At 55.2% G+C, this 107313-nt stretch overlaps 3 protein-coding genes across 6 annotated transcripts; 1 reads left to right on the forward strand and 2 right to left on the reverse strand.

The window, feature by feature from the left end:
• Positions 1–2361: 2361 nt before the first annotated feature.
• SLC16A2 (solute carrier family 16 member 2) lies at positions 2362–45470 on the reverse strand. 2 transcript variants are annotated; one of them, XM_056360176.1, is made up of 8 exons: positions 45023–45470; positions 18394–18538; positions 13989–14451; positions 13390–13533; positions 12637–12865; positions 3430–11482; positions 3067–3195; positions 2362–2503 (listed from the first exon to the last, which is right to left on the reverse strand). In XM_056360176.1, exons 1-6 carry the CDS (start codon positions 45453–45455, stop codon positions 11262–11264), a joined length of 1635 nt encoding a protein of 544 aa, XP_056216151.1. In that variant the 5' UTR covers positions 45456–45470; the 3' UTR covers positions 2362–2503; positions 3067–3195; positions 3430–11261. The 2 variants fall into 2 exon arrangements, with proteins under 2 accessions (XP_056216151.1, XP_056216152.1); XM_056360177.1 differs by lacking the exon at positions 3067–3195.
• A 7962-nt stretch (positions 45471–53432) lies between these two features.
• On the forward strand, positions 53433–80008 carry LOC130158984 (actin-binding protein WASF3-like). Of its 3 annotated transcripts, none has more exons than XM_056360129.1 (9): positions 53433–53590; positions 65370–65528; positions 66967–67101; positions 67239–67392; positions 67729–67846; positions 68052–68227; positions 68629–68889; positions 69321–69703; positions 70313–80008. In XM_056360129.1, the coding sequence occupies exons 2-9, from the start codon at positions 65396–65398 to the stop codon at positions 70468–70470; spliced, it is 1518 nt and encodes a 505-aa protein (XP_056216104.1). In that variant the 5' UTR covers positions 53433–53590; positions 65370–65395; the 3' UTR covers positions 70471–80008. The 3 variants fall into 3 exon arrangements, with proteins under 3 accessions (XP_056216104.1, XP_056216103.1, XP_056216105.1); XM_056360128.1 differs by lacking the exon at positions 53433–53590 and adding an exon at positions 53719–53831; XM_056360130.1 differs by lacking the exon at positions 53433–53590 and adding an exon at positions 53719–53831 and having other exon boundaries at positions 68052–68167.
• A 5912-nt stretch (positions 80009–85920) lies between these two features.
• LOC130158815 (G-protein coupled receptor 12-like) lies at positions 85921–88868 on the reverse strand. Its single transcript, XM_056359872.1, has 2 exons — positions 88563–88868; positions 85921–87486 (listed from the first exon to the last, which is right to left on the reverse strand). The coding sequence occupies exon 2, from the start codon at positions 87482–87484 to the stop codon at positions 86438–86440; it is 1047 nt and encodes a 348-aa protein (XP_056215847.1). The 5' UTR covers positions 87485–87486; positions 88563–88868; the 3' UTR covers positions 85921–86437.
• Positions 88869–107313: the final 18445 nt, after the last annotated feature.

Genomic DNA, 107313 nt, shown 5'->3' on the forward strand with positions numbered 1-107313 from the left:
CCCTGTTAAGCCAAGCATGTGAAAATCCAGGCGTCAAGTCCCCTCAGCAATGATTACTTCAGAAAATAGGAGTCATCCCGTATTTGCGGAGGGTTTCTTGAGTTTTGGCACCCTACGCCAGCAGGGTCTCGGATTTTCATGGAAAAAGCTTATAAGGCAGCATCCCTGTGCCAGTGCGGTGGGAGCGGGATGGGGGCTGCGGTGGGTTCCCGGTGGCTCCGGCAGAGCGATGCCTCGTGCAGTGCCAGGAGCAGAGCCAGCCAGGCTCCTGGGTACTAGCAGCAATGATTTTTTATTTTTTTTTTTTGTACTGCTTTGATTTCTTGGAATGGCCTTGCAGAATGTGATTTCTCCAGGCTGAAAGTTTGAGGCCGGTGCTGCTTTGCTCTGGAGCGGTGGCTCTGCTTGCTGGGCTGGGTCCCGTATGAAATGCCACGAAGCACAAAGTGCCTGGCTTGGTTTCTTGGCTTTAATACCCGCTCTAGTCTTTCCTTCCACAGCACTGAAACGGCCCTGACGACACCGCCCCAGACCGAAACCCCACGTTTTGCCCTGCATCTGCAAAGCCAGACCTTGCCCGCGGGCTGGCTGGTGGTTTTGCTGCTGCCGGAGGGCATGATGGGTGTGAAAGCTCTTGAAACGAAGCTATTTCAGGAGCCCACAGGGTTCATCTCCTGACCCCAGAGCAGGGATCTCTGCCAAGGTATGAAGGCAGGTGGGACTGCTGCGTGCCTGCCCTGAGCATCACTCGCTGCCAGCCAAGGCGGGGGGGGGGGGGGGGGGGGGGGGGGGGGGGGGGCAGCGCCAGGCAGGTGAAAGGCAGGAAAATGTGCAGTGGAAGTAGTTTAATCTCTGTAGGTGCTGCTGACTTCTAAATAAACTAAATAAATCCTAAATAAATTGGAGAATGACTCGGGCTTTGCTACTGGCACCTTTGGGGTGGTCTTGTTTTAATTTGTAAAGATAAATCTAAATAAACTGAAATCCTTGTGTGGAGGGGGGGACGCTGCGAACTGTTGGCTGGCATCTGGGCAGTGCTGCTGGTGCTGCTGGTGCTGCTGGGCCAATCTGCCCCGTGTGTGCGGCGTGGCCAGGAGGGAAAGACAAGTGCTGGGAAATGATGGAAAGGGATGAAGGACAGAGGAAGGAAAGGAAAAGAGGTGAATTAAACTGAAGGAAAACTAAGGAAGGGTAAAAAAAGAGAAGGCTTTTGAACTGTGCTTGTCTCAGTGGGACTGGTAAAAACATCAGCACAGGTGGAAGAAGAATACTGGTGGGAGCAAAAGCACAGGACCCTGGGGGTCTGGTTGTGAGGATGCAGAGCGGGTCCAGGAGAGCCCTGGGGACCACGGTCCAGGGCCCTGGGGGGCGAGCGGGTGGCTCACAGGTGCTGATGGAGGCGATGCTGTGTTGGCCACGTATGCCGGGGCTGAACAATTCTCCAGATGAGATGACAACAGATTTATAACCATAAAATCCCAATCCTGGGCGGAAGAGGTGCAAGGCAGAACAATAGCTGGAGCCTGCGAGGGCGGCGGGGGACACAGGCACAGGGCCCCGCTCGTACCCCACCCCGCAGCCCTGGGAGGAGCTGTTTACACAACCCTGCCGAAAAAGCCCACGAACACTGCTTGTGTTTCCAGTGTGGGATCGACTGGGGCTGCAGGTGATTGGGAGAGACTTGTTTAGTGCAGCTCTTGTGCCAAAAAAAAAAAAAAAAAAAAAAAAAGAGCATTAAAAAAGCATACCCCCAAGCCTCGGCCAGGATAAAGCATGCACGAGCAAGCGGGTCCAAAAGCAATTAGCGCTTCTTGCAGCCCAACGGGTTTCTCCGTTCCCGCACCGTCGGGTGGGCTCGGGCTGCCTCCCACCGCAGGGATGCTGCATGGTCAGTGTCGGTGGCACCACAGGGAACCTGGGCTCTCCCCTCCCTCCCAGCCACACAGCTCTACTGCTCTCTTTTCCCCCTCTCCCCTGTGCTGTATTTGCCTTAGATCTAAGCATATGTATCATTTCCTCCCTTGCTTTGCCCTGCTGCCAGTATTAAAGCGGTTTCCCATATTGCAATAAAAAAAGCCCCCACAATCCAGCCCGAAGGAAAGGAGCACATCCTGAGCTCACCTCAGCGCTCAGCCCCCCACTGCACCCTGCGTGGGCTCCTTCCCCCTTGGGTGACACATCCCAGCCCCCACACCCCACGCTCAGGGCACAGGGTCCCATGACGCCCCAGCCCGGTGCCCCCCGCAGCTGCCTGAGCCACAGCCCCCCCAGCAGCCCTGCCAAGCCTGGGTGCAGCTGAACAGCCCTGGGAAGGGATCTTTTCCCAATTATTGCTTTAATTAATGGCAGCAAAGCAATGGCTCTAGGAAAACTTTGCATTTGGAGATGGTGAAGAAAAAAAGCTGCCACTCATCCGTGCGTCCTTCAAGTCCTTCAAAGGAAATTGCAGATGGGGTTTGTTGACTGGTTGGTGTTTTTTTTTAAGGATTATAGTGCTTAAGTCCTGCAAAAAGAAAACAGATGGAGAAGAAGACAATTTAAAAAACAAGCCCAGCCCAGAGCCGTGGGGAGAGGAGCGGCAGAGCGGCTGGGCACAGCATGCACCCGTGGCCTCCAAGCGCCCGGTAACCCTTGCAGGCGGTCAGCCTCACCCAACGCACACATATGTATGTGTGTGTAGATATATAAATTAAAAAAATGACTAAATTCAACTATAGATATCATATATGTCATTCATATATACATATCTAAAACCATATTCAATTTATAACTTCCAAACTAATATAAAACGTTGACATGTGGTTCATATTTAATATATAAAGCATGAATTTTGCATTTTGTAAGTGCAAATGTAAACATATATAATCAGCTTGTTTTAATCCATAGTATTTCAATTTTAATGTATGACTATATATAGAAATACTTAACTATTGCGTTACAGTAATGAAAACCTCATTATTTTTTGTTGTTGTTGTTGGGTTTGGTCTTTTCTAGTTTACAGCCTTTCTATTCAAAAAACTCAGGGTTTTTCTCTGATCCAAAATCCTTTTTTTTTTTTCCCCTCACTTTTTCAGCTTTCCGTGTATTCGGGCTGGATCCAGCAGCCTGGCAGAGGGCGGCTGCTGCTCCGTGCCCCAGGCTCAGCCAGCAGCAGGGCTGAGCGGGGATTCCCAGCGGGCATATGCACAAACACACCTATGGAGAGAGATATAGATGTACGGATTTATTTATGTGGAGATGGGCCACGGTGAGCTGATGCTCCTGGGGGTGCTGGGAGCAGCCAGGCAGGGGCTTCCCCCCCACTGCCTCTCGGGTGCCCTCGTGGGCGTGCAGCCCCCTTTTATCACACCCTCCCAAGTCCCCTCCCAAGTTTGCAGCCATCCCAAGAAGATTGTTGTAATACCAGGCGAGCATTGCTTTTTCTGTTACCTGTAAATGAAGGGCTGTGCAGCCCCAGGTGTCTGCACGGTGCTTTCTGCTCTCGGCATGGGGCTGCAGCGTTGCCGCTCCTGCTCTGTCCCTGCACGCACCGCACGAAGTCCTCCAGAGGAAACCCTTGCTGTAGCCTCATTCCCTTTGAATCTCTATTTACCATCTCTTATCTCCTGGTGGGTTTTTGTTGTTTTTTGTTTTTTTTTTAAATACTATTTGTAGTAAATATCCTCAACTTGAAAAAGGGTTGAGATGCACATTAGAGAAAAAAAAAGCCCGAGCTATATAAAACTAATGCATATGTCAGCTTTCATCTAATGTCAATTAAAGCGTGGAGCATAAACAAATCATTAATATAAAGCCCTTGGTAAAAGCCTTGTTTTCAGTGTCTCACAGCCACCATAACCTCACTTACAAATAATCATCCCTGTTCTCTCCCGCCCTCAACCCCCCCATAACTGCTCTTATTGACAAAAAGAGATTAGCTCTCCCGTGACCAGCACTAATACCCGGAAGGCCTCACCGTGCCCCCAAACTGCTGCCAAAAGGAAGAAATAATACTAACAATAATAAGTTTACAAAACCCACCCAGCCCTGGTGCTGTCCCTGTGTGAGAGCCCCTGTGGGGCAGAGACGCCGGTGAGCCACAGCCCCCCCGAAGATGCCGGCTGATAAAAGCCAGCCCCAAAGCTGTGCCCAGGGGAGCGGAAAGGAAACCTGTCCAGGTCGCTGGGGGCTCACCCCGACCGCTGACACCACTTTGGTCACCAGCATGCTCTCAGGGGTTTCTTTCTTTATGATTTTCAGTTTTCAATGTCTTGAGTGGGACAAGGACCACCCTCTACCTCCTCTCACCCTTCTGCATGGCATCAGAAAGCTCTTCCCCCCAGTCAGGCACCAGGACCTCGGCAAAGTCTTTCCTCAAGGTATATGAAAGACTTGATACAAATAATTCCCACGTTAAACTGCCACTTCTCTGGCCCCTTTTCCTTCGACACCCTGGGCAGGCACCCAGCAGAGGGTTGGCAGCAGCCGGGAAGCTGCCGGGGGGCCAGTGCCCACAACGCACCACGGGGAGAGGAAACCTGGTGAGACACAGCACCAACCTCTTTTCTTTTTAAACTGGTTTTATTCTACACAATTTTTTTAAACAACATTCATAAAACATTAATTACAAAAATGTGCTAATATGGGGTAGGTTTTTGTTTTTGTATACCAACAATCAGAAATTCACATTTTGAAAGGATAGTCATACTTTTAAGACACACATTCAAATACTTTACTTCCAGATACAAAATTTTAAGGGAATATAAATCGCTTACAAGGAGCAGATGTCAAAAAAAAAAAAAATAAAAGGAATAATTTTAGACTTCAGGGTCTGACTTTTGCATCGAATTGAGTGGCTGCTGGCTCTGCTGGTCTGCCCAGGGCGCCCAGCAGCCCCGGGCACTTCACAGGACCCAGTGCGGAGCCATGCACAGCTCCTGCTGAGTCAGAGCTGGGAGCACAGGGAAAAAACCAAAAATGGGGTTGCAAAGCTACTGATGGTGCTTGCAGCCTTCTGCTGAGTCTTTCTAGTAGGTACAGACACCACGAGGGTGAGCATCACCAGCACATCGGCAGGGCAAAGCAATGCGTCCTGCCCTGGAAACCCGTGGGCAGGATTTTTTCCATCGGTGCTGGAGCTGATGCCGCCCAGGACAGCCCCGGACAGCAGCAGGGCTGGGGAAAGGCACGGCATCGGGATCCACTGACCGGCATCGGGATCCACTGACTGGGGGGTGATGGCAGCAGGCTTGGAGGTCTTGCTTTAAAAAAAGCCGTCTCCTGGGTTACCCGAAACGGCCAGCATTCAAGCCTCCACCTCGGTGCTCTTATGTGGAATCAGCTCTAAAATCCACCCATCCGAAAGCAAATATTTGGCTTCGTCCTGCTGGATTTCAGGGCAGGGGAGGGAGCACGGGGTAATTTCCTAATTGCCCTCAGCCTCCCCAGAAAAGTCCTGTCTCTGGCTTGAACAGGTTCAAATGGCTGAAATGGGATATGCTGGGAAAGTTCAGGCCTCGAGAAGTCGTGTTCTTTCCCAAAATGATTTGAATGGAACCCAAGTGCATTCAGGCAATCTGGCCATCACCAGCTAGAAGCAGAGCATCAAGGCTACACAAAAACCTGCTCCAGTAAACAACTTGTATTACACGCCACAATTAAAAATGTACAAAAAAGAAGAAAAAAAAAAAGCTTCATTCCTTAGTAAAATAGACACTAAGTCTTGCCTCTAATGCTACAGTTAAGAGCTACACTTGCCTTGCCAGTTGGAGGTGGACGCAGGGTGAGTGTTGGGAAGTATGTTACAAAAAAAGGAGAAACTTTAGAGGTACAAAACCTCCTTCCAAAGCCATGTTTTGCAGAAAATGGGAGGGACTGTGTCTTTCCTCTCCTGCCTTGCCCCTGCCGGGAGCGGGGACCCCAGCCCCGCTCCTGCGGTCGGCGGTGCTGGTGTTCTGCCACCACGGTGGCAGGGCTGTGGTGGGAGAGGAGATGCAGAGCCGCTCGCAGCGTCCGTCCTTGGTGGGAGCACTAAGGGCATTGCAACATCTGCAAAAATAAAACAGCAAAACACCCACAAAAGGGGTTGTGCAGGATAAGCCCGCCAAAGCCCAGCAATAACCTCGCTGTCACCAGGACTAAAGTCTGCAGAGCTGCTGTGCCAAGCTGATACAGCGCCCGGAGCGATGCTCGCCCCTTGGCCATGGGGAAGGTCACCCCTGCAGCCACCCCCAGGGCTCAGCTGCAAAGCCCACTCAGAGCTGCGCAGGGATGGCAGCTCCATCCATCCCCACGGCTGCTTTCCTTCCAAGGGCTCTCGAAAAGAAAGGGAACAGCTTTATTCCGTTGCTTGCTGGTGGAGCCCCTCTACAGCGCCAGCTCCATTCCCACCCGGCATTACACAGAGAACATTGGAGGAGTATTTCAGGAGCACTGGTCAGTCACATCCTTCTCCCCACAAGTTACAAGGGCAGCTGAGATTTAAGCAAAAGCACCCAAAAGAGCTGCCCGAGTGCAGGTTTTTGTGGCAGAAAGGCAGCAGCTCTGGCAGCGGGAGGGGGCTGCCCCACTTGCCTTGGCAAAGGAGCTGGGGCGTTCAAAGTCATTCCAGTTGTCTGCTTCCAGCTGGATAAGGAGAAGCAAACTGCCAGCACGAAAATTATTGAAGCTAAAATAACCAAGGTAACCCCCAAAACAAAACTGTTGGGGACAGAGGCATGTGAAAGCTGGTAACAGTTTGCAGTGAAGGACGGAGGGACGGCAAGGGTCTTGGTTCGGTCTGTCCCCCTCTGCATCCAGAGGGTTTGGGCCAAGTTCACTTTTATTCAGGTTGTTACTCTGAGGATGGCGTGGCCACCTATAGATGCAGATGTCAGCCAGGGTTAAGATCCACCCTAAGCCTCCTGAGATGCTGAACCAGAATGATCTAAGCAAGCGTAGATGTGATCCTCAGCACCAAATCAGACTGCCCAGAGCAAATCGCTCTTAGCACCAACGTACCAACGCCAAAAGAGACCCTCTATTGCCGTGTAAAATGTCCCTGTGGCACTGTCATGCATGGGAGAGCAGGAATGTCCTTGCCCAGCTGCAGGCCACCTCCCTGTCCTGGCTCCTCTGGCCCAGGCAGCTCAGCCTGGAGGGTTACAGAGCTCCTTGACTGCCAGCGCAGCCAAACTGGCAGCCCCAGACTACCACCGTGGTGGGAGGCAGAGCCAAAATGTCTTGAAACTGGGGGTCCCCAAATCCCACGGTACCGCACCACACCTGCAGAAGCCCTCAAGCTTTGATGGCAATTAGGTTGTGGCCTTCCCACGGCTTCCACAGCGGGGAAATGTTGGGAAACGTTCCATGAGTGCCCGGAATTTGTTGAATTTAAGCTATGCGACTTCGAAGCGTGCACTGCCCTGGCTGCAGGACCTCAGGGCAGGGCACGCTGCAATGAAGCAGCTCCCGCAGATTGTTCCAGCTTGGTTTCACAACTCACAAAAGCTCTAAGCCATGAATCATGGCACTTCCCGGGCAGCTCCCGCAGCTGCTGCTCTGCTAGCCTTCCTGTCACTGGGACAACCGCCCCCCCAGCTCGGCTGGGCTGTCCCACTCCATCCCACAGCCAGAGCGAGAGGAGTTAAACCCAGCGCCTCACTCTGCAGCAGGGAAAAAAAAAAAAAAAAAAAAAAAGAAAAAGAAAAAAGAAGAAAAGACAACAACTTGGTTTTGGACACCCTCAAGCTAAAGATCTAGAGAGGCAGCCCCAGCCAAGCCCCAAGCAGGGCGCTGCTGGGACACGTCCCCTGCTTGCTGTACACTTACATAAGGCTACGCGCACGCCTGCAGCTCTCCAAACACCCCGGGCATGGGGCAAAGCTGGGCCCTCCCCAACCCCTTCCACCCCCTTCCCACCCGAGGGACTCAACCCACTCCAGTGCCCTCGCTGGCTCCCAAAACTGGCCAAGCCTGGAGTGTCAGGCTCCACCTTCCCCTGCCGGAGCAAGGGAGCAGGGCAGGAATCACAGCCCAGCACTTGCAGCAGAGGGAGAATTTTTGGGTTTTTAATTAGAAATCTGAGTAAAAGGTAGTTTTTGCCATTAACGCTGCCCCCTGCTCAGCCCTTGCCTGCCCAGAGGAGGACATGGATGTGCTGGGCCAGGAGGAGCGAACCCTGATGGGAAGAAGCAGGAGGGGCTTGGGGATGAAGCTTTTTTTCACAACAGGTAGGGACCTATGTGGTGTCATAGCACCAGACTACAACAGGCTAAAAGCATGTTTTGGAGACCAGTGCAAGTTCTCCCTGTTTATAGATCACCACAATCCCACCTCCCACATGCCATGCCACAAGTCTGCAAAAATTCTTGCAAGCTGCCTGATACTCAAGGGACAAACCACACACAGATCAGCAGCATTTAGCTGACAAACAACCCCCAAAATACTCCTCTTCATGTTGACAGACTGCTCCAACCTTTGCCCTTCCTGTTCCCATCTGTGTTTGCAGATGAGGTGAACCTTTCATTGCTGTTGCTCAAACACGCCTTCCCCCCAGCAGGATCTGCCCTCGTCTTGACCAAGGGCAGGATCTCAACCAGACAAAAGATGCTGAGAGTGGGTTGGGGAGGCTGGTACCAGACATTGGATCAGGATAGGATGAAGGATGGATTCCTTCAACCAAACTCGGGTGGCCCTGAATGCACCTCGTCACTCGAAATCTCCTAGACAGTTGATAATAAAAGCTGAGGGCAAAGACCAAAACTCAGGGGGGACAGATGTGGGCACCACCATCCCCCCTGGGAAGAGCACTGGCTCCTGGCTGGCACAGAGCTGGGCTGATGCCACTGCAGCATTAAATATCCATTGCACTGGATGCAGGCTCCTCCCAGGGCAAAGACCTCTGCAGGCAGGTGCAGCATTTAAGGCAAGTGGAAATCTGTAGAAATTTGGGATTAGAACCAAAAATTGCCTAATGAGCCAGAGAGGTTTTACCGCAACGAAGTCTTGTGCAAAGCTGGGTGCAGTCATCAGAGGGCTCTGCCATGCAGCCACTCGCTCAGGCCAGACATGGATTTGAGGCAGCTCTGCTGGTCCTCTTGCTGCTCTGAAGAAGCTACTTCTTGAATTTAAATCCCTCATAATCTCTCCTTCGGGGGACATTAAGGTCAAAAACATGATTTAAAGAACCCCCGATGTAATAAAAGCCCCAAAACTCACAAAAGAAGTTACGAAGCAATACATTTCTTCCCTTCAGCTGTCAGGTGACTTTGAAGATGCCTCACTGCCAACACTCCCACCTGAAAAGCGTCACTTTAATGCCCTGCCCTAGGCTAAGCCTGGCAGATCCCACCGCAGCTGGAGCCAGGGCTCTGTGGTTCGGCTCCCCACAATGTATGGGTGTATGCATGCCCTAAACCGAGCCCCGGGGCAGCAGAGCCGCAGCAGATGATGCAATACGGCCAACGAAGGGTAATAACAGTCACAGGAAAGTGTATCGAAGAAAGAGATGACGGGACATCTCATTTTATAGTCATAAACAGACACGTCACAACACACCAGTTAAACTTCTGGCTCATACGGGGACAGAAGGGCCACAAGACCACAAGACCTTACAATGCATTAGCCAACACAGATTACAAACAGGGCCAGAGGGGCATGCAGGATCCTGAGCCTATTTACAACGGTCCCGCTGCTGCCCGCGGGAGGGGGCCGCCACTGAAACCAAGTTTCCACAGCAAAGATTTGTCTCGGTGTTACAAACCCCCACACTTGCCTGGGGACCAAGGGATGATTCCCATGGCACACGTCCCTCTTTAGGCTACTCATTTTTTAATGGTAGGTGAATTAAAAATGAAAACCCAATGAAAGATGGTTTTGCAGCCAGGATGAATGTGAGCTTTGTTTCTTGCTCTCTCCTGGGTTGTTACTCCCAGGAAAAGGTACCCCGGTCCCAGCCGGCACCTCGTTCGGGGACCCACCGGGGCAGGAGGACTTCCCTTGCTCTGTGCCATGCTCATTAGCGATGCCACGCTCATTAGCCTGGAGATGATTAATTTCTACACAAGGCTGAGCTCTGCCTTCACTCTGTGTGGTGGGTACCCACGGGCTGGGTGATTTTCTTGAGCTCTTTCCCCCCAGGCATGGCACTGACCCTGCACAGCAACGCACAAGCTACAAGTTAAACACTGCCGGGGCTTTTAAACCTTCTGGAAACGCTGGGCTTCCCCCGCCAATACTGACTCGTGGTTATTGCTGCATAATACACAACTGGCCCCGCAAAAGAGCGGTGACACCCTGTGCCCTGAGCCAGCTGCATCCCTGCACCTGCGGGTGCCCCTACGCCCAGCAGCGAAGCCACTGCCCAGCACGGAGAGAACGATGCCACGTGGGGCTCTGTCCCAGCGCTGCGTGCCCTGATGCCTCCCAAACGCCCGACTCATCGGCTTGGCCACGGTTTTCACCTTGCAGAGCCAGCCGCTGTGGGCTGCGCTGGGAGCTGCCCCTCTCCTTTGTACCTCAGGAGCCCAATCGCTAGTTGCTGGATGAAAAAACGGAGGCAGCAAGTGGCCAAGGGACCTGCTGGTCTTGTCCAGGCATTTTTAAGGCATGTTTTGCAGAAGGATGCTCCCACGTGGCTCCGTCTGATGAGGGTGGCAGCCCCCGAGCTGGATGAGCTCCCCATCGTCCCAGCTGCAGCTCCCTGGGTGTGTGGGAGAGCAGCAGAAAAAGAGGAGAGAAGATTAAAGTGGGACTCGCCGACCATTTATTTGGTTTGTGCATCGGACTAAAGCAGTGTTTCCTCCTTCAGAGCTGCTGGCTCCCAAACAGCCTCTGGTGCTGGACGGGAAGGTGGCTGCCTGGCTTGGACATGACACCGGAGGAGAAGGACCGACAGCTGCAAGGTGCAACAAGCTCCACCTGCTTCAGAAAGGCATTAATTAGCTGTAAACCTCTGTCGTGATGTATAGAAAACTGGGGAGAGGAGCAGGAGATCGATCAAGTTTGAATCCTGGTGAGAGTTCTCCTTAGAAAAATGGGTTAGAGGAAAAAAAAAAGGTGGCTTTGAAATCAAAACTGTCCTGAAAAAGAGCGTTTCTGCTAGTTAAAAGCCTTTAACTAGAAGAACTTTTTGTTGTTTGTTTTTTTCCTTTACAAACATAGTGCATCTGCGATCATTGAGAATCATGGTCCATCTAGAAAAGGGCCTGTGCTTGGGCTATGGAGAGGCTGCTGGTGGCGACAGTGTGGCGAGCGGCGTCACATGTGTGCTTCGGAGGCGTCACACGTGTGCTTGGGAGGCGTCACATGTGTGCCTCGGAGGCAGGGCAGCCGGGCAGCAGCTCCCCATTCACCACTGCCTCCGAGACCAGCATCTTGTCTTTGCCAGAATCCAGGCGCTGCTTCTTCAGCATCCTCTGATGGACCAGCGGGACAACGGAGAGCACCAAGCCACCGATGATGGGGGGGACTCCGGCAAAATAAAAGGCCGCGTCGTAATTCCCAAAATAATCATTGAGGTATCCTGAAAGAGAACAACAGTGGTTATAGACATGTCAGTCTGACTTGTCTGCTCCCTTAAGTGAGAGCTGCAACTTGCTTCAACCACCAGAATTGCGGAGATTTGGGTTTTTAAAACAATCTTTTTTTTCCATGGCATTCCTTGGAGTTTTAATGCCCTGGATTGAAGGATGTGAACAGCCAACATGGTGTAGCGAAGAAGCTGAGAAGGAAAGCCTCAGCCATGCTCCGTGTTTAACCAGAGCAGGACACAACCAGACCCAGCTCAAACAACCCCACATGCAGGCTGAGACAGTGTTAAACAACCAGACATTTTGGGTGGCTTTTCCTAGCGCCTTCCCGGCCAGGAGGCAATAGGAAAAGCAGGCAGGGGCTGTTCCTCTGCGGATTGCCTCCACCTGGAAGCCCCACTTTGTTTACAGGTACGTTATCGGCATGGGGATGTCGGCTGAGAAATACATGCTGCCAGTTCCAAACTAACCGATCCCTTAAAAACCAATGAGGTTCTGCACTTGTTAGCTCGGCAAGTTCTGACACAGACAGGCATCCCTGGAGAATAACACATCGCCATTTATTGGCACTGGAAAATCCCTCTGAGTTCTCTGCTGCGCAGACGTTTGCCTGAGGATTACGGCCAGGGAACGAGCCCCTTCAGCCAGCCCCGTGCCCAGCAAACCCTCGCAGTGAGACGTTTGCAAGCCCCACGTTCCTTCCCAAGGGCGTCAAACTGAATTTTGCTGCCAGAAGCAGAAAGATCAGAGGTGCTTATACAGCTTTAGCTTATTCAACAGTCCAGGGGCTGAACTCGCCGATTGGCAATTAGTCCCCAGATATCTAAAAGGACTTCTAGAAAACTGGTATCTGCCAATTTTTAGCTCGGCTTCAAACAGAATTCAGTTAATGTGATCTTGGGTTGCTCTCACTGTTCCCCTGCTGGTCATCTTTCATCAGCCTGAAGAAAGGCCCTGAAATGCTACAGGACGTAGTATGGACTGATGCTACCTCTGTACTTGAAACCCCCACGTGACATGATAAGCCATAAAATTCAAAACTGTATGTCTGGTCTCATGCCAAATTACCACCATGGGTGAAAGCCTCTACAAGCATCTGCTCCCTCCCAACAGCTGGCTCCAGGTCCGGCACGGCGGTGCTACCAACCTGCTATCGGCGTACCCGCGGTCATGGGCACAGCCATCAGCCCCATGAGGTACCCTATGGCCTGGGATGCCTGCATGGGCCCCACCAGCTCGAAGGCAATGGGGGCCATGATGGTGGTGAAGAAGCCATCACAAAGGCCGAGGAAGAGGCAGATGACAATGACGCCCTCAAACCCTTGGCACTGGGGGATCATCATGCACAGGATGCCCAACAGCATGAAGGATGCAACCTGGGGAGACAAAAGTGGGCATGTCAGCGGGGTGCAGGATGAGTGGGGATGTGCAGCAGGAATTGTCTCATGAAGATGACGCTGAACAAGTCACTGACATTGCCCCCTCCTCTGGACCCAGCAATGCCATCCATCCTCTGCTCTTGTCTCGGAGAGGCCCTTCAAAATAACCTTTTAAGAAGCTTTAGGAAGGATTAGCTGCTGGATTAGCTGCTAGATTTCAGCAGTTTGTTTTTCAAAAACCACAAGAAGGTGAGAGGGTGTCCAGCAGTTTGGGAGGAGTTGGGACCACAGAGCTGGATTGCTGAACGAACACTGAGACCTCAGGTCAAGTGAGTAACGAGATCTCTGTAACCCTTCTACAATAAATTGTCTTCGCTAACAGCAGACAAGGGTGTGAGGTAATGGTCAGTAAAGGATTTGTGATCTGTGGTTGCCAGTTATTAAGCAGAGTGTGGACACTGATTTAGGGGTGCTGTCCCCTCACCCGCCAGCAGCTACGCGGTGGGTTGGACACAACATACCTGCAGGTAAATCTTCTTCAGCCCGGGAATGCAGTCACCAATGCGGCCTGAAACCAAGCGCCCCAGCCCTGACATGGCCCCGAGGCAAACCAGGAGGATCCAGTCCTTCTTGGTTTCTTGAAATCGCTTCTCCACGTATTTCACCTAGGATGGAGGGAAGGACACAAGGACGTGAATCGAGTAAGTTAATCCCTCTCATATCCCGAGAAGGCACAAGGCTTCCCGCAGAGGGCTCATGGCTCTGGGGTGGTTGTGTGACCCCCACACCCGCACCACGCTGACCTGCACACACCGCCTCCACCCGCCCCAGACCGTACAGCCCCCGCCTCTCCTGCTAGCAATGCTGGTCCTCAGGAGCTGCGACCGCCCTGCCCACCCTGGCACAGAGGGCAACAGAGGCATCAAAAAGCTGTCTCCTCCCACCACTAGTCCTGTTTACAGGACGTGCTTGCAGCAGTTTCTTAGCTTCGCAGCTTTTGGTGGCTCTGTCCCTACTGCCTGCCTCCACCTCCCCACCTCCCCCGCGCTCGCACGGAGGAACCCTTCCACCCCGAGCCAAGGGACCTCCCTCCCCTTCCAGTCCCAGCCAAGGCTCTTACCAGGTTCATGTAAGGTACGAGATATCCCAGCACAGCAGTAGCAATCCCAAAGGCCCAAATCCGATAGGTCTTTCTCCGGAAAACCCTCAAGTTAAAGTACTTGCGTGTCTGGGACCAGCACTGCTGCCGCACGCTCCGGCTGCCCAGCTTGTCCTGCCCATCGTGCTGAGAGTCACAAGAAGGCGGCAGGATGGGCCGATAGGTCAGGGACAAGAATATCTGGATGAGCATTAAGGCACTGAGTACTTGGAAAGTGTGCGCCAGCCCAATGGCCTTCCCAACCATCTTCAGGAAGAAGGGGAGCGGCACGGAGATGAGGCAGCTGCCACCGGCCACGATGCCGTTGGCCAAGCCAAGGCGGCGCTTGAAGTAGTGACCAAGGATGACCAGCGAGGGCTGGAAGGCAAAGGAGCTGCCGCAGCCAAAGAGGATCCCGTACGTGAAATAACGAACTTCCAGAGACCTAGTGGGGAAAAAACCACATTGAGGTGGTTACGTTACGCAGAGGTAAGGGAGCCTTCACCCCCATGGTCCTGCAAAACCTGGAGTCAAGAGCCAGGCCCCGCATACCACAGGTGCTACACAGACAGTCTGACCTTGAGGAGCTTATTCCCTAGCCAAAGCAAGGATTATCCTCATTTCACAGCTGGCACATTAAATCTTTGGGAAAATGAAGTCTAGCTGGGCAGTGCTTTCTGCATAGAGGAGATGCCCTCCTTGGGAAGTTGACCGAACTTGAATGGTTTTTAAATTACAGCAAGCAAGATTTTTCTAAGGTAGGCAGGGTGGGTTATTTTTAGCTAGAAATCCATTTTTTTCCCACTGAAAGGACTAACTGAAAACATTCTGCACCCAGTGTTTGAAAGCAGAAGGCACCAACCCTGCTGGTTATTAGGCACTTAGGAAGGAAACATTGCACTTCTGCCCAGGCTTCAGGCTGGTTAATTAAGTTGCTCTTCTTTAAGCTCCTCTGGGAGCTTCAATTAGACAGTTAATAGAACTCATTTGTACCTTACATTGGTGGCTGCACTCGAGGAGGGAGCAAAATGGCTGCTCTACAGAACAGGTGGAAAGTCCTGAGAGCCCTTGGAAGGAGCTGCTTCCCAACTGCCAGCCCAGTTTTCCCAATAGAAGCAGCTGAGAAAGGAGCCTAAAGTTAGGCGGTGCAAATAGCCCATTGTGTTTCTCTCCAGATGAAGGATTTTTTTCTTCACCCCTGTGCAATACATTCAGCTGCAAAAGTCTGCCACAAAATGCTGCATGGGAGGAGAGGGCGATGGGAACGTTTGGGCAGCTCACCCGGCAAGTGATGCTGCACGAACGGGGTCCTTACTCCAACACACAGAAGGACTTGTGAAATAGTGAGTGCTGTTCACGAAGTGAACAAGGAGACGGCAGCCCAGATCTAATGGAGCAGTTTGAAGTGGAGAAAACATTTACAAGCACATCATTTCTTCCATTACGCGCTCGTCTCTCTAGCTAGCCAAGCAGAAAGCAGAACGTGCTTGCTGTACCCAGTGGCTCAAAGACAAATGACTGTCATGAAAGGCGATTTCCAGCTACTCCAGAACGAAGCCACATCAGAGCCCCTCTGCAGGAGCCAGGCAAGCAGCTGGGCTGTGCAGCCTGTCTCCAGCCGCCCACGCACCAGCCCCAGCCATCTCAGCTGGGTCACACCAGCTTTGGTAGTGCCGCTAAGCTGATGTGGTGGATAAGTGGAGACAAATGCTGCGGTTCCCATCTGCTCCCTGTTGACGCTAAGACACCCCTGCATGAGATGGGGCTCCTTTTGGCCATGCTTTTTATCCAGGATTTCCCACCCTGCTCGCTGGGAATCAGCCAAGCTGCTCTCCGGTGGGAAGGGTGGTATTGTCTCCCTCGGCTAGTGAGGTCTCACATGGATAACGGTGTCTCCTGGGACGAGGAGGTTTCGCTCAGTGGCTGCCTCTCAGTTACAGCTCACCATGCAAATGGCCCTGGCTCAGCCCGGCTGGCAGAGGTTGGGGGATTTCTCTCTGTGGGAGAAACCAGGCAGAAATTGCAGCGGGGAAGGAGAGGCAGGTGAAAAGGGACTCAAATCCCACTACAGAACACTTAATGGTGCAGAAGAGGAGGGTTGGGGAGGCATTGGGAGGCATATGAAGACAGGCCTGCTGAACTGGCCATCACCTCCCACTCCTCACGCTAACATATCCCCCCTAAAACCGAGGGGAAGGTGAAGCGGGATTTCTCCCTTCTTAAGGGCGCATAAGAGCTGATTACGAGCACAGGGGACACCCGGTGCAAGACTGTGAAGAGAGGAAAAGCCGTCCCTCCACCCCATCCAGAAAACTTCGGCCTTCCCCAGAGCTCTGCTCTTCAGTGGATTTTGTTTGTTCAGTGTTTTCCATACAAAACTCCCAATGTTTTGCGAGTAGGAGGCACTGAGCGTGAGCTGGGCGCTGGGGTCCTGCTGGGCAGGCTGAGCAGCTGGGGGGGTTGGATCATCTCGGCACAGTGCTGGGACCACTGCGGCTCCGCCTGGACAAAGCAAACCACTTTTGGAGAATCGGGTGCGTGTAGCCCAGCCGGCACTGGGGGGGGTCACCTCCAGCTGCAGCTGGGGGAGTTGGCAAAGGGGACAAAAAAACAAGGCTTCTGCATTGTTCTGGGCGAGCAGGAGCCGCTAGCTCCAAATTTCGGGATTGGCCTTCTCCATCCAGATGGAGCAGTGCCAAAATCCCGCAGCCCCGCTGCTGCTCTTCCTCCGGCTCCAGCTCGGCTGTGCCGCAGGCAGCGTCCCTCGCTGCGGTCCAGCTGCGGAGGGGCTCTGTGCTCCCTTAAAGGCAGCCAAAGGAATGTGAACTGAGAGCGAGAAGGCAGCGAATGGGGATTTCAGCTCTGAAGCTCTCCTGGATAAAATATTCTTCTCTGCCTGTGCTGTTTGATATTTTTTTTTTTAATTTTTTTTTGAGCCCAACATAACAAGCCACTGGCAGCGATGTGGTCCCCAGAGTTCTTTTCTTTTGCACAAACACTTTAGAAAAGGGGGGGTGGGGGGAAGTCCAAGCCTTGCTGATTAGAAGGAAAGCAAGATTACATGGGAAGCGCCTGCGAGCTCACTGCCAGGAGCCTGGGCATACTTTTCCTCAGGACCAACTGTACTTTCTCCGATAACTATTATCTTTTGAAATACAAAGGGGTGGCATCTGTGGAGGAAGGAGCAGAGGGTGGTTCCTTCCACGCCACTGCCTGTGCCGCAGACCAAGACGGCTTTAGCATCCCAAGTGCCCTGACCGCAATCTGCCCTAGTCCCTGGGGCTTTGCCAGGTGGTTCAGAAGCTGTGACCCCCTCCCAGCGTAACAGGGGGGGTCCTGCAGCTGGGGACTCGGGGACCCATCACACAGCACACATCCACAGGGAATCAGGGCTGGGGCAAGCATGAGGCTCTCGCTGATGGAGGTCAAAGGCAGCTGGCATCCCATTGCCCTGCGCAGGCAGGGTGGGCCGGGAGAAGCACAGCGCAAGCAAGTCGCCCTCCGGGAAACTGTGTACTTGGCTTTAAAAATCCCACTTCTTGAAGCATTTTAATTAAAACAATATTGATTTGAACTGAAATCCAACCCAAAGCTATTCAGAAAAACTGGGGTAAATGATGCTTTGGAGTGTGTCTCCATATTGCCTTCGACACTCCACCTAACAAGAGCCGCATAAAGGACCACAGAGGTGACCTCTTTCTGTTCCCACAAAGATTTTTTGGGTTGGAAAGACTCTCATATCAAATCAGGTACACCTGTCATCCAAATGCACATCGCAAGCTTCTCCCAGCAGAAATTCATTGGCACAGGATCAGCTGTGGAAAACGAGGAGTAGCAATTGCCCCACATGCTGCAAACACCCGAGCCGGCACGGGAAGAGCACAAACTGCTCCAAACCCCATCCGCATCCCTCTCCCCAGCTGCCCTGCATGGAAACTCCCTCTTGCTAGGTGTAACCCACCAAATATTATTTTAACATTAATTTACTTTCAGTACCAAATATGAAATTAGTTGCAAAGAACTGTTTTGTCCACAAGCATCTCTTTGGAGCTGCCTGCAAGGAGCGTGCCAACTTCTTGCTGCCTGTTTTAAAGATCAAATGAAGGACCTGAGGGCTGAAATCTCATAAAATAAAGTCCCTCACTCAGGTAAAATTCGCTCTCTTGTTATGTAAGGACAAAAGAACAACTTGGTTCAACTTGGAGTGAAACAGGCTGAGCACACACGGGCTGCACGTGGGCTGTAGGGATGCCAGGAGATCTCTCCTCGGGATGGAAACCACCTGCTGTGCCCCAAAAGGCAGCAGCAATGTGTAGGGAGGGGGGTTGCAGGGAAAGTGAGGAAGAGGAGCTCGCTGAAGGGCTGGATGGCCTCTCTGCAGACTTACTTGGTGAAGGAGCTGGAGAGAAGTCCAATGAAGGCGATGGCAGCTCCCGAGGCTGCCGTGGTCCTGCAGCCGATCCGGTCGGTGAAGATGCTGACGATGGGAGAGCAGAAAAAAATCATGCCCATGGCCAAGGAGCCGACCCATGCTAGGGAGAGAGAGAAGAAAGGCGACGGTCAGGGTGGGACATCAAACGGGGGCCAGGAAGGGAACAGTCAGGGACCAGCCCCAGCTTTGAAGGCAGTCTCGGCAGAGAGGCAGCCCCATCACACCCTTAATTAACAGCACAGCTCATAAGTAACACAGTTACCACCCATGCTGCCTGCCGGCGTCACGGATGGAGTGCGATCTGCAGCGTCTCGCTGTTGGCCCGTGTGACAGCGGCACAGCCAGGTTTTCCCTTCATTCCCCTCCGCTGGGTTCACACGTGTGCTAGGGAAGCCGCCCAGCTTTCAACACTTTTTTCCAACGGCCCTTGCTCTGCATGTAATGATGCCTCCACTGATGCCTCATCCACAGGGGACATCTCCACAGCCAAAAGCCTCCTGAGCTCCCCAGAGCCCTCTGCTCCCTGGCTTTGGCTATGAAGAGTTTCCTAATGTCACATAGAGCTCTGCGTTTCCAGGTACCCCACTCACCCGTCACTGCTGCCCCCCGCCCAGAGCCAGGGCTGCCTCACCTCCCACTTGTCCCACATTCAGCGGGATTTCCCCTTGCAGCTGAGCCGATGGGAGACACGCGGGTTGGGCCAGGTTAGATTATCCCCCAGGCCCTGCCAGGAGATGCACAAGAAGGACCGTGATCTCATGTTTCCTCCCAACCCACCTCTGGAGAAAACCACAGTCTGTCTGTCCGTCAGTCTTTTTTCAGAAAATTTTATTATTCACAGATTATTTCACCCTGTCATCTTCTCCCTGCCCTCCACCTTCTCTCTTTAATGGTTTCTGTGCCTGGTTTTGGGAGGAAAGGCAGGCTTTCAAGAAAAGCAATGTGGTAAGGAAAAAAATCTCAGTCTAACAGCTCTGAGGAGAAGCAAGAGGTCCCTCGGAGGGGCACGAGGCAGGGCAGGATGGATGGACAGACAAGGGGCCCCCAGCCCTACCCAGCACCCAAGCCGAGGGATCTCGTGGAGCATCTCCCAGCTCCAGGCACTGGCTCTAGGCTAGCAAGCATGATCTGACCCACACAGACCCCAGGACATGTGCTTGGTTTTTTTATTCCTTTCTTAGGGTTGTTGGGATTTTTTTTGCACCCAAACCAAGCGCTCTGCAAACCCTTTTAGCACAGCCCCGCACAAAAACAACCCAAACTTCAAGAGCCATGAGATCTTCAGAAAATAGCCAGGTCCCTATTAAAAGCAAATCCTGGCTATATAACAGCCTCTCCAACCTCTGGCTTTCAAAATGGACCACACAAAGAAGCCCTCACTAGCTTGGGAAGAACTGACCCTTCCAAATTAATTATAAGTTTGCAAGGACCCAATTTACTCCAAAGTCTTTCTTAATAAATGCAGAGTGGAGCAAGAAAAAGAAAAGCAAGGGCTGCGCGGGAACGTCGTGGGACTCGCCAGGCTCTTGTCTCAACACCAGGCGAAATGCACAAGGGAGAGGGAGAGGGAGAGGACCCCCCTCTCCGGCTGATTTTCTTGGTTATAAACACAAGGCACAGTGTAATGAAAGTCCTTCTAATGGGATTAGGTGGCACAACTCCAAAGAGCCGTCCAAAACAACTCCAAGAGGGGGTGAAGGGTGGGAGCAAAGCCAAGATGGGAAAGGCTCGTTAAATTGGATAATATACTTCCAGAAATGTTCCTTCTACTCCAGCCAAGGCAGTAAAACGTTAGATGGTCCCGTCATGTTTGAAGTTTGTTATTTTTGGAAATTACTTTAAGAAACGCGGAAATAAAAGCATAAAGCAAAGTATTAAATTTAAAGGGCCAGATTCGGATCTTAATAACCCGGAGATTTACATGCAAATAAGCAGTATCAATCTCTGGCCCCACAAATGCACACTCACCTGCAGAGATCAAAGCAAACCCAGGGCGAAAGGCTCAGCAATGGGCGCTTAAAAGCTCCTCCAGCTTTGGGTTTGTAAAAAGGAGATATCACTCAATTAAAATCGGTAAACACACACACACACACACAAAAAAAAAAAAAAAAAAAAAAGAGTCCCGTGGCAAATTGCTCTACCTTAGAGAAAGGGCTTACCACAAGCAATGAATAAAAATAGGCTTGGGGAAGAACATCAAGTTAAAATTAGTAAGAACAATAGCCTCACTTCCAGAGCGGGGTTTTGTCTTCCCAGCGCTTCCCAGCGAAGCCCTGGGAAGCCGGGAGGGCTGGGCGAGCTCCAGCGCTGGAAGGAAACCTCGGCAAAATCTGGGGGCAGGAGCAAGCCGCCCCAGCCCCGGCTCCGGCCCCGCTGTGATCCACAGGGACACAGCCCCCCGCCAGCTGGTGACTCGCTTTGTCCCCGCCGTGTTGTCCCAGCGTGACAGCAGCTATCGCCGTCCACCTGAGTCAGGGCAAGGCTGGGGAGCAGCCGTGGCAGAAAACCACGAGTTGGGGAAAAAATGGGGCTCAGGTGAAGTGTAGCCCCAAACCCACCACTCTGGACACGGAGCCAGAGTGCCTGGAACCGCCCCAGGGGATGAAGGGTTTGGTTTTGGCAATCTGTGTAATGCAGTATTGAAGCTTCTCCTGGACTTTCCTTGACATGAAGGGCAGAGGCAGCCATTCCCCCCGTGGAAACCAGTCAGGGCTGAACCAGCTTGAGTCAGGGCTTCCCTTCGGCAGCTCCTCCGATGCTGGAGAAGTTGTGACTTGATTTAAAGCCCACAGGAAAAAAAAAAAAAAGAAAGAAAGAAAGAAAAAAACGGGGAATCTTTGCTTCTGATTTCCACGGGGTTTGGATGAGATGGTTAATTCCTAGCCCAGCCACACCTCGCAACCCCATGTGGCTGATAACCTGGGTGAGATACTGAAGCACACAAAGACAAGCCCCCACAAGAGGCACGAAGCCTTATCAGCGGTGAGTGCGATCAAGCAGATCCTAAAAGAAACGATGGAGCGAATCCAGCTGAGGATGGGGTTGGAAGGAGCTCAAGAGCTGCGCAGAACTTGGACAGGAGTCGGGTTAAGACTTGATCGAGTCTCAAGGTGCCGTGAGTCCAACCACCCCCTGGGAGCGCCCACTGAAGGGGGCGGGTTTGGAGCTGCCTGACTGGGTGCCATGGGGCGGCCAGGCTGGCGACAGCCAAAAGACATCCCCCCGCAAGGGATGCCTATGCAGAAACACCACACGCTTCAGAAAACACTTTTACAGTAAAAAAAAAAAAAAAAAAAAAGGGCATTTAAAGTACTCTCCTTTTGCAAGGGGGAGTGAAGATGACTTCTGAGCTGGGGGCTGGCTATATTAGAGGCGGCTCAACACGTGCTGTCCCTCCCCGATAGCCACCTCTCCGCTGACCCTGCTCGGCACTACGAGTTACACCAAAGCCAGCCACATCCATGCAACCCTGCTCCCACCCACAGCCCCTCCTGAGGGCAATAAAGCAGCAGCTGGAGAGCCATGACCCCCCAGGTGCACACCCCCTACTCCTCTCCACTTTCTCCGGCAGCACCATAGGGGGCTGGGGGACAGCAGCAGCCCCAGCTGCCCCCTGAGCCCAGGCCACCTGCAGCCCTGGCTTCCTCCAGAGCTGATGGGACCTTCCTGGTGGTCCTGGAGATGCTCTGGGGTATGGGAAGAGCTCCATGGCTGGAGCACAGAGGTTGACCGAGGAGAGCATCCCACCAGCAGCCCTCCCACAGCATGATCACCCAGGGTAAAGCTCTGCAGATAGCTCCTTCCCACCTTGACTTAACCAAGATCGCCGAACTGTTGGCCTGTGGCAGAGCCAAAGCAATCTGGCCTCAACACGGACAGGGGAATGCCATGGCTGAAGACCTCCAAGGGTAACAGTGGTGCAGGAGATGTGGGTAACATGGCCAAGCCAAGCCTTCCTCCCCAGCACCACTCATTCTGGGCTCAAGACAGAGTAAAAACTGAGGAGGTGACCCATTTGCTCACCAGCCAAGCATCATCAAGCTGTGCCCACAGTGGAGCAGCTCTGGGACTGCGTGTGCCTTGGCCACCAGGTCGTCCTCCTACCAGTGAGTGACAATGCTGCTGGGGACCCCGTGGCAGAGGAGGACTGGCACATGTGGGTCAGGACCTCAACGGGGCTGGCGATGCCGAGGGGCCACGGAGGGCTGTGAGCACCATGGCCACATGTTCATGGCAGCAAGAGGTGGGCAGGGACCCCGGGGTTGGTCCAGGTGGGTCCCATGCACCAGACACCAGGTCAGCTTTCTTTTGAGCAAGGCCATCCCAAAAGGATGAAAAGCTCCTTCCTTGACGATATCTTCCTGAGCAGAAAAAGATTTCTGAGAGCAGAGCAAGGTGGGCGCAGGAAGGTGAGAAACAACAACACGGGAAAACATCACTGCTCCGAGACGCAGATCCAAACCCCCATGGTATTTAGCTCATTGTTCCAAAAAACATCATTAAAAAACCCGTACTGCGTCGCACTTGTGGCCAAGCCTATTTGTTCCTTTAAAAATTAATCTCCAGGGAGAAAGAAGGAAGGGACGTCGCTCTCAGCTGTGCTTCCCCGCTGACCCAAATACCCTGGACTGGAGGGATCAAGGGCCAGGAGGTGACCTCAGATCCGCCGCTGGAGGAAGTGTCTTCCCTCGCTTCCCGCGGCTTCTCCTGCTCGCACCGCGCGGCTGGGACTGGGTGGCCGCTGGAGGGGACGGGGACATGCTGCAGAGGGTCACCTGCCCCAGGCACTCAGCACCGCTCAGAAAGATGGGGCAGCCAAAGGTGATCCACCTCCCGCTCCCCAGCTGCACCACTCCTCCAAGAAATAAGTGATTTCTGGACTCGTGTTTTTGGGCATCAGGGAAGCCCCACTAGCATGGCAAACCTTGTCACACGTCTTCCAAGCCCTTCCCAGCACCCCCCGACTCCCTTTTCGGGTGGCCTGGGAGCCCAAGGAACCTGGTGGCCCTGCCCACGCAGACACTGTGGGGAAGCGGATGGCTGCAGCCCCCGCCCCGCGGAGCTAATGTGTGCCGCCCACGGCACATCTGCAGCGAAAATGAAGCAGCTGTTTTATCTTCAGCTCTTACAAAGCTATTTGCGTCATCCTCTTGCTCGCTCAAAGTAAAGCCTGAAACACCCCCAACGGCTTGGCCCCATGTGCTCAACACCCCCTGCAGACCGAGCCCATGCCGGGGAGGGTTGGTCAAGGCTTCAATAAAGGCAGACACAAAGTCACATCTGAGGAGGCCACCACGATGCACGGCAGGAAAGGAAATAAAGCTAAAGAGCAGCAAAGCGAAGCTGAGGAGCAGCAAAGTGAAGCTGGGGAGAAGCCAGGCTCCTCTGGATGAGAGGTGGTGGTGGAGCGGTGCGGTGGCAGCCACCGTGCATCACGTGCAGCTAAAAGCCAGATAAACTCATTAATTGTATAGCAAGTCCTGCTTGGTACCATACCCTAAAGCTTCAGAACAAAGTCCTCCTTTATCAGGTTTGACTGACGTCTCCCCCCTCCCTTTTTTTGAAAACAATTCCACAACAGCCTGAAAATTGGAATAAATGGAATTATTCAAGGCCAGGTCTGACTTAAGACCCTTTCAGTGCCCCGTTCTTGGCAGTATTAGGATGGACTAAGGAAAAATGTGAATGTCGTAGGAGAAGTGGCAGCTACTGTCGTCACGGCATGGTCCCATGACCATGGATAACGCAACAGCTTCTCAGTGACCAGACCCAGCAAGCATCCATCCAGTCTGTGCCTTAGAGGACTTTTAAAAAATCAGTTTTTAACTGGTTCAGGAGCACAGCAGGCTGGGAATGTATTTCGCTTTTTAAAAAAACACCACATCTCTCCTGATCGGACTTCTCTGCCTTCCCTCACTCTCAAGGACGCAGGGGACTTTTAAGACATGATGCCCAGGCCACCTCCTGTAACCACTAAGTGACAGATACCAGCTTATGTGAGAGAAAAGTCCCAATATTAGCTGCCCTGCGGCCACATTAAGTAGAGATGGAGACAAATCTGTGGTTTTACTTGGCAAGCAGCAGGCACAAGAGTGTTTGCCTGAGGTTCATGCGCGGAACATCTCGGAGAAACTCAGCCTCAGACACATTTTGCATCGTTTCATTCCAAAACCATAAAATCCGACCCTGGTTAGAGCAAAATGGCGTTCAAGCTCGTGTCTGAGCCGCAGCACGTCCTCCCCATCCACAGCCCAGTTCCCGCTCGGCCTCTGAGGCTCCAGAGCAGGTCCAGAAATGCAAATTCTTGTGAAACCCATCCAAAAGCAACAAGGCAGCATGTGCTCTGCAGCTGAAACCCACCATGTGCCCAGCCTGGAGTTTTCTTCCCAGAGCTCCCCTCAGCAGGCTGGGAAGGTTTTTCTTCTCTGCGTCGCCTTCTGGCATACAATTTTTGCGAGATGATTCACCTACCACACACTAAAGTTACTCAACAAATAGGAGCTACAGTTGCAACAACTTCATCCCAACATGGGCGCCCATCCACCATGTCCCATCCAAGTGTCTTTCCATGATCTACATCCTTGAGGAGGCTGGGGACCTTGTCACCCCAATCCCTCCTGAGGCTGGCTGACTCCAAGTGATGCTGGATCAGACCAAGCCTGCCCATGTCCCAGCTCCCTGGGTGAGAAGCCCAGTGCTGCACGCCCTGAGGGAAGCTCTTGGGTTTCAACTGTTATTGGCTAAAACCAGTGCCCTCAAGCAGCTCCTGCCCAAATGAACTGGCAGAGTCTCTTTAGTACTGGGGGGAAAAAAAGCACATCCCGGGGCCAAGCATCCCCCCCTTCCATCACACTGTCAACCTCACCAGCCCCTGGCTGTGTTTTAATCCACCAATTTTATGAAAAACAGAAAAGTTCCATTTTAATTGGTGAAAATTCCCTCCTCCCACCTGCGGAGCGCCAATCTGTAATTAGCCTTTCATGTAAAATGATGTTTATTCCTGACGGAGTTTATCTTGGCACAAACATGCGCTCAGAAATGTGCACACATTTGAAGACTCAAACCCTGCATTTAATTCTCTATCTGCTTGTTAATCCTCATTGTTCCCAAGCCCCTTTTCAAAACACACCCACAGGGAGAAGAAAGTATTTTTATACATATATATATATATATATATAAAAAGCCACCTTCCAGCATCAGGAAGACCAGCAGCGAGCGCAGCACTGCAGGCACCAGCCTGGGGTCCAGCTGCCCCACAGCTCCCAGCACTCACTCGAACGTGCGATGCCAAACCCAGGCCTTCCTCCTGATTTTTTCCATGTTTCCTTTTTTTTAATGTATTTTTTCTCCCTACCTGTGATGGCCCTCGGATGTCACCCCTGCAATGCAGCGTGACACCCGAAGGACAGGAGTGCCCATGTTTATCTGGCAGCTCAGCAGCGGGAGGGTGGGGGAAACACACTGGGGAAACCACCAGCAGTCCCCAGTCCCATTTTGGAGACCCTACCCTCGGCGAGGCAAGCAGATGGGGGCCAGACCCCAAGTGTCTGGCCTTATTTTCCTGGGCTTATTTTGGAGCAATTTGGGATTTACACACTCCTGGCGTGCAATGGCCACATCTCCTAGCATAGCAGCTCAGGGCTGGACCAGCATCTCCCAGGGATGTCCCAGCTGGGACTGGGTGACCAAAGCTGACCAGGTCTTTCCCCAGTCCAGCCCCAATAGCAGCACAGTGCCCCTCATCGGAGTGAGTGGTGAGAGCGAGGGCTCCCAAGCGGCTGCTCCAGGTTGCCCCTCTCTGGGTGACCACATTGCTTCCAAGAGGGCAACAAACACAGTATCTACCTTACAAAGTGAAAGGGAGAGCAAAAGGTCAAGGTCTGGGTGAGGGTCAGGGTCAGGATCAGGATTAGGGGTTGGGTCTAGGTCAGTGTTAGGATTTGGGTGAGGCTCAGGGTTATGGTGAGGGTCAGGGGGCCTGGCTCTCCCCAGCCCAGTGCGCCCTGGAAGGTTGGGGGTTCCATGTGCTGGCTCCTCACCCTGTGTTCTTGAGGAAACAGTTCCCATTGCCGAAGCCAGGTGGGTCCTGGAGCCAACAGCAATGATTAACTCCAGTGGGACAGTGTGGGTCAGCCATGATCCCAGCCACTGGCTGCTGCACGTCTGAAATTTTAAGCCTTTGAAAAAAACCATGACCTGACCAAACTTCACTGGGCTTTGGCTATAATTAACCTCCTCCAGTCACTTGTACAAGCTTGGGAACAGCTCAGCACTCACACCTTGCCATGGCCATCCTCCTCTCCTCAACAGGGCAGTGGGGCCACCCTTCCCCTGCCCTCAGCCCAAAAATGTGTCATCTCCTCCAAATCCACACCACAGCCACTTCTGGTAACTGGTAGACTCATACTGGTAACCAGTTCCTGCAGCCCATAGACAACTGGGAGGACAGTGCATCTGGGAGACAGGGGTTGTGGAGGTTCAGGAATTCACCCCACTGCTTTATCTTCCTTTGGAGACCACCAGCCCCAAGAGACCGCTCCACAAGACATGTTCGACCACCCAAGGCAAAAACATGTTTGCAAACAGGGCAGGGAGGATGCAAGTGGGTGGGCACCTGTGAGGGCATGACCAAAGTGAGGGGCAGCCTGCCAGCCCTTCCAAGCCTGCTACTGGCGCCAGGGCTGGGCCAGCTGCACTGGGGCACATGGCCAGCCAGCACCAGCCACCACTTCCCAGCCTGGGACCCAGATAAGTGCTGCCACTTTTGGGGGGACCCCTGAAACCCCAAAAGGGCAGGAGGGCAACTCTGGGGGCACCTGACCCCCTGCCCCACGCTTACCTGGGCTCCAGCACCCTGCCAGCCATCCCATGCACATGGCTGTTATGGCATTTCCCCGGCTCAGGGCAGCTCGGCTGGCTCTGTGGTACCCTGCCGGGATGCAGAGCTCATGGCTCCTGGCCAGCGCGTGGCACAGCAGACAGCAAAGCAGCGCCGCAGCTCGCAGGCTGGGCTGAGGGTACAATGCCAACAGGGCCCTTTATGCCAAGGTCAGTGGTTCATCTCCCGGCCAGGCACGGCATCTGTGTGCATCCCTACGGGTGCCTACACCCAGTGCAAACCCTGCTGGCATCGCATCTCCATCTACCTGGTGACATACCCAAGACATGGCTGCAGGACCCCAGAAACTCCCAATGTGCCCAGGTGAAAGCACCTGAGGCATCCCAACCCCTTGATGCCTCAGAGAGAAGGTGGGACAGCCCTCAGCCCCTGACAGAAGGCAGGTTGGGTACCGCTCCCCAAACGTGGCTGGTGGCCCAAGACTGCTCCATCCCTTGTGAAATCACCGGGCACTGTCTGTCTCCTCTCCCCCCGCCAGCAAACCCTGCCTGGGCTGTGTTTGGGAACCCTCCGCCTTCTGCGGGGAGGCTGGGGTGAGAAAGGATGCTTTTTTCCAAGCTGTAAGAGACAGAAAAGCTTCCCTCTTTGCCAAATTTCTCCTGAGCCATCTTCTGTTTCCCATTAATGGCGAGGAGAAACCCTCCGGCCCGGGTCCATGCTCCTCCCTCCGCAAATCCCACAGGCACTTGTCAACATCCCAGTAAAAAGAGAAGAATTAAACCCACCCAACCTGGCTGGCTGTGACACAGGGACCCACAGAGCGGGGACTGGCGGTGGGTGGAAAACAACCCCCCTGCTCTGCTCTTACATCTCCCCCCCAGAAACTTTTCAACTCCAGTTGCTGGCAGGAGCCAGGCTGATCCCAGCTGAATTCCTTCCACTTACCAGCAAATAAATAGCAGTTAAATGGAAGGAGAGAGAAAAACACCCTTTTTTCAAGAGAAAACAAAGAGGCTGGGAAAAATAAAAGGGGGCAAAATGTTGGGCTGGTCACAGGCTCATGGAGATTTCTCCACCCCACCCCGAGTTGGGTGCTTGACAGCCTTCCCTTCCAGTTAATTAAGGGATACTCCAGCGAAAAACACTTCCAGCCCTTTGCCAGCCCTGACCATTAAGGGGAGAGCCACAGCATGCCTGAGACCAAACCCGGGAACCCTGGCCACAGTGTCTCACCTGGCCCAGGCACTTAAGCCACCATGTGTCAGACAAATAGGTGCCATTGCAGAGCATCTATGGTCTCCTCCCAGCCTTGGCAGACTTCTGCCCAGCCTTTTCTCCAAACTCTCTGGTGATGGGCATCTCCGACCCTCCCCTAGACCACAGCTGATCTTCTTGCACTCCAGGGACTTCTCCCAGCCAACACCTTCCTTGCTGCAAAATTCCAAAGCATCACTTTGCAACCTGTCCCTCGCTGGACAGAGGGAATAGCTTTATGACCTTTTTTTGCAACTTTTCAGGGAGCTGAAGGCAGTGATGCACCTTCCCACCTCTAGCAGGAATGACCCCAGCCCAGGCTTCAGCACTGCACATCATGCCCCCTCCTCCCCGCCACATCTCCCAGGCGGCCCAACCCTTTCCCAGTGTGTGGTGCTCAGTGCAGACACCTTCCCACATCCCCCTTGGGGACCGATTAATAATTAATTGTCCCTTCCCCTCCTCTCCAGTGCAATACAGTGCCTGGCTCTTGTCACTTTGCACCCCAAGCCTGTATAGGCAGCTCCCCAAAACACCCAGCTCAGGGGAGCCCCGCGGGGAGGGACGGCTCCTGCCACCCCCAGTGGCTGCATCACCCCAGCCCCATGTTGGGGTGTCCTCACCACCGCCCACAGCCACCCACTGTCTTGTGAACCCTGAAGGCTGTTTGATGCTTTGGAAAGCACTGGGGAGCAGAGCTGTGCCCTGGCTGGGCGCATGTGCTGTGGGGAGCAGGGCGGGGACCTGCCAGCAGCCTTCCTCTGGGGGGATGGGGATGGTGTGGGAAGAGTCAAATCTCCCAAGCACCCATTGGCCAAGGCTGGGGCACCCCGAGGATGAGTGAGGTTGGAAGAAAGCATCCCCCATGTTTCTCCCAGTGGCAGCCACGTGCACCGCTGGCACCGCTGGCTCTGCCCCGCCATGGTGCTGCACGGCAGCATCCTCCCTCCAGCCACCCCGCAGCCTCTAACCATCCCCCAGCACCCCCCAGGCTCCAGGGGATAAAAATGCTGTGGCAACCTCAGCCTGAGCCCCCCTGGGGCAAGCACCCCAAAAGGCAGAGCGCTGGGGAGGTAGCGATGCCTCCCCTCCAGCACCCGAGCAGAGCCGCCCACCCAAATATTACCAAAATATTTCAGTTATGTTACCTATTTGCTTACACCCAACAAGGCCCCAGTTTCCCTGAAGACACAAGTCCGCCCAATACCAGACTCTGCACGGGGCTAGAAGTATAAAAGGGAAAATCTAGGCGGCAGCAGCGGCTGCTGCGGGTGCTTTCCGAAGGGAGGCCCCTCTCCAGGCTGTGCCAGTCAACAATGAAGTTGTTTTGCCTCGAGCTCTGTTCACAAAGGATAACACCTCCCTGCTATGGCCTCTTCACCTGGGCTCTCCCACTACACCACCCCGAAGCTCAGCCCCAGCCCCAACCCCCCCATCAGTGCAAGGGACAGCACAAGGTGATGACTGACCACAGTGGGGGATCCACTGGGGAGTCTCCTCTGTTGAGCACATATCTTCAAAAATCAAAATAAACAAAGAAAAGCTGTTTGGAAGCAGGTTGAGCAGAGCTCTCGAGCGGGCACGCAGCCACGGCATCTCGGGCTGCCCCAGCCACGTCTAGGTGGCCAGAGGGCTCCGTGATGGAAGAGCTGGGCTCTTCTCCTGGTGGCCATCAGGCAATTACTTCTTCCTCCAGTGCCAGAGAGTTTCCCCTGGGATACTGACACCTTGGGATACTGCTCCTGAAGCCTACCGGTGGGGGAAAAAAAGTCCCAAAAGGACAGAAGACTTGCGTATCGTCATTAAACCAAACATTCAGAGGCCACAAGAGGGGTAAAATATCCATGTGATTTCAATCTCTTGGAGCTTCCTTACCTTAAAGCACACATTTCAGAACAACTGGATATCTCAGGAAAATAGACTATGCTGTAATTAAGCAAATCTGATAGCTAAAGGAAACTAAAGAACAGTGCTATTCTATTTTATTTAATCCCCACCCCCCCAAACAAGAAACAGGTTATACCCCTTTGCCAATGGGCTGTTACTTTTGGCTGACCTGCTCTCATTTGAAAGTTTTTCAGACACTGGGTGGCTTCGGCAGCTGCCCCGCGGTGCGGGAAGGGCCAGCCCTGCCCTTTGATGCTCCAGGCGGGAGGAGAAAAGCCACGGAGGAGGCATCGGGGTTTCCTGCGCAGGATGGTACCCAGCCCCGCATCTCCCATCAGCATCCCAGCCCCCAGCCCTCCAGCTCCTGCCAATACACCTTGAATGGGGATCCATAATACACATACACACACATATATACCTACATGTGCATATATATACACGCCTGTGTGCATCTGTGTATACACACACATATACATATATATTAAAAAAGCAACCCCTGAGGGCTTTAGCCCACACGAGGGCTGCGGGCAGAGCCACGCCGAGCCTTCCTCACAGCCGCGCAATGTTTAACGAGGCCGAGGGGAACTGGGGACAGCCCGTACCATACAAAGTGCCTCGGCAGCAAAGTGTTTTGAAGCCCAGTAAAACATTAATATGCTTCCCCGGACAAATGCCTTCCTTTTTGCTGCATCAAGGGCTTTGCAATCAGAATAAATAACAGGGCAGGTTAATGATGGTTTCTATCGGTTACAGGGTAAGTTTGGGTTCTCCTGCAATTCAGATCTAAAAGCCATACATCCTGCCCCTGTGGCCAGGGAGCCTCCTCTTCCTCTCCATGGAAATACTGCATTTTGGGATAGGGGCAGGAATCAAAATTACTGTTTCCACAGGTGCCAGGTGTGGGATTTCTGTAGGTAACACGCTGCAGTCCCCAGGCTGTTTTCAAGCGTCTGAGCTCCAGTTTCTCCCATGAAACCCATCCTTGCCCAGGGGCAAAGGGAAAAGCAGGGGCCAAGCAGTTCCAGTGGCATAGAGCTGAAGCTGCCCAGGATTTGGGGGTAAGGAGGGATGTGAGGGACCACAGACAGCCCTGGGATGCAAAGCCCCGAGCACAGGGTGGATCTAACCCCACCACTTGCCCCAGCACCAGACCGTGGAAGTCTGCTGGAGGACACCAGCCATCAGCTGCTCTGTGACAGCACTGGGGATGGTCCCTTTGCCGAAGCACCATCAGATTGCTCAATCTCTGCAATGACCCCAACATGGGGCTCTCCCTTCCAAAGCGTGGCTTGGCTGCAACGAGCTGGTACACGCACATGGCAGCGGCACTGTGGCTGCCTCTCCCCCCGCGGGGGAGAGGTGTCGAGTGCCACCACGGGGCCAAGTGTCTGTGCCATGGGCCAGCAATGACGGGAAGAGCAGTGACACCGGGGTAAATCTGCACCATGGGGCCGAGCAGAGGCAGCCTGCAGCTCACTGCTGCCTGCACATCCCTTCCCCAGGTCCCTGCCCTGGGCAGGAAGGGTTCCCAAATCCCAACTGCTACAGCCAAAGTCACAGCAAGATGTCAAGCCCTTTCTGTTGGCCAAGGACCAACTCTGAGCTGTGGCTGCCTTGGAACTGGAACGGTAAATGCAGCCGAGCTGTGCTCCCCAGCTGCAGCTCAGCAGCAATCACAGGCACCCTGAAGCCGATATTTCCCCCCCAGAAAAAGATCTGTGCTGTGGCACTGGCCAAGGAGAGATGCACTAGAACAGCAGAAGGCACGGGATGCAGATCCCTGTTGGCATGCACGACTGGGTTCGACCTGGCCATGAAGCTTCAGTGTGTCGAGGAACCGGGAGGGGCACAGAGGTGTAAGGGAATGGGGTGATGAAGAAGCCAGACCCCCATCAGCTGGGGTTTGGGGTCTCCCACACTGCTGCCAGTCCTGCTGGGCACTGAGACAGTGGCTGCGGGCTGGGGATCACGTGGCATTTGCAGAGCCAGGGAGAGGCTTGCTTCTGTCTCCATTGCTAATGAGACTAATACCAGCTGCTTCTCGCTTAACCAGTCTGACCATCGGGCTGAGCCAAAACTGATTCATTCATAAGAAAATGGAAAAGGAGATTGACTCGTCACCAGCCCTGACTAATGGGGAAACCAGCCAACAACCTGCTGCTTGCACACCAGCCCTGGCATCCTGCTTTGTCTGCTCTTCATCATCCTCCCGAATTCAAATGCTCAGACAAAGCCTGAGCTTTGCCCCGGCACAGCTGTGTGATAAAAGAAAGAGCTATCTGCTGCAAAAAGTGTCGGCGTGTGGCCAGGGGGCCAACATCACCCAGCAATGCCTGATATTTTGCAACAGCTAATTCCTGCTTTGGAAGCAGAAGAAACATTAAAACCCTCAAAGACGTTGCTTTTTGTGCTGCTCTGCCTGGCATCATCCTCCCAACAGCTTTTTGGTTTGGTGTTATTTTCCTCCATGCCTCTTTACCCTGCAATAAAAGTCTAAGCAATCGCCTTCACTGGGCAGAAAAACTCTCCGCCACCCTGCTGTAAAAAATGCTTTCTGCTTTTTTTCTGTGGCCTGTTTTGCTTGATGAGGCTAGTGGGGCACAAATGGGGTCTGGAGGGACTGAAAACGGGGTGACTGGGAAACCTGGGCTCAGAGGGATGCTGCCCCAAGGGAGGGAAACAGGCTCTGAAATCCAGACGGGCTAATCTTATCTGGGCTAATCTTATCTTGGCGTGTAGCTTGGGATGGGCGAGCGAGGGTTAACAGCCAGTAGCAGAGGTCAAATCAGGACCTGAAGTACCTCCACTCCGGGCTGTTTGGTTCAGGCTTTGGTTGATGAACTGAAGCAGGGCAGAGTTTAACAGCTTAAAAAAAAATTATTAAAAAAATTGCCGTGATTTCTTAGCTTTGGGCAACATATTTGATTTTACATGGATCTCCCCTAACAAAGGCCCTCTCCCAAAATGAAGATTGCAAGGGCCAGGCTCTCCCAGCTGAAAGGCTGTGGCTCCATCCCTTGTCCCCAGACATCCTGAGGTTTTATCACCCCACCCTGCAGATGTCAGGGCAAACATGGCAAAACTTCAGTCCTTAGCAAGAAACCCACCCTACACCAATATGGATCTAGAAAATCCCCATTTTCAAGGCAGAAAATCTCCAGCCAGTCCAGTCTGGGCAGGGAAACGCCTCAAATCCCGATGCCAGCAGCATGTAGCCGCTCTGATGGCCACAGGGTTCTGTGGGGACAGTGGAACACCAGGACCCTGCAGGTCAGAGACAAGCAAAGCTCCAGGTATCAGGGCCGATACCTTGCTCACCTCTCCCACACCAGCTGCAGCAAGCTGGGCAAGATGGATATTGCCAATATGAATGTTGCCAAATATGAAATTTTCCTTTGCCCATCTCAGTGCAGGGGCACTGGTAGATCATTTCATACATGACACCGAGAGCACAAAAGCCTTGTTCAAGGGCTTTTTCGGATGCACACCCCGCTCTCCCTCCCCAGGACACCCAGCCACGCAGCATCAGCCCGATGCCCACGTGCAGCGGCAAGCATGCACCCTGCAACTGCCAAGCAGGGCAGGAAAAACCTGCAAGGGATGGAAACCACATGCCCAAGGTGCAAAGGAAAAGCCATCCAGAAAGCGGTCGACAACATCCCTGTGAGTCCTCACCCTTTCCCCTCACAGGCTGGTTTCTCACCAACTGTGGGCAAGCTTCCCTGGCACCGGGGCGGTCAGCATGGCTTTTATTTGATGTTGAATTTCCCCGCAGGCAGGGGCCGCGGTGGGGTAAGGGCAAGAGGAGCCCTGTGAAGACCTCACACCTCCAGCAGCGCCAAGGCCCCACTGAGTTTATTTTGAAAAAAGAAAAGAAAAAAAACCAAGAACCCAACACCACTGATATTCATCCCTTGGCAACGTCCTATCTCAATAACACTCTGGTATTATTATACTCTCCAATTAAGTGATAAACTGTAATTGCCTTATCTGATGGGGTTAGGCAGGGCAGGGAGGCAGGAGCTGGCCTCTGCACCCCCATCCCAGGTTGGGTTTACGGGGCAGACAGCATCATGCCAGGCATTTTAAAGCCACCGTGTACAAAAGCATCTTCCTGCTTGGCAGACAGATGGGCAGAGAGGACCCCTTGGCAGCACCAGCTTCCTCACCCCGAAGCTGGGTCAGCAGCATCACGCTCATGCCTGCGCACCAGTCCCATCCCCGCAGACACAGGTGGCATCCCAGGAAGGCACTGGAGGCATCTGCCAGCTTCCAACCAGGAGACAGCCAGCTCTGGCCAGCATGGAAGCCCACAGGAAAAAGGAGCAGCTTTTAACCCACTCTGCCTGCAGGAAGGTAGAAGCAGACAGTTGAGGGACCAAAGTGCAAAACTACGTCATCAGCTGCTCCCCAGCCCTCCCACATCCCTGCTTCAGCAATCCGGGGGAGCACCCTGTGGCCGTGCAGCTGGGAGAGCCTGCCGGCAGCCTGGGCACTGGAGAGCAGCCCTTCGGTATGGGATGTGGCACGCTGAGCTGTACCAGCCAGCTCAGGGCACTGGTTTTAGAGGACTTGACCCTTGTTCCCCAGCCCGCTGGCTCAGCGTGCCGAACAAAGCCGCACCCAGCAGTCCTCAGGCCATAATAAGTCCAGCTGGGTATTTTCATGGAATCAATTTAGGTTGGAAAAGACCTTTAAGATCAGCAAGTCCAACCATTAACCCAGCACTGCCAAGGCCACCACTAAACCCCAGGTGCCACATCTACACGTCTTTTAAATCCCTCCAGGGATGGTGACTCCACCACATCCCTGGGCTCCTGTCCCAGTGCTGGACAACCCTTTCGGTCAAGAAATTTTCCCTAATACCCAGCATAAACTTCCCCTGGCACAACTTGAGGCCATCTTCTCTTGCTCCATATTCGTCACCTCTGAAAGAGCTCGCTGGGCTATGGCATCCTTTCCAACAAGATCAGCCCTGATTTAATTTCCTTTTTTAAGTTTGGTGTCCCCTCAATCCTGATTCTTGCCATTTTTTCAAGCTTTTTCATATTTTACCTCAGCGCCACTCCTGACCTGCGAGTTTTCAGCACAGCGCTATTCACCAGCCTTAGGAAAGGAACATGAAGCCCTCCAAAATCCCCCCCGCATGACCACCTCCCAGCTATGCCCCAATCTGCCGGACCAGAGAAGCCGCCCGCTCCCTGTGCTCCCACCCCAGCCCAGAGGCCACGGTGAGGGGTGCCCATGTCCCCCTCCCAGGGCGAGCAGGCTCCCGCCGGGGGCAGCCACAAGAAAGGCCAATGCAAATCGCATCGTTAGCATTCTTTCCGTTTTAATAACCCAAGGTGTTACCAGCAACAGTGTTACTGATTTTTATCTCCGCAGCGCCTTTTAAGAGCTCCAATTTGTTTTTCTTGGAGATCTCATTTTGTTTTATTAAAGCTGACACCGAAGAGGGAAAGGAGACATTCTGGGCCCAGAACAAAAATATCCCGTTTAAATACCCCGTATTATTTTCTTGGAAACGCTTCTCCTTTGACTTTAATTAAGCTCTCCCCGGGCTCACGAGCTTGGCGTGCTTGGCTTTCAGGCGAGTTTAATCCCAGACAAGCTCCCCCCGCCCCCAGTGCTCCCCGCTTCCATTGCTTACACAAACCTTAAGAAATAAACTGGGGGTTTTGCTAAAATACATGGATTAATAGCTGGCCTGCCATCAAGAACATCCTGACGTTGCCTCTTCGTCATCGGCTGGTCACAGAGTAAGCACATGGCCCCAGCTGCCCTGCTCGCTTCACCGACAGACCCAAAAAGCAGCTTTCCTCTCTTTATTTTTTTTTTTTTTCCTTTTCTGCTGTTGCAATGCTGGGTATGGAATGGGGAGATCCCTCGCCAGCACCTGACCGTGCTCCAGAGCCACCCCGGCTATCAGAAGGTGCAAGCTTGCCCACAAACCTGGCTCCAGCAGCCACGGTGCTGCTGCTGAGCCTTGTGCAACTGCACCGGGTGCTGCCGTAATATCAATAATTACCCCCCCCATGGTAGAAGCACTTTAGGATGATTGCAAAGTTAAACACTCCAAAAGTTGGGAAATCCCAGGAAGGAGCTTGTCTGGGCATCATCTGGTGCATACCCATTATGTAATTACCGTCAATCTTTAATCACAGATGATTTTTTTTCCACCAGACCCGATTCAGACGGTGCACAGGAGGCACAACCCTCACTTGAGGAGCTGCCATTAGATTTGATTTCCACCTCGGCAGGCTCCAGCTTTATTAAGCGAGCTCCCACTGCTTCACGCGGGGTTTGTACAAACCCTCCGGCCGAAACGCCTGACTCCTTGGCAAGCACCAACACCCGCTCACGCAACATCCCCCCAAGAGGGAAGGATTTCATCTCCCTTTTACGCACAGGATCTGCAGGCGTACAGATTAAGGCCAAGAGCTGCAAACAAAAGCTTCGTTTTGGTGCCTGATGTGAGATGGCCAAGAAAGGGGCTTTTGGGGATGCCGCTGGGCAAGGCTGGGGGGGCTGCGTGCCCCGGGGGTCCCTGTCCCAGCTGGTCCCTGGGGACAGGGTAACGGGTGGGTGCTCAAAGCAGGTTCCTTTGCTGCAGGCACTGCGGGAGGGTTGTTTCTCCTCCCTGAGGAGGGCCCGGCTGTGTGCCTGGGGCGAACCCCAACAAGTCAGCCCACGCAGCGAGTACCCATGCCGCTCCAGCAGCACACGGAGCTTCCCACCCCGGCAAGGCCAGCTGCCAGCCCTGCTCCTGCTCTGCACCAGGGACAGCAAGCAAAAAAACATCACCAGGCAGTTAAATCCAAACCCAGAGCCAAAAAATGCCCCAAAGATGGGGAGAAACAGGGTCCAGTGAGCTTGCCTCCTCCACCATCGGGTTTTGCAGAGCAGATGCTCCCAAAGCCATGCTGCCAGCACCGGCAGCCCCAAAATACCATCTCCATCTCGTACTGAGGTGCCTGCACGGGGACACGGCGCCGGGATCTTGTGCTACAGCGGTGTGGTACCATGCTCCCCTGCCTATGCCCTGTGGGATGCAGGGACGAAGGGACAGGATACCTCCAGGCTGGAGTTCCCCTGGGGTGTGCAGAGCCAAGGGATGATGGGGCTGAGCTTGCCAGCATGCCACCTCTGTCCTCTTGCCAGTGCCAGCGAGTCCAGGAGGTGGCTCGGAGCACCCGGAGCTGCTCCTTACACGGAGGGCAGTGGGTGGCACGGCACAGCTGCCAGGCATGCCCAAGATGAGTCCTGGCGAAGCAACTGCCACCGGCATGGGGCTGCGACCTGGCAGCTACTCCTGAGGGCTTTTCCCCATGCTTCACCCTGCTCTGTCTCTCAAGGGATGTGCTGGGGGTGGGGGCTCTTGCATCAGGTAAATTTTTAGGGTTCTACAAATAAAAGGGCAAGAGGGGAAAAAAAAGCCTGAAAATGTGTTAATGCAACCCAGGGCTGTGCCATCCTCCACACCACAGCTGCATTCCTGCCCCGCCGGCTCTGCTCGACAGAGGATGAGGCAGGGGCAGGAGCTTTGCTGCCTGTAGCCAGTGCCACCAGCAGGCAGCGGTGCAGACAGCAGTACAGGCAGCAGTGCAGGCAGTGGTGCAGGCAGGGTGCCGCAGGCAGCCCCGCATCCTGCCTGCGCCGGCAGCTGGCAGGACCTGTTGTACAAGGTGCCTGGGAGAGACTGGAATGGCTCACGCCTGCGAGCGTGTTGCAGCAATTCCCAGCACACGTCATGTGGGTTTTGCAACCGCCCCAACTGTCTCGGGGTGGATGAACGGAAAGAGCCCGGAGTGAACCGAGCTCCCCAGTGCCCACGGCAGGCACGGGCAACGCCCCGGTGCGGGAGCTGGGCTGGGCCCCCGGGTGATGCCCAGCCTGGCACACACCTCTCCACCGGGCATTCTTCCACAGGGATGAATGCCAACAGGCAGCATCTCCTTCCCTTGCAATAGGGAATAATCAATCCTTCAAGAAGAGGAAGGCAAACCCCAGCAAATCCCTGCCGTAACGGGTGCAGCAGCATTTCTGCATGTGTGTCATATTGGCGTATGGGGGGTACCCAGTTCTCCCACCCCTCATTGCCAGAGCAGGTATGGCAACGCCGTGGACACACGGGCTTGTGGTTGAGGAAAGCTGGGAAAAGCAATTCCCCAGGGAAACCACTGGCTGCAAGGGTGGGTGCATGGCCACTGTTCTAGTTGGGAAGTGCTGGCATCCTCCTCCGTGCTCTGCCCGCCTTGTAGGGAACCCCTGAGGGGTCATCATCCCAAAAAAAGTGAGCAGGGGAGGCTAAGGTATTTGGTGACATGCCAGAAAATTCCCTACAGCACCTGGACGCCGGCCAAAAGTGGGAAAAACCCCAATTACGGAGCCAGGGTGAAGCCTCAGCTGTTTCCAACAAGGGGCGGGGGGGCTGTTTTGGGAACTCACGTGGAGGGGGGGGTGAGAGCAAGTGCCCATGGCACTGAGCCAAGCGCCACTGAGGTCCCCATCAGCCCGCGCATCGCTTCACCCAGTTGCACTGTCACTCCACGGCTGGCACGCGCGCCACGCCACTTTGGCAGAGGTCCCAAGGAGTCACCAGGATAAAAAAGCAAAAGGTTACCCAGGCCCTATATTGAGACAGTGCTGACTGATCCGAATGGCCCCAGTCACAGCAGCTACCAGTGCCACCATCCCACTGGGATTAGCTCCCCGTCAGCAGGGCAGGAGCGGACCTTGTTTACCACCACCCATGCCCCCAGTGGGAATCGCACTGCAGGATACAAAACCAGCCTTGGGATGGTGGAAAACCCGATTACTCCTCCTTCCCCAAACAGTCCTACAAACCCTACAGGGAATCCGTCAGCCCTGGCTCCGCATCCACCAGCCTGGTGGTCTCCATCACACCACCAGACTCTTGGGAAGATGGCTTCTCCCACCACTCGCCTGGTACACGGTGGGATGGGGTGCCCGACGGCTGGGGTGCCCAACGGTGCCGCCCCACAAGCTGGATGTGCCCTGTGAATGGATGTGTCTGTAACATGTGGGATAAGGAGGGAGGGAGCCAGCGGAGCTGCCCCGGGGACAGGAGACAGGTGACAACGCCTGCATGAGCTATGTGCAGCCGGCCCAACGGGCACTGCCAGCAAGGTCAGCGGTGCCTCCCAGCTACGGGGTTTCACCCAACCTGATGGGTCAGGTCTATTTTAAGGTGCTGGACGTCAACCGCCCCAGCTGATGATCAGCTTCCAGCTGCTGATGGTTTTTAAGGGGATTAAAGGGTGACTTGTCAAACTCCTGGATTTCCCCCAAAAAGGGAAAATGAAACTGCTCCTTTGTTGCTAATCCCCCCAGCCCTGCGGCGCTGCACCACACTGTGTCTCACCCCATGCTTCCGCATCCATCCCGGCTCTGCACACTGCAACATCCACCCCCTTTGCCCTCCAATCCCTCCTCCTCCTCCCAGTCTCAACAATGGAGCTGAAACCCAGCACCTTAGTTTAAATTACGAGCAAATCCCCGCAAGGTGGGGTGGTTTTGTTTGTTTTCTTGTAACTGAAAGGACGAAAAAAATAAAATAAAAACCCAAACCAAGGGCACAACCCCATGCACCACTTCTTCATATACTGCAGCAAGATCACGGGAGATACCACCACTTGAGGATGATGGCCACCGAGAAATACAACCGAGACTGGAGCATCTCCTTCGCTGGCTGGTAGAGGACACTTGAAGATAAATTAAAAACCACTAAAATGTCAAGCGTGCTGGTTGAGAGGGCCCCTGCAGTCTTTAAAAACAAGACCCTCCCTTAGAATCAGCACTCCGGCCTCCTAATAACCTTAATCACTCCCGACAGCCCCAAGAACCAGGTTTAACGACACGGCTGTGTTTTGTTTGCTTTTCAGGCTGCTTTATCTCACACGGCACCTTGCACTCAGTTCAAGCGACAAAAACCCAGTTCCTCAGAAATTTGCCCCTGTTTCCGTGCAATCACAAGCTCCAGCTCCAAACAAGGCAGAAGCTGAGCTGGGAAAGCCCAGCACTGGCACACTGGCACACTGGCATCCCACTGCATGACACTCCCAGTAAAGCTGGGAAAGCTCCACAGTGCCCTTTGCACTCCCCAGCCAACAGGGCTGGGTGATAAAAGGCTTTTGGGGGGGCTCTTTTTGCTGGATTTACATCCTTGTCTGGGCTACATAACTATTGCTCATGACAGCGCATGCCTCTGTGGGGTTAGGAAATGTGGAGCAGGGCTGGAAGCCTGGATGGATGTAGGGAAGCACCCAGGAAGGTCCACAGCACCCTCGGCCAATGCATCTGTGAAATGGGGCCAGTGCAGCTCCCTGGCCATAAATAAAATCTCAAATCCTGCAGATTTGGGTGAGAAGGTGACAATCACCGTACCACCTTTAGGAGATGGAAGCATCCCAAGCACCAGCACCGGGTGATGATACCCATCAGATACCCATCTCAGACCTATCACCGGATCATAATTTGTATTTAAGAGTGTCAGTGAGGGTGCCCTCACCTTCCCCAAAGCTGAAACCTAGCACCTAGGGTAGATGTCTTTTATCACAGCAGGCTAAATAAAGTGCAGTTTCGTGGCAGCTGCCCCTGTTTGGTCTCACTAGGGCCATGGAGTACCGCCGAAATTTAGTTGGGACCATTTCCAAGAATCACCTCTTGTGATTTACACTCTCTTTGGGGTTTCCCTTCTCAGCGCCTAGTGCTCCAGCCATGCTCACCCACCCTGGGACTCTTCTTTGGCCCAGCGAGGAGCCCGTGGCTTCTCCTCCCCATCTATCACTATCAGCACTGAAACACTTTATTCTCTCCAAGAAACAAACTCCCTTTTTCCCACCAAGCCTTCATTACGATGCTGGTGTAAAAACACCCTTGTCCATCTAAGCTCACCCATCCTAAGGATGTGAAATCACTGGTCACAAAGAAATTCTCCACCAGAACAGATGGGAATTCAGGCATAAAGGTGACTGACACCAGCTATGCCCTGGCCTTGTGGCCACAAAGAGGTACAATAAGCCAAGGGCTATGGTCCATGCACCAGCCCGGCTTCCCCGGGCACGGGGCGCTCCAGCAGCCTCTGCTCCCCAGCTCCTGTGACTTGGCTAAAACGGGGCACCGGCTCCCCAGGCTCCTGCACACAGACCAGAGGACGCTGCTGGACACATGGACACACTCAGAGGAGCTGCAGCCAAACCAGACCAGCTCCTGAGGCCATCCCTCCAAGTGCTTGCAGCTCCTAATTCCAGCAACCGAACATTAAATATTAAGCAAAGAGAGTTAATCTATAGCTGGGATATTGACACAAAGCAGAGGAGGGGAGAAGAAACAGATAGATAAACATTTTTTTTTAAATCAATATGCCTCTCCAGGCTGCCCTGCCAGTGCTTGCCAGATGTCCAAGCACAGCACCAAGGATGCATTTGAAGGAACAAGATGCACTAGGAAGTGCTGCCCTCCTGGCAGTCCCTGGGCAGGTGGGGCCCCTCGCCAGGACCCTGGGGTGCCCTGGGTGCAAGTGGGACCTGCTCGGCTGAGGGCAGAGCCCTGGCTTGGCCCAGGCTCCCCTTGCACTCACATCTCCCGAGGTTGGGAGCGTGTCCAAGCAGCGGCAGAGCAGTCATCGATTTAAGAGGGTCAAGGCCCAGTTAATGCTTACCAGGACTGTTCTGCCACTCAAATTGGCTTTTGGAGCTGGGGAAGATGAACGTGCCAGGATGGTTCATCTGTCCCTTGGCTCAGTGTCAGCCTGCACCTGGCAGGACTGGCATCGGAGCGGCCGTGTCCCATGGCTCCCTTGTCACCGGAATGAGCCTTGCACAACCAGAGGGAAACACCACCATTCATCTCCCAGCAAACACTTTCAAGCATCACTCAACACCTCTCCAGCAGAGGAGACCAGTATTTCTTTTCCTGGCTGAGTGCTCACATGGGGTTTTTGGGGTTTTTTTTTTATTCCAGTCTCAGCATTCCCCCCAGCCCTCCACTCCCCCCGAAAGAAAACAAATCCCAAAGCACAGAATGTGCCTTGTAAAAGTCCCAGCTCTGGTGTCCCACCGTGCAGGGGCACGCGGTGGTCCCAGCAGCCAGCCCGCCTCAGCCCGGTGCTGCTTGTTGACATACGCAGCGCAGTATATTTCTTTAAACAAAGGAGCCTATGCATTCAATGCATTGTTGAGAGAGGGTTTGTTTTCAAAGCCTGACCCCAAATCTGAACTCCGCGGATCCTGCGTTTCTCAAGATCAAACGCGAGAAAACGTGACCAATGCAAACAAGAAATAAACCTTGATAATTATAGCCATGTGCTGGGGCGGCTATTGTTTAGTGCAGACTAGTACCTGCTTTAGCATAAACATAACCCTATTTTTAAAGGGATGCCTGACCGCCTTACAGCATTACTCCCCATCTTGCCTCCAAACCCCCTCTTTGGTACAAACCCACCTTCCCGAGAACGGAGCGGAGATTTAAGAGCAGAGCCAAAAGGCTAAGCGATGTCCCCATGGCCACATGCTGGTTGGAGCAGGGAGTGGGTCCTTGTTCCCCTGACCTGCTCCTGCTTGATGGGGAACAAGGGGGGGCCCGGGGCCCGGCTGTTGCTTGCAGCTGGCAGGAGCAGACCAGTGTTGGAGGACAAACAGACAGCGCCGGTCTTTTCAGGAAGGCCATATCACTTAGCGCTTGGAAAGGAGCTATAATATTTTCCTGATTATGTTTGCACGCAAACGAGCACCGTGGGGAAATTATGCAACGCTGAGTGGGGAGGGGTGGAAGCAAGGAAGGGCTGGAGGGGGGCCCCACACCGCACCTCGCTGTCCTTGGCCCCAGACGGTGCAGCTGCAACCCCCGAGGTACCGCGCTCCCTGCTGCAGATGGGCTCCATCACCCCCACCTCTCCCCTCCGCTGCCCGAGCCCCTGCACCGCAACCTCTGAGCACAGAGGCAGCACTCCGCTGGCGTGTCACACAGTGCAGGGGTTATGAACGGCCTCTCTTCATTAAGCACCCAGACCAAAATGCATATATTCGTCACCCAGGCAATTTAATTACTGAGCCCGGGTTCACCTCGCACACCCACACACCTTTCTTTTTCAAGGTCTCTGTGCGGTCATAGCCATAAATAAATAGATCGCAGGAGCAAGAGGCAGATGCTGACTCCTGCAACCTCCGTCTTGGGCACAGAGCCTTTAAACCACCAGAACTTGCAGTATTTAATTTCTTTTGTTAACGCTTCTACCTTTAGAGCTCTGCCTTAGGCTTTCTAGATACAATCACAGGGAGCAGGAAACCAAGAGCTACGTGATGAGCTTCCTGGGGATCACACTGCACACTCCTACAGCCCATCAATCACCCTAATTACAACCGGCCACACGTCCGCAGCTCTCTGCGGCACTCCGTTACTGCCCATAATTACATGATCACACCGTTTCTCCGGCAATGCATTTCATCCCGGTGCGCTCATCGTCGTGATCACCAGTCATGAGACAGCTGAACGGAGGGAATGCAGGCAACACTGGTCCCCAAAATAAGACCTGAAGGTCCTCACGCACCCTGCAGCACGGCCTCTCTCTGCAACACTCCCACTCTGGCTTCTGACCGCTGTCCACGTCCCACCCCGGGTGAGGACACCACCACGAGCAGGTTCCCTCAACACCAAGTGCTTGCCTCTCTACCTGCCCGATAAAAGCAAGGTGGGCCATGGGTGTCCATCGCGACGATGGGCATGATCTTCTCTGGGAGGATACAAGAAGTGGGACAAGGCTGAGCCTCACGATGCCAGCATGTCAGGGACCCACTGGGGCCACCACCCCGGCAGGCTGATGCCCCCCTGCCAAGCCTACTTAAACAGGGGGGGTCTTTGCAGCGAAAAACATCCTTTTTCTCCGTGTCAACACTACATGGTCTTGAGCCTGTAGGTCCTACCAAAACACCCAGCCGGGTGCACTTTGTGGGTCTTGCTATTAAGGGAGGTTAGCCACTGGAGACCCTGGCTGGCCTGGGTGCGAGTGTGCTGGCAGTGCTGCCAGACCTGCCCCACGTAGCTTTCCCACTGCCGTACAACTCGGAAGAAGCGTGTCGGTGAGGCAGATGCTCTCTTGCAGCCACCCCCGGGTGCGAGCCGGCAGATACGGCAGGCAAACCCAGAGCTCAAAAGCCCCCCCCCCAACAAGATACCAATAATAATAATAAAAAATACAAGGGGGTGGCTCGCACACACCAGCTGATCACCAACGCTGCTCTCCTCACTCCACAACACACCAGGCAGGAGAAGCTAAGGGCGTGCTTTTCAGATGAATTACTTTTAATTGAGTACATAAGAGCTTAGAAACACATGATGCTGTTGGAGATAAATATAGCCACGGCTACAAGGATGGCGGGGGCTGGGAGCGATCGCGGCCGAACGCATCCCAGAAGGAGCTCGCAGCCCTGCCGCCTCCGGGAGCGCTCGGGCAGCAGAGCCGCCCCGGCCCCGGCCCCGCCGACCCGACCCGGGCTGCCCGCCCCGCCTGTGCGAGCCCCGAGCGGCCGCCCGGGCCCCCTCGCCGGCCCCGCCCGGGCCGGGAAGGGGCCGGGGAGCCCGTACCTGTTTTGAACTCCAGCGCGGGGTCCTTCTCCCCCTCGCCCAGGTCGTTCTGCAGCATCATGTAGAGGATCCCGAAGGAGTTGTGGATGCCGAAGATGGAGCCGTTGCACCAGGCGGCGGCGAAGACCACCACCCAGCCGAAGCCGCCCTCGGGGGGCTGGAAGGGCGCGGCGGCCCCGCTCGGCCCCCGCTCGGCCCCGGCCCCGGCGCCGGCCCCGGCCCGCGGCTCGCCCTCGCCCGCCGCCGCCGGCCCCTTCTCGCCGCGCTGCGCCATCGCGGCCGCGCTCCGGCCGCCGCCCGCCGCCCGACTGCCCCGCAGCCGGTCCCACATGCCCGCCGCCCCCCCCGGCCGGCCCCCCCGCCCGCCCCCTCCTGCCGCAGCCTCACTCCCCGCCTCCCCTCCGCCGCCTCCATCCTCCTCCTCCTCCTCCATCGCGCCGCTCGGCCCCCCGGTCCCTACCTGCGGCGGGGGCCGCCCGCCGCTCCCCACCCCCCCGGGGCCCGGCGCGCTGCGGGCGGCGATTCCCCGACGTCGACCGCGCTCGCCGCCCGCCCGCGGGGCTCAGAGGCGGCCCCGGGCCCGGCCGCGGCCCCGCATCGCCCGTCGGGCCGCCGCGCCGCCCCGCCGCCGCCGCATCCCGCGGCGGGCGCAGCCCCGGGGCGGGCCGCCGCCAGCACCGCCCCCGCCGCGCCGCCGGAGCCACCGGCCGTCCCCCCGGCGCGGGAGAGCCCCGGCCCCCCCTCGGCCCGGCTGCCGGAGCATCCCGCGGGACGAAGCTGCCCGCCGGCCAGGGGGGCCCTCGACGGCCGCGGCGGGGTGATGCTGCGGCTCCCCGCCGCCCCGGTGCGCGAAGCGGCGGCAGCGAGCAGGGCGGGCGGCAGAGCCCAGCGCCGCCAGGGGGGCGATGCCACCGCCTGCCGGTGGGATTCAGGGCTCGCCGGCATCCCCTGGCCCGGCAGGTCCCCGAGAGCGTTTTGGGGGACAGCAGCTCCGAGCCCCGGCAGCCTCGCAATGCGGGGTGGCGGGGCGGGGACGCTGTGGCTCGATGCCAGCCGCGAGGCGTCCCCCGGGCCCCGGTCACCCGTGGCCACCCCGGCGCTGGAGCCCGGCCCGGCTAGCGGTGGCCATGCGAAGCCGGCGGGAAGCCACTCCCGCGCCTCTGTCTCCTTCTGCAGTAAGCGCTGCCTTTTCTCCTCTTTCAGTAAATAATTACAAACCCACCAATATATTAAAGCCTGTCTTTTCACACGCTGAAGGTATTTCCACTTTCATATATGCCAAGTCTAAGTTATTATTCTTTCTTTACCCTAATGGCTGTGTCGGTGTCAGATTCCTATCAGGGTAAAATAATACATCCCAACCTCACGCTGCTCTTTCTTTACCTCCAGGGATATTAATTATCAGCGCCTGGCGCGGCGGCGGGCAGGGTGCGGAGCCGGCGGGGGGGCGCAGGCAGGGTGCGGAGCCGGCGGGGAGGGTGCGGAGCCGGCGGGGGGGCGCGGAGCCGGCGGGGGGGCGCGGGCAGGGTGCGGAGCCGGCGGGGGGGCGCGGGCAGCCCCCGCTCCCGCCTCTCCCACCGCCGCACAGCGGCACCGGGTGGGCTGCGCGGTGGAAGGCGCTTGCCCGCTGCTGCAGTCGCCAGCCTGGCGCAGCCCCCGGGGGACATCGGACCTCCCCTCGGCCCGCCGCCCTGCCCCTGCCCGCAGGTCCCCGCCAGCTCCGGGACTACCCCGCCGCCGCCGCCGCTTCCCGCCCCAGGGATGCGGAGCGGGGCTCTCCGGCTCCCGGCAGCCTGCGTGCGCCATGGCGGGACCCGGGCTGGGGGGCAGCTGGTGGGAGATGCGCCCTCTCCGCCCGCCCTCCCGCTCGGATCGAGCCGCCCAGACCCCCCCGCCCGCTGGGCACCCGGCGGCGGTGCCGGGCTGGGGCCGCCCCCCCGGCGGAGGAACTGCGCCTGCACTGCCCTTCCTCCCCGGCAGGCTCCTCCCCGGATCCCCACCGCCGCAGCGTGGCCGGGAGGCTCCGGCGGGCTGGGAGCATCTTCCACTGCCCTCTGCCGACACGGGGAGCCGCAGCGCTATTCCGCCACAGGGCCGGCTGAGGTTGCTGGCCGGCTGATTTTATTTGGTTAAGCCCCTGCGGTCTGAGAGGGAAAGGGGGGTGGGCTACCCCGGGCTGTGCGCAGGGCAGCTGCCTCCCAAAATGCTGATTCCCCACAGCAGCAGAGCTGGAGCTGGGTTAAAAGTAGCAGAGAGAGAGGTGGGAGAGCCCCTGGCCATAGCATACACCATCTCACGGAGGCTTCACCCCTCCGGAGCTGCAGAAGGTTCTTGTGGAGTGGGAAGCAGCAGGGTTGATATTAAACGCACAAACCCTACCGAGCAGCATCTCTCCTGGCTGCTGGCCGCATGGTGTCTTGACAGAGCATTTGCTGTCACTGGCTGTGTCAGGCATCCCTGCAGCTTTCTGGGCTGGACTGAACACCAGTGAGGCAGGGGATAAAATCATGGGGTGGGGGCTGGATGAAGGCTGGGGTTAAAGGGCTGAGCCGGGCAAGCTGGTGGAGGCTTCAGCCGGGAGGGAGCTGCGGCCTGGAAAGCTCTGGCAGCATCAGGCAGAAGCGGCTCTGCTCACTGGTGTAAGACTGAAGCATCATGCCCAGATGCAGCTCTAACCACAAACTGAACAAAATGCCAGGAGAAAAAACAGATAAAGCTGCTCTTCCCTGGTTGCACTGTGATAAAATACCCTGCTGCATCTGCAGCACAGCCTTCCTCAAAGCCCCCAGCCTGCTGGCTCGGTAAGGGTGGGCGGAGGGCTGCGGCTGAGCCAGGCTCTCCAGGACCCACATCCAATGACCCTGGCGAGCTGGCAGGCAGCGCCTTGTGTCACAGCCAATGGGCCTCCAGTTGCTCGGGCAAAGCATGGCTGTCAGCAGCTTGTTGCTTGTCTCCAAAATGTGGTGCCAGAGCCTCTGCCAAAGGGATTGGCAGCTACAAAATGCATGTGTTTGGTTTTGCAGAAGGGGAGGAGTGACCAAATGGAAATATCTTATGCAAACACCCTGGGAAGCGTCAACGGCGGGACGTGGCCTTGGAGGAGAATACAAAATCCTAGTGGCTTCGCAACCTGGCTTTGTTTCAGTAGGTTTTACACAGCAGGACGGGGACATGTAGGGCCATCGTGAGGACAAAATGTCGCTGACGTCATCTGCTGCTTGACCGAAAGTACCAGGAAAACAGCTCGGGTAGTGAGCAGCTCCCAGCAGAGACACTGGCACGCGGGGCACACACCCTTCCCGTCATTAGCAACACTTTTCCCTTTGGATTCCAGCCGTAGTTAAGACAGCTGTTAGATCTGGCCTCACAAAGACAACAAATAGATTATTCCAGAGGCATAACCAACACAGGGGCACCCTGAAGGGACACAGCAGTAGTCACCCACTGGCAGGGATGCTGCAACAGCAGAGTCCAGAGCCCAAGGCTTGTCACGGTGAGAAGGCAGCGAGAGTACCGGGACCTGCAGTGCAGCTAGTGCTGCCTTCAAAGGAGAGCAACCTCGACACTGGCAGGGCTGCCACCCCTAATACCTGGCCAAGGCAAAACCCATGCCATGGCATCCTCTCTCTGCCTCACCTTCCCAATGTTTGGAATCAAAATACTAGAAATGGCATTTTCCACCTTGTTAGCAAGATTGAAGTTGATGCTACTTTGTTTGGCTGAAAAATGAGGCAACTTAAAAGTGCTGGTGTGAGCAGTGGATTTTCAGGGCACCTTTGAGCCCCACGTTTGGCTTCATTTGAATGGTGGAAATCAGAGCACCATGTTCACTCCAGCAGCTGCAGGCCGGGTGGGGAATGTGGTCTGGTTCAGCCACAGCTGCTGCCCCACCTGCTTTACCATGCAGTTGAGCAAAAATCCTATTTCTGGCCCAAACAGAGCAACGGGGTGGATGCATGTTGTATTAAAGGGCTTCTGGAGTGGTTTAGCTGCCTGCTCACCTTCACTGTCCAGATGAAGAGGTGTGAAGGGCATTTTTGTGAGTGTTTTACTGGTTTTGCATCTTTCCTTTGAAACAGGAGCTACAGGAACGTGTTGCTCTGAGAAGTGGAAGCTGCTGGCCACAGCCACCAACCCCAACCACCACCCAGCCGCCAGCAGCCGCCTGGCTCTTCCGTGTAACCCCACAGGACCTTGGCGAGAGGTGCCAGAGGTGCTCTGCTGATGGGAAGAGCTCAAGCCGGCACACAAAGGAGGCAAGGATCCAGCTGTAAATTAATATTTTATAGAACACCAAGAAAAATCAGAGAGGCTAATTACAGCGATAATCATCGTGGCCTGGAGGCATTTCCAGGGAAGTCAGGAATTACCCAGGATTACCTCACCCCTTGCAGCAGCCTGTGCAGTAGGTGAGCACGTGCGGCAGTAGCAGCATGGCACCCAGCACCTCCTCCTGCGCCAGCTGAGGGTCTGCAACCCAAACCAAAGAGCAGCCAGGTTTTGGCAGCCTCCTGGTATCCGATTCCAGATGCACGGGGCTTGGCTTGCTGAGCTGAGCGGGATGGAGGGTTGGAGTCGCAGGGTTTTTGGCTGGGTGCTTACCTCAGTGCTGCTGTGCTGGTGCGTGCCTACTTGTCCCTGGTGTCTCCAATGCGGGAGCCATCATTGACCTCAAGTATGTTAAAACCTCGAGATGTTCAGGGCATCACTAGCAGAGAAGTTTTTGGTTGTGCCTGCAGGATAAGTTGTTCCCGTGGTTCCTTAATTAGTGGTGGTAACAAATAATTGCATGATTTATCTAGGGACAGAGTGAGTGAATTCCCCATCAGCTCCTCGGTTTGGAAGCAGGGGGGCACATCCCACCTCCAGCACGGCACGGGGCTGGCCCCACGCTGTTCGTGGCAAGCCTGAAGCATCTCTTCGAGCTGCTTGGCCAGGAGGGCTGCCTGCTCCTGCCCCATGGCTCAGAGCAAAGCCAGTGCAAACATCTCCAGGGTGAGCAGCGCTGGGAGCAGAGAAGCATCAGTGTGGCTGGTTCATGCAGCTGAGCTCGAGCAGGAGGGCACAACTGGTCTAAAACCCAGCCTACAAGTGGGACAGGAAAAAAAAAATCTTGGGTAAAACCCCCACACCTGCTGTGCACAGAGCTGGGAAGAGCCTGGGCAAAGGCTGGCCCTGGGCTGAGGGTGCTGCTGCCTGCCTGCACCCTGCCCGAACCACACTGCAGCACCCCTGGCAATGGCAGGGACACCAGGCACAAAGCATCCCCTCCCACAGCGCTGGAAAAGGCACAGGAAAAGGACTTCCTAACCTGTGGAGTTCGGAAAGAGGCAGAGAAGATATGCAAGGACCTCCCATCAACAGACCATCTGCCAAAATGTCCCCTCACCCATGGCCTGGCCACCCTCTGAGGCTGCGGTGAGACAGCAGAGGTCCCCACACACAGCAGCAAAGCCTATGCTCCCTGGCATGCTGCCTTTCCCTGCCCATCCCTGCAGTGTGGCAACCAGATGGCCAAGCTGCATGGGCCACCCCGGGCACCCTGCCTGCTCGTTTGCCCATGCTCTCCAAGCTGTGAGCACGCTCGCCCAGGTGGTACAGGAGATGGACCGGGGGCTCCTGGGGCTGAGGCCCAAAGTGGTTGTGACACCCATCAGATTTTCTCTTTGCAGTCTGCAGCTTCATGACGTGCTGACTTGCTCCTGCCGGCTCTGGCAGCACAAAGAGCCCCGGAGCTGCTCCAAGCAAGGGCTGGGTATGACGGACGGTGGCAGGCAGGGGTGGCAGCTCACCTTGGATGCAGTGGGCTATGGCAGAGGGGCTGCTCACACCCCCCGGCCAAAGGCAAGTAATCCGAATCCCTGTCCCTGTGACAAGGTGGTGTCGGTCCTGGAAAGAGCATCAGCCTGTCTCACCCTGACTGGCTGCGCTTCTGCCTCTGTGAGGGTCAGGGAAAACTTTTATTTCATTTTTTGAGATGAAAACACCTCGGGTAGCACCAGCTCATGCACCAGCATGGGGACAGCACAGCCAGCCAAGGAAGCCCAGGCTGAATCCGAAGCAGCCAGCCTGAGTGGCCAAGCTGCCCTGGCCAGCGGAGGGAGGTCCCCAGGGCACCCACGGGTGGGTTGGTGTGAGGGTGCAGTGGCCGGGGCTGGCGCAGGCTGCAAACCTGCCTGAGCACGTTAAAGCTGCCCTTACGCTGCTGCCTGTGAAAGAGACGGGCACTGGGATGGGACACAGCCTTGGGCCAGACCCCTAGGTCCAGCCTAGCGGGTTAGCAGAAGGTAGCAGCTGTCCCTTTCGGGATACCACCACCATACAGGACGTTTTCTGTTGTGTTCTTTTCTTGATGTTCCTGTTTTCTCTCCTTGCCGAGGACCGGGAGCGGTCGCAGCAGTGCTGGGGGTACAGGAGCCTGATGTGCTGGAGAACAGGGAGCTTTACCCCACTTTCTCCACCTTGCTTACCGCAGTGCCTTCCTTACCAATACGGGTTAATCCAGCCCTGGAGCACTCTGAAAAAAAAAATTAAAAAAAAAATCAAAGCGTGAGTCATCCCACTCCAAACCTCAAACCATGTCACAGATCATCCCTCGCGCTGCTGAAGTTCTCCCCCTTCCCCCACATGCCTTAGTGGAAGGGGAAAGGGGAAGCAAACACGGTTTCCCACATCTCAGCTCCTTGCACAGCTACAAAACCTGGCTCGCCTGGCTTGCTCTGCCCTCTAGTAGCGGCTGGATTTACAGCAATGTGCTGCTTCTGTGCGGTGCCTTGCTCTGCTGCACCGCCAGCCCAGAGATGCCCTTTGGTTGCCCGGTTGGGCAGGGGCAGAGCCAGGGGTTTGAGGAGAGGGTAGGGGGTCACCAGAGCCTGCCCTGACTCTTCTGGCATCCCTGGCATGGATGCGCAGCTGGCACAGGCAGAGCCGTGCAGTTTTCCTGCAGTCCTGGCCCCTGAGCTAGTCATTCATGGCACTCCTTGGCCAGCCTGGAATATCCAGGCCAGTCACCGGGGCTGGAGCATGGACAGAACCTGGACAGGGGGGTTGTGTGGACTGGAGTGGCCTGGAAGGGCACAGCCCTGAGGGGGGGCGGGCATTTCTGGACCACCCAGCTTGGGTTCTGTCAGCTCCAGCTGAAGGCTTTGACCTGGTCTGAGGCCAAGCAGCACCGTGGGCTCTGGAAAGAGAGGGACTCTGGAGATGGCAGCCCCAGACCTCCAGCCCCACTGCCACGGAGCCCCATGCAGTGAGACAAAGCCCTTGCAGGTGGTTGCACTAAATGGCATCTCAGCGTGGCCCAGCACTGGCTCAGGGGCATGACCAAGGAGAGGACTGAAAATCCTTGGGCAATAGCATAGAATAACAGAATCATTTAGGTTCAAAAAGACCTTTAAGATCATTGAGTTCAACCCTTAAACCAGGACAGCCAAGTCCACCCTAAACCATGTCCCCAAGCACCACATCTATGCAGGTTTTTTTAAATATCCCCAGGGATGGTGACTCCACCGCCTCCCTGGGCAGGCTGTCCCAGTGCTGGACAACCCTGTCAGTGAAGACATTTTTCCCAGTATCCCAACTAAACCTCCCCTGGCACAACCTGAGGCTGTTTCCTCTTGTCCTGTCACTTGTTCCTTGGGAGAAGAGACCGGCCCCCACCTCGCTGCACCCCCCTTTCAGGTAGTTGTGGAGAGCGAGAAGGTTCCCCCTTGAGCCTCCTTTTCTCCAGGCTGAACCCCCCGGCTCCCCCTGCCACCCCCATCAGCCTTGTGCCCCCACCCCGGCCCCTGCCCGGCGCTGGACACGCTCCAGCCCCCCAGTGCCCCCCCTGCCCTGTGGGGCCCAAACCTGCCCCCAGGGCTCGAGGGGCGGCCGCACCAGCGCCGAGGGACAGTCACTGCCCTGCTCCTGCTGGCCACGCTGTTTCGGCTACCAGCCAGGGTGCTGTTGGCCTTGGCCACCTGGGCACCTTGCGGGTCACATCCAGCCGCCCCCCCAGACCCTTTCCCGCCGGCAGTTCCCAGCCCCCTGCCCCCAGCTGCCTGGGGCTGGTGTCCCCCCGGGCACGGAGCGGTGCTGAGCCTCACACCACCGGCCTCGGCCATCGCCCCTCAGCCCAGCGCCCCGGCAGCCCCCCGCCCCCAGCAGGTCAGCACGGCCCAGCCGGGTGGCACCTGCAAACGTGCCCAGGGGGACCCTCGGTCCCCTCGCCCTCAGTGAGGATATCACACCGGGCCGCGGGGCCCGGGGCACCCCCGTGTGCCCAGCGGTGGGTGACGGTAGGGGGCTGGGGCGGGGGAGGAGCTGCTCGCTCCGGTTCGCAGCCTCGGCTGCCGCCGGATCACGGCTCCCCCCGCTCCCACCTGCGAGCCCGGGGCCGGGCCAGGCGCGGGGCCAGCACGGAGGAGCCGGGGGCGATGCCAGCCCCGGGAGGAGGATGCTCCAACCGCCCCCCTCCTACCGGAGCATCCTTCCAGCTCCTCACCTCGCCGCCCGAGGGATTTCCATCGGGATGGTCTAACCCCCCAGCTTATTGCAAGTCCAGGTTGAAAAACTATGGGAAATTAGGTATTTATTAAAAAAAAAGTTATAAGGGAGGGCGCTGGGGGCCGCCCGGCCCCGCGCACCGGGGCCGCCCGTGCGGAGCGGGGCGGAGCGGGGCGGAGGCGGTGGCGAGGGGGCACATGCGCCGTGCGCGCACTGCGGAGCGGCGCGGAGAGGCGCGCAGCGGGAGCGCGGCGGCCGCCGCAGCCCTGCACAGCCCCGCGGGGCCGCCGCGGAGCCCCCGCCCCGCGCAGAGCCGGCGGAGGTGAGCGCGGAGGGATGCGGGAATGTGCGCGCCCCGGGGAAGGTGGGGGGTCTCCCTCCGCGTGTGTGAGTTTGCCGGGGGGGACACACGACACCCTCGCGGAGGCGCTTTGCCGCCGTTTTATTTGGGTCCTCTGGGCTTTGCATCGTTGGGGGGGGCAGGCATCCTTGCAGGGAGAGGGTCCCTCACCGCTCGGCATCCTTGCGGGGGGGGGGCGGGCCGCTTGGCATCCTTGCATGGGGAGGGGGTGTCTCCACTGCTTTGCATCCTTGCACGGGGGGTCCGGGCCGCTTTCCATCCCTGTATTGCAGGGGTGTCCCCCACAGCTTTGCATCCGTGCATGGGGGGTGGGGGGTGGGTGCATGTCGCTTTGCATCCTTGCCTTGGGAGTTGTCCAGCTGCTCTGCATCCTTGCGTGAGGGGGTCCCTCATCACTTTGCACCTATTCGGGGGGGGGGGGGGGGGGGCGGTCCTCCACCGTTTTACACCTTTGCATGGAGAGGAGGGAGTCAGGCTGCTTTGAGCCTTGGGGGGGGGGGGGGGTTGGACACACGACCCTCCCAAACCACTTAGCACATTTGCATCATGATGTTCTGGACCTCTTTGCATCCTTGTGTAGGTCGGGGGGAGCAGGGGCCATTGCATCTTGTATGGAGGAATCCTATCAGCTTTAGAGCCTTGCAAGGGGGGGGTCAGATCTCCTTGCACCCTTGTATGGCAGGGGGAGTGCTGTCACTTTGCATTCCCGCATGGAGAGGTGGGTACCAGGCTGCTTTGCACTCTTCCATTGGGGTGGGTGGGGGGAATCACCTTACATCCTTGCATCTTGGGGCGGGAGAGAGGATCCACTGCTGCTTTTCATTTTTACATCACTGGGGAGCAGAAGCTGGGCCCGCTGTTGTCTGTGCAGGAAGAGGCACCTATAAGCAGGGTAGGGCAGGGCTCATCACCCCCTGGCTGGATGGTGCTGGGGGCATGGGCAGCTAGGTGCTGCAGCCTGCTGTGGGGCCAGGGAAGTGGAGAGGACAGGGCCAAGTGGGGCAGAAGCCTGGTGGCACCTGCCATGCATGCCCCACCCCCCCAGCCCTCACTGGGTTTTGGACACCCCCCCCAGTCCAGGGCAGCCCCCCAGGCAGGCTGCAGGCAGCCCACCCACCCCCCACCAAGGGTGCAGAGCCTGGGCCTCCATGCTCAGTGATTCAGCTACTTGCAGGGAGCTTGAATTTTATCACTTAAAACTCGAGTTCTTGCTGCCTCGTGGTGGTGTCAGCGTGATAAAATACCTATGGATTAAGATGCTTTTTAGTGTAGTTTTGTGGTTGCTTTGTCTGCAGCTGCCTGGCGTACAGCAGCCGGCTGCCGGACACGAGCCGGAGGAGGGGAGCACAGGACCTGGATGTATGGGTAGATTGGCAATGGCAGAATTAATAATTCATCTTCAAAACTTCAGCGTGCCAAGGCACACCCCTTGTTTGCTGCATCTCGTTGCCTGAATTTTAGAAAGGTTGCTAGTTTCATTTAAAAAAAATAAAAGGAATTTTGATGGCATTTCTGTATCTCAGTAGCATCCCCCTGTGACAGGTTGAACAGCTTGGTGATTAGGGGAGATTGAAGGCAGCATCGGTCCAGCAAAACTTCATCTGGCAGCTAGAAGGTTAATGTGCACCATGCTCTTCTGTCGCAAACGCAAACTCAGAGCACGCCAAGGGCTCTTACACATAATGCCTGTGATGCAACTTAGACCCCAAATGTCCGCTCCTTTCCCGAGGAGCTGAAGCCCACAGAGAAAACTCGAGATGAAGCATATTTTGCTTTGAGCTGTCATCTCCCTTGGCCCAGTTCTGAACCAAAGATGCTCATCCTCCATTTTATGGTGGATGACAAATCAACTGCGAATGCCAAGATCTTGACAAGTTACGAACAGCCCTCAAGCCAAAAGTGTTAAAATTAAAAAAAAAAAAAAAATATATATAAAAAAAAAAGCAAGAATGCTTTTTGCAGAGCTGCTCATCCAAAAAGCCACCCTCTGAGCTGCACCCCACGGGCAGGAGCTGCAGCATTTTGCACATCTCTGTGAGCAGAGGGGATGCAGGCAGCTCCTCGGCAGGAGCTGTGCCTGCACCCCCCGGTCGCACCCAGATTTTTGCAGGGCTACACGTACAGCACCGGTGAGCAAAGTGGCCCCATCAGCCTGGGAAGGGGCTGCCCAGCACCCAGCACAGCCTCGGCAGGGAACCACATCTGAGCTGGCTGGGAGGGCTGGAGATGCTGGTCCTGCGGCTGCTCCCAAAGGCAGTGAGTGCCGGGTTTCCAGAAGGACCCTTGCCGCTCGCCGAGGGCTTCCTGGGTTTATCAAAGCGCCTTCTATATTGGGGAGAATAAGGCTGGTTTGTTCAGCAGCGTACTGCTCACACAAACTGCCAGTGAGCAAGCTCGCTCCTTCTGTTAATGAGCTGAGCACAAAAGGGAAAAAAAAATGTCATTGAAGATTTTCCTTTGGTGATAGAGAGTCATTAAAAACAACACATGATTCCTGGGCCAGCGGGATCTGTACGGCTGGCTGTTCCCACCACCGCATAAGGCAGGCATCGCTGCTCCAGGTGCTCCCAGCACAGGAGCCACACAGGGAGCAGCCGAAGGATGACAGAGGAGGATCACACATGGTTTCATCCACACCTTTTTTTCCACCCCTTTCTCCCTTCAGCATTAGAGTATCGGGGAACTGCATTTGCATGGATTTAGTTTGTATGCACAGCAGAGACAGAGCCAAAAGGTGGTGGTGGTGGTGCCGGGGCTGGCAGCAGCTTCTGTGGGATGGGAAGGACCCGATGAAGCGGCCCGCAGCTCCGTGACTGGGGGGCACCGAGGGCTCCCCACTTCTGAGAAACCAAGCAACAGAACCCAAAACCCACATCAATGAAAACCCAGGGAAAACAACTGCCTGAAAACCGACATACCAATTGACAGCATTTGCTAGTTGCATACCTGGAAAGAAACATGGAGATAAAAAAGAAACCACCATGTTAAAGAACCTGTTTGTTTTAAAGCAGACACGCAGCAGGACGAGCTTTTTATACCAACCCCAAGGTAGCAAGGCACTTGCATTTATGGCCTCCTCCTAAGCAGGCGTTCTGGGGAAGGCTGGCGTTGCAGAGCCCAGCCTTCAGAGGCGTTTGTGATTTAGAGGCAATTTAGTCAAGTGCTGTTCCTAGAGCTGAAACATTTTGCAGTAGAAGGGGGGGGGGGAAATTCCACACAAACTGTGGCATTTACTAATAAAACTCTTCAGGAATATTTTTAGCTGTGATTTAACGTTCTGTTGCACTTTGCTGTGAAGTGTTCGCACGCTGAAGCCTGCTGGCAGTTGTTAGCCGTGGTAGAGCTGCCTTTGGCTGAGCTAGCAGAGGAGGAGAGCTGCAGATGGACTGGAGGAGAGGTGCGGGCAGCGTTCCCAGCCGGGGTGGGTGATGTGCCTTCCCAGCGGGGCACAGGTCACCAACTCAACCCCAACCCAGGCAGCAATGCCCCAGGGCCGGCCAGACATCCAGCTCCCTCCTCCCTTTGGCTGGAGGGCCTGACCCTTTCCCTGCAGCTCAGCCCCAGCGTGTTCTTGGCCGACAGCAAATACACCTCCATGCAGCCCAGGGTCAGGGCTGAGACCTCTCAACTCATTTCATCTGTGCTGTGGGGGCAGTGAGTCCACAGCCTCAGCTTTCAGATTCCCCCAAGCCGACAGCCTGCAGATGGGGAGCCAGAAACATCCCATGTCCTAGGGGCTTTTCAGCCCCCGAGGGGTTTTGCCACCCCATGCTTTGCTGTGAGATGTGCCAACCGTTCTCGCTCACTTGGGATGGGGCTGGGAGGCTTTCTGTGGCCTCAGCCCATTTGTAAAGCCAGAATCCTCCAGGATGCAGAGGTCTCAGGGAGGGGACAGGCAGTGGCATTGCTTCTCACATGCCCATCAGCCTCAGTGCAATCGTGAGTTTATTCTCACTGAAGATCTGCCCTCTGGTTTATTTTAAGCAAGGGAAATGCTTGAGATCCAGCCAGTTTAAATATATTTAATTAACCTTTGGACAATAGCTCTAGAGTGATTATCAGCTTCACACAAAGCAATGACATTTGTCATGCTGGTAGTGTTCACAGTCATTTGGGCTAGCAACAAATTAAAAAGTGGTCACAGATGCATTTTGTAAATTAGAGCAACGAGTCGTTGCAGTGCAGATCACACTCCATTTTGTGTGAAGTAAATCAGCAGATCTGGTCCAGCTCTTAGCAAGCAGTTTTCTCTGCATTGCAAAGAGCCACCTGCACAGTTTTTCCTAGGTTTGTTGTTTGATTTTTTTCCCTGAGACACCAAAGCTTCAGCCCCTATAGGCTTTGCTCTCCCTCCCGAGGCTGTTCATGGCCCACATCAGCCAAACATCCAAGGGTGAGAAGCAGGAGTTTAGGTCCACCAGAGCCAGATGTTGCCCCTCAACCATTAGGTAGCTGCTGGTGGCCCCATCTGTCCTCTGCAGATTTGTCCTGTTATTCCTTGAACCCTCCTGCCTGGATTTCCAGCATGCTCTATGGCAGAGCTCCACAAATCAACAGCTCAAAAGCCTGCTGCTTTTGCAGCTACCTCTCATGTCTGTCTGCTCAGAAACACTGCACACCCCAGGGATCCTTCCCAGCCCTCTCCCATACCAGGTCTGTTTGCCAAACTCCACAGAACAAGCTCCTTCAAGCACTGTCAAGCCCAGCTGAGTGTCACTTCCTCCTCTTGTCCTCTTCCTGACTCCAGAGTCAGCTTTTTTTATTACCTCCTATCAATATTTTGGGACTGCCTTGTGTCTTTGTCTCCCACCAGCCCCCACAGCCCTTCCCCACCCCGCCATTCCCTGCACCAGAGCATGGGTTGCCATCCTGAACAGGCACTGCGAGATCTGGAGTGTCTTGTTCTTTTGATATTCATTTGTAAGCTTTTTCAGCTTTTGTTCAAGGATAATAGATTTTCAATATACCACTCTGGGTTTTTGTGCTACTCTGGCTCCTGGCATCCAACCAAAGCTTTTGCTCCCTTGCAAAAGCCTCCGGTTCCTGGCAGCGTCTGGTCCCCAGGGCTCAGCAGCGCCTTGGGGAGCCCAGCTCAGGCAAGAGCTTCGATTGCAAGGGCCGAGTGAACGGACTTACCAAAACCCAGCCCAGAACGGGGCTTAGCAGAGGAGCTGACCCAAACTCCAGCCTTCGGTGTGGCTGTGTCACTGCACACTTGCCTGCGTTCTCCCCAAATCCAAGCTCAGGGTTTTCTTGGCCATCTGACACATGATGAATTAGATTTCCCATGGCTGTCTTGTACAAGCTCAGCTGCTCCTTCACCAGCCATCCAGGTGTGATGCATGGGTGCCATGCTTCAGTACTGTCACATGAGGTATTGAAGGTACATCGACAGCCAATTTGTTTTTGCAAGCTGGACATCGTGCCCAGCCCAGCCTGGCTCATCTCTGCCATGACTCCATTCCCCATCCAGGTTTTTCCTGTAGGGACACCCAGCTACAGAAAGCAAACCCTAAAATTGCCTTCTGTCCCACCTTGGCTCGGTGAGGGAGGGTGGCAGCAGGGGAATTTCTCTCTCAATGTTCCCTGCAATATGAAGCAGGGCACTGGGGCTGATGCTGCAGGTATCAGGTACTCACCAAATCAAAAATCTCTCATGGAGATTAGCCAGCACCTGAGAAACATGCTGTCATCAAGCCCATTCCTCCTTGCAGAGCCATCCAGAGCATGCATGATCCTTCAGGCCACTTTGGACCCCAGCGCAGGAATCCAGCGTGGCTTTGCAAGTCACAGCTCAATCCCCTGCTCAGAGGGAGAGGGCGAGTGGGTTTGGGGTGCAGTGGAGGTGAGGAGACAGTTATGTACATGAAAGGCTCTTGCAAAGAATATAAGGAGCAATGGCAGGACATGAAACTCCATTTTTTGGACCTCTTACAAAACAAGAGCTGCTTTTCTGCCCCTGATGGACCCCAAGGACTTAAGCTGCCAGATGTGATGGCTGCTGAGATGAAGGATGACATCTGGAAGGGGCCAGCTGTAGGGGTCACCTGTGTGCCAGCATCTTGGTCCGCAGGGATGGGGCTGGCAGTCCTGCTCTTGTCTCCCAGCCCTCTTGTGCCGCCTGGGAAAGCAGGGGCTGCCTTTCAGCAGCACCAGCAGCTCCAGGGGTTGGGATGCTGCGTTCAATTTGCTGGTTGTTCCTTGGGAGAAATCAGCTTCTTGGGGCAGAAGGTAAACTTTATTTCTGGTCTCCTCACCTCCCCTGCCTGGGCATCTCAGCTGGTATTTATTCGGGCAGCAGCGAGCTGGATGCGGTTCCCTTCCAAGCTCCTCTGCTTGGTTTGGAAAGCCGTTGGAAGGCTTCATCTGCACAAGCTAATGCCCAGCCTGGGTAGGATACAGCAGATGCTGGGGTGGATCTGTGGCCATGAGCAGCAGCCACGGCTCGTTGCAGACCAGAGGGGGCTGTGAGCTGGCCTGCATTCCCTGTGCTGGCTGCTGTGGGCTGCCCCTGCTAGACAGGGCGATGGTGGGGACCTGGGCTGAGCAGCCCGATGAGTGTCCCAGAGGACAGGCAGCTCGGGGGAGTCAGTGCCACCACCTTGGTGGGATGCTGAGGAGCTTTGACAGATGCATTGTGGAAACAGTGGTGTGCTACCCCAGGAAGCAGCTATGCACCAGGGAGAAGTGGGCGCTTTCTAGTTACCAGCAGCAGCAGCGAGTCTCTCCTTGGCCTGACAGCTGAGACTGTCACCGCTGCCTTTCACTAGTGACTTTTCCCAGTACAACAAGATTCAGAGTTATCAACTTTCTCAGCAGCTGGGGAGAGGCAGAGTGATGGAAGAGCTCCCCCCCAGTGTACCTGTACCATGACAGTGGCTCTGGGGAAGCTCCTGGTCTGTCCCACTCCTCCTGCCTTCCACCTCCAGGAAATTCCTGCTGGGTTTGTGGCTCCAGTTCTCCTCCTGCAGCCTGACACTGGCGTTATCCCACTGAGGGCTCTTCGCTTCCACTCAGGAGACAGCAACACCTCATGGATTTTAGTCCATGTAAGCGATACCAGAACCTGGCTGCTGTCCCCAGACCCAGCAGAAGAGATGCTCACCCTACAACAAACAACCCGTAGACATGCAGAGAAATGGGAAGGCTCAGGTCAGCAGAAGGTTTGGCTGGTTGAGGTTGTACCTTTCAGTCCCACATCCATGGAGCAGCCAAGCACCGAAAGCAACCGGGGCCATTGCATGAGGAATAAAAAGAGAAGCAAACCTTGCTGTGGGTGGTTGGAAAAGCCTGTATAACCACTTAAACCTGAGCGGGGCTTTGAAGATGAAGAATCGTCAGGGCTTGCACAGTTATCCCAAAGCAGCTGAAAGGTGGGAGCAGGGGGGCTGTGCTGAGCCGGGCAGGGCAACACTGCTGGCTGGGGCTGGGGTCTCCCTGCAGCTGTGGAGCCATCAGCTGTGTCTCCTAACGCACTCTCAGCTAGAGAGGAAAGAAAGACCTGAACCCTCAAGGGCTGGTGTGTCTCCTGAGCTGCAGTGGGAGAGGAGGGCAGCAGCAGGGCAAGATGGTGAGAGCTTATCCCACCTACAGGCATCCATCACCAGCAAGGACAGACACATGTATCCCAAGGGAGGACTTCAGGAACTCCTTCTCACACTCCCCGTGCCAGAGCAGGTGTTCTGCAGCAGAGCCCAGCCCAGGGCTGTCTGGGCAGGGTCAGACACCTTACACCAAACCTGGAGCAGCCCAGCAAGGTGGAAGACCCTTCCTGATGTCCAACCTGAGCATGGACACCAAGACCAGGCATCCCACCTGCCCTGGATCAAGTCTCCCCCGCCAGCAGCACTGATGTACCCCCAGCTGCCCCTGCCCTCGCTGCGCTCTGCAGCACAAGGACAAGGCCCCCACATTAAGCGAGCAAGGTGCTGCCCCAGCCTCACCACCTCTGCCCTTGCTGGGGTGCAGCAGGGCCAGCGGCAACAAGGGGAAGATGAGTGGGAGCCCAGGGTGACCCCAGCGCAGGAGCTCACCGTCACTGCCCCCAGGGCCAGCGAGCAGCAGGCAGAGCAGGCAGCAGGGTCTGCTAGCAGCCCCAGATACAGCCAGAATCAAGTGACCAGGAGGCAGGAGCCAAAGGGGACAGGGACACCCACCCTGAAGATGATGCCAAACCCAGGACTTGCCCAGGGTGCCAGCACCCACCTAAGGGACCCACCTGGGGTAGGAGCTGCTTGCAGGGATGAGGTCCAACAGGGCCTGGCCAGGAGCAGGGCTGCAGGCCAGCAGCATCCTTTGAGGCAGGGCTAGCACCCTAGCTGAGCTTAAATAACCTCCTGGGCCCATGGGTGGGGGTCCCAGGTGACGCTGCTCAGGGCCATCAAGGGCTAGCAGTGCCCATGGAAGATGGCAATTTGGCCCTGCAGCTGCTCAGATGTTGCTTTACTGGTTGCCTGGCAATGCCCAGCTGGGCTGTACTGGGGGTGCCACAGCCGTCACAGCCAAGCCCAGTGCACACGGTGGATTGGGCCATGGTGCTGAGCACTGAGGTGGGCTCTGGTATGGCCATGTGTATGGAAGAAATGATTAATTGCTCTTGGCCTAACTCTGTCCATGTTCAGGCTTCTCCCCCTTGCACCTGGCACCTCTGTGCCTGGCAGGTCCCTGCTCCTGGGAGCCTTTTCCTGAAGGTCTGAGGACCTGCCACCAAAATCACCCCCTCAAAGCCTTGGAAATTACCCCAAATATGTGCAGAAGCAGCACTGAGCATAACTGAGCATCCCTTCACTGGGCTCAGGCCAAGCTGCCAGCACTCAGGATTTGTGCATGGCCTCTTGGTGGGTGTGAGCAAGATGCACTGGTGAGGACAGAAATGCGGTTGGTGCCTGTGGGGTTCCGTGTAGCCCATCCCCACCCAACACGTTGTGATCCCCTGCATTAGGCCAGGCCTTAGGTCGCAGGTTTTAGGTCAAAAGTTGGGTTTTCAACCCAGAAGTCAGAGGTTTGGTGCCACTGGTGCATGAGGGATGCTGTTCCAGCAGGTTGAGGTGGCACCTGTCGCAGGAGGGCATGGCAGGGTTTCTGATCCCTGGGTTCCTGCTAGCAGCCATCAGCTGGGGAGGTTAAAAGGCAGCTTCTCCCATGGCTCAGCCAAAGTTGCCTGTCCTGGCTACCCTAGCTTAAAAATGTGTGCCTAACTCCTCCTTGGTTTCTTCTGCTGCAAGCTCTGAGTCTTGTTAGGGCTTATTGTGGGGGAGGTTAAAGGGAACTTTCTTCTCCAGGGATGCTCTCCCACGGCATGGTCTCAAATGCTGTTATCAGACCATGTACTCACCTTCTGCCCCTCTTCAAGCCTGTCCCTGCTGGGAAGTTTCAGACCTCAGATCCTTTTTTTTTCATTCCCCTCTGGAGTCCCCATGAGGGACGCAGGCACGGATGGCCCTGGTTCCTCCCAGGCCCCCTGTGTGGGGACAGAAAGCCCAGGGTGCCGGTGGCTGTGTCCCAGGCAGATGCTGAGAATGGCTCTTTGTTTCCCGTTTCTAATTGCTGGGCCCGAGCAGCTCGTTAACCGTTCTGCCCCGCGCCCTGCTGTCCCTGCAGCCACTGCTTGGGGGGAGCCCCCCGTGGGGATGTGCTGGGGCTCAACCTCTGAGTGTGGATTTGGGGGGGACACATAAAACTGGCTCAAAGCAAGCTTGGGGTGAATCTCCCAGCATTGCTTATCTCTTTATGCAGCCCGGGAGGCGGGGTGTTCAGGGGGTGCCTGAACATGGCCAGAGCAGAAATCCATCAGCGGACATCCAGGGCCTCCCCTGCAAACTCTGTGCCATTTTTCCCAGGTGAAAAATAACCTGTTTGGGGTTTTGGGAGCCAGGAACAGTACCAGCCCCGCCATCCATATACAGTGACTTTGGGAAGCGCCAGAGGACATGTGGTTTGCTCTGAGCCCAAAGCATCGTGCAACCCAAAGGAGGGTTCAGGGCTGGGGTCCTTCCCACAGTGCCCCGATTGCCCTGGGGCAGAGCAGCGCCCAGCGTTCGCCCCCCTGTATGTACAGATCTGGGAGCACAATCAGCCCTTTGGGAAGCTCGATATGAATGATTTAGAAACAAGTTTTGGACTCTTTCATGGAGAGAGCTTGCATTTGCATTTGAAAACTGCGGAGGAGCTGGTGGTGCTGGTGGGGGGACGGGAGCACTGGCCGGTTGCTATCAATGGGAAACTGTTCTGTCTAACGCTCCCGGGGCCAAAAAATGTGAACTCTGCAGATTGCTGGCTCCATTCATGGTCAGAATTGCTGGCTCCGTTGTTGGTGCCTGGCTGCTCCACTCCCAGCTATTAACGGCTCCGCTCAGAAGCTGGTTTTCCTTTACTGCCGAAGCAGAGGGTTTTTGTGAAAGATGGGGTGGTTGGGGGTGCCTGGGATGTGAAACGGGGGGATTCAGCTTGCTGCATTCAGGACCTGGGAAGGCTGTTCGTGCTCTCCAGTCCTGAGATCCAATTCACAGTGATTTCAGTGCTAAAGCCATCAGTTTGCCTTTGCATTGGGAGCAGAGCAGAGTCCTGATGCGCTCATATCACCTAAGACCCTCTTGTGCCAGCCTGCGGGGTCACGGCCTGCTTTGTGCCTGCCCATGTCCCAGTCCCAGGCTGCAGCATCCCAGGAGACACCACCATGGTTAATAAATGCTCCTTTTTTCTTTTTTTTTCCCCTCCTTGCTCAGCCTGTTTCACATCACTCGCCCTTTACATCAGTGGGGTAACCTGCCCCCAGCACCCCCACCTTCTACCCCACTGTGCCTATCCTTCATCCTTCCTCACCTCCCAACGGGTGCTCTCGCCGGAGGTGAAGCTGTTGGGTCCAGGCATCTCCCTACATCTCCTTGAGCCCCATAGAAAATAAAGCATCCCCAGTTCAGGTGGGACCGGCGGCAGAGCCGGGGGGCACGCAGGGATGCTGTGGGGCCGCACAGGGATGCTGTGGAGGGCAGGGGTGAGCTGGCGGTGGCAGCTTGCCTCGGTGTAGTGTGTGCACAGATAAAACCCTGGAGAGCTTTGCACTGAGCTGGAAATAATGGCATTACAAGCGCTTGCTCGCTTCTGGCCACTGTTTGGCTTGGATGAGGCTTTTCAGGGCTGGCTGAAGGGCTGCAGCACATGGGGGTTTGCTCCTAGTTTAAGCACAGCTCCAGGAAGGTAAGGGAGAAAGGGTCCCCGGGCACGTTGGCTTCAGCAGAGCACAACAGCAGGGACAGGGCCCTGGCATGGTCCTCACCTCCACCCTGGCATCCGTGAACTCACTGGCATCTGGAGGTTTGCACCACGGAGCATCCCCTGCTTGGAAGAGCCCTGCTGCTGCAGCACAGGCTGCACCCACCGTGCCCAGCACGGGCAGGATCAGTGCCCCAGGCAGAGGCCAAAGGAAACAGCGACAAAAATCAGTGATTGGTAAAAACTGGCTATTTTCTTTTTTTTTTCCTTCCTTTCTCCTTTGCCCAGGAGAGGCGTGAGGGCTCGCCGGCAGCATGCCCCTGGTGAAGAGGAATATCGAGCCCCGGCATCTATGCCGGGGGGCTCTTCCCGAGGGGGTAACGAGTGAGCTGGAGTGTGTCACCAACAGCACACTGGCTGCCATCATCAAGCAGCTGGGCAGCCTCAGTAAGTCACAGCGAATTGGTGTGGGGTGGCAACAGGGTGGGGGGATGCTGATGGGATGCTGGGATACTGGTGGGATGCTGGTGAGATGCTATGGTCCAGTTCCAGTCACAGAGAAACAGGGGCTGTGCAGACTGCAGCCATCCCTAATTCAGGGGGAGTTATAAATATTAAAAATTATAAATATATAATAACAAATTATAAATTTAAATATAAATATGAATTTATATAATATAAATATTTTAAAAGGAGGATGCTCAGGGCCAAGCCCCAAGGGGGAACCTGGTGATGTTTTTAAGACCCATTTTGCTCCCATGGCTGCTCTGTGCTATGGGGGATGGAAAGCCTTTGTGGGCCCCTTGCTTCTCGACTTGGCCAGAAATAGGAAGGTCAGGTGAAGATTAAAAAACCCCAACCTATTCTTTTTAATCTTAGAGCTTTATAAGGAAGAGAGGTCTATATAAAAGGTCTAAATCCTCAGCTGTCTTCCTGCCCTGGGACTGATTTCAGCAGAAAAGGGGAGGATGAGAGCACCGTGCACACCAGTGTGAAGGTTTAATAGGGGCAACCTATTTCACTGCTGAATATCAACTTAAAATAGAGAGAGACGCGCAGGCTCTCCCTCTTTCCCCACCTCCAGAACTAGATTATTCTCTAAAATACTCCCAGAAAAATAGAACCTATATTTAGGGAGCTGCTGGAAGCATGGCATCTCACATGAGCAGCACCCATGGGTGCTCAGGCTGTGGCTACCTCATCCAGGGAAAAAGGAAATTAAATACAAATGGCCAAGCTGGGTGACAGGCTGAGCAGATACCAAAAGCGCTTTGATCTCGGGAGCTGTTTGGTACGTGGGTTTGGAGGAAGCCTCAAGGAGCTGGGGTGCTGGGCTGGGTGCTGTAGCCTGCAGGTGTCAGCAATGCTCTGCCAGGCGCCCCACGCAGCCCTGTGATAATAATAACCCGAATAAAGAGCTATCGCAGCGATGCACCAAGCCCTGCAGGAAAAAAACTGCTCAAGTCAAACAAACCACAGCTTCTCCCTGCTGCCCTGCTCGTGGTTTTCCACCTGCAGGGCTGGGTTTCCACAGGTCATGTGGTGTGATGGTGGGTTTTTGGCTGCAGATGTCCTGGTAGATCCAAAGGCTTTCTGGGGCACGGACTGCGCTGGTTCAGTGCCTCCCGAGGGTCCTGCTCGCCCTGAAAAGGATGCTTGTGTGCAGAGGAGAGGGCAGGAGAAGGGGGGGTGCTTTGTACTCCCTTCCCTCCGTGCAGCCCTTTGCCAGGTCTGGGGGAGGCTGAGGCTCAGCTCCCAACAGAACAAGGCTGGGGAGAGAGCCCCGCAGAGCTGGCGGGGAGGTGGGTGGCCCAGGGGACGGGCTGGGAGAGGGCTGCCTGCCTGCCACCGGTGCCCCTGACGGGTGCGTGTTGCCCTCTGCCAGGCAGGCACGCCGAGGACATCTTCGGCGAGCTGTTCAACGAAGCCAACAGCTTCTACATGCGGATGAACTCACTGCAGGAGAGAGTGGACCTGCTGGTCATCAAGGTGACACAGCTGGACTCCACCGTGGAGGAAGGTGAGGGGCTGGGGCTGTTTTGGGGTGACAGCCGGGTGCAAGCGGGTGGGAGACATGCTCAGGGCCAGGCCACCCGCCATGCCTGGTTTGAGGGGCTGAGGCCACCCCTGCATCCTCTGTCCCTCCCGTGCCCCCAGTTTCACTGCAGGACATCAACATGCGGAAAGCCTTCAAGAGCTCCACGGTGCAGAACCAGCAGGTGGTGTCTCGCAACTCCATCCCCAATCCGGTGATGGAGATGTACCAGCGCTGCGACAAGCCCCCGCCGCTCAACATCCTCACGCCCTACAGGTAGGGTGGCTGGCATATTGCTCCTTGAGGGGACCAAGGGGATCCTGGGGGATTCAGGGGGACCCTTTCCAGTGGAGGCATCAGTGTGTGCACCCCATTTGCTGCTTGGCGAGGGCTGAGAGGCTGTTTTTTCCAGTTGCTGTGTCACCATCCCCATTTTGTAGGGTGCTTGGGATGAGTGGCCCCACACAGTGGTCTGCAGGTAGTGACCACTGTGCTGGACATGTTCGTGGTGGGGCAACAGCTTATGGCCATGGTCACACCAAACCCCCCTGTGCAGGGGAAGGGGGGTCTCTTCCCGTGGCTGATAATCCTTTTCCCTTCCCAACCTGGCAGGGATGACAAAAAGGATGGCCTCAAATTCTACACTGACCCCTCCTACTTCTTCAACTTATGGAAGGAGAAAATGTTGCAGGCGACGGAAGATAAGAGAAAGGAGAAGCGCAGGCAGAAGGTAACGGGCAGGCAGGGGACACTGCAGGGGCTGGAGCTGGGGCTGCCTGGGACCTGGGGGCCAGTCGCTTTTCTGGTGCATCCCGCACACTCCCCTGCCCTCATGGTGGGTGCATCTCGCAGGGCGGGGTGATGCTCCCTGGGTACCGCTCATGGTCCGGAGGAGGCAGGCTGGAGATGGAGCCGTGGCTTGTCTTTGCCCTCAGGAGCAGCGGCTGGTGGAGGACTCCACTCGGGAGGTGAAGAAAGTGAGGAAAGCCCGCAACCGGCGCCTGGAGTGGAACATGATGGCGTATGATAAAGAGTTCCGACCCGATAACAGGTTCTCACCATCCCCCTATCACATGGCGTCATCGGAAGGATCACTGTCCCCAGATAATAGGCAGGTTTTACCTACTATGCATTTAGCTCACCGGCTCTCCCTTGGTTTCTCCGTCTTTGGGGGGGACGTGTTGCCCACAGCAGGGTTGGGGTGAGAAGCCATAAACCCACGGTAGCTTCATGGACAGCTGGTGCCCCCAGGGTCGCCTCCTGGACCTCAGGAGCAGCCTTGGTGTTGGGATGGTCGGAACACTTTCCATTTAGCAGCTAAGGGAAGAGACTGGTTCAGCTGTATTTGTGTCCTTCTCCCCTCCACTACCTCTCTGCTTGCTCATATATCTATATTTTTGTGGCCATTCTTTGTTTTGTTGTCTCAACCCCAAAATACTCCCAAACCCACATACCCCAGCCCAGCCAACCCCCGTCCCAGGAGTACGACGGTTGGGTTTTCCTGTGCCACAGATCTTACGCGTCGGATGCAGCCGACCACTCGTACCCGGCGAGCCCCAACCACCCCGCACAGCTGCTGGCCCCAGCATCCCACCTGGCCCCAGCGGAGCACAAGGAGGGGGTGCTGGCGGCTGCCCCCCCCCAGGAGCACGTCTATCGCCCGGCAGCGGGCAGCCGGCAGAACAGCCTCAACCGCCTCCAGCAGCCCCACGTGCCGCAGCCCCCAGAGGCTATCCTCAATGGGCCGAGACCTCACTTAGTCAAGGATTACGGGTAGGACTCCAGCTTGCCTCTCCTCTTCTGACAGAGGGATGCCCAGGGGAAGGGGGGCTTGGGGGGGGGGCCTGACCCCCTATTTCTGGGCTGATGTAGCGGGGAGAGCCCTTCTCTGCAGCTGCTGTGGTCCAAAACCCGAGGCCAAATGAGTCAGGAGCACTTTTGGGGTAACCTCATCCCAGATAAGGGGACAAGGGGGATGGAGGGGATGGTTTTTTTCCCCTGGGGTGTTGGCTGCCTTCCCACCACCGCATGCCCCATAGCCCAGCCCACTGGCAGAGTCCCCCCAACTCCATGACCTTGGGACAGAGCTTACATGGGGGTCCAGAGCAAACCAAGCCACAGCAGAGCCAGCCGGGGGCCTGGGGTGGGTGATGGGTGCCATCATTCCTTGTGCTGCTGACACGGCTATTGCCCTTCTGTTGCAGCCCGCAGCCGGTGCCGATGGCAGAGTACTTTGTGCCGCCCGCCCCACCACCCCCGCCGCCCATCATCCCCTCCGCCCAGACCGCCTTCGACAGCCCCATCTCGGCTCCCCCTGCCCTGGCCCCCGGCTCGGCTGCCCCCACCTCCTACGCACCCTCACCGCCCCCCGCACCCCCTGGCCCCTACTCTGCCTCTCCGCCGCAGGCCGGCCCCATGGGACCCCCAGTGGCCCCACCACCACCACCACCGGGGCCCCCCGCCGTTGCCGCCTCTCCGGCGCACTCGGCATCACCTCCAGCACCCGCCGTGGAGCCCCGGAAGGCGCAGATCCCACTGATGCCCATGAGCGATGCCCGGAGCGACCTGCTGGCAGCCATCCGCAGGGGTGAGCGTGGGGCTGGTGGCGGGGGGAGGGGGATGGGCAGGTTCCCAGTGCTGTGGCAAAACACCTCTTGGTGTGGAGTTGGGTGGTGGTGGCTTCGCTGAGTGCCAGGTGAGCCCCAGGTGGCCAGGTGGTGCGTGAAGATGGTGGCAGGCAGGTGGGACCTGGGGAGGGAAAGAAATGCAGGGCAGGGGGGTGCAGGAGGTGGGGAAAACCCGTTGCCAGAGGCAGTACGGAGCCCCACAGGGATGAGCAGCAGCTCCCATGAGTGTGGCCACCATCCAGGCTGTAGCAGATGATGTGCTCCAAGGTCTCCCATTTCCCCTTCCTGCAGATCTTCAGCTCAAACAGTAGATTTAACCCTCAAGAAGGTTCAGCCTCTTCAGGTTGAGTGGAAGCAGAGGAGGAGCTGTATTCTATTATATAGCTGTATAATCGCACGCATCTCATTCTTATCTCATATATCTTGGTAATCGCATGCATCTTCCTGCAGGCAGGCTGCAGCCATCTCCTTTCAGCCCATACTTTTGACTGGGGGGATGCTGCACATTGGGTGCACCCATGGGTGCTGGGCACATTGCCCCTAAAGCCTTCCCCCCTTTCCGACCACAGGAATTCAACTCCGGAAAGTCCAGGAGCAATGGGAACAAGAGGCCAAAAAAGAACCCGTGGGCAATGACGTGGCGACGATCCTGTCCCGCCGGATCGCAGTGGAGTACAGCGAGTCCGACGACGACTCCGAGCTGGATGATAACGAGTGGTCAGACTGAGGGGCCCCGGGGCTGGGCTGGCGCGGAGCTCCCCGGCTCCATGCCAGGTGTGTATAGGCACCTTCCCCAACGTCAATGCCAACAAGCGCAGGCGGCCCCGCTCATTCAGGAGCTTTGCTTTTACACTATGTCGAAAACCCTTCGGGCAGCAGCAGCACTGGTAGGATACACCTCGGAGGCAGTGAGACCAGAAATTAGCAGCACCTTCACATTTAATGACTTCCAAAATACTCTGAAGGCAGGTTAATAGGATTACTCCAGGTTTACACCTGGAGCAAGACCAGAGACTAGCCCTGAGTGTGCTTTGCTAGAGAAGGGATAGCCAGAGGCAGTAGTGCTTTTCCAGCTCGATGTTAAACGTGTTAACGAGAAGCTCCTGGAGAAGCAGCCTGTTTGCACAGCCGGTGCCACCATGGGTGCGCAGCGATGGCCGCGCACTGGGTTTGGGGATGCTCCGCCGCCGGCACCTGTAGTAGAGTCAGGCAGCTCCGAGAGCTGCGTGTGAGCAGGAGCCGCCTTCCCCATAAAGCAGCGCACCACGTTTTGTGGCAGTCATGTCGGGAAGGTCACCATCATGCTGTCGCTCCCTGCAGAAGAACAAGGCGGTGGTGACCTGAGCCTGTTTCCATCCTTAGGACCAGTTTTCTGGGAGAAAGGGGTGAAAGCAAGGCTTCTGCAGCTGGCAGGGAAACCCAGCGCTTGTCTGGGCTTTGAAAGCTACGATGTGTGGTGTCCTCGGGGCGGGGGAAGGGGCTGCCAGCAAAGGAGCAGAGGTGTCCTGGGAGCTTCCCCAAGCCCAACTCTCCTTGGTCTTAGCGCTACGCCATTTCAGTGTTATTTGAAAAAAAAAAAAAAAAAAGAATTAGACAAAATGCTGCTTTTAGGTAAACCCTCAACTTGCACTTTGCAGCCCCACAGACTGCACCCGTACAACTGAGATCAGCTCGGACCCAGGCACTACTTGCCCCTGGCCTGATCCTGCCCCGTCCCTTACCCCACAGGCGGGCGCTGCTGGGGGAGCCTGGCGAGGGGGGCCCCCACCACGGCGCTGAAAATACCACTTTGCTCATCAAAATAGAGTGTGATTCATCGAAGGCTTTTCACACAGCCGCAAAGGGAGGAGGCACAGGAAGGCAGAGCAAAGGGGTGGGGAGTATGGAAGATACCACAGTCAGGGTAAGAGCCTGCGGAGACAGGGAGAGGCTCCCACCAGCAGAAAATGGGCCAGGACCAACCGTGGACTTGCCCAACAGTGTCCCCAGGTCCTCTCTTGTGTTCCCATATACCACCAGTCCCCGAAGGGAGGAAAACCAAGTCCCCATGTTGCATCTCTTCTGGGGAGGAGCTGGGCTCTGAGCCCACCTCCCCCGCTCCCCCAGCAACTGTGTAGTTGGTGGCTACAAAGGTAGAATTTTGACCATAAATGACCAGCCCTATAAAGGAGGTGGGAGGATATAGCTGGGACCCAGCAGGCTCAAAGGCTGATCCCTAAATTCGTCCTGAGAAATACTGGTGTTGAACAATGCCCCAGGCATCTGCTCGTTTCCCCCAGCAAGAAACCCTTCGTGGCGAGATGTGATGAGCCCCCTACCCAGCTGCTGAGAAATAGCCCCTCCCTTCCACTGAGTGACACAAAGTGGCCTCTTGTCCCTTGGACATGACACCTCCCGCATCTCCAGCATCTCCAGGTCTGGGCTGCAAGCTGTGGTTCCAAGCGGGGGGCTCGAACGGAGGAGCAGTGTGGGTGTGGGAGAGGGGAAGGATGGATGGGGAAGGGTTTGGGGTTCAGCCCCCCTTTCCTTAGGGAAAAATCCCCTTGGCTTCAGCAGGGCTGATTGTTAGAGCAGGAACTGCAAATAAAATCCTCAAATTTAACCCCAGAATTCCTCATCTCGACAGCGCTGATGCTGTTTAAGGTGCTCAGGTGCTCGTCCCACTCTGCCTGTTGATGGGCAAGCTCTCCCAGCGTGAGGAAGACCCAGCAGCCTGGGATTAGCTGTACGGATCAATTCCGGGTCCCACGCATGCCTGCTGGGAGGCTGGCAGGGAGGCTTGGCATCTCCTGTCTCGCTGTGCAGGCAGGCAGGGCAGAGCAGGCAGGGCAGGCAAGAGGCAGCAGAGCAATGGGATGCATGGAATAGCTCATCTGCAACACCCAGGTAAAACAGGATTGACCAAAGGAGGCAGGGAGACACGATGCGCCACAGGTGAGCAGGGAATTCCTGATGCTGGGTGCTCATTGAGAGCTCTCGTTTCTGGTGCTGACCCTCTGAGATGCAGAGGACCAGCAGCTGCTGGCCACAACCTGGCGCTGGCAGCCGGGAGGGCACCCCTGGGGTGGGCTTTCCTCGGCCAGGAGCAAGCTAGGAGAAAGGCTTGTGAAAATCCAGAGCATCGTTTAAGCAGTCACCTGTTATTAATAATAGACATGACCATAATACTGTTTGTATGTGAAGAGCAGGGCAAGTGTTTATTTGGATAATTAGGAAGAGTAATAATCCTTTGTGAGAGAGAACAGCAGAGGGCTTCTGCCTGTTACGGGGGTCAAAGGGCTGCAGAATCGGCCGCAGGGACCCCGCCGGCACTCGGGCAGAGCCAAGGAGTCCCACCAGCACATGCAGGCAGGGACGGGGCTCTGGGACATATGGGGCTGGCTCATCCCTGAGGTCCATGACTGCCCCAGTTCTGTAAAGCTGAGCTGATTCTGGTGGGAACTGGAGAAGAGCAGAGTGCCCCTAGAAGACTATGTCCCTTCTTTTCATGCACTAGTTGCTTTGTGTGTGTCACATGAAACTGGCCATTCTGGTAGGACTCCGTTGGTGCATGGCAGGTCAGGACTGTCCCTGCAGCCCCCTGCTTCCCTGTCACCTCACAGCAACTTTGCTATGCTCGGGACTGGCAGCAGTCAGTCAACCCGTGCTACTATCAGGGTCAATGCCGTTGCGTGGAAAAGCGCGTGACAATCACATAACTCAGGCCTTGCCTGCCCCGTGCACAGCCTCATCCGCGGAGCAGGTGCACAGCTAGAAGCCTCAGGGGTGCAAGTAGCAAGGCTCACCCCCATTTCCTCACACCATGTTCTTGCACCATCCTCTCCGCTTCCCAGCCCCCAATAACCCAAGCCCATTCCGCACGCTCAACTCCAAAGCAAGTCAGCAGGACCGTAACCTCCCAGCATTGCCCATTGCTTGAAGACATCACAATCCAGCTCTTCCAGGGATCTGAACCACCTCAGCTCCACTGAAGCTATCTTGATACCAGGGATGGGGCCGATCCCACAGGTAGCCTCTCCCCAGTGAGATGTCTACATCAGAGCTCATTGCTCAGGATTCTTCTGTAGCTGATGGAGAAGTAACCTGTATAGTCAGGGTGGGCTGGAGACACCCATTTCTGGTCTGATCATGGCACACCTTGCTCTTCCCAGCTCTCTGCTGGCAGCACCATGAGGCAGGCAAGCATGAGGTGGCACTGAGCACCCCAATCTCATGACACTGCCATTCCTGCAAAGCCAGCTGTGCTGGTGGGCCAACATCCTCAGTGCCTTTGCTTGGGAGACTCAGCCGTGTTTGAGGATGACCATCTTTATTTTAGGTGTATTCATCTATTTTTTGCCCAGGTGACCTATGAAATCCAGCACAAGTGACACTAAGTCCTTGGCTGGGCTGGGTTAGCTCTGCTGGAATTGGTTGTGCAATACTAATTAACACTGGCTGGCTGACCCATATGCTGCATACTCGATATTTTGTACATATGTGCCTATTTCCTTATACTCTTCCAGAAATAGGCCATGCTGCATTACACAACCCAAAATGCTCAAATCCTCACGTGGGCTGATATAAAAGTGAATATTCAAATATTTTATCTAGCTTAGCAGCCATTAAAAATACAATCCAGGTCGCAGATGATTGAATTTCTCCTCTCTCAAGTGTACCAGAAGTGGGCTGAGGAGATAGATGCTCCTGTACATTAAGGTTTCATGTTCCATGTTAAAATATAGCGGTGGCATTTCATTGCCAACAGATAATCACAGAGTGCCAAACATTTAATGAGCCCAACCGATCTCTCGAGAGTTCCTCTTTCCATTTTATCTGCTTTCTCCTACTTGCCAATTTATGGGCATAGATTAAAAATAATAAATATGACCGCCAACAGGGGGAAGCGTATTCCGGGTGCATGCAAATGAATTGGGCTGGAGTTGGCAAAAGAGTAAATAAGCCGGTTTGGTTCTGCTTAGAGATATTAACAGAAGGCCACAGTCCTTGAGGTCCATCAGAAACCTCTTGGACAATCGCTGATTTATCTGAAGAGGGACATTACAGGGACCACCGTGCCTGTGGTACACCAGTCGTTGCCTGTGAAGGCTACATCAGGTGTGAAGTCTGGTCTTGCTCAAGTTTTATGAAGGTTGGTGGAAGTCTGCCAGTGTTCACTCATCCTGGCCTTGCACCCTCAGGGTCTCCTTGATTTTGAGTGAACATTGGAGCTCGCTGTTGAGCCTGGCAGCTCTTAGAGGATCAGTGTCCTGAAGGAAAAAAGGATTGGCTAGTTTCTAACTTTCCACCCTGGGCAGACACCTAGAGAGGAGCAAGCATCACATCCTATGAGAGCTCCTGCTTTTGCAGCTGTTTTATCTTGGGAAGGTTTTATTCTGGTGACAGACGTAAGGCTGAACATGGCTTCTCCAGAGAGCTTCCTTCACCTAAGAGCCCTCAGGTTTCCTCCCAGCAACTTTTCCATCTCTGTCTCCCTTTCAAGACACCCAACAGCCTGAACAGAGGCTTTGCACGCTCCCCTGGGAACAGAGCCTGAATTAACACCGCAGCTTTAACGAGAAGTGGAAGTTTCCCTCGGAGGGAGGCAGGCTGTAGCACTGGAGGTGGTATTTTGGATGGTGCTTTCCAGGGGTGCGTGGCCAGCAGGAACACCATGCCATTTCCTTGTGGGTGGACCATGGAGGGCCATGGGAAGCACTCCCTGTTGTGGGATGCTGGCAAGGGGAGCTTAGGCTGTTTCTTTCACCATGATTCCTGTTTTCCTGTAGTAGTAATTGTTACTTCAGGGTAAGGTTTTCTCTGCTGGCATGTCACTTTACAGGTATTTTTTTTAAAAAAAAAAAAAAAAGGGGGGGGGGGCAAGGACTTTGTCCTGAGGAGTTTACAGTTTACAGCAAACACCATATAACCTGCACTGCACTTTAGAAGCCTCAAATGCTCACTCGCCCATGAATTTACCCTCAACTGGGCAGCAGCACTTTGAGGACTGCTGTCCCTTCCTTAGGTGACCCCATGACCAGTACCACAACTGCATCCCCCCGCTGACAGGCAGTGGTGGGGCTCTCCTGTCCCTTCACTATCCCCACGCAAAAGTGCCTGAGCAAAATACAGGAGTGCCAAGACATGCTGGTTTTGTTTCCGAATGGGTCACCATGCCCTCCGTGTGAGCCTTTCCCAGTCCCCACACAGCTGTGCTCCCCTGGGATGACCGTGTGACAGGACCCATGCCCAGGCACACCGTTGCACCTACCTGCCACCGCTTGGAGCTGCCCATGCAATTCATGCCATGGCCTCTAAGCTCATACAAAGCATCCTCCTTCAGGCACTTGTACCCAAGCCAAGACTTTGAAATATTTTGATCTTTTTGAGAGTCAAAGGGGTGGGTTTTTTGCGAATCTGATCTTCCTTTAACAAACCCTAGGTTTTCTAGGATCATTCACTCAAGCTTTGCTTTCTCCAGGCAAGAATGATGCCTGCATTTTGCTGGGGGAGGAAAGGAAAAAAAAAAAAACCCCAAACAGTCAAGAACATCAGTTGGGGGTGGGGGGTGCCCCAAAGCTTTCAGTACCATTCCCACAAGCAGGGTGGGAAGAGGACACTAGAATATTCCCAAAGGAGGACTCCATCCTGGTGTTGTCACTAGGCTGAGGCAGAGCCTGCAGCAAGGGATGGGCTCTTTCTGTGGGCAATCCCCAGGCAAGACCTGGTTGGGACATACTTGGCCACAGTATCCCCTGAAGGCAGTGTTGGTGCAACGTCAATATTAATGTCTGTCTGACATTGGTACAGGACCCTGAGGCCACAGACACCTCCATAGCACTACATGATGGTAGATCACTGATGCTTCATCCTCCCACGGGCATCTCTCCCAATAGATACCTTCCCACAGGTGCCACCTTCCAGAACAGCAGCCAGAGATCCCTCTAGTCTTTCGTTCCTGCTGGGAACAGGCTTAGATTTGCTGTTATCAGTGTGTTCAGGGTCTTGTGAGCCCAAGTGTGCATGAAGTGAGCCCTTCCCTGCACACCTCTCCCACGGTGGCAATGCCAGGGGACTGGGCTAGCCCTGGGGGACTTTCAGCCCCATGGCAGTTCTAGCACTCAGCTGCATAGCACGTCTTCAAGTATAGAGGGGAGGAAACAAACCAGAAAGAAAATAGACTGGCATTTTTCAGTTGGTTATGCTCCCACCACTCTGTATAGGAAAACCCTGCGGTAGGTGAAGCCCCCTGCAAAGCCACGGAGGGCGGTGGGGAGGACAGACCTGTGCTCTGTGCCCGTGTTGGGCTGCAGCACAAGGCACAGGATTGCGCTGTGACAGAAAGGACTCGAATCAGATCTCAGGGAAAGCTTTCTTGAGGTAAAGATGGAGAAACCCTGAAGCAGGTCACAGAGGCTCTTCATGGAGGGCTTTGAGAAGCAGGTAGGCAAACACCAGAAAGGAGCACTGTCTGTGACCCTGCGTTGGGCCAGGGCATGGTGGAGGTGTCCTCAGGACATCTCTTCAAACCTGGCGTGTTTGTAGTTCTGCCTCATCCCCTCTGGGGTTGCAGCAGCACTACTACTCGTTGGATCTGCCCCAGCAGGTTACAGCCCCAGAGCATTGCCCATCAGCCAGGGCAGCCTGCTCATGTTCTCCCTTAGCTTTGGTGCCCATTTGCTGGTTTTGGTGTTGACCCTTGAATACAATAAGAATAAGCTGCGCTACAGAATAAACACCTGAGAGGGAAGGATGGGAACTAACCACAGAAGATCAGGATGGGCAGCTGTTACTGCCACATTTCAATAGTTAGAAGGCAGCAGCTCCAGCAGTCTGCTCCTCCAGACCACTCACGGTCCACAGACTGCAGCATGTGAACCATGCTGGTACCTTAAGGTGAACAATTTAAAAGATACCCCTTGATTTGGGGTAGCTCAGCTGAAGGATCCAAACAAAAAACATGCATTACAAAACTAACAAGCAGACAACTTACATGTCATTTCCAGAAAGAAAATCAGTTCAGTCTCTTTCCCCCGGATGCTGAGGGAAGGCCAGACCCAGCGTTGCTTCCCAGCAAGCCACTAAAAACCAGAGCAGTTATCACCACAGCCACTTGCCAAACTCAGTTCCTAAGAAACCAGGTTTTAGGAACAGAGCAAACAGCACAGCAGCCCACAGCACAAGAAGGAGATGGATCTCCTGCCACTGTAGGGAGGTGCTTTTGTACCTGAAGCTCCCACCCTAGCTCAGGTTTTTCAAATCCCAATATTTTTCACCTGTTACCCATGCTTGAGTGTGCCTGACGCCTCAGCTGGGAACACTTACTCCACAGAAAGTCACTTCTTGCCATGAAAAAAACAACCATAAAAGTCTTGCGTTGGAATCAAAGTGGACTTTGAGCCTGGTGACCTGACTGTGGTGCCTGTTGAGGAGCTGTTGATTTCCCGCTGGCAGCAAGAGCATCTTCGGCACAGTCCTGCCAGGTCTCCAAAATCCTTACTGTTATAAGCTTCACCCCCACCCCCTAAAGTTATTTTTCTACTGAGATGTTTCAGGTCTACCTTTAGTTCTGGCCAGTGTTCCACGAATGTGGCCTCTCTTTGTGGTGCCTTTCAACTCAGATCAGAGCAGATTAGGGAAAAGAAAGAAAACCCCCATCAAAAAGAAACCTTTTTCTCCAAAATGCGCTTTCAGGAGCGTTTTGGGGCTGACGGCTCCTCTTCTCAATAGACTTTCTTCATTTTGGGGCTGCTTGACTTGCCTGGGGGAATCTGAAATGGGATGTCCCCAGCATGAGCTGGGGCTGGTGCCGAAGCGTTGCTGGTGCTTCCCTCTCCTCCGCTTGCGGCTGTGTCACACGTGGGGCTGGGCCAGCGTTCCCGTTGGGAGAGCCACGGGGCCACGGCAGTGTGGCAGCTCCTTACTGACACAAGTGCCTTTTCTGGAGGTCCCCGTGGCATGGCCGAGGAGCGGGGGGCTCCCGGGGTGGGGGGGCTCACTGAGCTGGGGCAGGGCAGAGCATTTCCAAGTGTTTCTGGTGCTCAGCTTGTCCTCACCTGGGTGGAAACCTGGACCTGCCCAGACCCCGAGACATCCGCTGGGATTCCTCCTTCCTTGTGCACAGGCTTTTACCCCCACAGCTGCGCAGGGGTAGTTTTGGGAGCAGCTTACTCCAGTGGTGGCCAACTCAAGGAAAACCTGCTCCGCCAACCACACATCTCCGGGTGCACATGCAAACGTTGCACCTTTGGCACAGGACAGTCCCCAAGAGGACATGGTGGGCCTGCAGGGAGGGAACAAACCCCGTCACCACTTTGTTGTGGGACACCAACACCTCTGGCTGGGGCTGGGCACTGATGGAGCATTATTTTGGGTGGCAATGAAGGCAGGTGAGGACCATCCCCTGCTCCCTGTACCCGGCGGCCCGGGGATCAAGGCTAATCCAGGCTGGGCTGGGAGCACCCCAGACACCCCAAAACCCCCTCTGCACTACCCAAACTCAGCAGATACAAACTAGGCAGACCTCCTGGAGCACTGGGGCAACCAGACCTCCTAAAACAGAACATCTGGGAGCAGGCAGCTTGAGCCGAGCATTTTAAAAGCAGTTTTCTCCCCTTCTGGCACCAGCCGATGATGCATACAGCCTGGAGCCAGGGCTGTGGCCGGTCCTTACGGAGGTTGGCTCCAGCTCTGCAGGGACAGGGAGGTGCCAGCCTGGTGGCACCTTGTGGCTGGCTTCCCGGGGTGCTCAGCATCGGTGGGGCTGCCCCAAAAAGGCTCATTTGTTAATACTGGCAGAAGTATTACCCATATTTCCTTTGACTTGCTGCTTGATAGAAGCAGCTGACGGGAGAAGGGCATCTGTCCCGAGGGTCACCCGTTACAGGCTGTAACTTGATTTCCATTATTATATAGTTGACATTAAAAAAGGAGATGTTCACTGTCTAATGGGGTCTTTTAACCATGTGCACTTAGTCAATAGGTGAGTAGATGTTGCTGCTTGTATCTATCTACCGTACCCAGTTGCTACGTGTGAACAAGTGTATTTCTCCCCAGTGTTGTGGGTTCTGCCTGTCGTGACACGATGATGGAAAGGTAGGGACTGCGTCGGTCGCAACACGAGCTTTCTTCTGTACAGTGTAGAGAGGAAACTCGAAACGACCCGAAGCACCGCTTGTAACTACATTTGTTCAAAAAATGTCATCTTAATCCCAAACTGTTGACACTTTATGCATGTGCTTATTAAAAAAAAAATTAAAAAATAAAGATTTTAAGAGGATAAAGTAGATTTGGCTTCAGCTTTTTGTCGGCTTGCCCTCTCTGGGTTCATTTGCTATGCGTTATCAGCCCTGTGATGCTCCCTTCTCTATTAGAGGCCAGGGCACAGAAGAAGCGGCAGAAAGCTGTGATATCTCTGTAACACTTCATTTGGAGAAACCAGCTTTCAAAGATCAATTCACTCCCACGGGTATTTAATCCCTGACCGCTTGAGTAATCAGAGGGCAGAGGATGGCTTGCTGAGGGAGAAGGCTCCATCGTTGTGCTCGGAGGCTCCGAGCAGCAGGAGCTGTTCCTTCCCAACCTACCACCAATGTTTCGAGCAGTTCTTATCCTCGACCAGCTCATCACAATCCAGGTGGAAACACAGACCCTGGGTGAGGGGAAGTAGAAACCTGTGCTAGAGTTGCTTCAGCTGAAATAAAAACACAGACACGCACAGTATGGCACATACCTGGGGCAGGAGCCCAGATCTTAAAATGTTTTAATTTCACACCCCCTCCCCCCATTTTTGGATATCCTTTTGACAAATCACTTTAACAGTTTTATTTACAGTAATAAAAATAAATTACTCTTACAGATGAATGTATAATATTATACACAATAGAGATACAGTGCAATAACAGCATTGATTTGTTTTCACTCGTTCTTAAAGTGCATTGAAGGGACTTGATTTAACCATAATTGAATGATAATTGTACATTTTTCTTTGAGATCAACTTTCCCAGTCAAGTTAAAAAGCTAATGAAAACACTTACATCAAAATAAGCTGCTGTCCTGATGGCTGTGGAAATGGCCTTGCTCCTGGGGAAGCGGAGAGGGTGGGAGGCAGGATGGGGAAGGTCAGTGATCTGCCCACTCTGTCCGTCTGCGCTGCTGAAGGCGACTCTGCCAGACACTGCCCGACGCCTGGCCGGGCTGACCTGCCCCTCAGAGCTCGGGAGGGCGGCTCAGTGCTGCACTGGTGGCCACAGGGCAGGATCTGGCCCCGGGCCACCCAGCCTGGCTGTCTCGCACTGAGCTTTGCCACCAGAAACTCATCCGTCCCTCCGAGCTAGAGGATCCGCTCTCTAGCAAGGATGCTGTTTATCCTGCCTGGGGCCTGATTCTGACCTACACATGAGGGACATCAGGAAGGAACCCAGTCCTTGTCACTGCGCGGTGCAGAGGAGAGGTGAGGCAGAGCCAAGAGGCCAGGCTGCAGCAGCCTCGAAAGGACGCTGGCTTTGCCAGCAGTGACCATCACTGCCTCTCATCCTCAGCCAGATACCACCCAGCTGGAAAAGAGCTTTTCCAGGGACAAGCCAGGTGTTTTCCAACTCTCAGATCCTGCAATAAGGTCATAACCTGTGCTTGTGATTTCAGCATCCATTGATGGATGCGCTGTCGGACATCCAGCACCCTGCCCGCTGCAGCGTGCTCAAATTGTGAAGGAATAACCTCGGTTTAGACACAGTTCCACTCGACACCAAGGAGAGTTTGTGAAGGCAACTCTTCCCCTTGGATTTGGAGACAATTTATTCACATCCCTCAAAGTGAGGGACAAAAGAGTTTTGGACCACCCGTTCTGATTTGGGTCTTCCCTACCAAAAATCCGTTTTATTTCTGTAATGCTCTGTGTTGCAGAGTTTTCCAATGGGAATGAGAAAGCTGCATTCCCAGGGTTGCAGGGACAGTGGGAAGGGTGGCTTTCAGGGGATTTTGCAGCAGGCAATGACATCGTTAACAGAAAAGGTACAAATGGCCCAAGTGAAGCTGTCAGCTGTACAGCAGCGTGACTGCCTCACCAAGAGAAAAAGTTGTGTGTGAATGAAAGGGGTTACAAGGATTACAATGTGCATCGAACAATTATTCCTGACAATTAAAGTGAACTGTTAATTAATTGCAAACAATTACGTGAGTTGTCGATGCTGGTCAGTACACATCAATACAAGCGATTACCAAGATCAATGGCTTTTTAAGGCCTCCCCACCCCAAATTTGATGCTTCTACAAGAAAGAGGTACTTCATCACCTACTGAGAACAGTAATGGTTTCTTGGGTTTTTATTCAAAGATCAATTCCAACTCTTTGTTCGAGATGAGCAAATTGTGGCTGCCACATCAGGACTTTGATCCTTGAGATATTTACTGCTGGCTACTGAAATTAAGTTGGCTGAAAAGAGACATTTTCACAGCTCAAAGTCCCAAATAGGACAAAATGAAAAGAAAGAAAAAAGAAAAAAAAAAAAAAAGGCAACTTTGTTGCTGGGTCTATACATTTTATTAGCCTTTTTTAAAAATTTCTCAGTTGAACCATGCTGAGACAGGGACAAGGGCTTGTTGTAAATGCACAAGCTTGCACCCACCCCAGCACATCTCCACAAAACTCAGGGCGTCCGTGCAGCTGTGGTTATGTCCCGTCCAACAGCATCCCTGGCCTTCGCACAGCCTATTTGAGGAATGTTTTCTCTTTCTTCCTCATCTTTGCCCTTCCCTCATCACCTTGACCAAAACAGCCAGCCACCGACACAGAAAATATTTCATATCTATATTCTGCTCGCCACCAACTCATGGTAGAAAAGCCAAAGGCAAGCAGAAACCTGTAAGTAAATCAACCAAAAAAGCAGCAGATTCATTTCTCTGGCTATGCTGGTCTCTGCCATAGGCTTGGGGCTGGTTAGATACCTCATACAATTGCTCAGCACCAATTTTCTGCCTGTTTCTGCTGTTGTAGAGCTAGACCAGCTCCTGTAGGTTCCAGTAGTGACACAAGTGTAAGCAGGACCAGGCGCTGGCCTTTCACATTTTTATCAAAAGCTATTTTCAAAGCTCAGTCTTTGAAGGAACAATGGCAAGATCCGGGCTGTTCGCCAGGGTGAGGACACAGAGGTCTTCCCAACTAAAAGCTAACCAGCCCTCTCCAAGCAGGTCCGGTTCCCACCTGGCATGGCCACAGAGGCTTGGTGGAAATCAAAGGACACATGTAAATTTCCACCAGCTAAAGACCTTGTGCTTCGCAGAACTACCACTGTCCCCTTGTAGCCCATCTGAAAAGCACAATAATTAAAGCAATGGCTTTTGTAGACCTCTACTTTTCTAATGACTTGTGACTTCAGAACCCCAGCCGGAGGAGGCTTATGAATACATTCAACGCCAGAAAATGGAGAGCAATGGGTTGTACTCTGGTTGCTCTTTGTCTTTTTCGTGATGCCCAGGAGCTAGACGAGGGCTGCTTGGCTCTTTCCACCATGTTTGCAGCTGTTTGGGATCCACAGTGAATCCACAGAGGATTCACTGTGCTGGGAAAACCCTTTCTGTTTTCCAGTGCTCCTCTTGTCATTGGTGCCCCATCCACATGTGATACCATTACATTCACGGGAGCTGCTCCTTGTTTATGGCAACACAACCTCATTCAAAGCCAGGCCCCGTATTCCGTACTAGACACATCCCAAAGCCGGCTCTGAAGGACGCCAAACCCCAGGGCATTCCCACCCCGCACACAGCATTACCGACTTGGTAAGTATTTTAAGGTTTTAAGTTAGCTCACCTGATGTCCAGCATCAGGAGGCTCCAACATCCAACATCCTACATCTTCACTGATGTCCAACATTGTCACTCAAGACTTTTTCCAGTAAAAGATTTTCTTGATGAAAAAACCAAACTAAAAACCAAAACCAAAGCAAAGGTGTGGTTAAATGGTCAGAGATTTCCACAACACAATGCCTGGCAGGTGAACTTATACCTGTTTATCTCCTTCCTCACTTCTCCTTGGTTTCCCCTCTTTCCACTGATAAAAAAGGAGAGGAAAAACAGCAAAGGAAAAAACACCTAGAAAATGCATTTAATTTATTTACTAAATCTAAGGACGCAATATACTTGTGCCACATCTTGGTACTGACTGCGAGTTGGATTAGTGCAGCAGAATAAAAGTCTCCTTGGTGCAAGGAGCAGAATTCAGGCAGCAGTTCTCCTTCCACAGTTGCTGTAAATGTGCTTGGGTGAGCCCCAGGCATTTCAGCGAGGACATCTCCACCTCCTCTCCAGCCCAGCTGTCCGGCAGGGACTGTATCCTCCGCTTTAGCTCCTCACATCCCAAATCTTTTTCCTACTACTGTGGAGGGCCAGGGGAAAATTATTTTCCACTGGCTCTTGTATGCCTTTGTCAAAGCTCATCAGTGGGTCCCTCCAACTGAGACAAATTTCAAGGATACAATTAAACTCCAAAAAGAACATTGCTAAAATCAAAATCTTCAGCAATAGGGAATTACCTGGAAAGCCAAGAAAATGCAACTTTTTTTCTGTCAAGGTTTCTCTAGAGCTGGTAAGTTAATACTACATTTCATTTAAAGATACAAAATGAGCTGCCCAGAGAAACAAATACTGTCTTCTTGACACGGTTGTATAAAAACATTTCACAATGTTCACAATGTTTCAAAAATGGTTTGAACTAAACCTGTCTGGAGTTTTCACATTAAGGAACTGCAGGGACCTGGCTGTGCTTACAGAAGCCAGAAGTACTACAATGAGCAGAGAAAAGTTTTTTATATATATTACTCTCTCTCTTATATATTTACGTTTAAATATTTGATTTGACAATCAATTTGACAATGACGCTGATTTGACATTGTGCCTACTGCCCATTGCCCAAGGTATCCAAAAGAGAAAGGAATTTTTTTTTTAAAAAAAGAGAGACTGGCCACCTTTCAAAGGTAGACATTAAATCCAAGCCCCAGGCACACTTTGGACAGTCATAGCTTTCTCATGTGCACTTAGCTCTAAGGAGCGAGAAATTCATTGCATGGATCCAGAGAGAAAACACTTGTGTCTGTATCCAGCCATAAAGTGGCTTTGTAACCACTACAGCCTCACAAAGCAAGAACATTTCTGTTTTCCACGGAACTACGGTGTACACACGCTGTGGTCTGGCGGCGGAGGTGCCGTCGGATTGTGGTGACAGGAACCTTCATCGGTTTTGCCCACAGTGCGGCAGAACCTGGCTCCTGCTTTGAAAAGTGGCATTTTGGATGCTGGAGACCACAGCATCTTTCTAAAGGAGAGCAGCATGTTTGGGACACCAGGCTCAGCTGGCAGGGGGGATCCTGGTGCAACCACTGAGCTGTTCCCATGCCGGGTCCCAGAAGAGCATCCACCACCTCTGCCCAAAGCCACCCAAGATGTTTCACCCCCAAGCCCTGCCACCTTTCTGAAGGTTGCTTGGTTTCTTGCTTGCTTTTTAAGTGAATGCACTATTCCACTTCTCGGCCAAAAGAAAGCACAAGATAAAGGACACTTCATCATGGTCTCACTAACACCACAAAGCACATGATACAGTAGAGGAATGTGAGGGTACCGTAGCTTCTCTAATGAAGCAAGTAAAACTGGCAGCATCCAGAATAACATGTGTGATTCCAGTGGCTTCCCATTGGGGACCCCAGCAAGCCCAGACCCGTCTTTGGATGAAAATCCCACCCCATGTAAACAATCAGTGTGGAAGTGAGCGCAGCTGGGGGAGTGCATCACCCCAGGGCCCCAAACCAGGCAGGGGAGCCCTTCCTCAGCTCCCCAGAGCCTTGGGGTGCAGGCGCCCCAGCTGCTGTCACCCCCTGCACACCATGAACCCTCATCCCACCCACAGTCACCTTGGTTTGTTGGTTTGGGGTTTTTTTTTTGGGGGGGGGGAATGGATTCCCCAGGTACCCCATCCCTGCAACAGCCCAAAACAGCAGCCACCCCCTAAAGCGCGCCTTTCACCCCACAGGTTCTCAAAGTGCTTCACAGATGACATAGAAACAGAGAGACATTGTGTGTGTGTCCCAAGGTCCCCTCCACCCCACCACCCCCAGGATCCCTGCGCTCCCCTGCCCACCTGCCGAGCCAAAGCTCTCTGCCCCCCCCTCCCCCTCCCCCCATCCCAAATTATTGCATAGCATTGCAAGACCTGATTTTAGGAGGATGGGCACCCCGCACAACAACCCCACATGTGGGGACCAGCCCCGCCAGGGGGAAAACCAATACCCTTCCACCCTGGTTCCTGTGGCTCCCAGTGGCTGCCACTCATGGGACATGTCCCGGAGAGGTGGAAGCCACCTGGCCAGGGCTGGCAAGCCCTCTGCTCCCCTGGCTCCTTACCCCGAGAGGAGACAAACGCCATCGTACGAGGATCCTTTCTTTTTTCTTTTCTTTTTTTTTTTTTTTTTTTTTTTTGGTGTTTTGTGTTTTTAAATAAAAAATAAAATGTGTAAGAAAATAACATTTCTAAAAGGAAACCATTATCATTCTACTCTCTCTCTTTCTTTCCCCCTTCTTTTTCCCTTTTCCTTTTTTCTCTTTTTGGCCATCTTTTCATGGAACGAGATGTGCTGGCCCGGGGTGTTCCTCCCGGTAGGAAACGATAACAGAGGGGAAAAGGAGGAGGAGGAGGAGAGCAAGGGAGCGCCTCTCGCTCCGTGCTCAGTCCTCACACGTCGCTGGATGTCCTTGGTCTGGAGGAGAGCGTGGAAGGGATGCACCCGCAGCAGGCCAGCCAGAGCGACTTCTGGATGTCTGGGTTTCTGAAGGCGTAGATGATGGGGTTGATGAGGGAGTTGCAGGTGGCGGGCAGCGCCAGGGAGTAGGTGTAGACCACGGGGTAGCTGGAATCGGCCACCAGCGAGTAGATGGCGAAGGGGATCCAGCACAGGGCGAAGGTGCCGAGGATGAGCGAGAGGGTGGAGAGCCCTTTGCGGGTGGAGGTGGCCTGCGCCGTGGCGATGAACTGGTGCTGCACGGCGATCTGCTGGGCGTGCCGGAAGGCGATCTTGCAGATCTGCAGGTAGAGCTGCATCATGAGGGCGAAGAGGAGCAGGAAGGTGACGGCCAGCACCGCCGCGTTGTCCTTGGTGACGGGCCGCAGGATGCTGCAGGCGCTCTGGTCCCGCAGGCAGTTCCAGCCCAGGAGGGGCAGCAGCCCCACGCCCAGGCACAGCAGCCACATCAGCAGCACCATGGCGCAGGTAAAGCCCAGCGTGCGCTCGCTGTGGTAGGTGAGCGCGTTGTACAGCGACAGGTAGCGGTCCACGGTGATGGCCAGCAGGCTGCAGACGGAGGCGGAGAAGGCGGCCAGCAGCAGCCCCGCCGCCCCCAGCTCCGCAGCCTCGCTGGGCGGCCGCAGCAGGTACCGCACGGCGAAGTTGGCCACCAGCCCCAGCCCCGCCAGCAGGTCGGCCAGGGCCAGGCTGCCGATCAGCAGGAACATGGGTGCCCGCAGGCTCGGCGTGTAGAACAGCACGGCCAGCACCAGCGCGTTCTCCCCCGCCACCGCCGTCCCCGTGGCGCACAGCGCGATGTCCCAGGGGCTGACGGTCCCCCCGGCCCCGCCGCCGCCGCCCGGCGCCGCCGTGCCCGGGCCGCCCGCCGCCGAGGGCCAGGCGCTGGGCTCCGAGCCGTTGCCGAGCCCCGGGAGCCGCTGCTGCTGCTGCGGCTGCGGCTGCCACGGCTCCCCCATGGCGGCGGGGCCGTGCAGCATCGCTGGGGAGAGAGGCAGAGGGACGCGGTCAGGGGCGCCGCCGGCGGACACGGGCACCGGACGGCGGGGACAGGCGCCGAGCTCCGCAACGAGGCAGGGGAGCCCCGCACCGAACCCCAGGACCTCCGCCCCGAGCCCCGCCCCGGGCCCGGGGACCCCCGCACCGAGCCCCGCACCGAGCCCGGGGAGCGCGGCACGGAGCCCCGCTGGATCCCCGCACCGAGCCCCGCACTGAGCCCGGGGATCCCTGCACCGACCCCCGCCCCGAGCCCGGGCAGCCCCCCGGAGCCCCGCACCGCGCTCCGGAGCCACCCACCCCGCCCGGAGCCCCGGGACCCCCCGCAGCAGCCCCGCACCGGGCCGCCCCCGCCCGCCGCATCCCCGGCCGCCTCCCCCTGCCCCACTGCAGCTTCCCCGGGAGGTGCCCCCCCCACCCCGGGCCGGGGTCCGCCGCACCCCCCACCGCACGCACCCCGCGCCGGGGGCGCCCCGGCCGCCGGCTCCCGCCGCTCCCGCCGGGCTGAGGCCGGGCACGGCTCCGCGCCCCGCCGCCGGCCGCAGCCCCCATGCGCTCTGCCCCGCGCAGGAGCCGCAGGGCTGCGCACCCGTCCCCCTCCCTCCCCCGGGGCGCGGGTACCTTTTGCCGCCTATTTATAGCGCAAAGGCCCCGCACCACCCGCCCCGCACCCCCCGCAGCCCTTTCTTTTTTGCGCGCAGTGAGTAAAAATAAATACTATTAATAGGCCAGCCCGCATGTATGCGGAGCCGCGGGTGCGAGGGGGGGGCAGCGGCGAGGGACAGCCTGCGTTAACTTTCTCCTGCCTCCCTCCCTTCCCCGCCTTTGGAGGAGACTGGTGCAAGATGCTCCCAGCCAGCTGCCAACAGCTGCAAGATGCTGCCCTGCTCGGCGCGGTCCCCCTGGCAGGGTAAATCCTGCCCCCCCCTCCCCGGGCCGGGCAGGTGTGAAGGTCGGAGGAGGGGAGGGGGGCTCTGCCCGCAGCCCACTGCCAGCATCGCCCCTTCCTGCATGCAGCCCAGCCCGGGGGGCAGCCGCCACCACCGGGGCTTGTTGTTTTACCTGGCTTTAATGCTCGAGGATCAGCTTGCTTCCCCCCGTGTTTTTATTTTTTTCCTTCCCAGTCCTTCCAGTCCTTGGTGTTAAGCCTCATTCCTCGGCGAGCATTGCTAATAACGTTGGCAGATAGCTGGCATCGACTTGCACTTAATATTCCTGCCCCATTGGATCTGCTGATAAATCTCAACTCTGACGTCAAAGTCTTCACTTATATTCATGATCCAAGTCTGTGAATCAGAGCCGCTGTGATCAGAATAACAACAAGGCTGGCTCCCTGCTCCACATCCACATCCACACCCGCGGGCACGAGGGGGTGCGCGCGCCCGCACGCACCCGCACGCACCCATGCCTGCACCCGCCCCGCGTTCATTCATGAGCTCTCCCGCCACCCCGATGCACCTCCCCAAGGTCGGGGCCCTCTGCACCTGCGTCCTGCGGATGCAGCTTGGGCGCCAGCCAGGCCCCGGCAGCTCGCAAAGGCGGCCGGGTGAGGTTTATTTTTATCGTTTGTGCCAAGGGATGCGGGGAGCTGAAGGGAACAGGGGTGATCCGGCATGGCGCGGCATGGCTGCCCTGCTTGTCAAGGGCAACACCCAGGGATGGCAGCGCCGCTTCCCCTGCACCCCCAGGAGCCGGCAGCCGAGGGTGCTCGGGGGGCCCTGCGCAACCGGGCTGGGGCAGATGTATCCCTCCGCGGGGGGGATTTCACACCCCAGAGCCTTCGCCCCTCATGGGCTTCCCTCCAGCCACCGTAAAAGCCAGGATGAGGAGGATCAACACCTGGGAGCATCGCATGGGCTGCCCAGTCTGGCACCTGCCCTCCTGCACGGGGGGACCAGCCCAAGGACCATGGGTATGGGGGTCTGTCCCTCTCCCTGCACTGCGGCACCCACCCCCTCTCAAGGCTTCCTTCCTGACTGTTTGGAAAAGGATCAGCCTGAAAAGGAACAAATCCCAAAGACACGATTATTTTTCTGGCCACAAATGGCTCCACGATTCAGCACAGGAGCAGGATCTTCAAAGCAGGGATGCTCAGCTCCCAGATACACAGTATCTCAGCTACATCTTCTCCCCCCTTCCCTACTGGTTTCATAACACTCCAGCTTTACTCTTTCATCCCCCTCTCTCTTCCAGACTGTGGCTATGCAGTGCAGCGAGCTCAATGTTGGGAAGGATTTCCAGCTCCTGATGCGCAAAGATATTTAGGTGAATATTAGAGGTTTGGGCTGAACCCAGTCGCCCCAGTTAGGAGCATCTGGATTCTTAATCAGGCCAAGCCCCGTCCCAGGGGACTGGAATCGTCATCTACCTGGGGCTGCCAGCCGCGTGACTGCGCGCCGTTGTGTGCTGAGTGACATGAGCAGCATGAAAAGGGGTGGAGGAAATCTGAGCAAAGAGCTGAATGAATTCGCTCCCGCTCCCAGTAATTACGCACTGCCTGGGAAAGGGGAGGCGGGCGAGGAGCTTTGATTGACTCCCATCGGCAGCTGCTTCTGCCAGGAGGTGGGTGCAAGAGATGGGCCAGATTGAGCTCTCGCAGCAGAGATGTGAGGGCCGTGCGAGGGGCTCTGCAGGGGCACAGCCCACCCAGGGCTCCCAGGCTGAGATAAGTGCGGGTGGCCTCAGCCCAGCCAGGCTGATGGGCCACGAGCAGCTGCAGGTCTGAGCAGCAGGGCCATCCCCACCAGATGCTGCCAAATCCTCTGCCTGGCAGAGGGGGGCTGCTGCAGTGCCAGCCCCCCGCTCCTGCCAGCAGCAAGGCTGAGCAGGGACAGGGACGTGTAGGCGCATCGCGCATCCCCCCAGTAAGTGCCCTCAGACACCCAGTTACCCAAGTCTGGTCCATGGTTTCTCTCGTCTGTAACTGCCTCTTGCATGGACACACATACACCAACAGGTCTCAGCTGACCCCCAAACCCCATGGTCCCACCGGCAGTTGGCTTGGGCCTCCCGTTCCCTCCAGCATTCAACCCCTCCAGTGGTCTCAGTCGCAGAGGTTCTCTCAAACACCTGGGTCTCTTGGTTGATGGCCGGGTCCCCAGTCTGGCCCTGGTAGTCCCAAACCACCCTGCTGCCTCCCTTCCCCACCTTTGGTTCCTCCCCTCAACATCCCACCACACGTCTGGCACAACCCCAGGATGCGTTTCCTACATCCTTCGGCAAGTGCCAGTCCCCGGCAGGTATTGTCCCCTCTGCTCCAGACATGCCCCTTCCCGTGCACCCATCACAACGGGCTTCTCACCCAGCGATCGGGGCTGCCGGCCCTCCTGCGACAGCCCGGTGAGGAGTGGCTCCATGTCTCTGATCAATCTTTTTGGGGTTCATGGCGCTGTGCTCCCCCATGTGCACAGCGGTGCACCGGGCTGGCGGCACGTCAGGAGGCACAGGCAGGAACCTGAAGCTTTCCCTGCTTCTCTCCCCCGTGCTGCAGCCGGGCTCTGCCCGGACCCTGCAAACAGCCCAACCTCAGCAGGCGCAACTCTGCTGCTGCTGTCCCACTGCGCAAGCAGCCCCACGCCTGGGTACCATGGCCCCGGGGCTGGCTGCTGAAGGCTGCATCCCCACCCAGGGTCTCTCCTCCGGGTGGCAAAATGGGCTGGAGGAGCTCTCAGGGCTGTGCCGACACATCTCTGTCCTCCTCTCCCTTTGGTCCCATACCGAGGAGGATATTCCAGGATGCCCTCTCAGCGGAGCCGGTGCCTATGCTGGGCACCACTCTACAGGATTCAGCAGCTGCACAGGGGCTGGCACGTCTGTCTGAAAGGGGAAATTGTGCCAGGGCTGCTGGGGCACCCCAGGAGTGTCGTGGTGTCCTTAAGGCACTGGTGACAAAAATGACATTATCTGGTCATTTTTAAACCAAGGCACACCACCTCCCAAGCTGCCCCGAGTGCAAGCGGTGTTGCATCTGTGAGGACGTGCTACTACACTTCATAATTGTAATATTTGAACACCTGCCTTTCATAGTTGCATATAATGTTCTGAGCTCCCTGGGTATCTACAAGAACATTTTGACAATATATTAAGTATGCTTTATCTATATTCAAATTACAGCCTCAATAGTGAGGAGTAAAAATCAAAGCTAATCAAAGACACCAGCAAAAGGCTGACACTGTAATTACACAGCGAGAGGCCACCATCGTCACCCAGGAATCCCGTTCATCAAGGAGAAGGCTTTCCCTTGTCGTGTCCTATCTTCATTTCTCATCTTCCTCCTTGGCGTTTGGCCCTTGGGAGGAAGCTCAGTGCTAAACACCACACACGGTCCTCCCCCGGCACTGCCCCGTGGGGATGTGGGGTGCTGTCAACCCACAGCAGGGCTTGGGTCTCATCCTGCCTTAAAAAAGGTGTTTTTTTGGTTAAAAACCAAGTGGCTGGGAATGTGGCTGCCTGGCAGGCAGGGGATGAACTCGGGAGCCGCTGAATGTCTGTCCCCATCTCTGACTTGCTTCACTGCAGCTATTTCTATAGGCGGGTCTGTGGGGTGATTAGGTGGCCTTAAGAGGCAGCTAACGAATGCCTGGGTGGGTTATGGGGTGGCAGTTGCCAATGACCTGGCCATCCAAGGCAGAGCTGGTAACCGGAGTTTGGACAAGGGCTGCTGTTTAATAGACGTAACGGGTGGTACCGAGCTCACTGAGAGGATTAACTACGATGCCAATGATCTGCAGAAGCGGATGGTCTGGCAGCATTTTTGCCACTGTGTGTTGGTTTTGCAAACAGCAACTGAAATGCCCTAAAAACCACAGGCGACCGAGCCAGCGGGCAGCTGGGTTTAGTTCCCCTGGGCTACGCGGCGAGCCCCGTGCCACCGCTGATGGCTGGCAATGCCACAGGGCTTCCCAGGTGCTGCCCCAGCTCTGTGACTGTGCGGGGAGCCTGTCTGGGCATCCTTCACTATCCATCGTGGGCTGTAATAAAACCATGCCTGGGATACATTTGATAAAATAGATATGGTGCAATTTTCCATCACTTTCTTCTCTAAAAGCATTAAAATCAGCATTATTCCTTTTCTTTGGGGAAGCATCATTATTCCCTGCATCACACAAGATTTTCCCACCCTAGCTCCCACTCCTGCCAGAGCATCCCATGGCCGAGCTGGCAATCCCATGTGTTCATTGCCTGGAGACCCCCAAGACGGGTGCGCAAAGCCACGCTGCTGGAAATTCATCCCCGTATTTAAATTGGCATCTTTTCCGCAGCGAGCGGACACAGCCTTATTTCAGCGCCTCTGTTGTTCCCTATTACTCCAACGGTGCTTGAAGAGCTATAAGAAGGAAAAGCGCAGCTATAATTAGCAGTGCTGACTAATCAGGGTGGCAAACAAGCATGCGGCGCCCGCCAGCCTCCCCAAAATGGGGCTGTCGGGGGCCGTGCGCCGCTGGAGAGCGCGTGAAGTCCTACATTCAAAGGCTTTGCATAATCTTTGCGGCTACAGGGTGGAAATGAGGCCATTTTCTCACTGCTGCTGCTGCAGAGCGGAGACTTCTCCTGGTGCTGCTTCGGCTGCCGGGCTGCAGCCGGGCTGGGATGCTGCAGCCTGGTGGGAGGAAGGACTTGGGCTCCGTGGTGGCCTTGGAGGTTGAGGTGCTGATGTCAAACCCAGGCAGTGGAGGCGGTGGAGGCAGGCAGGCAGGAGCCTGACTTGTAAAATCATCTGGCTCTGCCAAAAACCAGTTGATTTGGCTGAAAAATCACTCACAGGTAGCTGGAACAGGCCCGTTGGAGGGCCCCCCTTGCAGAAGTGACCTCTGCCATCCTGCTTGCAGCAGCACCGTTGCAACCTTATTTTTACCTCTCCGAGAGCTGTGGATGGATAGTTGGCTTTTGCAGCACCAGGGAACACAGGTCCCAGCCTGCCCCGTGCTGTGGGGATGTGTGAGATCTCCCTGCAGCAGAATGAGCTCTCTCGGTGTCGTCCAGGGTGGGGATGGTGGGGCCACCGTGTCTCGCTGCACTGTTGCAATTAGCCATCCCGCTGCTGGGAGTCTCCCCCATTTAGCGGCAGCCTCAGAGGAATGCGGGCACCAAGGGGACATGGGGCAGCTAACAGCAGGGACGTGGAGTGCGCTGCACCCCGGCTGGCACAGAACTGCTTCGGTGGGTTTGGCCCAGGGGGCTGTTGGGGTTCCCATCGCTGGGGCCGGGCCCAGCCAGGCTCCAGCAGCAGGTTTGGGCTCCCAGGACCACCCCTGCTTGAGGACAGCCTGCATCCCTGCATCCCGCTGGCATGGGGACAGGGCCCTATGGCCACGTGCTCAGGGACAGGACCCCACTGGTGCGTGTGCGGGGACAGGACCCAAATGGCACCTGCACGGGGACAGGACCCCCAGGGCAAACGAGCAGGGGCAATGCCAAGCTGTGCCAGGAGGGAAGGAGCAGCCCTGCATGATTTGAAGGCTCGCTCTGACTTCTCCTCTCAATTTTGCTCCAAATCCTTAAGCTCACTGCTTTCCTGAGCCAGAGGAACACGTTTTGAAGCACCTTTGCTGGCACGCACTGTGCCGCCATATGTCACCTCAGCTCTAGTGAGCAGGGCTTCTGAGGCAGGGTGTTTTTTCTGAAATAAAGGGCTTTTGCACCATGTTTTCCTCTTTCTCCCAGGCTGAATTTGGTGCTCTGGCTGGCTACCTCATCAGGAGTAACTGTGTTTCCCCCATGCTGCCATTCATCAAGCCATAGGCAACACTGGGAGAGTGCACTGAGAGAGGATGCAAGGCAAAATATTAAGGCAAACAATTGTGATAATTAGTAATTAGCAATAACCTAAGTTACCTGATGCAGCACAGAGGTAAGGAAGTTTTTCTGTGGGTTTGGAAGGAGCAAAATAAGAAAGATTCTTAAAAAGCCCACAAAACCTGGAGTCGTCTTGCAGCCGAGTGCAGGGCAGCCTTCCCTCCCTGCTGGTCTCCCCGCCACCTGCTGCCACCAACATGAGCTTTCCAAAACCAGGCTTGGAGCGAGCTGCTCCGGAGGAGCTTGGCTGTTGCACCCACACTGGGACCACTGTAACACTTGAACTGGGCAAAGATGCAGGTCTGAGGACCAGGAAGGTCCCAGGTCCATGCAGCAAAGCCATTGGCTGCCCTGGAGCCGATGATACATCAGCACCGAAAGAAATCTGCAGCCACCGCGTGCTGGTGGGGATGGATTTGTTGCTCCATTGCAAGCGCTAAACCCCTGTGCTGATCCCTCCCAATGAACCAGCACAGAGGGGCGTTAGGTAGCCCACCCGGTGGGGAGAAGCCCCCCACGGCAGCACTCAAAGCACCTCGAGCCTCCCCAGTTCCTTTCCTGCTGAGCAGGAAGGACATCATGTTTCATAAAACCCGGGGAACAAGTTCTCAGCTTTGAAGTCGAGCAAAAGGCAGCTCCAACACCCCCTCGCCCAAGCACAGCCGGTCTTCTCTATTTATTGATTTTAACTCTGGCTTCTGACATTTAAACAGGATCCTACGTGGAGTCATGGCACCGGGCTCCCCACTGAGCATCTCCCAAGCACAGGCACATTCCCTGGAATTAGGCTGGGGACCACATTTCCCAGGTCCAGAGCCTTGGTCTGAAATATGGGGTAGGCTAGGACTTTGTTGGAAAAAGGTCACAGCTGCTTGCTGGTAAGTGAAATAATTTGTGTAAAGCAACTGCTTGGCTTGGAAAAAAAACCCAGCTTGAGTTAGGGAGAGTTATAACGGGGTAAAGCCAAGAGCCGGGAGCCGACAGGAGCAGCTCCCCTGGGGCTTGAGTGAGATGCTGCCTCCCCCCGCCCTCCCACTGCCTGTGTGCCCAAGCCAGAGCCCTGCCCAGCCCAGCAGGATGAGTCCCAAAAGGAGCTAAAAATGCCCGGTTGCCCTTAAAATTCTTAGTAGCAGAAACAACACGGAAAAGGCAGGTTTCAGCCCCCTGCGTCTGAAAGGCTGGGTTGCTCCCCCAGCCCAGGACACAGGCGTGAGGTCCTTCCCTTACCAATTATGCAGGTGATGCCATTTGTGCCCGTGAATATTTCAGTAGGGGTGGTGACGGTCCCTGCCTGTCCCCAGGCATGGGGGGGCATTTGGCATTTGCAGGCAGCCTTGCTGCAGGCTATGGCTGCTGGGGGAGCCAGGCTCACCAGCAACCTGGCTCTCATCCCAACCTTCAGCCTGAGCCGGACACACCTGGATTTTGGATGTATGGAGGTGTTTTCCCCCCCCGGACATTATGTTTTCTCCTTGGGCACCACTGCCCAGAGCTGCGTCTCAGTAGGAGGGGATTTTCCCAGGGTAAAAGAGACATTTCCAGGAGTGCGAACACCCAGCTGGAGTGGGGAGCTGCTAAATATACTGGGAATCTGCCTTCTCCATCCTCCAGGCTGGGGTTTAAACCAGGAAAGCCTCTATTCCCAAAGGATTTCCCTCTGCCCTGGGGACTTTACCCCAGAGCTGTGCTGTGCCTCTCCCCACAGCGCTGCTGGAGGTCACTTGGCTGAGAAACATCATCCCCCCAAGACTCCCACGCTGAATTTATGGTAGAAAGGCACTTGGCAGAGAAAGCGAGAAAGTAGTGAACTAGCAGTGGGGAAAGACCCTCCAAATACTTTAAACCTGCCAAATTGAAGGGATTGAGGAGGTAGGTCTTGGTGGGAGTTTCGGGGACCAGAGCAGCAGTTTCCCTCGCATGGTGAGGGAACGATGAACGATGTGTGGCCTTGGCAGAAACATGATGCGTGGCATGGGCAGAAACAGGGCTCATGGCATGGACAGGAACATGATGCATGGCACAGACAGAAGCAGGGTGCACGGCACAGGTCGTGCCTGGCCCCAGGGACGTGTCACCCCATGGTCACTGATGTCCTGCACCCACCGCCCGCCGGCAGAGAGCCACAGGGGATTTCACTTCGCAGTGCCGGTCCCACCGCCAGCACCAAGCCACAAGGGATTCACGCTTCGCAGCGCAGAGGCTGTTTGCATCTGATCTGCCTTTTTATTTACCACCTGGGAGTCCCCAAGCAGGGCAAGAGTGGTGGGACAGATGGGAAGGATGAGACATGGGACTGCACCTTCCCATCCAGTTTTGAGCTATTTGCCTTATTTTTAATTTTTTTTTTCTCCTGAAACTCAGCTCTCTTGTCAGAGCTAGAAGTCACAATCATCTTCCCTGATACCAGTGTAATCACGTTTGATGAGTCACTTGTTTAACGGGAAGAGGCTGCTGGTTGCTATAGGGATGGCACCAGAGGGGAGAGGATCCCTTCGTTACCCTAATCACTGCTTGTGACAGAAAAAACACAACTCCAAACAATTCCCGGCCAAACTCCCCTTCACTCTTAACTTTTTGACACAGTTTGATATGCCCGGTTATTTCCCCAGCCGTGGAGGTGCAGGGATGCCCGGGCAGATCCCCGAGTGTGGGACAAGCTTGAGTTTGGGGACATCACAGGGCTGGGAGGTGGCGGGGACCAGGGAGGGATACAGATGAGTGCAGTGCTTGACATTGGGCTTGGGTACCACGGGGAAATGGGGAGCTGCAGGGGCTGTGGTGGCTTTGCAGTGATGGAAGGAGACACTGATGAGCTCCCTGCCACCAGCTCGTTAAATACCCATCCCTCCCGGGGCCCTCTATATCCTAGGAAAACATGCGGCTCCTGGGAGTGCCAGGGCTGATCCCTTTGCAACGCAGCCGGTGCCCTCACTTGCAAAAGTGCGATATTGGCAGCGCCGGGGGAGCTGTGGCTTTGTCACCTTTGGAAATGAGGCCACCGGGTCACCAAGGCCAGCCGCCAAGGTCCCTGGGACCCATCTCCTCCCGGCTCGGTGCTTGCCAGCCTTTCTCCCCGCTGCATGTCATTGCTGAGGGGCATCCCCGTCCCACAGTCAGGCACCTCCCAGGGGTGCCCGCTCGGACCCTTGGCCCTTTGCTTCACCTTCCTCTCTCCCATGCTGGATGGGGGGATTTATTCCCTGGTTCAGTCCCAGAGGAGGCTCCCGGCCACTTCTACAGGGGTGATGGGGGGAATTCTGCCAGGCCCATCCCTGAAGACCCCTGCTGCCATTGGTAACCCCCCACCATTTGCACAATGCTTGGCAGAGGCGCTGCTCTCCCCCGGGACACCCCCTGCTTTCCCAGTTCTTCATTAGGGAACTGCTAATTACCACCATAGCGCTCATCGATGCTGTTTCACCGCAACGCTCTCATTCTGTGTAAATGGGCTATATTTAGCCCCGCGGCTCCTGCTGGGGATGCAGCTTGCCCACTCACACTTTTTCCTTTGAATCAGGAGAATTTGGTGCCTCTTAATGGTGGGAAGGAGAGAGGGGAGAAACCTCCGTCCCTCAGCCATGCTCTCCAGAAAGGGTCGTACTTGTTCTCTCCTGCAAGAGTGGGGTTTGAAGAGCTCCTTGATGGGCTCCCAGCAGCGCTGGGTTTCAGAAAGGAGCATCCTTTCCCCTTCACAAATCCCACCGTGAAATATAAAAGGAGGATGGCACCGGGGGAGCCCCGAATCTGCTGGGTACCAGCCTGCCGCCTCTCGGCAGGCATTGCAGAAGAGCATGGTTTTGGGTGCCCTCCTGCCACCGTTGCACTGACAGCACCAGGAAGGCTCCCTCCTGCCATCCCTGTGCCCTCCAAGCAGCCATGGCTCCATCAAGCCCAACCACACAAGCTCCCCAAGTGTTTGGGAATTATTCATGCTGGCAACACTATGCCCTTGAAGAGGGAATTACGGGGCCATCGCGCCCTCTGCTCCGTCGGCCGCTTGGCACAAGCCTTGTGGGTCCCACGGCTTCCTCCATGCCAGAAACCCTCTAACACAGCTGGTCCTGGAGCAGCTCCAGGGACATCGGGGGGCACGGCTGTCACCGGAGGAGATGCAATGGGGAAAACCTGCATGAGGCAACATGCTGGCCCCACGGTCACAGCGATGTGGCTCTGCCCCACCACCCCCACGCCCAGGTGTGACACAGGGGCCAGCGCAGACACCCCCATTTTGCTGTCATCCTCAGCGTGTTGGTCTCTGGTGGCACGGCTCTGGCTTCAGGAGGAGACCCCAGACCCTGCGCCACTGCTGGGGGGGGCTTCCTGGGGCCCCCATCCCGCCGACCCCCGCGGTGCCGCTTCCCAGGCAGCGGCTCTCAGCCTCTCTGTTTGCAAACAGGCTGACGGGGATGGCAGCGTGTGCTGAGCTGCAGCATGACTCACGATGGCTCGGTGGCTCAGGGACCCGGTGATGCTGCTGGTGCAATACGGCACCTGGGAGCAGGGATGGGCACTGCTCCGCTTGCTCTGGGGCTCAGCAGGGAGCTGGGGCTGGCTGTCCTGGGCATGACCGCCCCACACAGGGGGGACACCCATCCCACCTGCACTGAGCGATGAGGGGTACAAGGGGCAAACCTGGGACATCCCCTTTGCTTGGGAGACATCCCTTTCCTCCCACACTTGCTGCCTCTGACCCAGCAGAAACAACCGGGAGGTATTAAGGAGGCAGGAAGAGGCTAAGCCGGCGTCACGGCTGTGCAGCAGCCTGGAGCCCACAATTTATTTATTTCCAGGCACAGTTTACACGGGTGAAAACTGCTGCAGAGATGACGGCAGAGAGCACGGGCTGGGGGTGAGCTGCAGAGCCGTAAGCAGCAGCGCTGGGCACCCCGCAGCACCCAGCACCTGGTGCCAGCAGCCCCAGCACGGTTTGTCCTCATGAAACCCACACCGGGCATTGCAGGGTGGCCATGTGCCAGAGCAGCTACCGGCTGTCTCAACTGCAGAAACCAGTGCCAAGGTCATTTTTATGTTTTACACACTACATATGCCTTAGTGCTACACACAACCTCCCGGCAATGTTTCCAGACAGCTTGGGGAGGAGGATGCAGGCCAATCCCCTTAACTCGGCCTGATGCGGTGCTGCTCCTGCATCCATGCTCCTCCTCTGCAGACCCCACTGTCCCCGGGGCCGGGAGGGCTGCTGTGGGTGAAACTGCCCCAGAGAGCCCAAACCTCTGCCCTTTGGGAAGGGATCAGGGTTCCCCCATCTGCTTCATGGGGTGTCCACCCCCAAATCCTGCCCTGTTGGGTGTCTGCATCCCAAATCCTGCCTCAATGCGTTTCTTCCCCCCTAATCCCACCTTGTTGAGACTCAGCCCCTCAGATCCTGCCTCAGCCAGCCCCTGACCCCAAATCCTGCCTTGCTGGGTCCCTGCACCCTGAGGCACACGACCCCAGAGGGGCCAGCCATGCCCACCCCCCTCTGTCCAATGAGAAGGGGGAGATGTTATATGGCCATGCGGCCAAATGATCATTATAGCCTGGTGCATAATTAAATCTGATCCAAAATCGCCAGGCTTGGGATAATCTGTGGCCAGGTGGCTGTATCAGCAAGGGAAAAAAAATCACCCTGTTTTCCCCGTCAGGTGTTTCTTGAGACACACAACAGGCAAAATAGCTGCTTTAAATAGCCGAGCAGAGGCAGCTGGCAGAGGTGGGAGCGGGAGGGAGCCGCTGCTGGAGCTTCGGCTCTGAAGGTCGGCTCCACGCACAGCCTGCGCCGGCTCCATGCTGGGATACCGCAGGCGAGCGAGCAGAGGGCTATTTTTAGCTGCTTGGCTTTTTAAGAAAACAAAACCCCATCCAGGAAAAACACCGCTGATACACTGGGAAAAATAAACCGAGCCCTGATCCCGGTCCTCGGGAGCAAGCTGTGCCCTGCAGGAAGCATCCCTGCAGCCTCCTGCACTCCCAGGTGCTGCGCTGGGGGTTGGAGACTGGACCCCCAGGCCTGGCTTGCTGCAAATGTAGGGACATAGCGGGGATCTCACCCCACGGCACAGGCTGTGTGGATTGCCTGTCTCTGTTTAACTGGAAATAGGGAGGTGAACGCTCTGACCGGGGCCAGAGCTGCTACTCGCTGCGCACTCCAGGTGCCAGGTGGATGCTGCACCATTAACTGGTGCCTCGGCTCATACCTGGGGTGAGTTTCGGGGACCAGAAGAGGAAGGGCAGCAGACAGCAGCAAGGGTTCGTTTGCAGAGCACCCAAGGTCCAGGCATGCCCAGGGCACGGCAAGAGCCCCACCACGGCAGCCTGGCTCAGCCCTTTGGGGCCATTTTGGATTTGGAGCTGTCCCTTGCAGGCTGGACACCCACCTGGCATCTCCGTGCCAGTCTGGCAGCCACGGCGGAGGCACCCCAAGGCATCCCACCCCTGGGCTGCTCACGAGCACCTTCCCCCCTGCTGCTGTACTTACATGACCATGAAAAACCAAGGGCATATTTCTTCCCCCAAATGGCAGTATTTTCATCCTCGAAACCTTCCAAGGTGAGCTTGAACCTGGTGCCCCCAGCAGCATATGGAGTGTGACACAGCCCTGGGGCCAAGTCCTTGCTTTCCCAGTGCCCTGTAGTGGGATGGGGACTGGCCCCTGGTCCCTGCTACCTGGCTCTGGGGGATGGGAAGGAGCATCTTAGGAGAAATGTCCCCAAAACAGGGCATTTTGGCTACCCCAGATGCCCCAGCAGGGGACAAAACCCTGGCAGGGGAGCAGGCTGTGTCTGGACAGCGCAACCCACTCGGCAGGATAAATAAAAGAAAATTAATACACAACAAGAGTTGGCTGGACATCCTCAGCCAGCCCATCCTGCTCATCTCCCCATCTACTGCTCCTGACTCATCGGCAGCTCCACGGCGGCTGCCAACAGCTTCTGAGAGAGCCCCGAGCAATGCTGCAGTGAGGGCAACAGGAGAAAAGGAAAATGTCCGGCTTGTCCCAGGACCCGGGGAAGAGGCGATGCCACTCGAGTGGTGCCGGGGAAAGCAGTGGCTGACGGTGCTGACTGGAGAGCGTTGGCTGCTGAGGGGGCGAGCGGCAGTTTGAATCCATCAAGGATGCACAAGTCAAAGGGAGACCTCCCTAAACGCTTCATCACCAGGCTTGGAGGAAAATCAGGATGGAAATGGATGGGATGAAACCCAAAGCAAGGTGGCATTAATCATGCCTAAACCTACAGAGGCGAGAGGGAGAAGGGGTCTGGGCGCCAGAAGAGTGCCTGCTAGGCCATTTGGGGGCTTCCCAGCCACTCGCAGGGTCGCTCAGAGCAGAGCCAGCTCCCTCCCAGCAGGACTCGTCAGCTCAGTGCGTTATTTTCTTCAGTGCTGAGATATAATTAGTGCCAGTTCTTCAGGAGCTGTCACTCACCATCACGCAAAGTTTGCTTTTCTTAGGAATATGACTAACTGGCAAATAATTAAACATGCTCAGGGAAGGAGGAGGGGGAAGTGAATTTTTTTTTCCTCCCTGGGAAGATTAAAAAAAAAAAAAAAAATCAACTTCAAGAGCCACTTTGCAGTCCCAGAGAATAAACTTTGAGAGTGCTCGAGGAGGGATGCATGAGCCACCCACCAGTCACGCCGGGCAGCACAAGGATGCTCAGAGCCACGGCCGGGGTGGTGCGAGTCACCAAGATGCTCGTAACCACAGCTGCTCTGCAGGGACACAACCACAACAAAAAGTCAAGCCACCTTCCTGCCAACCTCCTGGTTTTCCCTTCCCGTTTCCCTCACCGCTCACACCTACACGGTGCGGCAGGGGATGCTCTCGTTCGCGCTGCCTCCCAGCAGAGCCCTTTGAACACAGCGGGTTTTTCAAAGCTCATCTCATCACCAGCATTGCTTTGAAGAAGGATGCAGCTCCCAGGGACCGAAAGCAGCACCGCTTTAATTACTGCCCTTTAGCCATGACCCGCAGCCTGCGCTGCAGCCGAGAGCTCAGCTGCGGCCCCCGGAGAGCCCAAAATTGGATCCCGCTCTTTCAGATGGGTTATTTCGGAGAGGTTTTATGTTTTGTTGGGAGGTATTTTTAGAAGAAGATAATGCGGTTGCCAGCTCTCACGGGAATCCTCCTGTCCCCGAGTCATTACTGTTGAAGCACGTGGCTCAAATTGTGGAGAAACAGTGCGGAGAAACTGGTTTTCCCAAATCCACTAACCTCCTCCTGTTGGGGGGTGAATGGGAAAACCAGCAAAGCCAAAGCTTGGCCTTACTGCCGGGTCTGAGGCTCAAGAAACTGAGAGGCCCCAAAAAATTAAACCGAAGTTTATATCCAGTTTTATATCACCCACGAGAAACCACGCAAATAAGGGTAAAATCTCTGTTCAACTCTCAACTGCACCTTAGGGATAAGGTAATGAAAATATTTCCATTTTGCTCTGTCTGGTGGCTTCAGACATCCCTTAATGCTCCTTCCTGGCCTGAAGACTCACTCTCTGATCTTCACCACTTGTCCCCACATTTCAGGGGACACCCTGAGCACCTGGCAGGAGGCTTTGAAAGGTGCCAGCGAGCGCCTGCGGCACAGGGGCATGGAGGTGTTGGGGCCGTTCCTCCATCCGCATCGGCAGCAGGTACCACTGTGGTTTGGCTCTTCTATGCTGAAGTGTTGGCAAAGAATTTTGAAGGAATAAACTGGATTTTTTCCAAACTCGTGGCCTTTTGCTTGGAGAAATATTGTGACTCAAAATCTGAAAATGAACAGTTTAACATTAAAAAAAAAAAAAAAAATTCAAAAGGAGGACTTGGAGAGGGTTGCCAAGAATAACACTTCTTTCCCCATCACCACCATGTGCTCTCTCATGCAGTTCACTGGGCCCTTGCCGGGGAGGAGCTGAGGGCTCGCTGGCGCGAGGGTGGGAGCAAAGAGACTGGCAGCAGTTTTGTAACAGAGCAGCCTTTTGGCACTGATGTGTTTTACCTCGGCTTGTCCAGGTAACGGGGAAGGGGGGCCCACTGGTGTGGTTTGGACTTGGAAAACACACGGCAACTCTATGGTGCTCCAGTTTCAGCCAAACAGCCACCCACACGGGCTTCCTCACCCCGGGACCATCCGTGACATGGAGACGTGCTGCTGCGATGACCTGCCGAACACGCGGCGCCCCCGCCACCTGCAGAGACACGGCCACACACCTGATGCTTTCAAAACATCAAACGTATTTCACGTTGCCCATCGCTAAGAGAAAAAGGAAGAACAGACCCAATCACAGGGGATGCAAACGAGCGAAGCCAAGGAGGTCTAGCAAGGTCGAAACCTGTGCTGGCGTCGACACGAGGTTCCTGGCCAAATACATCTTTCCTGCTGACTTTGACTGGGGTCTATCACACAAAGACCTCCAAGACACCGACCCTCTGGTCCCAGCTGCCTCCAGGCACAGACCACAGCTGCCAGACGTGGTTTCCCTTCCTTCGGTCCATCCCTTCATGGCACAGTCCCTTCACATCACAGTAGATGCAGGCTGCTTCTCATGGAAGGTAATAAATGCACCAAGAGTGCTAATTAGGATACTTAATTACAAAGTTATTCAGCTCCTGCTGAAAACCGCCTGCTATTTTCTTGTGTGTCTACACCTAGGGGTAGACAGAAGAAATAGCTTCAGCTGCATTTGACTTTGACCTTATCTTCATCCATGGCCACGGTCTGGCGGCCGGTAGCAGCTGAGTTCGCTCGAGCTGGTCAGCTGCAGCTCCTGTCAGTTTGTCCCTCCTCAGTCCAGGCCTTAAAGCCAAGTAAATGTCTCTTTCCAGCTCTCTATTCCTCACACAATATATTTTGCTAAAAGCAGCTACACTCCAGATAAAAATCTCCTTGAAAAGATGAACTCTGGATAGAGCTGGGGCCGCTCCTGACACTGAACGCAGCCCTCAGCCCCATCCTTGCCCTCCTCCCCTTCCCTCGCAGGCTTGTACACTGCCCGTGACTTGGACACCACCAGGGCAGACCCAGCTGGGACAATGTGGATGTTTTGGGATACAAATTGCAGCATAACCTGCACCTGCACTGCAGGCCCCAGCTTCGGCACAGCTCCTGGGGCTGGATCCAGGTGCAGGGGATGCTTCTCAGCAGCGTGGCACCAAACGCGTTTTGCCCTCAATAAATCTGGGCCAGCGAACCTGGAATAATACTTTGGGGGGTCTGATATTATGAGGTTTTATGAAAGCCTTTCTTAGCGTTGCCCCTCAGGTCCAACTCCCCTCTCGGGGTTTCTAAGCTACTCTGCATCCGAAGGCTTCACTCCCTGCCCAAGCTGACACTGGCTCAGGGGCCCAGACCCCATCACGCCACAGGGGTCCCGGAGAGCATCTGCTCCCATCCACACCCATCACCTCCCACATTCCAGATCCACCTCCCCAGACAAACACATCCTGGCATGGCATGAGGTGCCCTGACGAAGGGACAAGTCGCCAACCACAGCTGCCAGGGACTCCTCATCTCCGTCCAGAGCTGGCACGTCCCACGCCAAGGCAGCGCAGCAGCCTCACGATCTCCCTCGCCGGAGCCCCCCGCAGCTCACTCTTCATCTCCTTCGGGAAGCAGCCAACACACCAGCCTCTAAACAGCATCCAGCAGCTCTGCTGCTCCCTCCGTCATCCCGTTCTTTCCAGGGACCACAGCAGGTCAGATGCCGCCTTCCACCTCGCCAGGCCCAGCTGATCTCTTTACATTTTCTTTTCAAGAAAAAGCTTTGCAGGGTGTAAGCAATTATCTTACAACAAGGTCCTAAAGTCGGACTTTCATAACCTGACACAGTTTTTAGTAGTTTCTGCATGAAAATCCAGCAGATTGTACTGTTTCTGATGAAGGGAGAAACCAGTTACGTACAGTTACTGAAGGACTGACCGCCGCTGCAGCGTTTGTATTTGCATTTGTTGTTTGTCTTAAGGAGCTTTTAAAACAACTGACAACCGCTAAATGTGCTCATTATTCGCAACTCAAATTAACGTGCTGCTACCGTGCAATTCATCCTGCCCTTTCAGGGCTTCCTCCCTCCTGCAGGCGCCGGGCAGCAGCACTGCCCACACCACGACAGCTTCACACCAGCCAGATGGGGCGACAGCTCGGGCCCCTCCGACCCCCGCACGCCGGCTCCAGCGCTGCTACGGGCGCTGCCATGCACGCAGCCTCCAGCAGCGAGACCCTCACCCCAGCCTGGGGCTGCTGGCTCTGCTCAGACACTAAAGCAGCTTCCCCGATGCGCCAGAAGCCAGCACGCGTCCCCCCAACACAGCACACATCCCCCCAACACAGCACGCGTGCCCCAAACACAGCACACATCCCCCCAACACAGCACGCGTCCCCCCAACACAGCACGCGTCCCCCAAACACAGCACACATCCCCCCAACACAGCACGCGGCCCCCAAACACAGCACACGTCCCCCCAACACAGCACGCATCCCCCCAACACAGCACGCATCCCCTAAACACAGCACGCATCCCCCCCAAACACAGCACGCGTCCCCTAAACACAGCACGCGTCCCCCCAAACACAGCACGCGTCCCCCCAACACAGCACGTGTCCCCCCAACACAGCACGCGTCCCCCCAACACAGCACACGTCCCCCCAAACACAGCACGCGTCCCCCCAAACACAGCACGCGTCCCCCCAACACAGCACACATCCCCCCAAACACAGCACGCGTCCCCCCAAACACAGCACGCGTCCCCCCCAACGCAGCACACGTCCCCCTGAATGCACGCTGACACAAAGGCGAGCTCAATGAGCAGCCAGATGGCAGAAAGGATCAATCCACTCTCCTTCGCCAACACGTTGTCTTCAGAATAAAAGGACAAGATGACCCCCACGCTGCCCCGCCGATGCGGGTTCAGTTTCAATTTCACACACTCCCAACTCTCACTTACAGACACCGACCCCGCTGCTGCTGCAGGAGCACACAAAGCCGGCTGGCTGGCTCAGGGGGGACAAATTCTGCAGATAGGACTGATTTTGCAGGAGCAGGAGGGAAGCAAACAGAAGTAGCCCAAAGGTTAATTAGTGCAACAACAGCAAACGCTAGCAGGACTTTACACGTAGAGAATTAATTATGTTTCAGGGGATTGTTTCCTTTTGATGAATGCCCAGGACTACAATGGGAAGGTTTTACTTGTCTCAGGGGCTTTTGTTAGTCTATTTTCTTTCTTGTACCAATCACATGCGATTTGTTTTAAACATATACTAAACTGAGCTGGCATGGTGACTTTAAAGCTCCTGCTGGTAAGCAGAACATGCCAAGCACAAACACAGATTCATAAACAACCTCTGTTCCTCCCAAGTCTTCAGGGCAGAGCCTCTCCACAAACAAACTAGGATCTGCCGAATTAGAAGCAAAGCAGCAAAGCGGGGTGCATCCTGCTTGAGCTGCTGCTTAGCAGAGACAAGTAATAATCTCGGAACGGCCTCCCCCCTCCCTCCAGCGCTAGGTTCTGGAGAAGACCTGAAGTGACAAGACCAGCCCCCACACACCAGTCCCACGTTACTGGTTCTCAAAGCTAAACCCGCATTGCTTTCGGACAGTCTGATTTTGGTGGTTTGCCCTCACCAAAATTAATTCTGGGGAATGCTCTTTCTAAAGTGACTGAAAGTCAAACTCACGGTCGGTAGAGTCAAAATTAGCTCCGTTTATTTACTGCTAATGTGTGACCCAGCAGGGCAAGGGCCAGGATTTTGGATTTAAAAACGTGTTTTTACAGAGCAGCCGTCATTCTCGGATCTCATTTGCTTCTATTGCATTCTGACCTAGTCCCATGAAGTCCTGCTCACGGGAGCGGCTGCTGATCACATTTTCCCCCTATAAAAGTGAACTCCAGTGAACCACACAGAAACAAAGACCTGCCCCACAATGAACCTGAAAAGCTCCACGCATACGGTACTATTTTTGCTTTTATGTGTCTCTGTTCCAGATCAGTCAGATAATATCTGCAACAAAGTCTTACAGAGTCCGACAGTAAGGGGTGAAAGAGGG

This window comes from Falco biarmicus, chromosome 14 (genome assembly GCF_023638135.1).
Source record: "Falco biarmicus isolate bFalBia1 chromosome 14, bFalBia1.pri, whole genome shotgun sequence".
Classification (NCBI taxonomy): Eukaryota; Metazoa; Chordata; class Aves; order Falconiformes; family Falconidae; genus Falco; species Falco biarmicus.

Coding starts and splice junctions, on each gene's coding strand:
- LOC130158815 (XM_056359872.1), bottom strand. CDS start 87,484: ATGCTGCACGGCCCCGCCGCCATGGGGGAGCCGTGGCAGCCGCAGCCG.
- LOC130158984 (XM_056360129.1), top strand. CDS start 65,396: ATGCCCCTGGTGAAGAGGAATATCGAGCCCCGGCATCTATGCCGGGGG. Junction 67,393..67,728: donor AACATCCTCACGCCCTACAG/GTAGGGTGGCTG, acceptor CCAACCTGGCAG/GGATGACAAAAAGGATGGCC. Junction 69,704..70,312: donor GCTGGCAGCCATCCGCAGGG/GTGAGCGTGGGG, acceptor TTCCGACCACAG/GAATTCAACTCCGGAAAGTC.
- SLC16A2 (XM_056360177.1), bottom strand. CDS start 45,455: ATGGAGGAGGAGGAGGAGGATGGAGGCGGCGGAGGGGAGGCGGGGAGT. Junction 14,452..18,393: donor CTCTCCAGCTCCTTCACCAA/GTAAGTCTGCAG, acceptor TTTCCCCACTAG/GTCTCTGGAAGTTCGTTATT. Junction 13,534..13,988: donor TCGTACCTTACATGAACCTG/GTAAGAGCCTTG, acceptor CCTCCATCCTAG/GTGAAATACGTGGAGAAGCG.